We start from the raw sequence: 134522 nt of genomic DNA on the forward strand, positions 1-134522 counted from the left end.
CTGCAGGTGGAAACTGAATAACATTCAAAAGCATATTAAACACAGAAAGGTGCCATTTTATAAAAGAGAGAGAAAAAGTCACGCTTTTTGTTACTAAAGGGAAGTTTTTAAAGCGATTTTTGTCACGCATGCTTATCGCCCATCTTTGGGAAGCACCACCAATGTTACCTCACTCCTGGAACAACGCCTCTTGCTCTCTCAGACATTCTGAGGTGGATTCTGATGGACATATCAACTCATCTTTATTAGCCTAGACCCCAGGAGAGAGTAATGGGCACAGCCCAGCAGCGTGCTACTATCTCTCTCAGACAGCAGACTGTGGCCCCCTCCGTGGCCCTATTTAAAAGGCACTTATATTTTCGCTTCAAGGAACGCAGTTTTCCACTATGGCAGGAGATCCTTGATAGCCGCACACACACCCAAACAGAAAAAAAGTAGGAGGCGACAAAAAAAGAGGAGGGTGAAACTTCCTCATTAGAATTCCAACAAGGTGGAAGATTGCCAGTGGAGACTATAATGTAATTGTCATGGCAACTTCACAATGTACAAAGATCCCAGTGGAATTACTCTGATTCTCCCCTTCCCCCTTTCCCTAAAAGCCATTGGTTTAAAAAAGAAACCGAAGACATTTCAGTTTGGAAATCTCAGATGATCTGACAAGCTCTAAATAATTTCACAGGGTGAAAAAACAAAACCATGAGGTTCCAGACAAAAATCAATTTTATATGGCTGTGAAAATGTATACAGAAACAGTACGTATGCAAAATTAAATGAGCTAAAAGAGCACGTATTTAATGCAGACGTGGAACAATACATAAAGAAATGGATTTTCTGCTTTTACACCTCTGCAAGTGAAGCCAGCCAGACGTATGCAGAGGGTGGAGGAACAGGCACAAGCAGAGGGCACCGCTCTCCTCACCCATTCGCCCACTCTAAGGGGAACCAATGTGATTACTGCATTACCCTCTGGCAACCCTGCTTGAGTTCTGAGTCTGCCTTTAACCAGCTCGCTCGTCTAAAGACTGAGAAACAGACAGAAAGAGAACAAAACAGAGCGGATAAAGGGTCAACAAAGGAAAATCTCAAATGAAAAGATTCATCTAAGCTTTTTTTTTGTCTCACTCATAATCACCGTTCCGCATCTGTGCATGGCTGATAAAATTTTCAGTACAGACGGGCGAAAAATAATACAAGCCCTGATGCAGGCTTTGTCTTTTTTCAGCAATTTATTATTTCAACGAGATGACAAAAAAAGCAAGGGACTGAGGAAATTAGCTGAAATTCGATTGAAACATTCCACCTCCCACAAAATCAGGTCCATTGCACTATCAAACCGTCATGTGAGAGAGAGTTTCGCTTTGTGTGTGTGATATGTATGAAGGAATAATGCTAATATTTCCAAAAGCCGCTCTTCAGCTCACCATTAGCGACTTTCTGAGTGACCAATACAGAGCTGAATCGGCGGTGTTTTGTGCCTTCATTAAGCTTATTGTGTCAGCAGAAAGAGGGAGAAAAATAGCTATTTTAAGGGATTTATGCACTGTGCTTCCATGGGCGGGCAGTGAAACTCCAGGCCAGCAATACCTCCTTTCAGAGCGCTACAAAGGAAATGTAATTACCTTGATATGGTGGCAAAGGGAAAGGGCAAACTCTCAATATGCAGTAAATGCACTCATGCTGAGACCAGGCAGGGCTAATTTGCTACTGATCTGTAGGAGTTTTTCCTCATTTCTCCCCCCACCACCTATTTCTCTCTCTCTTTGCCACTCTTGGGGAAAAAATTGCATGAAGGAGTCGTGACCCTATTCCTACATGTGGATGGTCTCCTCAGCCCTAAACAGGACAGTATGAGATACCGGAGGCATGAGGCATGCATATTTAAAAACAGAAGTATGAAAATCTTTTATATATATATATATAGAGAGAGAGAGAGAGAGAGAGAGAGAGAGAAAGATACTGGCCATAAACTCTTGCATGGCCTTAGGCATTCACATTGTGGGGTAATTTGCATGAATATTTTTTAAAGGCACATAAAAAGCACTCAATGGTTAATAAGATGAAACTCCTAGAGAAGTTTAATTTAAGAATGCTAATTAATTCACTTTTCATTAGCCTCCATTTCAGATTAGGGAGACTCTAAAGACAGAAGCAGAGAACACAAAATTTTTGGAGAATACAAGTAAACCGCCACGCCTCGCTGCAGTTGAGAAAGAGAGATGCAATTCCAGATCCTCAAAAAGGTGCGCAAGAAACTGGAGGTAAATATAAAACAGAACAGGCAGAATTCTCAGACTACAGTTTGTCCTGTATACTCACAAGAAAGACAACGATATATGCAAAGTTAACAGGTTTAATGGATGTAATGGATGGAGTAATGTACATGAAAGCTCCACTAAATGAGAATGAGAGGATGCACAGTGAAAAATGCAAAACATTTTGACTTATTAGTAAGGACAAGTCTGTCAGCACACCAAGCTAAAGCTGGAACATAAGAGAGGAGAACAATTAGAAACCTGAGATTCCTCAGTGGGTAAAAGAATGAGAGAGATGCGGAGAGGGAGGAGGATAAAGTGAATAAGAGGGAAAAAACGTTGCATACTTGTAACTCAAGAACTGTAAGAATGTGTGTGCAGCAGGTATTTATGGAAAGGTGATGGCAGATAGTTGCTCTGGAAACGGCGACAACAAAAGAGAAGAGTAGAGAGTAGTGAAAGAAGAAGAAAAAAAAGAAAGAAAAACAACTGCAGGCAACGCTCAAGGTGTGATGGCACCAGCTCTGCGTACCACATCGTCATGGCAACAAGCAGCGGGGAGAAATGGTGGTGTTAACATTCATTCAGAGAGGCAGCACATGTCCATCAATCTCTAGCACACAAAGAGGCAACAGCACGTCTGCTAATGGTGTGAAGCCTGCAGGGCGCTCCATTGTTCTGCAATAATTATGCCAAAAAGGACAGGAAAATGGTGTTGCTCTTTTCTTCACCAAGGGGTCGCAACACACACACAGATTCAAAAGAGAGGCTTCAGTTCATCCCAAGGTATAAAAGAAAAGCACACCTGACAACTCACACACACACATACGTTCATGAACACGGGGCACCCCGTGCACCCTCTGAAAGAGACACCAAAGGCGGACGTTCCTGCTTATCACTTTGTTGTGATAATCTTTTCTAAACACAGCCCTGGGCTTGCAGATAAACTCCAAACACAACATTCAAGGTGAGCTCTCTCTCTTCCTTCACTCCTTCCTTGGAATTCCATTTTTTTCCATTCGGTCCGTTTGCTGCCACACTCTGTCAGCGGTGGCAGGATGACGGGGCGGAGAACCGGAGGAGGTGGAGAGAGGAAAACAAGATGGCACAGCGGCGTGAAGGTTATGACTTTGAACGTGCGCACAGACAAAGAGTGCTCCGAGTGTTCCTGTTTGTTCCAGGTGCTTCTCTACTCTTGCAAAGTCAAACATCTACATGGCTTTTCATAGCCGGAGATACTGGTGAAGGTCAACACATGAGAGGGCAAAAGGGACTCACTGGCATTTGGCCTAGCTACACAAGGCTAAAACGAGAAACAATTTGTGTTTTTGTGTTTTTGTTGAATAGTGATTGACCATGTTATTGTTAACTAGAAGAAAGAAAAAAAAGAAAATCTGATATAAAATGAATATTATAAAAATTTAACTGTCTTGGCGACTAGATAATATAAATAGTACTAAAATTACTAAAAAGTAATAAAAGAAAAAAAGGAAAATTCCCAAACATATGTAAAAAAAAATAATATGCAATATATATTGAAAATATACAAATAAAGCTACTTCTATACTGCTGTAATACATAATACCAAACTTACATTTACTAAGTTTTACTCAAAAGTACTTTCTGAAGTTAATTCTATTCCAAGGAACACAGAGCCGAAGAATAATTGAAAGAGACTTTATTAATCCACAGGGGTAAATCCACACATGGAGAACAGGAGGAAGACACACGTACTTGACAGGTAATTGGTAGACCCGACAAAACTGAACTGAAAGGACTAGTGTTATAAAGGCAGAATAATAGGGGAAACACAGGTGTATGGAATCATTTAATAATCAGACTAAACAAGGACAGTAAACAGACCAAATTAGGTAAAACAGGAACTGAAACATGACAAAACAGGTCCAATCCTGACATCTCACCCCCCTCCCGTAAGTTGCGTCCTCGCACCACAGGCAACAACAGGAGCAGGCATAGAAGGGAGCTTGGGAGGAGGCTTCAGTGAAGGACAGGCCCCTGGGAGGGAGCGACTGAAGACCAAGGTGGAGCTGGCAGGAGGAAGCCGACTAAGCTGGTGGGACAGAGCGACTAGGCGCAGCCAGTGGAGAGGAGTCCAGAGGCAATGGCGGGTCGACGTCTAATTAAGGTGGAGCCAGATGGACGAGGGAACCCGGTGGAGCTGATGGATCGATGGTAGACGTTGAATGCAAGGGAGCTAAGAGCCGAGGAGGAGCCACTGGGACTATGGGCCAAGGCGGATTTAGGACATCGGAGGCTGGAGGCGGAGGTGAGGGAGAATCTGACCACGGCGACACTGGAAGATGGCAGTCCCATGGGCCTCGCACGGACGGGACCAGCGGAGACAGGAGAGGGGCCAGTCTATAAGATATTCTCCTCATTTTAGCCCTTTTGGTGTTCCATAGACTGCTCACCTTCAACCCGGTGCAGGGGGCAGAGCTCCATGCTGCGTTAACATCGTCTGCGGCTCTCTCCCTTGTGGTGGGCACTGTAGCCAGCTCTCACCCCTGTTCTGGTGGGTTGGGCTCTGGCTCACCGTCATTGGTGGACTCGGGCTTATGCTCCATACTGTGAGGAGATGGTGGACTGGGCTCTGGATCGGGAGTGGTCCCTGGGAACAGGTTGGGAACGGATATCTATTTCTCGCCAGTGTCCACTCCAGGAAGGCGACAAAATTTGCTCGGACGACGACACTCTGTATGCGTTGTACAAACTAAGTGAGGTGAGGTGACGTGACATTCAGCCAAGTATGGTGACCCATACTCAGAATTTGTGCTCTGCATTTAACCCATCCGAAGTGCACACACACAGAGCAGTGAACACACACACACTGTGAACACAAACTAGTGTTGTAGAACACACAGAGCATGTCATCCGGGTAGTTGGTGAGGTGTGCCATAATCCAGAACAGTCTGGTGTGTGCCCCAAGCAAATTCTCCCCCTGCTCCAGCAGGAGAAGGAGGTATTCTGGGCAAAGGAGGGGATTCATACAACACAACAGAAAGAAAAAGGACTTTTCTGTATGCATCAAATACCCGGATGACCTACTATATTTACCAAAATCTGGTAAATATAACTCAAGTACACTGAAATCAGTACAGAAGCTGTGTTCGGAATGGCATACTACCACACAACTCCTACTATATTGCTGTATGTTGCATGTATACTGTGAATAGTAAGAGAATGTTCTGTATGCATGGAATGCCCGGATTACCTGCTACATTCGCAGAAATTTGATGAATCCATCTGAAGACACTGCATGGGATACTGTTTCCCAGAACGCAACGCACTCCATGTAATGTTTTATCTTCAAAGGCATGAGTAAACTGGAGGCGGTGAATGGTAATTATAAAACACATTTATACATACATGTTACTGTAAACTACAAACTATCACTGTTTATCTAAAAACAAAACCGTACGTAGGACATAAATTGTACTTAAATCTCTACAGCACATTCTGATCAAGCCAAATGATGTCACTTTTATCTCTATAGTGCTTTATACAGTACAGATTATTTTAAAGATACTGAATAATAAAAATATTGAAGTAATATAATGTATAAATAATCAAACACATCAGCAAAGCAGAAAAACTTATCGGCCGATATTTGACAAATGCCAAATATCGGCTGATATTAGAGGTCGACCGATGTATTGGTTTTGCCAATTTATCGGCACAGATAGTTGATTGCTGGAACAATTGGTTATTAGCAAAAATCCATGTCGATTAAATTACATTATATTCGCCCTGAATCATTAATGTACATAATGAATTGTATATTTAGCATTTCCATCTATACTTTTGTCTTTCTGTGGCTCTAATAAATCTGTATTCTTCATTTATAGAGCTATAATATAGATCACTCTTTCCATTTGCTACATTTTTTTAAACACTGAACTTCAAACTTATCTATGCCTCATTGTTCTTTCTTGAAGTAAACTTGTGTCTGTTTGGTGAGTAAATAAACTGTTTTAGACCACTGCTCGAATTGAACGCAACACGTCCGGAGTGTGTGAGTGTGATACCGGTTTATTTTGATTAGATAATCACTGAGTGCTCAATAAAAGAAGCACTTAAAGTGTGAGAGTATACATTGTACTGGGATAAATGTAGGTCCCTATGCTTTTCGCGATGCGGAAAACGCAGATGGAAAAGACAGAATCCATTCATAAAAACAGAATTCACAGTTTAACGTGGAATGACGCTCACGGTGATTTCACCGTCTGCCTTCTCACTTAATTAGGACGAAAACACATGAAGATCTCCCGAACTGCTCTGAGAGTCACTTTATGAGCATTTGACCGTTTGATTTGAGCAAAAGCATTATATGCACAGAACTGTAAAGGTATTCACGGCAACCCGTCAGAATAATAGTCCGGTTTTGAAGTCTATTTTTCAGTAGAATGTACTTAGCTGTACTGGAAATAAATAAAATTGAAATTCAACAGATTTTACAGAGCCCTATTGGAGTGTGGTAATTTCAACATTTACAATTACTATTACTAAAATTATTTTTATTATTATTATCACTTTAATTATTACTACTACTACTATTAGTATGGTTCAGTACTGTTTTTAAAAAAAATTGTGAGTGTGTGTAAATAAAGCACTATTTTACTTTTTGTTCAGTATCCATTTTAAAACTATCGGTTAATTAATCGGTATCGGCCAGTGTGGTCCAACCTAGCTACTGGTATCAGCAAAAACCAATATCGGTCGACCTCTAGCCGATATATCGGCTTTGGTGAAATATCGGTCAAACACTATAAACAAACCGCAACACAATTAAGTTAGCACAACAGAGACAAGCTGCAACACAACACAATTAACACAACACAATGAAATCAATCCTACGTGTTGTGTTGTGGCAATTTAGTAGTGTGGTAGAGATTTCGCTGTGTTTTGTTGTGCACTACTGGGCCTCCATACAATGCAGATTAATATTAGATCATTATATTAGCTGATTATCAAAATAATTGATAGCTGCAGTCCTAATGCCAAATGAGACGTCGCTAGATACAAATCGAATGTCTAAAGTCATGCTACATATTTCTCGTGACATAAACACTACTTAGCGCTTTGGTTCTGGCACGACTGCAGCATTTAATAAAAAAAAAAAACAAATGCTACAATGCCTCCTGCACTCATAAGTCACTCTGTCAATGCAGTACTGGCATGTCATTGCAATCATAGCAAAACACACTGACTCACTGAGGATCTGAGGTTATCAACTCCTAGTAAGTCAGCTGAGCTTAAGTTCAGAGGGATGCAGTATCTTTGCTGTCAGTGATCATGGTTTGCGTGGTGTGAGATGGTGTCTCTATATTTGCCAGCTTTGCAGGACAAACGTGTCTCTCTCAACATAAGCTGCAACTCACAGCAGTGGCCAACTGCAGAGGATGAGTCACATCAAACAAAGCACTAAATCTGTCCAAAACACACACGTTTGTGCACAAGGAGACGTGTGCCGCATCTCCGAGCTCTTGAGCCCTCAAACAAAGGATGAAAGAGATTAATTGCCCCCGTCTCAGAACCGCGTACAGTATCCACGTCACCTCTTCAAAAGAAGTAGAAACCAAGAAGAGAGACTCAGCTGAGGGCTGATAATAATGTGTCACTATAACTGCAAACACAGGGACAAGCTGAAACCTCTAGATACATCATAGTATGAATTTAAGTAATGTGGAGATCTTAGTGGGAGATTGTCAAATGTCTTATTGGCTTTGGGATCCGCTGATAGCTCTGGGTCTAGTGATAACTGTTTGAAATGGGTGTGAATGCACAGCACGCACAGACTTGTAATCCCACCTGTTCAGAGAGGTTTTGAGCAAGACGGTGAACATGAGCTCTACAGAGACACGTGGAGCAGCCATGGGGTCTGAACAGGAGTGGAAAGGGGCTGAGAAACTCCACAGGGAGCATGGCACAAAGGAACTGTTCTAACCCTAATGAGCAGCCAGATCTCAACACTGCAACACTCCTGTGCTGCTCTCACATGGGACTGTATCAAATATTTTCACTCACACTGGAGGTGTTCAAGTTACAAAGCTTTGGCCAAACACACAGCTTGTTGCTGAGGTTGAAGTGGGAGGCCTATTCTGAGCAATGAGCACAAAAATCCCTTTCTTCAAATTCATGGCATAATTAGATCTATTTGCCCTTGTAATGTACTTTAGAAAAGGAAATCAAGAAGGAAGATGATGGAGACATGAGAGATTCAGATCAGAGAACCCTCTGAATGATGTATCTACAGAGGCCTGAACTCTTACCAGAAACCCTCTAACACAGTCCTCTCCAGCAGATGAGGGGCAACTCGCTTGAAAATGCTTTTGAAGTCATCCAGCTTCAAGAAGGCATGACCTGTACAGAGCACAAAAATTCAGAGCAAGTGTTAACAAGACTAATACTTTAAAACATCGAAAAGTTGTTCATTATGGGACCGGGTGTGTTATTAGGGCGCCACACTTGCAAGAGATCAAGCAAAGAGGATGAGATAAGCATACCTGAGAGCACACTCTAATTATTTTTGCTTATCTTAAGGAATATAATCAGCTTTCTTTGCTCATTCCACCTACTAAAAAGCTGGTGGATAAAGCCAGAAGTACACTTCCCTTGTCCGAGATGTAATTTCCTTCATCAGTACAGTCCACTGAGCTTCACACATACAGGCAAGATTCTGAGTCTGTGAGAACTTGTTAGCAGACAACAGAGTTTTACCAGACAATATAATAAAAATAAAACATTGTTTTCCTAGAAAATTTTGACTAATTCAAGATTTAGTGATTTTATGTTTAACCGGATTATTCAAGTAACTTTGTCTTTGTTAAGAAAAAAAGTTCCAAGTGCATCACAAAAATTGGTTAACATGGTGCAAATGTAAACAAATGACACGATAAATATCTTTGAATAAAATATCCATGAAATATGAAGGCACATATTTTGCAAACATTTTAAACATATCATATATGTTCAGAAAAGCTAAATATTTCTTTACAAAAATTACTCCTGGCCTATTCACACCAAGAACGATAACTATAAAGATAACTATATTAGCATCCACACCAGTAGACGTCTGTTTATTCCAAGCGCTCGCTCGCCTGCCGCTAAGAATTCTCATATTATTGTTGATTATAGCAAGAATGAATCTGACTGAGTGTCATGTTTTTATCATTCATTAGCTGGAAAAAAAAATGTCTGAAATTGATTCCAACGATATTGTTTGTCTGTTCTGAGGAACTCATTATTGAACCTCACCTGTTTCCCATCAGTGACACTATAAAGGTTGCACTCATCCACACTCACATTGCGAAGTCTTGATTAGTTCAGTCTGGCATTTCCGAGCGGTTTCCTAGTGTTTTTTCCTTCCCTTTCTTTACTTTGGATTGTGTATACTGACTTTGATTGTCTGCCACCTGCCCCAACCTTTGCCTGGTACTGTTTCTGATTTTGGATATCCCCTGCATACGTGACGGTGTTACCTGAACTATGCCTGTCTTACCATTCTTAATAAACTACTGCATTTAGATCCGAACGTCTCTGACTCCATGCTACACTGACGTCTCATGTCTCTTGTAGCATCTGATGCATTATATGGCATTTTAATATGCGGTGCTAAAGAGGTTCAACTCAGTTCTCATAACATTCTTTCATTTTTTTTCATTCCACTGCCTGGGAATTTTATTTTATTTTTTCAAAAAAAACTGTGTGAATAGCCGCTTAAAACTATAGATAGATTCTACATTTTTGTTTTTTCTTAACTGTTACCACTGGCATATCGTCAAAGTGTCTAATTTTATTATTGCATATTTTTATTCAAAACTAAGAAAAAAAGGGGAAAGTTCTAATTAATCAATAAAATTGCCCAGCCCTACAAAAGTGCATGTGATATGAGCACTTAAAAAGATGTTTCTATCACACTCATGGTCAAAAAAATATACTCTAAAAATCTTCCACACCCTGTGCAAGACAGCATGGAAAAAGTAGTATACCTAAGTCCACTTGATTTTTGCCTGATGTTGTGAGAGGGAGAAGTAAGACCGGCTGAGATCTCAGAGTGTCTCCGGGAGCCTCTTCCTGAGAGCTCAAAGGAACAGCTTGTTGTGCCTTCTTCTCAGCGGCTGGCACGCAGGACTTTGATTTGCAGGAAATGGCTCCCCTGAGGAAGTTTAGAGCGCTCACATCCAAAGTCAGAGCTGAGAGTGGAATCTGTTTAGCGTGTCTGCTGAATTGATGAGAGGCACAGCAGCGCACTGAGCGTGGGGATTATGGTGGGGTGGAGGTGGGGGTCTCGGAGCACTGTGACATGCATGTCAACACACCAGACCCGACAACACCAGCTCACCAACCGTAACCAAACACTGCCCTCCACAGCCATGACAACATGGATGAGAGCGAACACCTGCGGGAACCACAAGATCTGTGCAAAACTTGAAAAATGACACATCTCATATGTAAAAGAATCTGAAGTGTTAGAAAGGTGTATAATTGCATGATTTATTTGCTGAATGCAGAAGAAAACGATTGTTTTGATGACAAAGCCTGAGTAGGAATCGGCAGGGAGCTCAGCTCACTTTCACACCCGGTGAGAACGGGAGGGTTTCCAACTGCACCGAGCATGCTCTGTCACCGGGCAGGCTGCCACTTCAGCTCTGAATGGGAGCGACGCACTTCAGCGCGCTTTAGCTTCCAGCGTGTCCCCATTGAAGATGAGGACGGGGGTGATGGAGCAGATGAAACAGTCAAACATCTCATCCAGCGCAAACTGTTCAGCCGCAGATAGGAGAGGACTTGCCTCTGTTGGCAGTCTGACAGATACATCAGGCAGAGAAAGCCAGGACAGAGGGTTTAAGCTTACCTGGCAGAGGAACAAAGACAATAAATCTGGGAACAGCTGAAATTATTAAGACATTTTGCAGCATGTAAGCTCTGCTGGAGAACACCTGCCTGACAGCTGTCCTTCAGCTTTCCAGCTGTGCATGTTCATTCAAACCCGTTTAATGAGAAGCCAGCTTCATTTTCAAAAAGATTCATATTTGATACAAAGAGCATTTTATAGCACTATCATTTGTCAGTGCTGATGGGTGAGTTAAGAGTAAGTCAAAATCACACTTCCAATCTCGGTTCTAAAATTAGCTCATTTTCAGGTTGCTACAAGGGTTGAGTGAACTCGCTCACAGCAATTTGGTCCTCGAGATGAATTTGATGGTTCATTAACATTCACAATTCTAATTAAAAGCCAACTGTATTTTTTTTAAATGCCTACTACTTATTGCTGGAGACGTTTTTAGGTCCTAGGAGGGTGTAAAAATGTTCCAAAGCCTGATCGGGAGGCTCACAGGAAGTCTGAGATATTTCAAAGCAGTCTGTGAAAGCAAATGAGATACCAAAGAGATAAACAGAAAGTGAATGAGAGTCAGCTTCGCTGCAATAATGGGTCCATCGAACATCTGCTGAAGAGGCAGCCTTCACATGTATAAATATTCTGCTCAAACACACCAGTTTTCCTCTGTAATGGCAGGCCAGCAGGGTTAATGAAATAAGATCCCTTGACCATTCTGAGCAGATTCAGTCAAGGTCAGCTGAAATCCTCCTCCTGTGGTCACTCCTAACATACTCAGTTAAATTATACTGTAACAAAACTAATTAGTTAATTATACATTTGACTCTCATTAGAATATCCTACAAACAGTTCCAGAGAGGGCGAAATGATCCATGGAGACACACGAGACCCATTTGACTGCTTTCTACCCAACCTTGAAGCATAAAACGTTTAGTTTCATAGCATAACTTCATATAGGGAAGAAAAATACTTCAGAAACAGCAGTTAAAGATGAAGGGGACCTTTGTATTTGACTTTGTAGTCTATCAGGCATTAACTGTTTAAAAACCATAAGTTAAATCACCAAAAAAGGTTGATTTCTTTTTCCACAGATATGAAAGTATAAAAAAAAAAACTACCAGGAGAAGGGAGAATATCCATTGCTTGATAGTCACAGTGGACCAAAAAAAGGACACAGGGCGCCCTCTACTGTAATAATAAGAAAACACCACCCATCCCCAAAACCACAATCATGTGTAAACTACACATTAGAAATTTGCAATCAAATATAATAGTTGACAAAAGCACCAACCCTTGTTTAAAGAAGAATAAATAAAATAAAAAATCTTCCCTGGGACAAGTGCACCTTGCATTGCATTCAAGTCATTCATTCATGAATTTCACCAATATGTGTTTCTTTTTTTGGAATAGAAACCCTAGACGTTCTACCACGCACTACCAGCTAAGTAACAGGAACTGTAAACACAGCAAACCACAAAGTCTTTGTACAACTAATTTGGTCAATAAATGCGAACTGCACAGAATTTATGTTCACAGTTATTCTAGGCCTCTAATGTTGTTTACTTCTAGTTCTCCTTGGCTAACTGGGGTCTAAACTTATGTGACATATTATATTAATAACCACCTTAGTACACTTGCAAAGTTTTTTCCATTGCACTTGAAAAGTGTCAGCTAAAACCACACATTTAGAGTGCATATGCCTTGTACTTGCACAGAAGACAATCCCAAAATAATTTGCACAGGTGCAAAAAGACTGCACAAGTGTTCCAACTGATTCACTATTCTTTACTATTTCCACAAAATAAAGATCATGCGGTCTGCAAGCAGATATATCACCAGCCTAATTTTCCATCAACTCAAATGTATTGAAGCAACAGTGTTAAACATGCATAGAGAAAGAGAGGAGGAACGTACAGTGTACATCAAATGCACTGAAGATCTGCCTCGTCTTCTCATATGGATCTTCTGCCGACATCTTCCTCCCCATGAGAGACACAAACCACTCCAGTGGGACCCCTTTCGGAGAAGGGAGAAAAAGGATACTGGATTTATTAAGTTACAAAGCTCTCGTCTGAAGTGCTTGCTCTTCCTTTACATGGCAGTCATCTGAAAGCACTATGTTTAAAGGAGTAATATCTTTCCCTCTTGCCTGCAGGGTAGTCGTTTTTTCTTTGAGTGCTGTTATAGAGATGAAAAAGGTAGGCTGGGGAGTTCTAGAGAGCATTCTCGCGAAACACCAAACATACAGAGGGACTTTGGCGAGGGGAAAGGGGTGGGCTACGCTGACAGTGATGGCTAAGAAATTTGGGGATACACCTCTATTGGGAAAAGAATAAATTAATTAAGAGATCCAAAGACAGATGTGATGGCTCCACTGCACTTCGAGTCATGCCAAAACATACGCTGTAATCTGTCCTTTGAGAATCTCACACCAAGTGATAAAAGTGAGAAAGGACTGTTTTCTAAAAACAAGTTAGTAAACAGAATTGTACCTCTTCTAGAGGAAACCATGAGCACAAATGGTGACGTGTGAGATATATACCGATGTTTTCAAAATCCCTTATCCTAAGCAACAGTAATAGTAATGCTCGCCTTAGCAAGAACCTTTAATAATTAAAACTGAATCACGTTTTCTTGAAGTCACAACATAACAGAAGTAGTGACAGATCTTTTAATCTGCGCTGTGACATACACCCATGTGAGATGGATTATCAGATAATCTAAATGACTGAAAATTTTAAATGTCGGGCAATGAAACGTATGGATGAATTATTCACGATAAGATCAATAACATGCATTTAAAAATTAGAAAAGAGGAAATTTTCATTTCATGTTGACTTTCATTTGTGCTGTCAAATGTTGGAATTGAATTAGGAAAACTCTGGCCTACAGAGATTTTAAACACTACATAAGCGATATCTGTTTCTGTTATCATCACATAGCCACGAAAATCTATTACATAACCTACATATTTGAATGAAATTCTAAAAATATGATAAATGCACAATCCATCTACCTAGTTCAGTTTTTATTACCCTCACACTCTCTTACAAAAAAAAAAAACCACAACATATATTTACATATAACCCTGACAGCATGTTTGGCAACAAGTGAACAACGAAGAGTTGTGCAGACCTCTTTAAAACCCATCTCTCTCGCTGTTTCCCTCCTGCCTTTAAACAATGCTGGTGCAGGAATCCAGATCAGGGCTGACTGACATTCACTGTCAACTGGGTGGGCTGTGCGTCATACCCAAGTTCCCACACCTTTCTTAATTTCTGCCTCTTTACAATCTTCAACTTCAACCTTGGGGTCTTTCTATGCTCTTATTTTTTTCAGTTGGTTATCTTCACACCACCCTCCCCTTCCCTCTGATCCTCAAATCTTCTCTCCTCTTTTGCGTGACTCATTCAGCAGAACAGACACACACACACACACACACACACACACACACACACACAGCAAAATGTGCAACTGTGTTCTCGCCTAGAGCTCCTTTTCAAAATCATGGACATCTCTGATTTGATGTGCACTTTCCTCCCTTTTCACTTCGGACTATCCCTGAGCCATCCAGCCCAGGGTGTAAGATGAAATACAAGACTGCTTGAGTTTTTGGGAGAATCAAAGACAAAATCTACACCTTAAGATCTAATCTACTGTGCCATTCTGGTTAGCCAAGCATTTGTCTGAGCTTATCAAATCAACTGCCATCATAATCAAATTAGAGTTGTTCCGATTCCGATACTAGTATCGGAAATATCTCCGATACCACAACAAATTCTGGCATCGGCATCGGCGAGTACATGAACCCATATACCGATCCGATACCATTTTCTTAAAAAAGACCTAGTTATGACCGCAAGCTTTGCCTAACCGCTGCACGGTTCTTCTTCGCTGCTCAAAATGCATTGAAAACACAGGAAGTTGTGCTGTGTTGCCACAAGCAACCCCTGTTTAGAGCAGCGAAGAAGAAATGAAAACGCGTTAGCAGCCCTTATCTATATATGACTGGATCACTCATCACATTCTAAACTGCCAAAACACAGTGAAGCCGCTACTATATTATAGATCAGTGGTTAGCAGTATGTCTCTGTAGTACCGGTAGTTACAGACTCTCGAGTATATTCAGTACCGGCAACTGCGTTCAGTCGCTTCCGTGTAAGTCAAAACGCAGGGCTCCAGACAGTAGCCGAATATATACTAGTGTCTGTGAATATTAAACTGCAAAATACTATTTAAATATTACTCCCGCAAAATCTACATCTCTGTGGGTGACTGGCACAGATGCGCGAGAGCTCGCTGTTTTGTAGTCTCTGCTGTGTGTCATTAGGACACGAACGCATAAACCGTCACTTCATGAGAATTTACCGTTTCATTTGAGAATACTGTCATATCATAAACACAGACACTCAAAGATCTTCATGGCAGCCCATTAAAATAAATGTTTGGTTTACATGAGTAAATTGACAATATATAAAGCTACTGTTGTAGCCTACAGTAATAATAATACATCTCTATAATAATAATAATTATGCCTAGATGGTTGCTTGTTTTTTACTTGTTTTTTACTTGTTAGAGATTATCTGATTAATAGATCTTTTTTTATATTCCTAGACTTATTTGTTGCAGTTTTTTTATACAGTTATATTGTAAAACTTAAATACCTTTTTTAGTTTGCGGTGTTAGATTTTTGGCTGCATTTGAAGTTCTTTTTTGCATAAGAAAATAAATAATACTGTCAAATTCATGTTAGATAATAAAAATACTGTAATAAATACAGTAGTTCACCATGTATTTGTTCATGTTTTATTGAGGGATCTGTCTGAAGCACACCATAAAAAAAATTCTAGCAATTTACACAGGGCTAGTAGTATATACAGCTGTATATACAGATACACACCCAGGTATCGGATCAGTACTCGGTATCGGCCGATACCCTGAGCCCAGGTATCGGAATCGGTATCGGGAAGAGAAAAAGGGTATCGGAACATCTCTAAATCAAATATTTGTCATACAAAGCCTGGGAAGAGCCCATGTTTACATTTGCATGAATCTTTGCAGTTCGATATATAGGGCTTTGACATTTTCAGAGTTTTCATCTAGCATTCTCAACAAATGCTGGCTATTTATGGCAAATTCAAATTATGTACAGATTCAACTAAATTTACTGATAAGTACTTTCATGTCAGTTAATTGGTTAATAATAAATTAATATAAATTGACATATAAAGACAAGAATAGCAGGAAATATGTGCCACACTAAAATGTAAATAATTTAGCACTTCTTAATGGTCACCACAAAATGGTATTTACCTGCATATGAGTTTCTACCACACTAAAAACTAAAAATACCTATAAGAATTCCTATAAAAATGCTTCAGACAAATGCAAACAAGTTATTAATCTATAAACTAAAACTGCTCCAGCTATTCAAAGCCCTGGTCTTTGCTCTGTCACATTAACCTGTGGCGCTCAAGGCGGCAATGCCTTGCATAAACAAAACAAAAAAATGGCCCAAAATAAACATCTGTTATTAAATATCCATCAGTTACCATTGTGGAAGGTATTTCTGAATCAACAACATCTCACATCCGGAAGCTTTCATGCCTCTGTGATAAAAATAGAGGCACTAGAAATAAATCGTAATTAGAAGATAGCTAGCTGTGTGACCTTTCCCCCATTTCTCTACTTATTTCGCTAGTGAAAAGAGACGAAAGAGATTGAGATAAAGAAAAGGACAGTGGCAAGTGGCTGAGTGGGCTAGGCAAGTGGCAGCAGTATTGTGAACACCATGGTAGCACTGAAGCCTTAAGTGGCCTCTTTTGTGTACGATGAGCCTGTCAAAGCATTTCACTACTGAGTCTAGTCAAGACTCCCACGTCACCACCAGCAACCCTCTCCTCCCGACCATCACTAATTTAGTAATCACATGAAATGCAAAAGAGGGGCAATTTAATTCACCATTTGCTCTGAGCAAGATTTAATGGTGGAATATTTCATCACACAAAGCATGCCACTTTAACTAGATTATCTTCTGCATTCCCACAGGGCAGCATACAAAAGCAATTTGCTTGTGGGATAAACCAAGAAACAAATTACTTACTAATCTAGGTCTTCAACCATTTAATGTCTCCCTCAAAAAACTGTCCTGCCAAACCCCCATTTTCCTCAGTGTCTCTGTCTATCAAAAGGGCCTGTAGAAATCCTGTATGCATTTCACAGCAACATTATTTACTGCTGTTTTTCAGGATTTCATTACTGGCAATGTGTAAAAAGATTACACAGTATCTACATCAAGCTCCTTTTCCTTTCACTTTGAGTGGTATAAAATTTGGTTTTCCACAGAAAAAAATAAATCGAGAGCGAAATTGTGAATATAATTTTAGACTGCACATCAATGTGGGTTGAGCGTCTGCTGAAGGTGAATCAAAAAACACTAAAATACACAGCACTGGCATGTGTACAACTGTACAGCAAGCTGTGATGCAGTAATTCAATATGACATGTAACAGATATTATACTATGCCCTTACCTGGACAGTCAGCACCATTCTCCATCAAGATATCCGTCTTTGACTGCAAGAGAAAACACAAAATTATTATTAAATTATAATTAAAAAAATATATGAGCAAAAAAAAATATTAAAACTAAATATAAATATCCAAAATCAATATCTTAATATCTTAAAATCATAAATATACAGTATGTAGGCTATACTTCACACACAAATAGTTGTCACTTTAAGTATTGAAATCATGTTTTCACTCTAAAACCGTTTGGATTATCTGACAGTCCAATAAAAATAGATCAATCCAACTTCTGGCAGTTATCGATATAAAAAAGGCGGCAAGCAGTGTTGCCAGGTTTTTATGTGCGGGGAAAATTGGCTTGGGGCGGGAGGACAAAATTTGGACTGGTTAACATTGTATAGGCTAATTGGCTAACAAACAAGCCTGAGTATGCATATACTGCATCCAAACAGTGATCACGACGTAATAAACACCATAGACATATAAATAAATTTTTTTATGTTATGATAAACACAGGCATACTGCAGTGCAGAAACGCTGATGTTGACGTCACGGCCGTACTTTTATCCAATCACTCTCTAAATAATTCCAAATAGATATGACATATGTATCTCGTTAAATTTAAGACCGCTCAATTAATTTATAAAGCAATAAATAAACAGTTGCCTGGAAACATAGAACAGTTATTTACAGATAGGGTTGGGGGTTACACCTTGAGAGGGAATTTAAATTTGAGTCAACATAGGACTGGACTCAAAAGTATGTGTATTTGTATCGATTTGTGGGGTGCTTTTGTGGAATGGTCTGAGCAGTTCGATCAAACAAAGTGTAAATATGTTGCAATTTAAAAAAGGTACAAAAGTTTTATTTTTGTTAAGTATAGAAGTGGAGAGGGTGACTGATGATTCATTATGGTTATAAATGCTGCTTGATAATGGCTTTTGTATATGCTTTTTTTCTTCATCTTTATGTTAAGAAAAAACATTATTTTAATTAAGTTTTTTTTATTTATTATTATTTAAAATCGTGAACTGGTTTGGGTAGTTACTGGGGGAAGGACTTGATAAGCCTAGGGCTTCTACCTATCCCTTTTCGAACAGGTTGATCATTATGCTATAATTTATTTCAATAATGTTTAACCATTTCTATTTTACACCCTAGGATGCATATCACCAGACAGTGCACCAAACAGCAGCAAAACACCCAAAATGCACAAAATTTAATGTAGCACAATACTAAAATCAAATTAACACTTTAAAGTTTCAAAGGATTACTCTTTTGCATTCAAAAACAGATTAAATGCCGAGCAAATTAAAAAAGCATTTGTAATAAAGGCGAATTTGATTACAGACGTTTTTTATTTATATTTTATGCATTTAATTTAACATAAATTCCAAAGGAGAATTACAGAATACAAACAAATGTAAAAAAAAAACAATAATAATAATAATAATAATAACAATAATCTTAATCTAAATGTATATAATGTACATCAGTGGCATCCAGATGGATTGGAATGTTTTATTAATTATTCAAATAACAATCAGAAAGGTAAAACCTTAACAAAAATATAATTATAAGAACAGAACAAGCACCCGGACAGCTTAAATAAATGATAATCTTTCACAGCACCGATTATCAAGGAACTTCAACAAACAGCCGCGACGCTTTCTTCTCGCACAGACATGCAATGAACAGCGACCTCTAGTAACGGATTTCTCTAATTTTTAGTGGTGTAGGTCACAGATTTAGGCACAACACTTGTTATGTCCAGACAATATCATGCAAATTACTTCTTTGCAATGATCGTAATGATGTATGAGGTTATATTAGTAATTTAATGCAGTTAAAAGAATAATACATTAAATGAATAGTGATTTTGATGTCATTTCGATTTTGCCTGCACAGAGCCCGGATAGCTCAGTCGGTAGAGCATCAGACTTTTAATCTGAGGGTCCAGGGTTCAAGTCCCTGTTCGGGCGAACTATGTTTTTTCACTGGAGGTAGAGACATTTTTTTTCGTTTGCATTTGTAATGTCAAGAAATCTCACATTTAATTTTCTATTCACATCTGACTTTTTAATTAATGCAGCATAGATCCATCCTATGCTCGTTCATAAAGAAATGTGACTTAATGTTCTGTCGTGTAACTATTTAACCACTTAACGTTAACTTGATAACAGTATTGTCATTTGTAAATACCATGTCAACTCAGCATCAAAACACCAGAATCTGTTCTAAACAAAACTGTTTCACAAGCGTCATGACATCGTTCAACAACATTAACTCAGATCTTACCAACTCCATTTTCCCTCTCGGCATTGTTTATTTCTCTCTCACTCCTAAAGCTTCTTCTTGCAGAATATTTGCATCGAGACAACCTAGTTAAAAAAATCTGAAGGCTTCTGGAAAGCTGTATATGCTCGCATAGAAACCGTATGGATGTGAGGGATTGGTTGTCTATGCAGAGTAGTACCAGAGACGCTGACTGGATAGAAACTATTTCAGAATTCTATGACGAATAGTCCGTATTTTCAAAATAAAAGTGTTAAAAGCTACTCATTGCAAGTAAATTTCGAAAAAAACAAATCATCAACATATTTCACCCCTCAAACCAATTAACGTGTAAGAAAACATTTATTCCGCTTGAAGAATAAGCTTATTTTAGGGTTTGCATTTTACATTACTTTCATGAAAATTAAGTAATCAAATCCTCTTTATTGGAAGGCAAAAATACAAACACGCCGTTGTAATGAAATACTGATCAATAAAAAACCTAGACATGTTAAAAATTCCATATTACATTATAATCCTTACTTATTATGCAATATTTAAATTATTATTTATTATTATTTTATTTGTAATTATAGTATTATTCTATGAATTTTGCTGTCACTTTATTTAATGAAATAAAACTTTTACAATGTTGAGCTATAGGATGACAGTGAGCTCATAATGAAACTGATGTCTGAAACTGTGTGTGTGTGTGTGGTCTGTGTGTGTGTGTGTGTGCGTGTGAGTGTGTGTGTGAAAGATAAACATAAAACAAGTCGAAATGTTGACATATAAGTATAATTATAATAAATCGAAATTAGAAGATTGTTCAATGTCGCGTATCATAGACTTTTATTTTGAAGAACTTTATGGCGTGTCTCTGCTGTAGCTACATGTGGAATTTACAGTGAGAGACTGAGAGCGAGTGCATACCAAATCAAAACAAAGCGAACTGCTGTAGTGCTGTAATGAGTTTCAAATTGACAAGGGTCTAGCAGTTTTGTAGCTGTATATTTGCAGCACTTTATTTCTTTATAATCGTAAACAATTTTAAAAGTATCTTCTTGTAGGCTTATTTCTTCTTCCCGCCTTTTTGTAAGTCTAAATTCATCTACGTTGAACTACATTGGTATTATGTGATGCATACAGTGTATCTTTACGATCTATTATCTATGCGAGCATTTATCTTTTGTCCATATCTGCTTGTGCAAATACAAAAAGCTGTTAATTTAACACAAAACCAGATTGTTGTATTGTAAACATAACATAGTATGAACGATTACAGTATATGGTTTACTGTGTGTAACTATAAAAGTAAAATAATACTGTGATCCACAGCTGAAGAAAAATGTCCCAGGACAGTCAACACGGCAAATGGACCATATCAGATAGTGAAGACGAGGACAACATTATTCCTCCAACACCTCAAAAGGAATCAAACAAACCAAGCATTAAACCTGATTTAGAAAGAAAACCTGACACGAGCACCACTTTCTTCAAGCAAGAGCCCAGGCTGAGTCCAAAACGCAATGAGGACACCCATTCTATAAAAGAACCGTCCGCTCCCTCCATGGGATCTGAAGCCAGGAAAGCCGCACATGTGAATCAAACCCTCCCTGTAAAATATGAAAGCAACCCTTCACCTTCTGTAAAGAGAAAGAGAGAAACAGAAGAGGCAGGCTGGAACCTCTCAAGCAGTGATGATGAAACTCCACCACCTCCCCCCAAAAAAGAGCCCAAGAAGTCTGATGTAAGTCCTAAGAAGAAGAAGACTGAAGACACACGTCCTCCGAGTCCACACGGCACTGGTTATTATAAAGAAGAGCCATCTGATTTCTTTGAGACCAATTTATTGTCTATGAACGACATGTATCGATTTTATCTAAACAAAGTCACTGGGATACCAAAACAGTTCAACACTGGAGCGCTGCATATCAAAGGTATGTCAACTTAAAAAAAGTTCTTATACATGTTATGTATTTCTGATCATCTTATAATAATCTGTTTTCTTCTTCTATTCTATAATCAGACATACTTTCTCCAATGTTTGGAACGCTGAAAGAGTCTGTACAGGTATTGTGTTAATGAATGAAGTTGCAGGTAAGAGACTTCTACCAACCTACTGACCAACATCTTTTTTTTTCTTTTGTAGTTTAATTACTGCTTTGATGTTCCATGGATGGTGGAGCAGTATCCACCTGAATTTAGGTAGGATGAAATATCATATTGTTGGTTGATGTAGAATAACACACTCATTTCCCCACACTGAACACATGTCAGTAAGAACTTATGCTGTTCGTTTTTGCTGTTTTTAGGGACAAGCCGGTCATACTCGTTCACGGAGAAAAAAGAGAGTCCAAGGCTCGGTTAATCGAGCAAGCCAAACCATATCCACATATTCGTTTCTGCCAGGTTCTCTCAGTTTTGCAATAATTTACTTTTTCCACTAGAGGGAAGCATTAAACTTTATGTTAGTCTGAGGTCGTCTATAATATTATGTATTACAGTAACTGGAAAAACCTATAAAAATACTTTAAGGCAGGATTCTTAATGAAAGAATACTAAATGTGTCTTGGTGAGTTAAACTCTCTCTTGTTTTTAACAGGCCAAACTGGATATTGCATTTGGCACACATCATACGTGAGTGTTGAGATGTTTTATATATTTATATAATTTTAGTGAGACTGGGTGAAAAAAAAAAAAAAACTTAAGCTTGAAGTTTGAAAACATGTGCATGAAATAAAACATTCAACCATATAAGGTTTTTTTTTTTTTTTTTTTAAGTAGTATGGGTTATGCCAAAAATTCTAATGTGTCACTGTCGTAGGATGCCACCAGTTAAATGAGCTGCAATGCCAGCTGTAAGCCACATCCCATCAGTACCATCCCAGAATATGGATTAAGCAATCTTCTAAAATTAAAACACATTAATGCTCACAGTTATGAGATGAAACACTCAGAAAGCATATATCAGTGTGGTCCAAGTGGTGAGTTGGTTTTTAAGTGACAATGCAACTGTGGTGGTGTTGTAGTTCACTTATATAATTTCATTAACACCTTGATCAGGATTTAGGTTTTATAAGCAAGCCAGTAACATAATGCATATTGAATATAGCACTCCTCGAACTACTCAAATAAGTATTAACGTCTTCACAGTCCACGCCGGTGTGCAGATTATCAGCAGCGCATCTGTTGTGATGAGTTGAAATTAGATGTTAAACAGGCGCAGTATTGAATTTTAATGTGATGTATTCCTAGAGTACTGTTTTCTCTCATAAGGATCTGTTATGTTTTATTCAACAGAGAAAGAAATAACAGGATTGAGCATTTCTGACTCCAGAGGAGCAAATTAAATGGCTTGTCTTTTATATAAATTGAACAAAAAAGGAAGCAAAAGAACAGAAAGATTTGCAGTATAATCCTACTCGAAACACCTTTAAGTATTCATGTGCTAATTTGCCTTTAAATTAGTTCTAAACGTACCTCTCTGAAGAACACAGAGAGTTATTTTTATTACGTGAAATAATAGATTTTCACACAAAGAACAGCATAGAATTGATTTTGTATTTCAATACTTTTGGTTTTTGTTAGAATAAATTCAACACTAAAGCTGAAGGCTTAATCATTTTTTTAAATGTATTATTTTATACCGCTTGACACAAAAAGCCATAGAGTTTAGCTCAAATAAAAGTTATTATGCAGCGAAGTAATACTGAGTCTTTGGTAAATGTGCCATAGGGTTTAATGGTAGTGTTTTGATAGACACAAATGAATGACATTATGTAAGATCAGTAGTATTAAAATCATAGTTGCCTTTTGCAGGAAAATGATGCTGCTTTGGTACGAGGAGGGTTTCAGAGTCATCATTCTTACCTCAAACCTCATCCGAGCCGATTGGTACCAGAAGACACAGGGGTAAGATGGTCCAGTGTGGAATGGGAGGGGCTAAAAACAAACTTGAGTAAATGAATGGTCAGAATGGAAACGTTCTAGCTGACGGTGCGGTCCATTAAGAAACGAGCTGTTTATGTTGTGCTCTCTTTTGTAGAGAAGCTCGTTTTCTGAATACGCCAACATTTGTTTCATATCTGAAATGAAAGTGGCGCATTCGCTAGTCCTAATGACACATTTGTCTGTTGCTATGACAACACACTGAGAAGATACTTAGAGTAAATTGAAATTAAGCTGATGTATCCTAAATAGGAGTGTTGAGCTCTGCAAATCCAAATAAACCAATCACGTTATTATAGACACCTCTCTTTCCCGAAATGGTGTTTAAATTAGCTACATGGAATAATTGCTTAAACAAAGCATTATGAAAGCTTTCCATTAATAAAGTTATTGTCCATGGTGTTACCAGCAGAAGCTAGCAGGCAGGTCAGCGTGATGGCTAATGAATTAGCAATCACTTTCGGTTATTAGGTTCAATTTTATTAGTGGTGTAACAGAAACAGAATACCATTAAGGAGACAAAAGCTCCAGAGTCATAGGGTTAGGTTGGCAGTTAGGTTATCAAGCACACTAAGCTGTGGATTAGTGAGGAGGAAATGAAATCTCTAAATGAAACAGTTAATATTTAAACCCGCTGGCACACATATATTCAGACAATCTGACATAGTACAGTATATTGGCCCTTTCACTAAACCAGTATTGTGAGATTAGTGTCAGCTCACACAGAGTTAAGTGCTGTTGGAGCTGTGACCTGGTTAGTGCACATGCTGTGTCATATGGTACTGTGGTGTTTATACGGAGGATGTGAGTTTGAATCCAGATTGATATTTCCCAATACCATTCCCACCTGTTCTATGCATCATTTCTTGTCCTCAGTGTCCCTGTAAATAAAGTGTAGCCACAAATGAAAAGGATTGGTAGACTAGAATAGAGGAGAAATAGCCACCGCTGCTAAGTTTGAAAGAGAAAGGCATTGTGTCCACTAGAACATCTTTGTCCAGCTGTCAATGGCAAAAAAATAAAATAAAAAAAAGATGTGGTTGTACATTTGATTGTAAAATTAACGTTTAATCAAAGTTGGCACTATTTACTATTCACATTTTTGGTTTTGTGAACAATGGAAGTCTCTTATGCTTACCAAGGCTGCTATTATTTGATCTAAAATATATAATTTAAAAGTCATTTATTTTTTGTTTATTTCACATGATGATCCTTCAGAAATCATTCTAATATGCTGATGTTGTCATCAAGAATTTGTTTTTTCTAATTAACAATGTTAAAAACAGTTATGCTGCTTAATATTTTTGTGGAAACGATGATTAATTTTCAGGATTCTTTGATGAAGAGAAAGCTTCAAGAACAACATTTATTTCAAATATAGATCTTTTGTAAATTTATTCCATAAAAAAAAAAACTTGCTGAACCCGAATTTAGTGTAGGGTGACATGATAATTCACGTTGAATTTAATTACAACTGAACCGTTTTGCCGTAGATTAAATTTTTGTAGTGGTGTTGTACTAACAATATTCAATTAGACATTATAGATATTATAGGACATAGATATTTTGATTCTAGTCCATGATGTTTTTGGCGTTATTAACAAAAAACAATTTGCTGCATATAGCGCCACCTAGTGTCAGAAAGATGTGTTTGTGTGTGTGCCTGAGTAATGAGTGAGGTCGGGACCATGGCTGAATGGATTATAGATCTGCTATTCACATGAAAATTGCAAAGCTTTTAAAGCAACAGTTTTTCACTCAAGCTGTTTGAATTGGCTGGGCAAATGCTAGATGCAGTTGCCTGAAGGCCATAGTATTTCATCGGTGTTATGGAGAATGCACCCTCTGTTCCTCGCATTTGCCAACCTGTCTCTATCAGCTTCAGACCACAGTGAAGCACAATGAATATCATTAAAGGTCTGACATGGCTCCCCATCTGGTTCTGTCTGATCCCAGGTATCCACATTCTCATTACTATTCACACAGACGAAGGTTCTTCCTCTCAAGTCTCTTCTGACAGACTTTTCTACTGCCTTTATTGTAATGGCTCCAATCTGAATCCATATTGATTTGCTCTCCTTGAGTCTCACGGGAATATGCTATAATCAGTCTGTCAAGACAAGACCCCACACTCCTCCAGTCTTGAGTTATTGGACTTCTTTAGGAGAAGTCTGGCACATCTTTTTCTCCATGAATGTGTGCACTTGTGGAATGCAAAAGCTTTAATAATACTAAGGGTTCTGCATTGATCTTTTCTTTTCTACGAAAGTTAAAATGTTAACTAGCAAAAAAGGATTAGAAATTGACTGTGCATAAATGTATTTATTGCTGTGGCCTTAAAGACAGATACCATATTTTAATTGAGGTGAATGAAAATACATAAAGAAAAATCAACATATTTTGACAAAAAATCTTTTTCACTGAATTAACTTTTACTCCATTGCTTTTGATCTCAACAGCGATTCTCCTTCAGTACCGAATCTTCTGAGTCATGGCAAAATAAATCATATATTTAACATGCAGTGAGTTTTTAGTCAATATTGAGTGTGTTGCAATAAAAAAAATGTGGAATAATGTGTCAACCAACATTCTTCAATCGTGTTGTCTTTGTGGGATGTGCGCAAAAACAAACCGGTGTAGTCTGAATCCCAAACAAATGACTCTTATGAAACAATTATTTTAATGAACTTTGCCTTTACTATTGATTTTCAGAGGCATTCTTTAATTTAACTTTTTGGCTTTTTAACCAAGCATATAACACAAGCAAGCCAAATATCACATGTCCTAGTCGCAACGTCAGGATCTGACAATCTTGTGCATAAACATTGTAACATTTTGATGATTCACATCCTTCATTAGTAAATTTGTTGCTTGTATCTCTGTGACAGGATGTGGATGAGTCCTCTGTACCCCAGGTTACCGGAGGGAAGTCCAGGAACAGCGGGGGAGTCTCCAACCAACTTCAAAAGCGACCTGCTGGAATACCTGGAAGCATACCGGGCTCCAGAGCTTGCTGAGTGGATTGACCGCATCAAACAGCATGATCTGTCAGAAACGAGGTGAGAATCTTAACAAGTGAAAGAGCCATTATTTAAATGAGAAAGTTGACGTAATATAGTCAGACCTTTGACTGATTGCAAAAGGCATTCACAATGCTGCTTATTCTATCAGAAACAATCCATTTTGAGACTGTCTGATTGACACTTAAATCAACCAGTTTATTTAGTTTTTCATGCCATTTAGTTGTGGGTTTATCTAAAATAGATGATACCATTTTTAGCCTTTAACCTTTTTTTTATGTTTTTGAAAGCTCGCCAAAACAGCCATTTTATATTTTAATACATTTTTAAATATAATTTATTCCTTTGATGGCAAAGCTGAATCTGTATTAAATTATTTTTCTGAAATCATTCTAATATTCTGATTTGGTGCTCAAGAAGCATTTCTTATTATTATCAATGTTAAAAACACTTGTGCTGCCTAACATTGTTGTGGGGACCAGAATACATTTTACAGAAATCAGTTTTCAGCATTGGACGTATTCATTCCTTGAAACCAAAAAATCCTACTGACCCCAACATTTTGAATAGTAGTATACAAATTAAATCACAAAATAATAGAGTAAAGTATCTGTCCATCCAAATGGAATTATTTTTCATAGTCATGACAAAGACAAAAGCAGAATATACAGTTCTGCTCATTAACATCTAGTTTATTTGATTTCTAAATAAAACTCAGCATATCTGTCAGGTTTGGTTTCACTAATCTGACTTTGTTCATTTGTTTAATATTAATATTAAATTATTAATTTTATAAAATCTTTATAAATTTTTTTATGTTATTGTTTTTTATGTTTTCTTGTATAGGGTATATCTCATTGGTTCAACTCCAGGAAGATATCAAGGACCTGCCATGGAGAAGTGGGGCCATCTACGATTAAGAAAAGTAAAGTTTTTGTCTTATTGATTACACAATCTTTTTCAAAGACAATAGTTCCTCTCCACCCTAGACTAAAAGGGTTTAAAATTATGTCATTAATGACCCCTCATTTCGTTCCAAACCCGTGAGACCTCCGTTCATTTTAGGAACACAGTTTAAGATATTTTAGATTTAGTCTGAGAGCTCTCAGTCCCTCCATTGAAACTGTGTGTACGATCTACTGTCCATGTCCAGAAAGGTAAGAAAAACATCATCAAAGTAGTACATGGGACATCAGAGGGTCAGTTAGAATTTGTTGAAGCATCAAAATACATTTTGATCCAAAAATAACAAAAACTATGACTTTATTCAGCATTGTCTTCTCTTCCGAGCCTATTGTGAGTGCGACTGCTGTGACTGTTGACATACGACACTGCTGACGTGTTTTCTAGTGCGTCCAATAACAAAGATAACACGTCAGCAGCGTCACTGCAGTGTTGTGAACGCGCTTACAACAGACCCGGAAGAGAAGACAATGCTGAATAAAGACTTAATTTTTGTTATTTATGGACTAAAATTTATTTTCGATGATTCAACAAATTCTATCTGACCCTGGAACGACATAAGGGTGAGTAATTAATGACATAATTTTAATATTTGGGTGAACTAACCCTTTAAGAATGATTGATGTTCATGAAAATGCATTGTATGCATGTAGGATGCCTTGGAGATGTACTCTTCATTTATTGAGTGAATTCAGATAACACTGGCAGAGTGAGGTGTTGGATTGGTCTTTGCAAGATCCAGAAACTGAGCCAGGAGAAATCAATTTCTGTACTAAAATGAAGTCACACTGAACATTGTCTAAACAGCGCTTTGATATGAATGACTGACTCACACAGAGCACACTCTTTACACCTTCATAAGGCTCAACCCACATCAACTGGTGGGTCGTGAACCAAAAATAGGTCAAGGGCTGGTTTAAAAGATTGCTGACAGCAGAGCAAAACAATACAATACTAATGCACATAATAACATGCAACCAACCATATACTCATGCATACTTATGATAGGCATATTGTCTTTTAAAAGAGAGGTAAAAACACTTCCCATATCTTGTGTTGTTGACGTCAAAGACAATGTGTCCAATTTTGTTGCTAATTCATCTGTCAATTGATAAGCTAGCCATATAAGAAACATGCGAATATTGATGTAGTGTGACATACACTCATTGTTTTTGTTTCTCTCAGTTGCTCAGCGAGCATGCGATGCCCGTGCAGAATGAAGAGCGATGGCACGTGCTCGGCCAGTTCTCCAGTATTGGCTCCATGGGACTTGATAAAACTAAATGGTTGGCAGCTGAGTTCCAGCGCACTCTGACCACACTGGGGAAGGCAAGGAAATCATTAGCCAGTCCAGAAACACAGATGCTCCTGGTAAGTGTTTCAAACAGTCCCTGCAGAGCATTTCTGAAATGGTAAAAGGATCTGTTCGTATCACTGCCGTACCCTCTCTGGATTTCGAATAAAGTGGCCAGAAGGATATTACAATAAACAAAGTGGCACACTCTCCTACCAGCTTGCTTATCTATCAGGATAAATGAGCTCTCAATTGTGTCTCCATTTTAATTAGGTTAGAATCTAGGCGGGACACCGGAGCGCACATGTGCATCTGCTTGTTTCTGCATGTTCCTTGTTCGTGTATTTCAGTATCCAATTCCTCTGAGCTATGAAATGTGAAATTTGTTGGCGTCCCACGTGTTTAATTAGCAATTAGTATTCATAGCATGTTCCCTTTTGCTATACTTGAATTCCAATTTTGCGAAAAAGGAAACCTTTTCAAGTCTCTCTCGGCACGAGCTGTTAGAGACAATAGTTACAAGAAGAATTCTCATCCATTCTGTTATTTGCATAACAATATCTGCTCAGATGGAGGAATGGAAGATTGATTTCTGTCTGATGCAGTTATTGTTAAATGTCAGTTGAAAAGTCAAGGCGCCACACGGAGTGTCTTCATCACAGAGAAAGATGGCAGACAGTACCATCGAGCCTTAAATGTTACTGTGTCATCTCTAAAGACCGTAGGTTCTTCCAGTTAGCAGGTTTCAGAAACTCTGTTGAACTATTGAGGTAATTTAGTTCCATTACTGTTGAGGACAAGGGAAATTATTCAGAAGTTCTAAATGTAGACATATAAAGAACACATTATGCACTTTTCTATTGCGATCACATCTGTATTGTGCGAGTCAGACAGTTTAGTTCTGTCTAGTTTCTTAGTGTTTTAAAGGTCAGTGGGTTTAATGGGTGGATGGGTACAGTAGATAGATAGCCTACAGTTCAATAGTTTGATTGATCTTCTTTTTTTTTGTCACATGATGCAAAATTATTCTAAAATGGCGATTTTGTGCTCAAGAAACATTTCTTAATATCAGTTGTGCTGCTTAATATTTTTGTGGAACTGTGATAATTGTTTTTTTTTCTTTAAGAATGGAAAGTTCAAAAGAGCAGCATTTTTTAAAATATAATCTTTAACAATGTAAAAGTCTGTTACTTTTGTTTCATTGAATCCTTTCTTGAATCCCTAAACAAAATTATGAATTCATTTATTTTAAGAAAAGAATAATACTGAACATTTAGTCAAATTGCCATAAATATATAAAAATGTAATGAATCCGTTGTCATTTCTAGATTTACCCGTCTGTGGAAAATGTCAGAACCAGTTTGGAGGGCTATCCAGGTATCATTCATTTTTTATTCTGAAATCAAAACATATTTTTTTCCCTCACACCTCCACCTTCACATGAGATGAGTAACTGTTCTTATCCCTGCAGCCGGGGGATCTTTACCCTACAGTATACAGACGGCTCAAAAACAACTCTGGCTTCATTCTTACTTCCAGTAAGTTCTCATATCTCTGTAAAAAAAAAATAAAAGAAAGAACATTTTGGCAATGTACTCATCGATATTCAGCCTAAAATTCCCCTGTTTAAATGCTACCATGAATATTCTCCTAAAAAGGCTCCTTAGCAGTGCACAACTAAACAGTTGCCTTTCCAAAGAGTTATCTGACCCTTAAATTGCTCCTTAGAAATTTCAATTGGGTTCTTATCCCATCTCTTCCATCATTTTAACACATTATAATCATAAATAAGCTATTTTACTGTTCGCCTCAATTTTGCTAAGTGATCAGAGATGGGGCTATTGCAATGTAGATTCAGTCTCAGTCCCCCTCTGGAGTGCACACTCTACACTTCTACTCAGTATATTTAAATGAGTCCATGTAGACTTCAGTATTCATGCCTGAATGCTGACAGCAATCAGACAGAAAGCTCTCCTCTTCGTCCGCACAGAACGTCCTAAAGCATCATCTCTCTGCACCTGCAAATTGCATGAAATACTTCTCTTGGTGTTTTTGCACCTAGGAAAGGTATATCAGCAGGTGTTTCTCCATGTTCTTTCTCTCTTTCACTTCCCTTCTCAATCTGTCTCCTCTAAACAGTGGCTGGCATGCCGATGTTACTGGCAGGAGCAATGCGATGCCTCACATTAAAACCTACATGAGGGTTTCACCGGACTACACACAACTGGCCTGGTTTCTTGTCACAAGGTTAGAATGATTAAATAACTTGCTTGCTGAATTGTATTCATTTTAGGCCTGATTGACAGTCAGAATTTCAGATCAGATACAGCTAGTCTAGTCACAGCTGGACAAAGAACTGTGCCAAGCGGTTTTATTTTAGTGTTATTTATATATGATTATAGTGCTATACTGTGTACTACTACTGTACTAAATATTATAAATACTAATAGAAGTATATATACTATTAAGTGTTTATTTTAGCTACATTTTGCCTTTTTCATACTACTGTTTAGGTTTAAATTACTTTACTTTAATTCAGTTTAAATTTTATTTCCAGTTTTAGTGATTCAACTAAATGTTATTAAGCCAACATTTTTAAACATTTTAATCTTTTATTGTCTTGTTTTTTATTTAATTTTTATTTAACCAAGGTTATATTCTTGGTGCCATGTTTGTTGAATGCAACTTAAAATGTCTAGATTTTAGAGTAAAAATATAGGCTGTACAATTACAATATTTAATATTGTACAGTATTACAATCACATATTAAATGTTGTACAATGACAATATTTTGGCTTTGTTAAGCCATAATAATGGTTTGAAATAAAGATTGCAATTCTGCTATTACACAATGCACTTTTAAAGTAATAGACAATATAATCTTATCATCATTTTAAACACCTGTTTTATTGAGATTTTATCTCTTTTTGTTATTTCACATCCAAGCTGCTTTAGCAATATCAGATAATTAAGTGTTTATCATATGTCAGTTCAGATCATAATTTTGTCAGTCATCACCAAACTGCACAGCCCTACAAAACAACAAGAGTGGTCTAGAAGGAAATCTAGGGCTCAGTGGCCTTTGGTGTGAGAGACCTGGGTTTGAATCCACTGTGAGACACCAATGTGTCCCTGAGCACGACACTTGACATATATAGCAATGCGACCTCTGACATATATAGCATTTGTAAGTCGCTTTGAATAATGTAATGTAAAAAAAAAACTGCATTTGTTGCCTTGTACCCACATGTGTAATAAAGTTGAATCTAATCTTATCTAAAAATACACAATTCTAAGCATAATTGCATCAACACTGAAATCAGTTTGTGGTTACTCATAGGTTTTGTTGATGATGCATACAGTATATATGATTGTGTTAGTTTTTTACAACAAACACCAAAACACATCTTTATTGTCTTGAATTTGACATTAATGCTAAGCCGGATGAGATCAGCACCGTTTCTGCTCTTTTGTTCTTCAGAGAGCCGCTCATAGCTGCCAAAATAATGCTCTTGGCAGAAGGAGGCTTGTTTTTCTTGAATCCCTGGCAGATTTGTGTCTTCTGTGCAGCACTGATAGTGTTCCACTCAAAGGATCCCTTAGGCCCCATAAATGTATATTTACACAACATAAGCCTGATATGTTTGTTTATTGAAGATTACGCCATTCTCTTTCATTGGCTGTTTCTTAGCTGCAAAATAATAGCTGCTTTCCTGTTTCTTCAGTCTGGAAGGTTATATGTTTGTTAGTTAGCACCATGGACTCTGGACCATTAAACTGCTCACTCAACAGCACTTTTACAGATAATCAAAGCTCTTTAGTGAAATTGGTCAATTGAAGTGGTAAAGACTTGGTGGACAAGCGGCAGGTGGATTATAAAACGCAACAACGTGGTAAAAGAACACTCTTCTCTTTGATTATCTTTCAGATTACATTCAGGAATAGCATGTTCATTCAGCAGTTGAAAGCTTGAATTTCAGATTTTGCCCTAGAAAACCAATCACTGAGGAAAGATTCTGGTTTTAAAAGCCTCTCTTTTACCAGCAGACAATGATATTCTTTATTCAAATCTTTTAACATATGATGTTCCTGTGGCTCTGGCATTGAAGCCCGCGTGATTTTCATCTCAAGGCTGCATGAATGGCCACTGTTCCTGCGGCATTTCTAAAAGCGATGGCTTTAATCGTAGTTGAAATGCACAGGAAGGGAGATCGTGAGCAGTGTCTCTAGGTCAGTCATGTCCAGCGATGAGTTATTCATAGATCTTTTTATGAAGATTAAAGCCTGCAGTGGATGCAAAGCCTTCAAGCATAGCCTGTCATTCTTAAACATCTAAGTCCAAAACCCATTAATTATTTAGTAATTGCAGTCTGAAAAAAAGACTCCTCTACAATATCCTTTAGCTTTGACGTGTTTAATGCTAATACTTCTAGTTTAGGTGACATTTATATGAATGTTTGACTTTGAAACATGGGTGAAACCTCATCTGCTGGTATGCTCCGCAGTGCCAATTTATCAAAAGCTGCCTGGGGCGCCCTGGAGAAGAACAACACTCAGATTATGGTTCGTTCCTATGAACTGGGAGTTCTCTACCTGCCTTCAGCCTTTGTGAGTATTGAGTACCTGTACATTTCTGACCTTCTGCTAAATCCAGTTAAAACCAGCTTCTGATTGTGGCTGAATAGTATCTAGTTAGGCCGCGTTTCCGCTAAAGCATTTTTCCTTAGGCTAGCATATTCTTTCCGTTTTTTTCAATGGAAGCACTTCATTTTTAAAATGCCAGCAGTGCGACGAGACACTCAGGATTTATTTTTTAAAGAATGTTCAACTTTGGATAAAACGCAGCGCTCATCACGGTCTTTTTAGTCATCTAACCAATCACAGTGGAAGAGGGGCGGGACTAATACCACGCCGACCAACTTTTTGCTTGTACTTTGACCGAACAATAATGGAGAAGTAAATATTCCTTGTCTTGGAGTATTCATGACTTCACCAGATGGGCTTCCTGGACTATCACAATAAACTGTAAATATGGAGAGGAATTTCAAAAGTGTGACTTCCAAGCTTAAAAAGTTGATGGGAAATTAGGGAATTTACTGTAGAAACCAAGTGAACTGAACCAAACTGAGTGTTTCCTATATATTCTAGTAATGTTTCAAATATTTACTTCTGGTTGATGAGTCGAACACTTTTCCAGCAGGGTGTTAGTTTAAAAGAAAAATTAAGATCTCCTGTAAAACCCCCTAAGAGAAGATACTTCAAGAGAAGGAGCTGAACAGAGACAAAAAAAGACATCTGTAGAGTCTCTGAACGTACTTCTTAGCTACTCTAAGTGTGTAAATACTAAACATAATGTCTTGGAGTAGATCTCTTGTTTCTCCATATGTAGAGACAGAGATTTTGTGTAACATTCACATACTCGCAGGGTAATTTGTCCTTGTTGTCAGGCTAGGTCTTAGAATTGCTTCAAAAGTTGCTAAGCAACAGTATGGTTCAGTTCTCTTGCTGTGGAAAAGGGGTGGGGGGACATGAGTTTGAAAGAGGATAGTAAAAGGTTGTGCTCTCTTATTCAAAAGGGATGTGTTTTGTCTTTTTTTGTGGCCTGGAGCCTCTTTGTTTTGGTTGAACAAAGTTTTGTTTATGTCATGGTTAGTTCTTGCTAGAGGTCATTTTTGATTTGTTACATTATAATGGATCCATAATTAGCCATTTTAAGGTTGAATAATATTTTTCACTGAGCATGTTTTTAGGACATTATATTTTGCATTCAGTACACATAAGCATTACTTGGTTTCCTTGCTTAAGTTACAAATGAGCCTGCATGTTGACTGTTGAAGTTATTTTTACATCTGTAGGTCATGCTCCATAATTTTCACAATGAGTCACGTTTTTTTTGTTTGCGACAGTGTGGTGCTTTAATAAAAGTTCTCTTGTTTAAGAAAGTGTGAGATCAGACTGTTGAAGATCGTCATAGTATAAAATACATTTTGTTTTTGCTCTTAACGAAACCGCTTTGACTGCATGTCTTTAAGTTTTCAGTACATCACGCTGTTTCAGTCATGCTGTGTTGCAGAACTACTTGTGAGCCAAACTCGCCCTTGTCCTCTTTAGCACCAATAAATCTAGTTGACTTAATAAAGCATGTTTCTGAAGTGAGACGCAGTTAATGAGTCATGCTTTTTTAAAAATAGGATTTCATAATTTTGTAATTTCAGATTTAGTATTCATGTAAATTGCTCATTACTAGCTCCTCCAAGCAGCCAAGGCCATTACAGAAATGTAAAAGAAAATGTTCAGTATAACATGTAATAAGATAGGGATGCACTGAATTTAAAAATAAAAATTAAGGAATAATTCACTTTAAAAATTTTAATTTTGTCATCATTTACTCACCCTCCTGTCATTCCAAACCTGTATGAGTTTCTTTCTTATGTTAAACATTAAATAAGTGATTTTGAAGAATGCTGGTAACAGTTGATGGTCCTCATTGGCTTTCATAGTATTTATTTCCCTACTATGGAAGTCAACGGAGACCAACAGCTGTTTGGTTCTACAAAATTCTTCAAAATATCATCAAGCTTTGGAACAACATGATTGTGAGTAAATGATGACAGAATTTTCATTTTGGGGTGAACTATTCCTTTTAATAGGTTCAAGTAATCAAAAATTATGTTTTTCAATTTTCAGTCTCATTGTATATGGATTCATGGTGTTCTGTTCCATGAATTCATCTTTGTGTTGTGTTTGCTTTTACAAACTGTTGGATTAAATTATTATCTGTGGTAGACAGAAACCCTACAATTCCTGGTTAACCACTTAAGCTCTGACTCAGTTGGGTATTTATTTACTCTTTGACATACTCTTGAACCACCCAGTTGGCTACTTGTTTTAACTGCAACCAAAAACAGCTGTGGCTAAACAATAGAACAGCTGGGTTCAATAGACATGTCATGAAGATGCTAGTGAAAAACATAAGAACCAGTGAAGTTAGTAATGAGGAATGTGATGTTTTTGCTAGTGCCACAACAATTAATTATGCATGAACTCTGTCAGTATGTCTGGCTGCAGCTGATTGAGCAGAAATTCAGATAAATTGCTCAATTATTGACTAACCCTCATATTACTCCGGACCACATTAACCTCAATGATGGCTCTGCTCAACCACTAAGATGTGTTTATTAGTTATAACAACACAATTTATCAGTATTACTTGTGACAGCTGAAATATAACTAGAAGTTTGAAGGTTATTTGGGAGTTTTGCTGTTTTTGTTATTTTTTTATGGTTATTATTTTTATATTCTATATTCTATTTTTTTTTTTTTTTGGTTTGTATGTGTACAGTATATATAGATGCTTCAAGAAACCTGCCTACAAAGTTACAGTACTGTTAAAGGTTTTAGGCACTTGAGTAAAAAACTGAGGATGCTGTCAAAAATAGATTATCAATTAACTTCTGTTAACTAAATTAAATCAACATTTGGTGCAACCATCCTTTGTGTTTAAAGCAGCATTTGGCCTAGGTGCACATGTGCATAATTATTTTTAGGTAGCTTTGCAGGTAGGTCTCTTGAAGCATCTTTGAGATGCTGCCACAGTTCTTCTAGATTTAAGGCCCGTTCACACCAAGCACGATAACTATAAAGATAACGATAAAGATATAGTTCTAAAAATTGTTCTCATTATTAAAGAATAGCGGAGTCCACACCACAACTATAACAATAAAGGCAAAGAGAAACGAAATCGTTGGAATCACTTTCAGAACAATTTTTTTTCTGATTAATGATAAAAACATTGCCAACCAATCAGAATCAATCCTGCTGTAATGAGCTCGAGAATTTAAAGCATCCAACGCGCGTCCGCTTGGAATACACAGACAATATCGTTCGCTGGTGTGGATGCTAATATCGTTTTCTTTATAGTTATCCTTCTTGGTGTGAACAGGCCTTTAGTCTGTCTGAGTTTGTTCTGTTCCTTCATGTGATTCCACACAGAATGGATGATGATGATGATGATGATGATAAGACCTCTGTGTCGAGCATTAGCTGCTATAAGATTCCTTAACTAGAAACAAAACTAAATCTCACTGGATTATTACAATTAATGGCTAAATGAATGTTTGAAAGTGTAAACTGATATTTCCTATGGACACACTACAGCAAAAGATAGAAATAACTTATTTGTGCTGGTGGTCTTGCATCAGGGTAAAGTGGCCTTTAGAAGAGGGAGTTTAGAGGAAGGCAGTTATTACATGTAATTAATCTCAGTGATTAACAGTCCTAATTGCTGGTTACATTACTTCCATTGTACTCATTTGTTTTTGATAAAAACATCTGCTAAATGGTTAAATGTTAATGTATGTTAAAAGCTTTCTAAACTCTCCCAAATGCCTTCCATATTCAGAATTTCAGAACTTTTTGTATTGAGTTTCTAGGTCGCTTCCTGTTTTTTCTTCACAGATAGCAGGACAGTGTTTTGCACCTGCTCCATCTCTCTGGGTTTTGTGAAAGCTTTAGCTGTCTGAGTCTGGGTGACATTTTCCCCACTGCCCTTTAAATCTATCCAGCCCCCTCCATCATCATGCCCACCACACAAATGAGAGTTTAGCTTCCCTTGGAACAGTCCTGCTCCCCTCTGTCTTTTTCCACAGAAAACAGGATGAATAAATGCACTCGTTCTCATTAGAGCTGCACGAGCACTTTTGTCATGTGTTGTCTCCATCATGTGAGTTCATGGGAGTCATGGCATATCTTAATGTCTATTGATATGAGGTTAAAATAAATGTGTCTTTCAGTTAGTTTGGGACTTTTTTTTTTTTTTACATGTTCTCAGTTTTTTTAGCAATGTGAATAATCCACTGGTTCTATTAATGGAAATACTGTTTTTTTTTTTTTTTTTGGTCATATATTTTGTTGTTACTTAAATTACTATGCATATAATTATTTATTTGTGTGAAAATTGTTTTTGTAGGATGCTAGTTATTTCTTAACTAAATCTTTTGGCGTTAGAGATGAACAGGATAGTCAACTATTCATCTGACAATCAATTGGCAGATTAGTGATTATTTATTTAAAATAATAAATAACATTTTTTTATTATTTAAAAAAATATTTTCTCTGCCGTGAAAAGTTATTCTGAGATGCAGCCTAGCTTGCAGTGATGCTGTTAATAATGTTTGTGTGTGAACATTGCAACAAGTGCACTATAACTTTGTATAATTTTGTGCAATAAGTAATTTATATTTTAGCTTATTTATATGCCTTTTTCAGATTAGCACATCCCTACTGAGCACTGATACATGTGCTTTTTATTTGTAGAATATGAGCACATTTCCTGTGGAGAAGAATGTGTTTCCGGCCTCTAGCTCCTCCAAAGGCTTCCCGGTGCCTTATGACCTCCCACCTCAGCATTACTCAAGCAAAGGTGAGACTGAACATTGCAAGTAACTTGACTAAGATTCATTGTATTTGTAGTTCCAACCTTCATTAAAATGTCAGAGATGTTCTTCTGAACTCTGAACAACTACACATATTTAAAATGACAGATGAGGCATTTGCATCAAAGTTTAAAGGTTTGCTTAATGCATAGAAAGTACACTGAATTATCGCTTGAGGAAAGGTTAACCTTTACTTTGAATTTTAGAGTTCAAATGACTGCTGAGGAAACACTCTTTAGATATTAATTGCACAATGCAAAAGCCTTTATGAAAGCTTGCAGTGCAGGCCAGTATCCAGGCTAAACAAATCAATTATTTTGATACTGTGCAAATGTCTAAATTTGCTCTTTCACACTTGTTAGTTTTGTAGCTAAATTACATTCTCTTTAATTATAATGCAGCCTATCATATAATGAATAAGTGTGTTTCTTGAGTGTACATCACTGTGTGTGATGAGCAAGGTGTTCAAAGACAGCTACTCGTGATGTCATAGTGTATATTTTAATTGCTGACAGCAGTAAAGCACAAGAGGTATGCATGACACAATTAATGGCCATTTCATTTCCTGCACAGTGGTGTACTCTGAGTCATCCATTGAGATTAATAATGAGGAAACATTTGGTTCAGCTCATAGGACTTGATGTTAATATCCCCAGTAATCAGCACTCCTAATTTTAAGTGGGGAGCGGGGTAAGAACGTCATCAGGGTCTTCAGGTGGGCACCCTCCTTCACAGGTGTTTCATTGATAGGCCCACGACACCTCCAGAGGGCTCATCGGCAGCACCTGGTGTCCCAGGTAAGCCCCCTTCTGCTTTTACCCTTCCTTATTGTTCTTTGCAGCCCAGTTGGGGTCCTTCCTCTTTATCCAGATCCACCTGCTGCTCTGCTCTGCTGCCTCCGACAGTGATCTAATGGCTTTCCTGAAGCCCTGTCCCCGAACTCCCACACTCTTCAGGAGCCTGACTATGGATGTGGCCACAAATCCTCTGCAGCCAACCTCTACCGGAAGTACCTGTGTACGCCAACCTAGTTGTTTTTGCCTCAAAACCTATATCAATGTACTTCAGCTTTTTCCATTCATATGCTTCTCCCACTGCAACCTCCCATGGTACAGTTAGTTCCACGATGAACAGGGACTTCTGTGAAGTTGACCACAAAAAAATATCCGGCCTGAGTTTGGTGTTTGAAATCTTAGGTGGAAACTTGAGTTGCTGATCTTGGTCCACTTGCATTTTCCAGTCCCGTGTGGCATCCAAGAGGGTGCTATCCACTCTTGCAGCTGGTTTTGCTGGGCACTGCCCTGCTCTCACAAAGGGATGACTGGCAATTGGCGTAGGACTTGGTTATGCCTCCAGGTTTAACAGCGTTGGGACAGACTGGTTTTGCAGCCAGTGAGGATGTGCTTAAGAGTTGCTGGGGTTTGACAGAAAAGACATGCTGGATCATCTCCATACCACTGGTTAAGATTCTTAGGTGTAGAAAGAACATCTTAGGTTACGGCTGCACGATGTGTCGTTTAAGCACCGATATCACGATGTACGAATCCTTGATAGTCACATCGCCGGATGTGCGATGTAGGCTGTGGTAGTTGATCCGTTATTCTTTAACTGTACGGGCCAGCTGCTCCCCGGCCCTTGACGAATGTGATTTGCGGATTAATTGCACAGCTTAACCCTCATAGACTGAAAGTTTTGACAGGGCAGAAAGAAAAAGAGCACGCGAGAGGGAGAGATAGAGAGAGAGCGCACGCACGTGAGAGAGAGAGAGCGGCATGCTCACCGTCTTCAAACAACACGAGCGCTTTCTTGCTCTCTCTCCCTCGCGCATATTAATCAGTTGACACGATGGTGTCGATGTTTAAATCATTTAAAATGAGAATTTAAGTGTGCTCACCCCATTTTTGTTTAAAAGAAGAAAATTTATTAGATTTCATATCGCAATATATATTGCAGAAAAATAAAATATCGCAATGTCATTTTTCCCAATATCGTGCAGCCCTATCGTAGGTGGCCCTGATGAGGAAGCTTATTTGGCTTCCTTCCATTTCCCCCATATCTCTCCAAGTGAGCTTATGATTCTCCAGGTTTTCCCAGGTAGTCCACTGGCCCTGCTCAGCTTGTGCCACTGCCTTTGCGCATCTCTCTGCTTCCTGTTGATGCCGGACCTCAGCAACTACCAACTTTCTCTTCTCTGCAGATGTTGCCTTGTTCCATGTAGGTCGACTAGTCCCAAGTCCAAGCCCGCCTCTTCCTTGCTGCACCTGTCCAACTGAGTAGGTCTCCATGTCTGAGAGTGAATTGTGCTTGCTCTACACTCTTAGTTGGAGTCCACTTCCTCCCAGTTGCCAGTCTGCGAGGAGCTGTTCGTATGGCTGCATCTTGAGGCCTCGCTTTAATGCACTTGTATTCTTCGGTGAGGCTAGAGATAGGTAGTTCCAGTGCACCGTTTCAATACAACCCAGTGTTACTGAGGCAGCGCGGAAGTCCCAGCCACTTCTTGATGTATGCACTGACTGTCCTCTCCAGCTTCTCTACTTTGGAAGGGTATGCGGGTAGCAACCCAACTTTCCCAGAAATGAAATCTTATCAATACTGACAAGACCTTTGATGGTTTCTTCACTCAATAAGTCACACTCCTCTGCGTCTTTGAGATTTGCATTGTACCACCATCCTAAGCTCTTGACAGGCTGCTCTGTCACCAATGGAATGGGTGTTTCATTGATGTTGAACCTCTGGTTGGTAAGCTTTCCTTTGATGATGAATATGCTCCTGGATTTACTGGGTTTCAACTTCATCCTTGCCCATGTAATGTTTGAGTGAAGCTTTGCTAACAGACGTTTGGTACAGGCGATGGTTGAGGTCAAGGTGGTCATATCATCCATATAGGCACGAATCGGTGGTAGCCGCTGTCCATCCTGTCGACGCTCCCCTCCGACTACCCATCTAGATGCCCTGATGATCACTTCCATTGCTATGATGTAGGCTAGAGGGGATATGGTGCACCCTGCCATGATACCCACTTCCAATGCTTGCCATGATGTTGTGTATTCTGCAGTTGCTATGGAGAATGCAAATCTTTGAAGTAGTTTCTTACCAGATTTGTGATGGTTTCAGGAACATGAAAGAAATTGAAGGCTGCCCATATTACTGAATGGGGGACAGATCCAAAAGCATTGGCCAGATCGAGGAATAAAACATGCAGGTCTCTTCCCTCCCTTTTTACAGATTCTATTTGATGCCAAATCATGCTTGTGTTTTCAAGGCATCCTAAAAAACCTGGTACCCCGGCATTCTGTATAGATGTGTCAATCAAGTTGTTCTGCTTAAAGTAAAAATGCTAAAGAAGATCTTGCCTTCAACATTCAGGAGATTGATTTGTCGAAATTGGTCAATGTTTGAGGCATCCTTCTCCTTGGGAATTACTACTCCCCCTGCTCTTTGCCATGCTTTTGGGATGTTTTGTTTCTTCCATGTCACCTTCATTATCCTCCACAGAAACCACAAGTCACCTGGGGTGTTCTTATACAACCGGTAAGGAACTCCATTTGGTCCTGGTGCAAAGGCTACCCTTGCCTTCCTTACTATGTTGTCGATCTCAGTCCATTTTGGGGGGCTGTCATCGAACTGGTGATTTTGTTGGGGAATTGGCAGCATGTCTGATGGGATCTCCTTTTGCTCAAGTCTTTGGTCATCTGAGTGTGTCGCTTCAGGTGGTGCTCCAGCTCCTTCTTTGGTACCTTAAGAGATCCGCTCTTTTCCCTTGTAAAAAAACCCTTTTCCAAATTGAAGGGATTCTAGTAGGAGAAAATTCTTGTCTTCTCCTTTTTCCTTTGTTTAGTTCGGAGGTTTTCTGCTTGTTCTTGTCTTGCAGCTGATGATGTTAGTGCTGTGCTGATTATTCGCTTTGCCATTGTCATGTTCTTTCCAGGGTCCGTTACCGTCTAGTCAGTTGACGACATGACATTTACTGCCACCCAGATTTTCAAATATATATTAGGGGTGTAACGGTACGCAAAAATCACGGTTCGGTATGTACCTCAGTTTTAAAGTCACGGTTTGGTTCATTTTCGGTACAGTAAGGGAAAGAAATGCAAACATTAAACTGCAGGTTGTTTATTACTATAAACTTTTTTTAACAATTAGTTTTTTTAAATACTTTTTAATAAAATATATCTAAAATAAAAAAAGAATAAGAAATAAAATACTGCTGCAAAGTTATCCACTAAAAAAATACTCTGTCTCAAACCAATATCATATAATAAAATATAATGAAAAATATAAATAAATAACTATGATTACAGTGCAGCATTAGCAATACCAGCTTATAGGCCTGCTCATATTTAAAAAAAATATATATAACTCATGAGATGCGCGTCTCACACAGGCAGTCTGCAAGCTCTAACCTGTTAACATGGGAGCCGAATTAAAAACGGACACACCACGCAGATGAGACGCTTGCACCACGCATCCAGTGTGTCGCCAGCCTTATTAGAATCAGCTGCAGGGCGGGATTTGCAGTGAACGCGGAGACTTCCGCCACTTAATATGTTCGTTTGGAAACACGACAATGAACCTATGTTACGCATACAAAATATTGCATTCGGTCATTCGGTACACACGTGCACCGTACCGAAAGCCCTGTACAAAAATGGTCCGGTACGAATACACGTACCGTTACACCCCTAATATATATATATATAAATATATATATACTGATTTGATGTGTGCAAAATGTTATAATTTATATTAATAATGTATTATTTAAAAACTATTTCTATTTCAAATAAATTATTTTCCTTTTCTGTTCCTGTATGAATGTATGTATACAACAAAGAAGAAAAAGGATGCTACTTGTCAGCTTCCTGTAAGCCAATATGTATAAACGAGAAGCCTTCCATTTTATGTAAATAAGCGTTTTGGTCATGAGTCAAGTATATGGCTGTTTAGTAAAACTATGGATTGTTTTGACTGACAGCACAATTCCAGATGAACCCAAACTATAGCCTGCAGGACTTACTGATGACAATAAATTAACTCATTATCATCTGCTGGGTAATTACTGTGTTCTATGGTGCAGACTTTTGTGCAAATGCACAGATTCAGAGACAGAAGGCTCACAGGGATATATCACCAGTTTTGCATTCAACGCATGCTGTCAAAAGAAAAAGAGATTTCACATTAATTGGTGTGATAAATTGGTGTTAAAAAATCCAAAATGTTAAATAATTTTTAAAAAATAATGTTTTTTGAAATTACAGGTTCTGAATTATGGTCTTAAGTACAGAAGTTTTGCAGAGAAAAATAAGCACCTGATGTTGAAAACAGAGCATATTAGACATACCTTTTTTGGCTTTGTTTTGAGATATTAGATTATTTTATTCTGTTTTTGGGTGTCCATTATATTCATATGCTACTGATAACGTCAGGAATCACTAGTACTTATGTTAGTCACTGTCAAAGACTGTTTGATTGTTCAGCCGTATAATTACAGAGAAAATCCAACTGTCATCGGCGCCACATTCTTAGTAAATGAAAATAAGAGTGCTATGGGCCCTGCCCCCCGGCCCCGTCAGTTTGACGACCTTTAATCATGGTGAGAAAATAGAGGCGGCAATCGATGGTACTATTGAAACCAAGGGTGTCATCAGTTTATGAACTGAGGCAGAAACACTCTGTGGTTGCCATAGCAGCATAGGTCTTTTGATAGCAGAGGCTTCAGCCATGAAGTGTGATTAGTGGGCGTGGCCTCTAGATCAAGATAAAAATGGACAGTCTTCTCTGTATGTTTAGTAAGCTTGGGCTTCTGCATTGATTATGATGCATCAATGTGCATTTAGCAGTAAATTATGTTTTAGCACTCTATCTGTGAATGTTTTTGTCTGTGTTTGGAATATTACATTATATGTGACCTGGACCACAAAACCAGTAATAAGGATCAGATTTTGGAAATTAAGTTTATAAATCATCTGAAAGCTGAAATTTTTTTATAATAATAACCTTTCCATTCATGTATGTTTTTTTTTTGTTGTTTTTTTTTTAACGTCCAGGATATATATATATATATATATATATATATATATATATATATATATATATATATATATATATATATATATATATATATATATATATATATATATATATATATATTGTTTGGGATCAGTACTTTTTTTCTTTTTTTTTTTATTGCAGGAGTAAACAGCCTTTAAACTGTTATTTTAAAATGTAATAATATTTGAACTTGTGTGTTTTTGTTTAGTAATTTTTCTAAACAATGTATTGATATTAAAACTGTTAATATTGCAATAAATATATAGCCATTGTTGCTTATATGGCTGTAAAACATAAATAAATAATATTGACAGTATTACTATTTTTACTGTATTTTGATCAAATAAATGCAGCCTTGGTATGCATATTAAACGTCTTTTACATACATTTAAAAAAATATTTTGGACTGTAGTGTATACTTTGCACAGTATCTCCAGAATTTCTATGTAATTTATGAGTTATATATAATTTATATTTAATTTAAATTTATACTTTTGATTTTAAAATTTTTACCTATATTTAATCACACTACAAAACATTTGTAAAAAAAAGCTTGGCCTGAATTGCATTCATAACAGACTAAATTATTTGTATTATTATTTATTTATTTATTAATTAATTGTTTGTAATAGACAATAAATTAAGCTTATTCTAGTTTTTCTGAAATAAGTGCAAGTGGAGGACAGAACTATGATTCTCCAGTCGGCCACTCAAAGGGTCACAGCCAGGACAGACAGAACTCATTGAAAGCTCAGATGAAAGTTATTTCCACCAAGGGCTATCGTAGTGTCTCGCATCTGCTATCAGTGCACAATGCTTAATAGAGGCACTTCATTTCCTTCACATGATTGCTTATCCAATCAAATCAAATGTGTCACTGTCCTTGCTGATACTCATTCGTGTGATATTCAGTTTCCCACTGGATCTATTCCAGTGTCATTCGTTTACATAAATGTATGTAACAGTTAACTGCAATGGAGTCACACAAGTGCTTCTTAGAGTATTATTTTATGTCTAAAAGGAGTTTTTAAAATATGACTTCTCTTATGGGAAGGGGATATGTTAGTGGTCATGGTTTCTTTAATAAGAGCATCCATCATGTTCACTCTCACAGTTCATTTCATCTGAGCCCCTGCCGTCAACACCTGTGATATTAATACAGACCGATCCCAGTCACACACCCAAATGTACACCTCAAAGAGTAGCGCTGCACCTCTATATTAAGACAAACGTAATACATTTCTATTTCTGTTGCTGCTGAGAGAGGATAGTTTCATATCCCTCTAAATCAGCTCAGGACTTCTCAACACTCTATCCTTCAACGGGCTCAGTCTCGGGTCACAACCAAAAAGGGACCAGCTATTGTGAATTAGAATGGACCACTTCTCAGTAGCTACTTGAATCTAGTTCTTTAATTCAGCGAGGAGACTATTGAGTGCTGCTTAAGATCCTCTCATGTGCAAACACCACTAAAGTAATAGTTCTCCCCAAAACTAAATTCTTTCATCTATGTACCCAGATCTTTCAAGCTTCAATTTTCCATACAATGAAAGCTACCACAGCTGTGAACTAAGTTCATTCTAGGAGAAGTTGTTCTTTATGAATGCTTTTTTAATGTGCAAGAAAAGATCATGTCAGAGGTGTGTTATTTTCAGTTATCATATTGGTAAATTGCAATCCATTTTTATGCACCCCTTTGGCAAAAAGACAAACCGTAGATGGTTTTGATGATCAGTTTTTCTTCACTTCCTCTTCACGTATATTGCAGCTGTTCCAGGCAACAATTAACCCTGGGTGTGAACGTTTGTGTAGCCCTACTGCTGTGTGTTCCTGCTGTTAGATGAAAAAACTGTCATTATTGAAAGTTCTTGAAATTGTTGCGCTAATTAAATAACTTAATAGTTCTTCCAAAGGCAATCATTGTTATTGCTATTGCTCATAGTCGGGCTTAGGGAAGTATTACATTTGAATGCATAATTCATCCTACACCAACTGATCTACTAAAAGTAAAACTGAAAAGAAAAATAATATTATATAGACATTTTAAAAAATAAATAAAAAAACAACAAAATTGATAAAACTTATCTAAAATTAAAATGAAAACAACATAGAAATTTAAAAACTAATTCAAAAGATTAACAACCATATATTATCTCAGTTATACTCAAACGACTGTTATGTATTCCTTTTTAATACATTTTTGTTTATTTTATTTTTGCATAATGCAATGCATTAAGGTCCACACAAGGCATCCATTTATTTTAAATAATTTTATTGGGTACTACACCACCTACTCATTAGGTCTATATATGTATAAATAAAGACAAGTTTTATGACGGTTGACTATATATGCCTCTGTATTTTACCCAGTTATCTGTTAAAATTCCTTTGAGATAATTGACTCGCTTATATTTTTCTGTAAGTTATAAAGTGTAATGTTCTCATATCAGAGGTATTATATATCTATGCTCATTCACCATATTGTTTTGTTTCATGCACTTTCTTTAGAGGTATTTTAATTGCTGGGTTGTTTTGAGATTGAATCCAGTTGTCAGCTTGTTACCATGGATACTGCTGTTTTACAGTCTTTTCTAGAAGTATATATCTTATAATAGATTATTAAGTAAACCACACAGTTTGTGCACGATCCTTCATACTGATACAGGACACACACCAGTAGTTATGCCACAGGTGAGCATATATCTCAAGGCAGGTCAGCCTTCAGGGAGAGGTTAGAACCTTCTCTTCTAGCCATACTGGGAATATTTGTTGGCCCAAGGCAAATATGTAATTCTGCATCATCTCAAATCATCATGAAACTCTGCCCGGAGCAGTTCAGACTCCGAGACTGTAAATCTCCAGGGTTTCCATTAATGTATGCTGTTGCATTTCAGTTGTGTTTTCTTCTCGTTGCAGATCAACCGTGGATCTGGAATATTCCTTACACTAAAGCCCCAGACACTCATGGAAATGTATGGGTTCCTTCTTGAGAAGTTCGAGGTTCAGGGATCATCTGCATAATACAGAATTAACATAGAAAACAGACCATCAGCATTTGACTCTGCTTCGGGTCTGTTTAGGTTAAGCCTTATGAAGATCTAACCACCACACTTTAAAGGAATAGATCACCCACAAATGAAAATTGTCATAATTTACTCACCTTCATTTCGTTCCAAACCTATATGAGTTTCTTTCTTATGTTGAACTTAGAAGATATTTTGAAGAATGCTGGTAATCAAGTAGTTGTTGGTCCCCATTGACCTTCTATGGATGTCAGTGGGGACCGACAACTGTTTGGTTCAAAATTCTTCCAAATATCTTATTTTGTGTTCAACATAAGAAACTTATATAGGCTTGGAACTGATGACAACATTTTCATTTTTGGGTGAATGGTAGATGTGCACCATTATAGTGTGCACCCTTAATGCTGTATTTTAGTCCTTTTTTTTCATAGTATAAATTGGTGATGTTTAGTTATGCCTAAATTGTCAACTTTTTGTAAAAACACCAAATAAAATGCATTTTACAACTGGAAAACCTTGGAACTAAATACATTTTTCAGTAGCAGTGTCCTCCAATGACTTGTGGAAAAACTTGTTTATTTTGAAATCCAGTAATGTTTGTTGAAAATAGCAATCAAATGATGTTTTTATTCAGCAAAACAACCATTCCCAATGGTTTTTACCTAGTTATGTTTACTTCTTGATTCAAAAACCTCAGAAGCAGGTATAGGTACCATTTATTTCTATATATATATATATATATATATATATATATATATATATATATACACACATTTTGAGCTGGATTTGTTGTATATAACCAATAGAGTTCAGATAAAAAAAGGACTAAATGAAATAGTGAAAACATCTCAAATTGGTCTTTTTTAAAAGTTTGATTATGGACATGTCCTGTGAAATGAACTCTGGGCGAGCTCCAAGGGCAGATTGATATTTTCATTCCCGGCTACAGTGATGCAGTAATGTGTTTGAGGAGGACTCTTCTCCCCCGGCATCAGTGATATATTGAATGTGTTCAAAATACAGAACAATTGGTGATGTTTTCTACTCAATCTGAAATTGTCATGTTGCCTAGCAACATTGGAAAAGTTAACTCTACCTTGATACAGGAATTCCCCGTGGCCCCATTCTATTTATTTTTTCGTTTAATGAACAAATTTAAGGTTCACTTCGACCTTTTCTCCAGCACATCTGTACTTTAAAGTTGCAGCATGTCCTTTGAGGAATTTTTATTGTACATTGTAATGAAAATGAAATATTCCACCTGAATTATGTATCTCTCACTTGCACAGCTACTGTATCTGAGACATTTATTGAAACCGCTTTAACGGAAACTGCTTTAGAAAAGATAAATATTAGAGAGGTCTCCTCTATTCTGAAAAGGTCTTTTAGTATTGATCTTGGATCATTAGAGTGATTCCTAACAGAGCAGTCTGGCCGAAACCACGAGGATCATTATGTGTTTACCATTCCAATGAGTGACTACTGTGTTAATGATTCCAATTACATCCCTGCAATTACTAATAATTGTCCCCATGTTATACAACTCATAGTTTTGTCTCGGTATGACATTTTAGCAACTATTTTTCAAAGTGTGTGTGTGTATATATATAATTTACTATAATTTACTAATAGACTGCTGTTTACATTTTCTCAACAAAAAAAAACCCTAAAATCTAATTTCTTATGATTTTAATAATAATGTCCTAAATACAAGGTAAGTATCAAACTATCAGCTAAGTATCAGTCTTCATTTCAAAGGAGAAATTTATTGTGTCTGACCACTGATGAAGTTGCATGGGCAATCAGGCTACAGATGTCTTGTTTTGTGTTGCTTGGAACTAGACATGAAAAGACACGAAGGCATCATATGGAAAGCTGTGTTAACATTTATTCTTTAAAACTAACTAGTAACTGCATTTGTTAAGTTCTGATTAATGCTATTACAGTTTTCACTGGCACATAATCCCTTTTTCAGTGATGTTTAATTAGGTTCAAATATCAATTAGTCCAGCTTTGCTATATTAAAACAGCTTATTTATTTTGACTGTTTTCTATCCCGACATGGAGACTGTTGAACGTGCCACTTTAAATGGTTTTGTGGTGCTCGTTGTATTTTAAAACACAAGTGCAATGTTTTTAACTGATAAATAAATAACAAAAAAAATTTAAATGTATGGGGCAATAATCTCCAAATAAGTCCAGCCAAACCCGCGTTCGCTACATCTTGTATGCACGCACTGTCACAAGCTAATGCACTGTAAATGCCAGATTTTTAATAAACAAATAGGACTACCGGACAAAAACATTCTAAATCTGACATTTTCAGGAACCGGACCAAATTAAGTACTGGTCATAATACTCGCATAAAATGTTTGATGTGAGTAACAGTGTATTTTGGAGCAGTGCCGATGGAAGCGGTTCTCTGACTGCGCAGCATAGCCACACACGCCACAGTTATGTTCGGGATCATTTTATTTTAAATGCCATAAAGTCAGTTGAAAACATTGCAATTGTGTTTTAAAATACAACGAGCACCACGAAACCATTTAAAGTGGCGCGTTCAACAGTCTCCATGTCGGGATAGAAAACAGTCAACAAAGTAAAATAATCTCATTTTATCATATGCTCATAATCACATCTATTCATTGTATAATCCTGTTACCAGTATTTTATTCAGGCTAAAACCCCTTTAATCGAAGAGAAAAAAGCATTTTTTGATTAATTGATCATTAATTTAAACAGCAATCGATCATGGAAATGATTGAAAATTGACATCCCTTATGGTATTTTGAGTAAAAAGTGCCCCTGCTGATGGGGGATAGATAATCAATCATGATAATCATAAGGATGACTTTTCCATTTGTGGATATGAAATGGATAGATTCAGATGGTAAATATCATACATTAACTTAGGGATAATCACCATGTTTAGCATGCAACCATCATATAAAAAAATATAAATCATGTCATATAATAAAATAAAATGTGTTGTTACTACTGTAAATTATTATGGGATCTCCTTCAGAGCTTTCCAAATATTAAATTTCTGAAAGATTTTGATTCATTATTTTAACGTTTTATATTAACATATTTTAATGATGAACAATTACTGGATAATTACTGAACAAAAATAGTTTTATCAAAATAAGTAGAAAAAATACTACACACTTGACCAAAGTGATTGTTTTGAACAAGTATTAACTTATTTTAAAAAAAGACTATTTTAGCTAAAGTATTTGTATCAATACTGTGTGCCTTTTACCCCATACCACCTCATACATTTATAAGATTTTTAAACAAAATAAACGACTATGATTTATTTTAAATCAAAATCTGTTGCTGCATAAATGTTCAATACAAATGTATATGTTTTTTTCTGCAATCATACACTTTGGGCGCCATACTTTTATGTCCTCTGAGTACATTATTAACATTTAAAAACTACTGAAAACAAGCAGTACACTAAAATGTTTCTTGGGGAAATAAAAGTTCCATGAATAATGTATAAATAATGTTTTTGTGAAAACGTTTTGAGAACATTATTAAAGACAAGAGAACTTTGAACAAACATTCCATTATAATTAGTTTATGCATAGCTTTTAGGGAACTTTGCAACAAACTTTAGCAAGTTCTGATAACGTTCCCTATTAGCTGAGAAAAAGATACTAGTCGCTATTTAGGTTCTTATCGCTATTTAGGTTCTTATTAGTTGTAATACTGTTAAAATAAGACCCAGCAACAAAGACAGAACAACTATGGTTTAAGAGTGCAATTGTTAAAATGGCTTGCCATATGCGTCTGCTCCGAGAGTTTCGTGTAGTCGCAGTGAACATGCGCTTCTTGTGAGGTTTGTCTACTGAACTTAAGGGCGCATCTTGAATATTTCCAGAGAGTTCTTGCGAGTTTAGTCTGTGTGAACTGGTGTTGAAGGCTTACTATAAAAGTTTTAGCTTATGCACAAATTCAAAGCTTGTATCCAGTAGCTTATTGCAGCTCTTTTTCCGTATAGCTTGTGTATGCAGTCACCTGATGGACGTACTGTACCAGCAGCGACTGAAGTGAATTTAAGGTAAAGGCTTTTCGAAGAGACCCAGTGAGATGCATCACATGAGATGAGCTGAACTAGCAGATCCACCCACAGTCTCATCTAACAGGATTTCAGCTGCCACTAAACCCATTGTCAGAGGATGGTATGAGCATCTCTCATCATCATTGCTCATACTCATTTGGTGTCCATGCAGCCAAGGAATAATGGAAGACGAGGAAGTTTCTTACAGTTGCATGGCCACCACCGTTAAATGTAAGATGTGGATACTTTATTACCAGTCCTGTCCAGCAGTAGTCACATAATGGCATGTAGAGGCGCGTGCTGCTGTGGCTGTGGTCCTGCGAATGAAGATAATGCGAGGTTCATAATGTTGCTGCTCCTCATCATCCTCTATCTCCTGTGCGGAGCCGCGGTCTTTTCAGCCCTGGAGCATCCCAAGGAGAAGCAGGCGAAGGAAAAGTGGGCTCAGAGGTTTGAGCTTTTCAGCCAAAAGTACAATCTCAACAGAAGTGATCTGGAGAAGTTCTTGAGACATTATGAAGAGGCGAATATAGCAGGAATACGGGTGGACACCCTCAGACCGCGCTGGGATTTTACTGGAGCCTTTTACTTTGTCGGTACTGTCGTTTCCACCATCGGTAAGACTTAAAAGATTAGGAAATATTCTTTAATCTATTAGGTATATGCTATTTTTCTAAAATCCTTCAAAAATTTGTATTAAAAATATATTTACAACAACTACATAAAAATAATAATAGTATGATAATATGTTAATACTAATTTATTTAGTATTGTGTGTTTGTGTGTGTGTGTGAGAGAGAGAGAGAGAGAGAGACGCTAGTCACACTTTTCAATCCAGTAAATAGCCTAAAAGTGTTCCCTGGGGAGAAAAACTGTAGACACTGTTTATTCCAGACACCTTATTGTTTGAAGAGTGGGGCATGTGCTCACAATTAAAGTAAAGTAACCTTTCAGCAAAGTCGAAACAGTTTAATGAAATAAGAAAGATAAGATAATATAAGAAAAGAAAAAAAAAACATAAAGACATTTCTTTAGCCAACAATTACTGTAATGAATAAACTTGACATTTCTAATATTTCAAATAGTCCAACCTGTCTTATAGTCCCTGCATGAATGTATGTTGGTGTGGTTTTATCATCTTAACTTGTTTACCTGAAACACTGCAAATAATAATAATAAAAATCAAGAGAGGTTTGACTTAAACATATTAAAAAGCATCAGTTAGAGAAAACAATTATGTAATTTGAATTTGACTCATAAAGCACAAAGTTACTGACATATAGCCGTTGTGTCAACTAAACCTGCAGTATATGTGACACAGCTATTTGTGAATTATTTATTTATTGACTTCTTGTGTTGTTAAATTTTAGTGTTCATGTTGTTGTGTATTTATTTATTTGTGGATATATGTGTTAAAAAACGTTGTCAGGATTTTATAATTAAAAATGAATACATTTAGTTTAGTTTGTTTATCTCTCTGTGATCAAGCACCTCATGAAATGTCCAGTGATAAAGTCTTCAGACCTAAGCTGAGGATGAGCTTGTCTTCATGACGTCCCCGTCAATGGTGGGTTTCATGTGCAGGGGAAAAACATCTATGAGAAGAATAATGCAATCCACTTGTTATTTGCATTTCAACAAGTGTGACAAGGGAAAGGTGGGAGATGTTTCAGTATCTGTCACCAATAGCAACAGTTTGTTCTCCAGCTTTGAAGAAGAAAATAGTTCTGGCCGATTGAGCTCAATAAACAGCCTGCAGCAAATATTATTTATTCCATTCTGTATAGTTATAAATTAAAATTTCTTGCTCTCATATATCCCACAGGGTTTGGAATGACCACACCAGCCACAGTCGCTGGCAAAATCTTCCTGATCTTCTATGGGCTCATTGGCTGTGCAGCCACCATTTTATTTTTCAATCTGTTCTTGGAGAGAATAATAACAGTGTTGGCTTTTGTTCTCAAATCCTGCCACGAAGTCCAACGGCGACGCAGAGGAGTTTTACCACACGACAGCAGGCAAAACTTGAGCAACGCGAGGCTCAATCATGAAGACAGTCTTGCGGGATGGAAGCCCTCGGTGTATTGTGTGATGTTGATCCTTTGCGTGGCAGCAATAATCATTTCTTGCTGTGCTTCGGCCATGTATTCCTCAATCGAGGGATGGGGATATTTGGATTCACTCTACTTCTGCTTTGTGGCATTCAGCACCATTGGTTTCGGGGATATGGTCAGCAGCCAGCGGGCCAGTTACGAAAACCAAACCGTCTACAGAATCAGCAATTTCTTCTTTATTTTAATGGGCGTTTGCTGCATTTACTCGCTATTCAACGTCATCTCTATTGTTATCAAGCAGGTGCTCAACTGGCTCCTGAAAAAGCTCGAGATACCTTGCCGTCACTGCCCCAAGAGGTCTCTCCGGCCCCGTAAAAATGCAGTCATGCCGGCCCATGTCCGAACACGTGTTCGCAACATATCCATAGACACAGATGCAGTGAACGACAGCGAGACGGATGGACGCAGGATGTCTGGAGAGATGATCTCCATGAGAGACTTCCTGGCGGCTAATAAGGTCAACTTGGCGATCATGCAGAAACAACTGTCTGAGACTGCCAACGGCCATCCCAGGCCATGCGGGTCAACAAATAGGCATAATGGATTCTCTGGTGGGGTCGGAGCCCTGGGTATAATGAATAATAGACTTGCAGAAACCAGTGTGGACAGATAAATGTAACCATAAAAAAAAAACACCACAATGGCTTAATAAAAAGACAGATTGCACTGCCCATATTTTAGCTAGTATTACTTTTATAATACAGATGTAGGCTCGTACATGAAGTCTCTTGTGTGTGTTGAATGCTGTAGCTGAAATATCCATTGCTGCTCTGAAGGTGAAGAGAACAGAGAACTCCAGCTCAGGTCTGTTTCTAAGATTGATGTGCTGGGAGAGGCTTTGCCGCACAGTTTCGACTCAAACTTTCCTATAATTGCATATATATTTTTTTTAGTTTAGTTTTTTTAAATGGTGGATGTTGCAATCAGGTTTAGCACTTTGTATGGCAAAAAAAAATGAACAGATGGGTTCTACAGAACAGATCTACAGTGGGGTGTCCAAAGTCTGAGACCATCAGTGTAAATGTATATTTTATATTTATATTATGAGCATAAGTCGCATTAAATTTCATAACTATTCATAGAAAAAAAAATGAAAATCCTTCTTTGACTTAAATTGCAGCAGCAGTCGAGCTGCATGAACTTTGGATCAAATGAGCCAAAGAGCATCTTATGAACATCTGACCTTCAGAGTAACATGAGCAATGTTTACATATTGGACCTAGAAATAGTTCTGAATCTTACGTATTTAATATATTAAATATAACATATACACTACCATTCAAAAGTTTGTTTGAAAAATAGTACTCATTCAGAAAGGATGCATTAAATTTACAGTAAAAACATTTACAAACTTACAAAATATTTATATTTCAAATAAATGCTGTTCTTTTGAACTTCAATCCATCAAGAATCTTTAAAACATTTATCATGGTTTTCACAAAAATATTAAACAGCACAACTGTTTACAACATTGATTATAAATGTTTCTTGAGTACCATAGCATATTAGAATTATTTAAAAAAAAATAATAATAATAAAAAATTGCACTTTAAAATATATTGAGATATAGATTGAGTATAGTTTTTCAAATTGTTAATGTTTACTCTATTTTTTATCAAATAATTGCACCCCTGGTGAGCACAAAGAGACTTAAAACATCAAAAAATACTGACCCTGAACTTTTTAATATGCATACATGCACATGTAGGGTCTGAGATTTTCACTGTGGTGTCAGACTTTTGGACTCGCCTTTTTGTCACTTCTGTCTGACACTTTCTAGTGGAGCATTTCTTTTAAGTTCAGCTGAACAATCTAAGTGAAAATTTGATGCAAATTAAATTCATTCATCAGTAGCTTAATATCCTCTTCACTGTGCAGGTATGTAGATATGGACATGAGGCATAAGGTGCAACAGCTAAGAGATCCAGACAGCCCACATGCCATCTGTTTCAGACACTTCAAAGAGTCTAGCAGCTGTATAGAATTCATGACCTAACAGTCTATTGATTGCTTTAATTGCTTATCAGGTATTTCAGATGAACTGGAACAAATGTGCAACAGAACAAAAAGAACAATGTCGTTTTGAACTCTTCATGAAATATGTGCAATGCCAAAATGGGTGTGATGCAGGACATCAAATCATTTTCTCCAGCACTTTGAATCTTGAACTTTGAAACTTGCTTACTTTATTTTGAGGTGAATGACTGTATGTAGAGATGTAATGCATGATGAATTATAATAAAATAAGCTTTGACACTTTTGCTGGGAAATAATGCAAATCATTGTATCATTCTGAACAACATTTATCTAAGTTATATTATTATTACTTTTATTTTTTAAATCTTGAATGCATTATAATCAGGGATGCTCTCTACACTTGATGCAGCACGGCGTGTGTGTGTTTGTGTGTCATGACTTTCTTTCCATTAACATCTGTCACCTGCAGTCTTGTGGCCTTCACCAGCTTTCACACCAACTAATGTCGATATGATTCTACTGTCAATTCAGGGGAATCTCAGGGGTGATGTGAAAGCCAGCAAAAGCAATGCAATGAGTTTCCAACCTGTTTCCAAGCAGCAAAGGAAATAGATGTTTTCTAGCATGTTCTAGTCTTCTTATTTGTGCATAGTGGGCTGTCAAAATTTGTGAGTGGATCAATGCAAAGTCAGTGATCCATAACAGTCATATTGTTGCACGCCTAATGCACATTTCTTGCCCAGTTTGCACAATTACAATACTATAATCAACTCAAGAAGCCCTGGGTTATTTGGATGTGATTTGATTTTGAAACACATGCACATATATAAAGTCTAGGCTGCAAATAAGCTTCCGAAGAGACCGTTCATTTAACTCAAACACCCACCACCATATTTAATATTGTATGGGGTAAGTTGCCATTCAATAGGTATTTCAGCTAAAACTAAACAACTGTGAAACACACACTCACAAAAAAACACAAAAGTATCAAACCATTGTTCTAACCAACATTTTTAAATCATATAAAATTGAAATTGGCAGTATACCTACTACATAGTAATAATAAATTAGAGATATTCTGAAAGCGTTTGAGAATTAGTATTTTGTGATAGCAAAACATGGTGTTTTGTGGGCACTGTTGTTGTGATTGCGGTAAATGTCCACTAGAGGGAGGTAGTATGTTATAAAACTGTGTATCCCCCTGTGCAGGTGTTGTAGGAATTTTATTTAATCCAGTACCATCAAACGTACCTTTTTATCTTTTAGGGTTTCTTTACTGTTTTTCCTCACACAATTAATAAATTATGAAATATATGTGAGTCTTTCTTTAAAAGTACTATGTCGAATAAATAGTAAATATGTACTCTGAAGGGGGGGGGTACATTATCTCTATCAAAACATAGCCTACATCTGTATGATTTGTATAAAATTACTAATAAACTAAATTCATATTTTCGAGAAAAAAGAGTGAGAGAGGAATATAAGCAGTGACCTCCACATTCTGTCGTCACGTCCTCAGCGAATAAAAAGTCAGAAATGACATTTTTGTCCGTGCAGCACTTGGTGAAAAATGATCGAGGATGAAACTGTACCATATTCCACTGGATTTGTAGTCCGGCGCTCGACGAACTCCCATTAAGTGTGACTATCCCGCCCGCCGGGAGGAACTACAACTCCCATGAAACCGCCGCAGCGCTTCTGTTAATATCAATATGGCTTCTGTCAGTCAGACAAAGGCGAATCAGTTTTTGCCCTGAAATGAAATCAAATTAGGGAAAGGTAGCGGGAGAGTCGGACATCGTCCTGTTTTGCTGGTTCATGCCTGGCGACGGGGATTAAAGAGACGGAAACACTGTAGGTTGAGTTGAATAAATGCTGTGGTGCACGGAGGCCCCGCACGCGCACAATCAGGTAAGTCTGATTGTGAGATGCCAAATTATAAGAAAGGCGTCATTTTGTTAAATCTGTCTGGAGACGTGGAACATGCATTCATGTATAAATGACGCTCGGAGGGAACTGAGCTCGGTTCGACCGCTGGGTCGCATGTAGAGTCACATCTGCTCTCATTCTGCGCTGGGATAGGGCTTTAGAAAAGAAATGCCAGCAACTGTGCAACAACTTACTCTTATGTTGACATTGGTGAAATGAACTAGTAGTTGTGTTAATGCTCATCTCTTTGCATTTATTACTATGACTTATTATTTATGTATATGTTGTATATTATTATATTTTGTGTTTTAACAAGGTGCTGACAGCATCCTAGAGCTGTGGTGTTATTTGGGTACGGGGTGTGTTTAAATTGGGTTAAGGTGACGTCTGGTGAATATAGGCTTGATGGTTTATGCAAATTGTATTTTTTTTTTCAATAGCAGTTATTTTTTATTTAGAGAAGGCGACCCTATTAAAACACCCTAAATTCAAAGTTGTGCATGTTTTTTGATAGATACTATATGTTAATAGTAAATAAAGTGTATGCAATATATGAGCAATCCAACTGATCAAGTTAAATTGCTTTGCAAATGATAAATCCAGATCGTTTTTCTAATGTAAAGTGCATTTATCTTGCACCATGCTTCATGGTGCATCATGCTTTTTTATTCTAAATTCTTCACATTGCATTACGTTAAATAAAATAATGTAAATGCATTTTTGACTGAGCAACCTACCTGACAAACTGCAAAAACTGCTGATGAAGCTAAAATATGGATCATGGTTTTGTAGTTTACTTATAGGGTAGGCGTATATGAATAAGGGTTAACAGTGCACATTATAAGCATTCCTTATAAGCCCTCAGAACAAAAAAAAGTGTTAAGTTTATGGATAATAATTAAGTAACAGAGCTTAAAATCTTTGTAGTTTTTTCTCAAATAGCTTGTATAATATTTTAATTTAACATAATTATTAAAAGTAGAGATGGGCGTTTTCTGCAAATATCACATTTGAATATTTGAGTTCACAAGAAACAAATTTTTGAATATTTATTTAAATTAAGTTTAATGAGACAGACGTTATTTATTCAGCAACATTTACTTTTATTTTTTTTCAAATAACGAACTTGAGCATGCAAAAGATGCGATATGTGAACGGTCTCTAAGAACTGCTGTCTTCTACAGTAACGTTACTTCAAATATGCAGTGGAGAATCACAGAAAGTGACACGACTAGCGTTTTCCTTGAAATGTTTCCTTGAAATGTTTGAATGAAACAATGTTGAAATGTTTCCGCGAAATGTGAATGGCACCTTATTCATTAATTCATTATTTTTTGCTTGCATACATCTTCAAATATGCAGTGGAGAATCGCAGAAAGTGACCAAATTAGGTTTTATTGTGAACTTTTTATCTTTTTTTTTTTTGTTGTGAAATTCGAATATCATTTTTATTTATTGAATAATTCGAGCAGAACGACTATTCGAATGTTCGACTATCCATGCACACCCCTAATTAAAAGTGTTTATTTATAATTTTTTTTTTTTTTTTTTCTACTGCATCTTTGTGAGCATCATTTAAACATTGTCATGTGCTTGTTACAAATGTAACAGTTTAAAAGCCTGAGAATTGCCTTTAAAAGTAAGGAAAATAAATAATTTGGGGATGCATTTGATTTATTATCTCTTAATTTTTAATACAAAATAGCTTCTTGAATTGCAGTAAAATTGCAGTAACAGCTTTACTATATGCAGTTTTGTGTGGCCTGAAAAATAATTTTGTTTATGTTTCTGTAAAAATGTAGATGTTCTGTAGATGCTTATCACATTGTTTATTTATAGAAATAACTTTAATTGTAGAAGCACAGTGAGCATCAGGTACTTCAGACACATGTTCTGGATGGTCTCTGTTTTCATTGATCAGTGGACTTGAAGGTCTAATAATTACCAGCTGTCTCTAGAGGTAAATTGATATTTTAAAGATCACAGTAACTTACATATGCAACAAATGGGCTGTAAAAATAGTTGAAAATTGTGGAGAATTGAAGTAATAAGAGATTTGGGCTTTTTGTGGATGCCGTGCTGATGAAGAGAACCAGGGGCATATGGACAAAATCAACTTTGATCTTGAGCTGCTGTACAACAGATGAGTTTTTGTGCTGCTGCTGCTGCCTTAGTACTGTAGTTTCATAACTTTAATTTATAGATGCTTTTATGCTTCCATGTATATGTCAGATAAGACTATGAATATGCAAATAAAAGAAACAGTGAGCAACACTAAACTCTAAAACTCCTCAGAGCATTAAATGTTATTAAAATTGCATGCACACCAGTAGCCTTGCATTCAATGCTTTATACCGTGAGATTCCATCTTCATTGATTAAAAGTAGCAATGCATTTTGCATTATTAAACATTTAATAATTAAACATATTTTTTTTATGTGTGCAGACCAGTTAACTGAGTTGGTTTGTCATCACCAAGTGCGGAGAAGTGGTTGTGCGTGCCTGTGGTTTATCACGTCTACATATAAGCGTTTCTCAATTCTTGTGTCACTGTGGTTTATCTGCTAGCATATAAAAAAAAAAGATTTGATGTCTGAGGTGACACCTTTACATTTGTGATTACATTTTTATTCTCATATCAGAAAGACTGAACATGTTTATGTGGTGCACGCATCCGTGGGACAATAGGGGATTTTTATTTTATGACTTGTATTGTTCGGTTTCTAACACCAAAGGATACAAAAAATGGAATATTGAACAAATCCTTTAAGAACGCTCTCAGATTTATTGTTGTTTTTGCTGATTCGCTGTATCTGATGCCTCTGGATAATTAAACCTTTTGAAGCTTTTTAGGGGTGCTTGGGTGAGCAGAAATCTTTTATGCATTTTATGCAGCGCAGACACCAGGAGACAGTCGTACTCGCTCATCAGCAGAATTTATTCTTGAAGAACATGTCGCAGGGAAGTTGAAATCTTCATTTTGTTAAAAGGAGCGTCACTGTTTTCTCGTTTGCTTGATTGCACTGTGCCATATGGAATGCATATTGCGCTGGCACGAGTTTTGCATTTGCAGCGTCATAACTTGTAGCTTCCTTTTAAAACTCGAAATGAATTGAAATACGGTGTGTTACGGGGCAACAATTCGGCAGAAGCACGCGTGTGTGGGCAACAGCCTGGCATTGAGAGAACTATTCTCAGACAAACGCCTGTACGGAGTGATTCATCCTCAGCTTCTTCACTGAAAGTAGGTTGGCCGCCTCGAATGGAATTTTTCTTGGCAGTTTTCCCTAAAGTTAACCTCCTTCCCCCTCCTCACGTGTCCCAGCTTTCTGCTGTTTAAAGTCTATTAAAAATTCTGTGGTAATGCATGCAGTGTCTTTGCCTTGACCTCAGACAGGCTCCACACTTCTGTTGCAATGATAGGTCGATAAAGGTGCGGTGACTTTGACATTTTCTTGGAAAAAGAATGCTTTAGTTAGGGCTCATGCGCATGCGGCCCCTGCTACACCTCCTCCACTGCATTTCTCAGCCTAGACTAAAAAACAATGTTTTTGTCTGTGTTGTTTTGATTTTTATAACTATGCAGCCATGCGTCGTGTTTTATCAGCATTTCCTCCAGCATCAGTTCTCTAATGCAGCAGCTCTCTCTCTTTTTCTTGGCAGAATGTCCCATTACACAGATGAGCCTCGTTTTACCATTGAGCAGATTGACTTGCTGCAGCGGCTACGTCGGAGCGGCATGACAAAGCAAGAGATTTTGCATGCCCTGGACACCCTCGACCGGCTGGACCGTGAGCACGTGGAGAAGTTCGGCCACCGTCACGTCCACAGTGGAAGCGGGGCAGCTGGCGTCAATCACGGCAATGACAGCAACGCCACCACCTCTTCCAACTCCTGCACTACCTCCTCTAACAACCTCACAGCCTCTTCTTCAACGACCTCTAAGGCCACGCAGACGGGATACCGTGGCAATGGCCTCTCTCCCTCCCCTAGCAACAGCTATGACACCTCCCCACCCCCGACGGTCCCCACCCCCGTTCCGGTAGTAGCACCCATGGTCCAAAATGGACGGGACGGCCTCGCCGCTATGCCCAACGGGAAGCTCTCTCCGCCCCGCTTCGCTGTTAGCAACACCTCCTCGCGGGCGTTTGCATACGAGCTTCCAGATGAGGAAGTGGACATCGATGACAAAGTCGAGGAGCTCATGAGGTAGGTGGGAAACTCTTGGGATGGGACGGTTCTTATTTTATATAAAAAATAAACTGGATGGTTACAACACAAAAACAATATAAACATTAAAGTTGCAGGCAGCATTGAAAGGGCCCTCGCACCCAGTATCACGCTTAGTGGTGATACTTTGACTAGAACTGAATTTGGGTAAGGGCTTGTGTTCAGGACAGGACTCTTATCAAGCATGTGAAGTTTATGGCAGATCGGATATTGTATGCCTGAATTGTAACAACTTGCTATATTATGGCGAAATATTGAAGTTTGTCAGGCCGTCTGACAAACTCCGGATCTTTGTGATTTAACGTCACAAAGGGCTTTAGATTACACTACATTTGGTGTTGATCTGTTTAAATCTCTAGGAAGAGTTTGTTAAAATACAATGCCTGAAAATGGCAAAAGCTGCAAAATAACAGACTTCCAGGTGGGTTTCGGACTTCGCACTGGACGGCTTCTTTGTAGGTATGGGTGTGATACATGTGTCTACCAAATTTCGTACATGTATTTGAAACATAGCTCGAGAGGCACTTTTGTTTAAATTTAATAGCTGGCACTGTTGAGCCATTTTGCCACACCCACTTCTGAAACCAATGTCAGATGTACATTTTCACCACTTCTGATGCTTGTGCACTCAAGTTTAATGAGTGATTGAGCATGTTTAGGCTCTCAAAAATGTGATTCATTTTGGAGAAGAAGAAGAACAACAAATCCCAGTGCAGTCCAATCATGTTCAGTTGACTCTTATGAACAACTCTTTTACATTAATTTTATAAAAAGAGTCACAAATCATTCATGTCAGTCATTAAAACTCATAAACCCACTCGTAAACTTTGCTCATATCTGAACTGAAATAAACGATGTATTTGCCATTTGTGAAGCTTAAATGAGTGTTTTTCATACTGACTGGTTGTTGATATGATAACATATAGTTAAAGGCAAGCATTAGGAACATTGTTGTTGTCTAAAAATGGTTCTTTAAGAAATGTTGCCAAAAATAGTGTTGCTGTTTTTCACTTGATGTCTCTCTCTCTGTTGTTGTAGAATGGACAGTGCTATAATTAAAGAAGAGATTAAAGCTTTCTTGGGGAACCGGCGGATATCACAGGCAGTAGTTGCCCAAGTTACAGGTTAGTTTGCTCTGGCTTTTTGTTTTCCAAAATGAATAAAAGATATATTGTGAATTATCCTGTGACTGTGATATTTCCCTTGTTATTTTGTATAATAAAAAAGACAGCCGTTAAAGCACACACCTTGATATTTAGTTATTTCTAGCATCAGCTGTATGGCTGCTTTTTATTACAGTTGTGGGATTTGTCATGGCAGGCCTTCGAAAGGCATATGCAAGTCAGATTTTGCCCTAAGAAGCTGTGCGTTGTTGTGTGCAGGTATCAGTCAGAGCCGGATCTCTCATTGGCTGCTCCAGCAGGGCTCAGACCTCAGCGAGCAGAAGAAAAGAGCTTTCTACCGCTGGTACCAACTAGAGAAAACTACACCTGGTAATACACAACCCCAGTCTCATTTACCCATGTAGGACGTCCAACAACTTTCTGTCATCTAATAACTTTAAAACCCTAACCATATTTGGCTGATAAAAATGTTGTTCTATCATGTCATATCGTATTCTTCTTGTGTAAAGCAAGTTTTAAATTAATTTTATGGTTGTGTACATGCTAATTTCCCATTTTTACATTTCATACTATGTTTTGCAATGCTCACTTAATAAAAAAATAAAAAAAAAGCACAAATAATTTAATCTTTATCAAATCTCAAAATGAATATGTATTTTAACAAAGTTACAAAACACTGATGTGGTAAAATAGTCCATAATATTATTATTGTTTATTGATTTATTATTTATAGATTCTTTCTATACAACACAATATCAAAAAAAAGAATCGAAATCATAATTTTGTGTAAACCAAATGTTATTTTGTGATTTGAAAAATTGGGTAAAATAAGCAGTGATGCCTTTCCAAAATTTACCAGATGCCATATGTAGGTTTTGTCATTTGATACTGATACTGTTGTTTTAATTAGCTTTTACATTGAATTTTGAATATTTAATATTCTCGCGACATTAAATGGTGCTTAATATAAACCTTAAAAGAAAAGTTCCGCCAAAAATGAACATCCTGTCATTTACTCAACCTCAAGAGGTTGTATTCTTTTAGCATTCTTCAAAATATCTTCTTTTGTGTTTAACAGAAGAAAGATGTTCATAAAACTAGAGGGTGAGTACATGACGAAAAAATAAAAATTGGGGGGTGAACTGTACCTTTTAATATATGCATGTATACAGCATTAAATGGCATTGTAAAAAAGAATAAACTCATCTCCAAAGCCTTTAATTTTAGAAAACCTCTTGTGCTCCTTCAGTTTTTTCCAGGCTGATCCGAGAGAAGATGCCAGACATTCAGTGAATATTAGAAGGTCACGACCCAAACCCCAGAGTGCCGCTTTTCTCATTATCTTGTGCTTCCAGACCAGTTAAAAGGCTTTGGTCTCCTCAGAAGCACACAGACTGTTTTCCTTATGACACTTCATCTGAGATGACGTGACATGTTTGTGTCCCAGGTGCAACACTAGCGATGCGGCCCACCCCGGTGGCCCTGGAAGACATTGTGGAGTGGCGTCAAACCCCTCCTCCCATTAGCAGCACCCAGGGCAGCTTCCGTCTGCGGCGAGGCAGCCGCTTCACCTGGAGGAAAGAGTGTCTGGCGGTGATGGAGAGGTGAGAGGATGTGGTTAATTGTGAATGGTCAGGACAGGATACTGTGGGTCGATACTGACCCACAATTGATAATGGATGACCTTTTGATTTTGAAATCTTTAGGGGCGAACACTTTACAAGAACATTCCAATCGTTAACTACATTAGTTAACAAGAACAAACAATGAAAAAAATCATTCTTTGATTGTCATTGTTAATGTCATTTTAATGTTTATTAATACAGTAATAAAATGTAAAGTTGTGTTAACATTATTTAATGGACCTGAGCTAGTATAGCAAACGTGTAAATACTGTGACATGTTTATTGTGAATTAGTTTTAGTTAATCCATTAACTAACATTAACTAAGGGATCCTTATTAAGTTTTTAAGAGTTTATCAGTCTGTTACTAGCTTAAGATTCTTATTAGAAAGCAAATGCTAACTGATAAATGAATTGATTTAACACTAATTTCTGCAAATATCCCCATTTCAATAATTAATTGTTTAATAGATAGTTGTTTATAATGCAGGATCACAGGTGGTAACAGGACTGAACATCAAACATTTTGTACAGCTTTCAGTAATCTCTACCGTATTTTTTGGACTATACAGTAAGTCACACCTGAGTATAAGTCGCATCAGTCCAAAAATACGTCATGATGAGGAAAAAAACATATAAGTCGCACTGGACTATAAGTCACATTTATTTACAACCAAGAGAAAACATTACCGTCTCCAGCCGCGAGAGGGCGCTCTATGTTTTCAGTGTAGGCTATAGGAGCGCCCTCTCGCGGCTGTGTAATGTTTTCTCTTAGTTAATTTCTCTTGGTTCATGTCAAATTAATTTTGATAAATAATCCGCACCTTACTATAAGTCGCAGGACCAGCCAAACTATGAAATAAAATGTGTGACTTATAGTCCGGAAAAAACGGTTTATGTCACACCTAATGTATTAACTAAGGATTTTTGAACCTCATTGTAAAGTGTTAATTTATTTATGGCATTACTGTTTATTGGATAACTCATTGACAGATATGAAAGAATGTGCACCATTGTTTAATTCAGTTTGTGTTTATATTAATAATTAACTGTTAAAATGAATCTAATGATACTGTACATTATAGTTTGCTGTGGTATCTATTATCAAGAATTGTGAAATTTGACTGGTATTGACTACTGAAATGTTGGTATTGTGACAATGGTAAAACGATCAACCTAAATCTAGATTGAACAAAGACATAATCCAAGCATATATATTGAAAGCTATGAAATAAAAGGTTATCTGCCTTACACTGTTCATCTTATGCTTTCACACAAGTTATTTCAATGACAACCAGTACCCCGATGAAGCCAAGCGAGAGGAAATTGCCAACGCCTGCAATGCAGTGATCCAGAAACCAGGTAGAACGTTTAAACACCAGCTCCATAAAGAAGATGAATGCATGTGTAAATGCCTGTTATCGTGGCCCCAGACGTTATTGATGAGCTCTGCTGTGATTTGATTAAGGGAAGAAGCTTTCAGATCTTGAGAGGGTCACGTCTCTGAAAGTTTACAACTGGTTTGCCAACAGACGGAAGGAAATTAAGAGAAGAGCCAACATAGGTAATGTTGAAGCCCTCTGGGGACAGACAAATCTCGAATTACATGCAACAATGCATTTTGAATATGGACAATGTAATTATTCCGTTGCGTTGTTATCACCGTGCTGCAGCTGTCTCATTCAAAATGTGCATTCCTCAGAAATATTGAATTTACAGAAAAAAATGCCTTTCAGAAAACATGTTGGGTACATCCTAATGGGCTCAGATATGTTATGGCAAGGTCTGTTTTTTTCTAAGAAGCAGCAATCCTGGAGAGTCATGGGATTGATGTCCAAAGCCCGGGAGGTCATTCCAACAGCGATGAGATCGATGGAAATGACTACGGTGTGCCAGTAGCTGCCGACCAAGTTTTGGGAATGGTAAGGGAATTTTATTTCGCAATAAATTAAGCATTCCTACATATTTTTGCTAGGATGCCCTATATTTTAATAAAAAAAAATGCTAATGATAATAATTTAATTTTATAATGTTTTAGATTTTTTTTTTTTTTAGAATAATGTTACATTTATTTATAATATTTTTTTCTTTTAATTTTTCTTTTATTTTTTTATTTATTTAATTGGCCAATAGCAATGTTGTTATGGCTGATACTCACTAAATGTCAAATACTGAAATTCTAATAAATAAAAAAAATAAATAATAATAATGTATGTATATATATATATATATATATATATATATATATATATATATATATATTAGTATACTATTTAGTATATAGTATTTTATATTTATATCATATATTAATTTTCATGTATTTGATCCAAGATTAATAAAATATTCTGGCTATTACTGGTTAGGTAATAAGTATTGTCATGTTATGGCTGATAATCACTATATGATTGAAATGTTCAAATGTAATGGTATTTTGTAAATAAAATAAATGATTTTAAATGCTGCATATGAATTTAGGAAAGACAGCAGAGTTCAGTCTAAATTTGAAAATGGACAAATATCTAATACTAGCCAACAATCCAGTAAATCCATAAATAAATACAATCAGCTAAAATTACGAAATGGTACCAATATACCATGAGTTGGATGACCTATTTCATGCTCTTCTGTCTTTTAATGAGACAAAGTCATTCAAACTAGTTTTCAGAGGCAAAAGCAGAGAGCTTCAGACCAATCTCTGGTTCTCTACTTCCTTATAGGATGACAACACCGGCCCAATCGAACACCAGGACCCCATAGCTTTGGCAGTGGAGATGGCGGCTGTCAATCACAGCATCCTGGCACTGGCGAGGCAGGGCGGAGCCACCAGTGACATCAAGACAGAGGTGCTGGACGACGAGTGAGAATCTTCCCTGTGGAGCACGGAGGGAAGCCGAAGGAGAAATGTGGGGTTACGAAAACAAAGCCAAACAGTTTGCGCGTGAACCGTTATTATGAGGAATATGGCCAGGTCGTGGATGACCAAAGTGAATGCGGAGGTTATAAAGACTGTTAACCCCAACATTCCCCCTCCTCCTCCCTCCTACATGTGACGCCTAAATAGACTTTCCATTCAAACCGTTCTCCTACACGCAGTGGGTTGGGGAGGCGCTGCAATTAAACTGTTGATCAAACACGTTCACTATAAACTTCATGCGACATATCACCCTGCCATCTCACACTTGGATAGTGAATTTCGCCTCTCAGTTTTCCTTCTTTCAGGAAGTCTTCTTTGCAGGATATAAGAGGTCAGTATCATACTAAATGTTCACTGCCTCAGTCTCTCCAGGGAAAGTGTGTTGGGAAGCATATTCTCTCTCACTTCTTAACTTATTTCTTTATGTACGACGTGCAGTCCAGCGTTGCTGAAATTGTGTTTAAACTTGTACAGTTGTCACCAGGGTCTAAAGTTAACACTCGCCTACCATCAACCTGCGACTTTGCCAAGTCTGCTCTGCCAAGCATTAACAGACTAGACAATAAAAAAAAAAAAATACTGGCTAGTGGGTAAGTCTTGCTGAGAAGTGCAAAATAGTTTGGTACTGTAATTTGAAATAGAGTAGTTTATTGGCATCTACATAAAATTTGTTTTTGTGTTCAAAAACAGCTCTTAAGGCATGATTTTAACATTTAATGTTTAAATAACATTATTTTAAAAGTTATTTTAACATCATATGTTGTCTTAAAAATTACTGAGAGACTAAAAAATCATTGCCATACTAGGGGTGGGCGATATGACCAAAATAAAAAAAAAAATTCTCAGTAACAAAATATATCACAATGTTGTTATGCTTGGTCTTTATGATATCAAATTTTTGAAGTTTTAATGATTGAAATTTTAGAATTCTTGTTACCGGTGTCAATGTCACAAAACACTAATACTAGTCAAGAAAAAAAAAAAACTCTAAAAACTCGAGCTCACTAAAGACAAATAAACAGTCAGTGATTAAATAAGAATAAGACACTAATTACAAGCAACAGAAAAAAAAAACTACAGTGGAACAAATGAATAACAAATTTTACATTAAGTTATCAAAATGTTTAAAAAACACTGCATATTCTTTACTGTGTAAATTAAATATATATATTCTTCTCATTAAAGTTACAAAAGTCAAAAGCAGTGAGAGATTTTCTATATTAGACTAGAAATATTAGACTGCTGTCAGTTTAAGAGCTCCCCAGATTCAATATACTGTTACACATCTGTTTTTTTTCTCAGCTGTTTGCTTTCACTTAAGACCTAAATCACTGAGTTTATTAAGATATTTGCAAAGATGGGCATTTTGACATACAAGTGTGTCTATTTAACGGTTTAATGCTAATAAAGTGGCAAAAATAACTCTTGAATATTCCTGCGCTCTAGGAGCAACTTCTTCACGTGCGCGCCTCATTGACAACGCTCAAAAACAGTCTCTCCGACTCCGACATTGCGCACATATAGTAAAACGGTTTCAATGCTGATTGCATTTCAACGGCTTAACAAAACTTAAAAATGCATGCAAACGAAAAGTTTTCATGACCATGTAGCACAGCAACATTTAGCATTTAACAGAGATGACAGTCCAAAATCTCAAACCATTGACAAATATCTATATATATCACCCACCCCTATGTGATATGCACTCTTTCTGAATGCGTATAGCTGTAGCGACATGTTTAAACAAGTTGAATTTAAAGACGCAGCTCCTGGATGAGTTTCACCATGCAGAATATATTACAGCTAATGTGAAGCATGTTAATTAAAGCATCACTACTAAAATATCTAAACTGAAAGCAGCAAAAAATGGAAAACGTAAATTGAATAATTGGTTGAATGATAAATTGTAACTCATAATAACTAAACATGTTACCTCTTAAAGAAAAATTTTAATAAATTTGGTGAAAATGTACTCCCCTTTAGGCCATCCAATATGTAGATGAGTTTGTTTCTTAAACCGAACAGATTTGAGGAAATGTTTTTATTACGTCGCTTGCTCGCCAATAAGATTCTTTGCAGTGAATGGGTGCCGTCAGAATGAGAATCCAAACAGCTGATAAAAACATCACAATAATCCACACAAATCCTGCCATCAGTTAATATCTCATGAAGTGAAAAAGCTGCACGTTTATAAGAAACAAATCTATCATTATAATATTTGTAACTGTGATGCAATACTATATTTCTCCAAATCTGTTCCAATGAAGAAACTAACACATCAACAACATGGAGTGCGTAAAATTTCTGCAAAAAAAACCCATCACAATTTAGTCATCATTGTGAAAAGAATTATTTAAGTAAAACAAAATACAGTTTTATGACCAGGATGAAATACTTGTCATTGTGAAATTGGCAAACTGTTAATTGTGGACCCTGGTTGTCAGCGTAAAAGTTGCATAAGACTGTTTTTGCAGTACCATAACCGGCCTGCTGGCTTCAGCAATTATGTATTGCACTTTTAATTACTAGCGGCAGCTTATTTATGTTCCTGCCGCTACACAACTGTGCATCTCTGCAGGGAGGCGTCGAAGGCTGTCTGGAAGCTGAAGCCTACTCGTGAAGATTGTGCCATTATATTTCCGCATTAGCAGTCTAGAAATTCAGTCGGGCTCTTCTGCAGGCCTCTCTTAAAGCAATCAGACAACAGCCGTTTATTTGAACGTATATAACCTCAAAGTGTTCTACTCAGCCGATAACTGTGCAGACGTTTCAGCAGCACGGGGCTGGAAAATGTTGTAGCATTGGGAATTTCTTCGTCTCAGCGAAACGGGAAAACACTTGACAATCAGGGTGACGACGTTCCAGTACACAAAAAAAAAAAAACCTGTTGGTGTTTGCCCACGTGTCCAAATAATGGGTTTCTCTGGAAAGTAATGATCGCTAAAATCCTTCCAATGGGAATTAATAACTGTCATTCTGAAATTAAAGTGGATTTAACCACTCTAATAAATATCCCATGTTATAGCTTGTTTTTTGTTGAATAATCATAAAATGTCACTTTAAGGGGGAGGGTTATGGTGCTTTGGGTTCCTTACCCCAACCTACATATATATGCTTTTTTTTTTTGTTTCATCTATCTGGTACTGTTTCAAAGAAAGAACATAAGAGGGATGAACTAGTTCAGGTTATTTTTATTTTCAGTGCTTCAGAATTGAAATAATATGGTGCTTATTTAAAAAAAAAAAATGAAAGGAGAAACTAACCACATGCCCTCTCCCACCTTATACAGTCTTTCCTCTTTGCCTTTTAGGAAGCTGCTTTCTGTGTATAATGCACATCATTGCAGTCACAAATAAGCTTTTTTTAGACTTATTAAAATAGCTATCGAATGACAAACCTGTGAAACGTATCAGCTGCTTCAAAAGTTCTCTCAGAATGTCTGAAACACCATTTCAACTCATCTACACACCTTTGTTCCTATTGAGCGTAAGATTTCAGTCGATGAGATCGGCAATAGCTAACAAACAAGCTCGTATTTAAAGAGTCCGTCGCAGTCGAACGTGAATTTTGAACATGGGCTTCAGCCTTAATGCAAGTATTTTTAAGCACTTAAATTACAGAATGTGTAAAATCATGTGTCAACACGTCATTTCTGTGAAAATTAACTGTAGATGACGCTGTTTAGGTTAACGTTAATATTCCTAGATGCATTTATTCCATAAATCTACATAAGCTTAACATAAATGTACAAAGTCTATTTGATAAAATAAGTATCGAAAGAATATTGTATGTTAGGAGAGAATAGTAATTGGAAATGAAATTTCTCGCTTTAGGAAATTCTGCTAAGCAGATAAATCTGTCAAATTAGACTTTCTCTAGTTTTGCCTTGGAATTTGGTTGAATTAAATCAAGTACAATCTGTTCTTTGGTAAGAGTGACTGGGGCTATTTGGCACATTATTATATTTTTTTTTTTACTTCGATTATTGTTAGTGTATATAGAATCAAATCTTACAGACTCTAGAAGTGCTAGTCACATTGGAAACCTGCTGTGTATAAAAAGGAAAAAAAATTATTAACTTTGGCTAAAAAAAAATTCTAAGAATTTCACAAAATTACAACACACAAAACTGTGAAAAAATTTGCCCAAGCTGAATTTTGAACCTAAATAAGTTTTCGTAATAAGTTTATATCCACTTTCTTATATGAATATGTATAATCAGTAAAAAGTAAAATATAAATTTAAATAAATTGTATGAAATTACAGCTTTCTAAGATTTATAGTTTAAATCGGTTTTCATTATATAATTGTAATGCAGATTTGATTTTATTGTGTTCAGCAGCTATTAGAAAAGATACTGACATATAAATGCAAAATCATATTAAATTTTTTATATTGTTTTGTAGTTACTGATCCTTGCGACAGTTTCCCTATGTGACAACTAGCCCCGGTCTGATTTGTATTTCGGAGTTTTTCACCTCAGTCAATATATTAGATGCTATTATAGCGAGACAATGAACAGTATTGCAAACTGCCAATCATACTTTCAGCTAAGAAAAGTGTAGAATTGTCCTCGAAATGTTTTAAGTCAGCTGGCATTGCCAACCAGATTGGAGCATAAAGCATCATAAGCTTGCACAGCAATCATGTAGTCTTGTATATTTTATTCTAGGATACAGACAGACCAATCTTACTAACACAGAGTCCCTCAGTAAACGCTTTCTTAGAAACAGTATTGAGGCACAATGTGATGATGGACTAGTGCCCAGTCAGTTACCCAGAAGTCTTTATTAAGCTAGTGTTGGAATGTGTTTGGAACAGACGTCTGTCTTGAAAGAATGAGGGAACACTTTGACTGTGTTTTTAATCTGTCCATGTTCAATATGTGAATATATGAAATATATATAAATATATTCTATGACTATAAAAAAAAAATTCAAAATATATCACTGTTGTATTAACTTGAAATAGTCTAATCATGTATCTCTTATTACAGAATTTAGTGCCTTTTTTGGACAGTAGACTGTTCTGTAATTAATATGTAGTATAAAACGCATATGCTGTTACTTTTTTAAGTTTTGTTTTGACACTCTTTTGTTCATTTTCAAACTTTGTTTTAAAGTCGTTTTTATTTTAGAACTGTACCTTCTAGAGAATAAAAACTTGAGCTGAAAGACACTGCCTGATTAGACTTTTTATACATCGCTTCAGAATTATTAAACCGTGTAAATTCGGAATATTTTGAATTCTGAAATTGTATTGTTAAATGTCAGTTTTTTGTTTTGTTTGTTTTTCCAAGAAAAATCTAAATGTGAACATAGGTACTTGAAGAAAGGGAAGGTGAAGTAAACTAAGACTGGGACACCTAAAACCCACTAAATAAAAGACAAAAGTGTAAATCAGTTCACTTTTTATTTTTCTTTACAGTCAGATTATTGTACAGTCAATATAAAAGAAATTATAAATGAATTATTATACATGATTATTCTTTGGATATCAGCATAGAATTGCAGATAATTAAATTAATCAAACCCAGCCTTGTGCTCAGATTGAACTCTCGAGATTCAACTATATACAAAACACATGTATACTCTGGGTTCAAACGCTCCGTATACGGGACAACTTTCATGACATAAAATCATCAGGACGAGGAACAGACTAGTGGTGAAAGATGGAGCCATCCACTCGCTGCTCCCAAAAATGGAGGGAAAAGAAAAAAACCTACAAAAAGTAGAGCAGCAACTTCCTGCCAAGAGCTTCATCTGACATCTGTGTAAACAGCAGGGCCCAAAGCTTCCTTCAAAACCTCTTTCTCCTGATGCCCTTAACGGGAAGGATTTCAAACAGGAGGAAAGCACGAGTCTCCACACCTGTATTTAGTATTAAACTTCAAAAGGCCACTGTGTGGTTGCTCGGGTATGGCTCTGGATCTACTGTATGCCATTTAAGATGGATCGAGGTGTCATTACTGATCCTGCAGACTTTGAACAGAATGGATATACAGTAGGATGCATTCAACCATTTTAGTGAGGGGATAAAGGGTAAATTGCACTTGAAAACAAAAACACCTAGTACACATCTAGTTAAAAGCAACTATGTTTGAAATGTTGGGCCGTGGAGATCAGCTTACTGAAAATGTCTTCAATAAGTTCATTTCCCCTTTCTTTTTAAAGTAACTCACTACGTTCAAAACAATGAACCATAAAATTCCTACAAGCACTTTTAATGTTATTGCTACAACAGAAATGTATTAAAACCTAGTTGAGACTTGTCATTCTGTAGGCAATCGATCTACTACCTTTAAATTAATACTTAAAGAATGACAAGGAATTTAAATCCTACCGCCTGAAAGCCATTGTTGCTAATCAAAGCAACAAAAATGTTCTGCATGTGGGCGGTTTTTTTTTCTCATTATGAATGAGGCACAGATTAAGATGCATGAAAAAAAAATATTTACCCAAATTTTTACTGAACACAAACACCACCACCATACTACAGGAGAAAGGCAACTTCAAAATGTTGAGAAATGCATTTTTTCTTGGATGGAAATGTTGAAATATTTATGTCTTTTGAGCACCAATTTCTTTTTTTACAGTTGATTTACAGTGGATCTTCGGTTAGTTTAAGTTAATTTACAACAAAACTAAGTACCCTTTGGGCACATAAGCTATCTACTATAAATCAAATGTGCAAATTAATTTTCCATTCATGGGATTTTTACACTTTATAACTTCAATTTACATAACTACAAACATTAAAATATATTTTAAGAAATGTATATTGCATTAGACTTAAATCACATGATGGTTTCCACATATAATATAAAAGGAATTAAATGACACACTTTTTCTCCATCATGAAGTGAACAAGTATCATATCTGCATGGAATCATGCTCCTTATTAAAAAAAAAAAGATATAAATGTGACCACTTTGTCCATACATTATTCAAAAATGATTTGATGAAATTGTTTTTAGATGTATTAATCTGAATAAATAAGATGAAGGTATTGCCAGTAATTGGTCCAATACACAAAACTGGAATGTACTTTTACCGTGACCTTCTTGTGGAAGACAGTCCTTAGAAACCAATCAAACTGAGCCACTTTAGATTGCAGCACAAAGTTATTTGAGGTTGAAGTAGTTTCAATAAACCAATTCCAATTAAAAGGCTGCTTAATAAAATGTGCTCCAATCAGATTGTAAATAAGCCACTTAAACCATTAAAAGAGGGTCTAATTAAGCCAGTCGATTAAACCTGAATGTGCCAATTCAGTCAAGTCTAAAAATTCACCATGAGCAATTAAGATACACACCAATCAGGTGGTTTACTCCAAAATACTGATAAGCAATTATTCCAATGATAATAAACCAAATAAAATATCCCATCTAGTGGATATAGTCATCCAATCACTGGTCAAGTAATAACAGTACTTCACAACGAAGAATGAAGAAACATCAAAAACCTATATTAACCTGCTCAGGGCGACACTTCTGTAAATGCTCCTTTATAGTGGCTTACAGCTGCAAACTCAACTGGGCATATCCAATGCCTCTGATTGGATCCCTGAGATAATCTCTTTCATGTCTACCATTTACCACATTCTAACTAGCGTTTCGAATGTGCAATGAGGGACACCAAACAAGAAATGGGTTGACTTAAAAGGCACATTCAGGAAACTAAAAACCGACTGTGCAGAGAAGGTTAAATTAGGCATCATTTGTAGTATTAAGTCCAAAAATGGACTCTTAATAAAACCAGGGCACAAACAGAAATGATGGGTTGATCTCAAAGACCCGGAAGATTAATTTTACGGTCAACTCAAAGAGACTTGCTTGAGGAACACAGCTGAAGCAGCATGTTAAAAATTTATAGCACTCCCACACGCTACAGATTAGCATAGCACCGGAACTGATAGAGGGGTTTGCGAGGGAATGCTGTACCACCTCCAAGCAAAGTTGGGTATAAGAATGTTCCATTAGCCCAAGCACAGTGATGGACGGAGTTGAACTCCTCGGTCAGATTAAGATGTTGCGAGGTTGAGGTTCTGTCCTGCTCAGCTCATTGTCAATTAGCTATTCCAGGATTTGCGATTCTCTCCTTTCTGAATAGCAGTGCCGGCTCCTCCCCTCAGTTGCTGACTGAACTCCCCGCTGCGGCGATTTTCTGTATGCCTTTTGGAAGCTTCCCGTCGAGTCAGTCGATCTGGACGGACTAATACCCCGAAACCAGGGTTGCATCGGAAGTACTGGTGGCCTTCAACGGAACCATCATTCTTACCTAGTCGACAAAAGATAGAAAAGGAACCAGGTTGGTAAATCAGTTTCAATTCAAAATTCCCCTAAAAATCTAAATTCCCTTGATCTTTTGATGTACAAGAGGTTTTTGTGCTAAAAACACATCCTGTGCGTTTCAGAACTCAAAACTTTCTCAGTCTGAAAACAGCTTATATTGAAGCCAGTCTGCCAAAACGACAAGTTGTTGAATGTGCCACTTTATGACATAATAGTGTGGCTAAACCCCGCCTCCACAGAAGATCATCAATGCCTGCTTCTACATCGCTGCCTGTTTTGCCCCGCTCACCGATACACATAGGTAGTGTAAATAATTAGGCAAACACCTCATTTTACCACAGATTTGTTTACAAACAAGGCACAATTCAAACACTGCAGCATCTATTTATGAAGGATGTAGGCTGTCAAACATACACAATTGTTAGCCAATCATAACAGTGGGCATTTACTTCAAAATCTGCAATCCTATCGCCTATTCAAAACAGTACAGAAAATAGCCTATTACTTCTAAATTCTATTTTTGGATGGAAAAATCTTAACATTCTAAGTGGACCTCAGAGAACTGTACAAAAAGGCAGTTTATGACCCCTTTGATAATGGAAGGTCTAACTCACCCGAGGGAGTGTCTAACTCAACCCCGACCCAGATGCCTTCTGAGAAGTGCGTTGGGCCGATGTAGCGGACCGTGCCGGACTTGCTGGATCCGACAGTGACTCTCCCTCCCACCTTGAGCCATGCGAGTTCCTTGGGTTCCTCATCCTCAAAGGTTATCTCTAGCTTCTCCAGGCTGTCAGTTTGCATTGTGGTTGCTTTTCCATCTCCAAGAATGTTACTGAAAGACCTGAGCTCGTTAGCTTTGACCTTCTGGAGGGAGAAAGGGCTGTCTGTGGAGGTACTCAACACCAGGGGAGGGGTTGCATTTAGCTGTGCTTCCTGCTGAGAGGTGGTGACACCATTCCTGTGGGCCGCCTGGGTATCTTCCTCTTTTCTAGGCCTGTCAGATCTTAGCCCAGCTTCTACAGGAGCAACAGAGGCATTAACAGGGGTTGGTAGACAGTCTTCGTTGTCGTGCCTGGATGCTATTGGACCCGCTTGGGAATTGGGAGTAGGGGTAAGGTCCCCGCAGGCTATGGAGACATCGGAAAGGGTGGCAGTGGAGACGCTAGTAGAAAAATAGCCACTGGAGGACTCGCTGATGGGGCTCAGGGGCAGGTCATGCGGATCATGCACAGAGGACGGGGCATCAGGCCCATCTGAGTGTCTGTCTGAAGCAGGACTCTTCCCCATTACTGCAACCTACGGGGAAGGACGTCCAAAACCACAAGGAACATTTAACTACACCTCAACCTATCATCTGACTCGCATACAGAGAGCACATGCTAGGAAAACCACAGATTTAATAGCATGCAATTTACATCACATGCAGGAGAGAAAGACTGGGCTCTTAAAATATCTTCCTAGGCTATACTTTTGCAAAATACAAGTCTGTAACCCAATTCATCATTCATATTTATTTAATTTCGCCAAAGACGGAGCATGAGATCAGAGTGGAGATCTACTTACCGGTTCTATTCTTACTCTTCCTTCATCAGCGTTGTTGGCTGTTTGCATCATTATTCGTGGCATATGCTGGAGAGATGAATGGAACGTATTAAATTTGTTTTTATGATTTTGGTAATGGTTTTCAGAGAGGCGGCACAAAGCTTGATTTAAGTGTCACGAGTTCATTTTTTATGTCGGGAGCCTTTGGATTACATTTGATCTAAAGTACTGACAGATCAAAAGTCTGCGTGCAGGGGAGGAGTGATATACACGAAGAAATATCACTGTCATATTTTTTTCCCTCTACGCCTCCGTCGAAAGCATGCTGGGAGATATGATGAAAGGGTATGGCTTGACAATTAATCTTGGGGAAATTAAACACTGGAGTTTAGCTATGGACTCCTGCCTAACATATAATCAGGTTTCCCTGACATGATTTACTTTGACAAAATGAGGACACTGTTTTAATCATGGAAACCAAAAAAGCCTGTTTTCTCACAAAAAAACAAAAAATAAAAATAAAATCCACTACCAAGCAATAAGGCTTAATTTAAAGATTTCATTTTCCTCATACGAGATGGATAATATAATCACAGATACAGTGCATGGGCAACGTAGTAGCATAAGGAATCTCTGTCTATATGGAAATGAGGTGGTAAGAAGACAGAACGACATTACGCTAGAATCTAAAATTGACAAATTAAATCAGTCAAGAGGATTTGCATCCCTCTTTGATTACCACATATGATTTAGTCATCTAAATGCAGCATATTTCTGATAGGCTTTGTAAGCGCTAAAGTGGCTATTTTTTATGACTGATACTCTACATCAGTTTTTTTTTTTTTTTTTACATTTATGCATGAAATCACCCCATGGAATTACCATTGACAGGAATCTACATACAGAAATGTTTATAAGCATAGGTACTGCTTGTCTTTTGAATAAATGTAATTATTTGAGTTCTTTGTAATGGGAACATACTTTGAAAAAATAAAGGAGGTGGGTGAATCTCAAAAAAATTACAAGAAAAATTCAGAAATAACGTTTATTTATATTAATTAATTAACGACAATTACGCACATTTTACCCTTTATTTTACCCTTTTGCTTTATTTATTGTTTGTTATATTTTCATTCGTGCATATATTTTTCATATTTATTATACATTTTAAATTGTTCCTTTTGGTTTTTGGGTTAAATATACTATCAGCATAAAGTAAATGCACTACAACAAACACAACATAATATACATAACTGGAATTCAACATTTCATATACCACTTTGCCACAGAAATTCTTCATTTATTGTTTATTCTTTAATTTTTATGTATGGATATATATATATATATATATCCATACATAAAAATTTAAAAAAATAAATAAATAAATAAATATACATATATTTATTTATTTATTTATTTAAGCAAGGTTTTATGCATAGTTCACAAATTAAAAAGTTGAAAACACCTGTTGGGAGTGTGGAGAAGGTCTCAAATCTTTCTTGTCGTCGCGTACAGGGAACAGGGACTTGAGCAGCTTGGGCATCTGAGGAACCAGGGCCTTGACTGGGGAGATATAAGAAGCAGCAAGCCCTGAAAAACCTGTGGGTGGGTTGGGAAGGAGGCGAACAGCAAGGCAGAGGTGTGGAGAAAGACGACAAGGGTGGTGAAACCGAGACAGATGGAGAAAAGATATAAAAGGAGTGCAAGAAGACAGTCACGTAAAAATGTCACACTGACATTTTGTGACAGATCACGAAGAGACAAGGTGAAAAGAAGCTAAAGTTGAACTAGACAGGGAGAGTCTTTTTGAGAGGTTGCACGCTCAAATCCTGAAGTGCCACTATTGTGCCATTGATAAATATACAGGGATGTCCTCTGGAATAATTGGTTGTTAAATTCATAAAACAGGTTCAAAATGAGAGGTCAGTCAGAAATGAATCACATTTACAGTAGAGAGCACAGAGTTGAAAGGAGTTCCTGTAATGAGTGACCATTATATCATACCTTGCTCGGGGTCCTGATTCTGTGTAGGTGGTGTAGGAGGTCTGGATGGTCGTGGCAGTGTTCTGCTGAACTGAGATGTCGTCCCAAAGATATCCTGCTGACTCTCCCATTGATTCTTACATAAGCAAATTGGATATTAGAGGTTACATAAAAGGACCCATTTCCTATCTTATTTTCACCTTAGAATCTTACCTTGTTGTCATCCAGCACTGAGTTTAGTGACAGATCCTGTCTGCTTCCAGATAACTAGAGGAGAAAAAGGTGACGTGTGAATACAGAATGTGCCAGACTGTGATGATGCCGAGTTTTCTTAACATTTCTGTCTGTTAAGATGACTTTAAGGCTGCAGATGCGCTTACCCGATGCACGCTGGGAGAGCTGAGACTGCGTCTGCTGCCCTTGCCTTTACCTGCCAAATGCTCCTTCACTGCCACCTCCTGTAGCAGATGAAAAAAACTGACTTAGATGATGAGGACTGAACTTGAGAGAGAAAACTAGACATTCATTTCATTTCAGTGTTATGATTCAGAGGACTGCTTGTTTTAATGAAATAGAAAGTGCACTGGTTTCATTTATAGAGTAAAACATGTTTTTAATTAAAGTTCAAATTAAAAGTTTATACAGAATGACTTACGTCTTGTGCTTAAAGAACAGTGACTTACAAACACTTTGCGATCAGTCAAAAGGAAAAATGAATCATTACATCTGCCACAATACTAATGAAACAAAGTCTTGCTTTAAGATTCAGATTAAAACTCTGTACTCAAATGGATTAAATGCAAAAAAAAAAAATGCAATCTTATCAGAACAAATAATATTAATGAATGTGGCTGTGTGACCTGTCTCAGACGGTCCAGCGTGAGGATGTTCTCCACAGCCAGGACGCTGCGCAGGTACTTCTCTATGGCAGCTTCGTTGTCTGAAGATTTGGGGTTCTCAGCGCTGGCGGCCACACGGGCTAGCATCTCCCGGTCCTCTGAGCTCTGGCTGTCCTGCTGGCATACACAGCCGAGAGAGAGACAGGTGCTCATAAACAAACAGACTCCAGAAACCAGGTTTGCAGCTTTCTTGTGGATAATAGCAACCTAACACGGCCTGTAAGCTGTCCTGAGATTTGTGCAGTGATACATATGATTTAATGATATTTATATTGTTTCATATTTTAGAATTATCAGCAAAGATTTTCACCTTGCTTCAGTTCGGAAATCTACTGACAATTCTATTCTGGATCGATGTTATTATTAATAAGAGTATTATTAGTTTTGTTTTATATACACATTTTAATTATATATTTTATTTCTATTAACTTTATTTCAGTTTTAGTTTTAGTCACTGTAGTACTTTAGCTAAAACTTATTTTATTTCAGTCAGCTGCCAAAGCACCATTCAGTTTTTCATCTAATATTTACATTTTATTATTTGTATTTCATCTGGATTTCAATAAAACAAATTTTAGATTTAGTTACTACAATTTTCTTGAATTTTTAGAGAAATTATTAAAGATTGTCATGGGTCACTGAAAACACACATCATTTAGATTCTGCATTACTTATTATTCATATCATGCATTACATAGACACACACATAAATATATTTTGGATTTTGTATGCTTACCCCTGGGATGTTGGAGACGACTTCAAAGGTCACACCACAGCCAGGAATAGTGCTCCTTGTAGACATTCTCCTTAAGAAGTTTTGCGCAAAACCCTGTTTAAACCAAAAAAAGGTTTTATAATATGCAGAGAGATATAAAAATCATAACTTTGTAGCTCTAAAGCTTAAAATTCCTTTAAAAGTATAAGGTTTTTATCAAATAAGCACCAAAAATATCCGGAACAGCTGTACGTAAAATATTTATATAGAAATTTTTGTACAGTTCTGATGATAGTGCAGGTTATACAAAGTAGGCTATCCCTCACCTGCCGTCCAGTGAGATTCACACAGATGCGTTTGCGCAAGACTAGCTGCATCTCTGCAGGGTGGCTGAGCTGAACCACGGTGCGGATAATCAAGTATACTCTCTGATCTGGGGCGGCACCTCGACTCAGCTGTGGACATTCATGAACCGTGGAGTCCCAAGAAGCTTCGGCTTTCACCTGGAAGGAAAAAAAAAAAGAGAGAGAGTTTTTAATCCATTTCTTTAAGACCAACTAAGGAGCCTCTGAGAGTGCATTGATCCCATTCTCACCTCTCCATCATAGTGTTTGACAATCTGAAGGTCAAAAAATTCATCCTCATCTTCCGAGCTGAGCATGGCGTTCCAGCCGCCCGCCTCGGGAACGTCTAGGTTCTCCTCAGAGCTGAAGTCATCAGCTGCAGGAAGGAAGAAGAGAAACACAGGATGGAAAAGTGTGAAAATGAGTGTTAAGATGAATAGTGCTTGCAGTGGAAGAAAGGTCACAGAGGACATTGCATTTCTGCAGAGAACATTGCTGCTTTTAAAAACATACCGCTTAGGTCGAGGAAGAGCACTGGAATGTGAGTTTCCATCCCAGGCACTGGTACCCTGCCAAAAGAGACATAAAAATCAACCCAAGGGCCAAACACTCATGACTAAACATTTGTAAAAATGTTTAACCGATACTGACATTCATTTAACAAACAAAGCCTCAAATCCAAATATTATTCATTAAAACACGTAATTTAAGCTTTATAAAAACCTGCCTAAAAAGCAAACTGCACAGAACTGGATTGACATTAAATATCAAACAACACGTTTACCAGCTATATATAACATTATATAATTTAAGTGTTCAGTGTAAATGCAAATAGGTTGAAATGGTTGTAGCAGTGCTGTACCACTCCGCAGGAGCTCCTGGTATTCCACTGCCAGCAGAGGGCACCATCACTGCATTTCTCTCCTCCGTGAGCGTCAGACGCCACTCCAGCAGCTGAGCCTCCCTCTCCACATCATCCTCAGACTTATCTGCTCATAGAGAGCAAACTAGTCACCACTGATTTCTCTAATTTCATGCCAAGCAAAACCCATTTCCAGTTGAGTCCCTGCAACTATATATATTATATTAACTTGAAAATTTATATACACAGTTTATAGAAAAATTAAATATATCTATTTATCTATAAAAGCATTATTTGACTTTATAAAAACATTAAACAAACCAAAAAAAAAAAAGAAACGATCAGTGGACATGCAGTGATAAAATTGCTGCTCAGTCAGTGTAGATCTGATTCTTTTTTTGTGGCTTTTTATCTAATCAATCTGCTTGTGACACCAGCTCCTCAAAGCTAATTAGCATCAAACTAAAGCAAGGAAAGCACTATTTTGTAGTCCATTACTGAGCTAAGACAAGTTCATGAGTCCATCTGGTTTTTACCTGTTTTGCTGACCAACGTCTGAAGATGTTGGTCCAGATACTCTTGTCTCTTAGTGAGAGCAGTGAGCCACTGACGCCGCAGACGCTCCAGATCTCGCTCCTACAGGATGATGGACAAATACTTAAACACAAAAGCTTCTATCGCTTGGCCATTTCTATTTTGCTAACAAAGGCTTTTTATGTCTTTAATGGGCAGGACAGAGGAGAAAGACAGGAAAGAAGTGGGAGGGAGAGACAGGAATGTGATGAGGAAATGACGCAGATCGGAATCAAAACTGAATCTCAGCAGGAGCACCACAACACTATGAAAAATATTATGTAATATAAATATGAAAAATGTATAATAACATCATGGCATTTATAAACAACTAAAAAGTCGAAGTATTGATCCAAACATACCTGATAACTGTCCATTTCATCGCCCTCAAGCTAAAACCAAAAACAATATAAAGATTAACATTCAGACATCATCCTGGTAAATGCTAAAGGTTTAGTTGAAAAAGAATGTTTACCTCTTGTGGCTCATTGTTTTTAGTCATCTGCACCTGTCTGATCTCCACACAGCCGATGGACACTCCCAGAATGATCTCTGCTATCAAAGGCATCGTGCCGGAGTCCTGCACTGAACGCACCTCCACCTGAATCCGCCGAGACTGACCCTGAGAAAGACATACCAAAAAACAGTTCATACCCCATGACAAAAAACCCTAAAGTTAAATGTTAAACAATAGTGTTGATAGAATAACAGACCACAAGTAAAATACAGGTTTACATACCTAGGAGTCAAAAATACTATAGAAAACTATAGAAAAGAACACCTCTTTACCATCTGTATTAAACCTGTGATAAAAAAAAAAAGGTAATAAAATATCGGCCGATATTTAGCATTTTTCAATTATCCGCATGGGCCGATAAGTTTTCCAGCTTGGTCGATGTATTCGAGAAGGGACTTTTATTTTGACAGCACTGAGAAATCAGCACCTGAGCAAACACAGTGCTCACATTCTCCCTCTTGTTCGCTGTCGTCGTTAACAGTTCTGTCTAATACAGATAGAAGTCTGTCTAATAATCAGATAGACAAAGGAATTTTAACACAGTTAAACAAAGGAATTTATATATACAAAAAGTGTAATAACGATTGCTTTTATATTATTAGCAACAGAAAGGCAAACATAATACTTCCTTTGTTTGCCGTCAGCATTAAGCAAATACGCATTAATATAATTTAAACAAATCTTTAATTGGCTAATGAACATTTAATTTCAAAAACCTTGCAAATGTAGTCGAATCCAGCTGTGAGATCTTGTGAAATATGCATTTTTATCCAGCATGATCGCATGTTCGATGCGGAACTTCGGCAAGTCCGTGTGAACTTTTTTTTTTTTTAAATGTATTTATTTGTGAAAAATACTGTCATCTAAAGTATAAGAATGTTTATTTCACACATACATTTTTTAAATCCATTTTCAAATTATTTAAAATTTCCTTAATATTATTATTTTTTATTATATCGGCTATCAGCCCCCCCTGCCTTCCAAGATATCGGCATCGGCCGTCAAAAAACCAATATCGGTCGACCAGTAATTCTGATCATAAAAAACAACTCAAACTTTAACAGACTTGCAGTGGTGTAATTTATAATAACCAGGCAGGAACATGTAGTGTATAACCTGTTTGAGCTGGAAGATGCCACCGGTGCGAACATCTCGTGCTGGCACCACCTCCACGGGCATGTACTCTCCATTCTCGTTCAGCTCCAGAATCTGCACCCACATCTCCAACTTGCGTGTTACCTCGCTCCACCTGAGGACACATAAGAGTCAAACCAGTCTAAAAAGCAGGAAGCAGATCACTTGATGCTAGACGACGTCCCAGTGTTCTCTACATTACTGGAAGTTTATGTTAGTATAATCGGACAATTACAGGAAGATGAAGCTCATGTTTCTGCTCACCTGTCACGTAAAGTGCGTGTTTTGGCCTGGATGATGCTGAGGTCCCACAGCGCAGGGTTCCTGCCTGGATCAGCCTGCCTGTGTCCGTATACCTCGATGGCTACGGCACCCTCTGTTAGATACTCGATAAATTCCTCTGTTACAGTCACAGCATTCTCCTACAGTATAAAGAGTATAGTAAGTATAGTAATGAATGTTAATAATTTATTGATAACTCCTGTTAAAGAAATATATAATTTTTTTTCTTTTTAATTTACCCTCAGATATAGTTTTTTTCATTAGAACGGATTTAGAGTCACTTGCTCACCAATGGATCCTCTGCAAAGAATGGGTGCCATCAGAATAAAAAATTCAAACAGCTGATAAAAACATAACAATAAGCCACACGAATCTAGTCCATCAATTATTGTTCTTAACATCAAACCATTGATTCCAATAAAATACAAGTCCTCTATTCATTATATTGCTTTTTACATTGAAAAATTCATCTTGTGAGAAGACAACAGAGGATGGCCTTTCATACTGTAGGAAGTGTTATGAATTCTGGCCAGAAATTACATTAGAATGGAAAGGTTTTTGTTACTTTCAAACATGCAGCTTATACATTATTACATTATTTGATGTCATGTGGATGACTTGTGGATTATTGTGATGTTTTTATTAGCTCTCATTCTGATGGCACCCATTCACTACTGAGGATACATAAATAATGTAATGCTACACTTCTCTAAATTGACTGCAAAAAAACTAACTTATCTACATCTTGGATGGTCTAAGGTTGAGTAAATTTTCATTTTTAAGTGAACTATTCCTTAAATGAACAAAGAAGCACAATAAGGCTATTACTAGTTAATTTACCATTTGATTGTAAAGGCACACATCATGACTCGTACCTTACAGCTGTCAAACACAACCATGCAGTGGGGGTCTTTGCTGCTAGAGAAGGAGGCAGAGGGATCCACTTCTGGGGCAACAATGATAGGCTCTGCTTGGTCCCAGAAAGAGTACTGACAGAAGACAAAATTGGACAGGTACTGCGGGAGACCAGTAGCCTGTAGGATCTTTATCTGTTCAAAAGACATGACTAAAATAAGTACGAGGTAAGATTTTAAATATGAACACACTAAAACAGTAGATTCTACTGTTATTATTAATTTTTGCTAACTTACTATTTAATTATAATTTAAAACCAAAAATCCTGAAATGACTTAAGTTGCTCAAAACTCATGCACGAAATCTTCTTCTGTGAACTTCAGTACTCACCATACAGACCAGTTTGCGTTCCTGTACATCGCCATCTGGGCTTCCATCACTGTCATCTCCTCCAGCTACGCTGTCATCAAATCCTCCACCCATTCTCATCACCTCCACATGCAGCCGCCCGGCAACCTGACATTAACAACAAGTAAACAACACTGGTCCGCTGGAGATGAGTCTCATGCTTTATATGATGACTCAGATTCCATTTCACAGATGAATATACATACCAGTTCATCTTTTGGAAGAAACAGTGTTAAATATTCATAGTGAGTCAAAACACTGCCCGACTGCTGCAGACAGATCACATCATCATCCTCACCTCTCCTTTCTGATTGATGATGGGAACCGCATATTGTAGCTTTACATCATAGAACAGGCAGGAGAGGAAAACGTTGGCCACCCCGATTAAACTGTGGTTCACTTGCTCATCGAAGAAAGGGTCGGCTCTTTTGAAGTACGAGCGCATCACCTATGAGATGGAGAGAAAAAACACTCCTGTAGTGTTACCTTTTCATTTTTAATGGGACAGTAAAACGTGTGTGATGAATAAGAGCTTACAGGGTTGTCCTCGTCAAAGTCCTTCCACTCCTGATAAAGCTCTCTCATGTCCACCAGACGGTTTTCCATCTTCTCAAGGGCCCATATCTGCTTCCCTTTGCCTTTCCTCCTCACCTGAATGGCGGGTTCACTCAATACAGCGTCTCGCTGCATACACAAACACAAAAAGTGTCACATGACTGCTCCACCAATGCTTATCTTTAGCTTATCTCATGGTTATCCTGTGCATAGAGGGTTTCTGCAAGTTTTAGGAAAGGATGATTTTAAAAACAATTTAAAGGAAACTGATGGGAACACAATGTGTCAGTATGTTCCCTAAATGTAAATATGGTCACACTTTAATTTAAGGTCCAATTCTCGCTACGTATTATAAACCAATAACTGTGACTTTGCCTCAAACTCCTAATTTGCTGGGAAAACTATTTCCAAAGGGAAAACAAGTTTTTGTTCTTGTTTTAAGCCCAAAATCATTTTGTTCACTTTCTCATAAAACATTGCATTTCAAGTAAATTTATCTCGATTTAAAGGATGTATAGATATTGGAAAACAAGACAAAAATACTATTATTGATACTTGTTTTTAATGCATGCAATGTAAATCTTTCTGCTCCCATTTAAGACCTTTCAGCCTTAATTTGTCATTTTTAAGACTTGCAGAAAGCCTTATAAATTGTGCCTGACCTTTCTGTTGGCGTTAAGGTTTGCAGCAGGGATCTGTAGAGTAACTCTGTATTCTGTTCTCTTGTCCAGCTCTTCAGCGATGAAGCTGGCCTCCTGCACCAACAGATTAGCCCGTACGATCTGCTCCCTCAGTTTCCTGAAGCTCCGCGTCAGCACCACCTCCCTGTTGTCATCAAAATAAGAGCGTAACAACAAACTCACCATGTACCGAATTTCACCTTGAGAAAACAAACATTTGTTTCCACCAAAAACTGAAAACTCACCTCTCTTCGCTCCACTGGCGCAGGCGGTGCTGGGCGCTGGGTGATGACGACATTCCTCCCTGGCTCAGTCTCTCCCAGCTGCGGTACTGCGGCTGCAAGGGCTGCGACTGCGGTATCTGCATGCTCTGTCTGTCTGGAGTCAGCTGTTTGCGCAGCTGCTGCAGCTCCTGCTCGTACATCAGTCGCTGGCGCTCGAGAGCACTCTGCTTCTCCTCCTCATGTTGGCGCTCCAGTGTCTGCAAAACCGCCTGCATGGGGTCTGTTAGACAACAAAAACAGAAACATTTTACATCATTTTGTATCATGTTTTGGCTACTGTAGCTTTAAGGCTTAAGGTAAATTAGCCATATTGACTGGCTAACCTTTTCACATTTTAACATTTTAGTTAACGTTCCTCTTTAAATGCAAAATAAGTGTCCATATTTTTAATAGCAGCAATGTTCTACTACAGCTAACCAAATGTTAGGGTCAGTAAGATTTTTTTTTGTAACAAATTAATACTTTAATGCACATCAAATGTGACCGTAAAGACATGTATGAAAGTAACTTCCTATTCATTGAAAAAAACATCACAGTTTCCACAAAAGAATATTTCAAATTAAGTCATATTTCACATACATTTTGTGACTAAAACTCACCGTTGCTGCCCAAAGCCTTCATCATGACTTCGGTCTGAGCAAACTCGTAGCTGAAGCTGACCTCACTGGACACCTCGCTGGCCGTGTCTCCCTCTCCGTCCAGCTGCTCACTGCTGTTACTGTTCTTCATGTTCCCTCCCTCACCCTCCTCTTCCTCACCCCTCAAGCGCCGTTTTGGTAAGTTTATCCTGAAGTCGTCACAAATATAAATAGTGTTCATAAAAGACGACTCCATACTGCACTTTTAAGTACAAATACAGGGAGCCGCTATGTGACATTCCTTAGTCCAGGGTAATAACACTGACCTGAAGAAGTGATTGTTTCCCCAAAAAATACGGTCACCATGGTGAAGCTGCTGCCGACTGGTGACTGGAGATCCGTTCACACATGTTCTGTAACAAAGGAAGTTGCTTTAAAAACTTTACATTTAACATTTACCTAAATAACGATTTGGCAGGTAGGTTGTTATTAATGTAAGTTAAAAGTTTTTTTTAGATAAAAGAACTTGTCTTATACATAAATGTACTATACAAGCAACATTTACACTACTATCCTCGATGCATTACCTTGAGTTTCTGTAAGGGTTGAGAAAGACAGCTCCCTCAGGTGTGATGTTAATGACACAATGCTCTGCTTGGATGCCCATTCCACAAAGCTGGATGTCCTGTGAATCTGCTGATCCGACCTTAGTGTGTTCCTGCAAAATATCCCATGATTCCCATGATGCAGCTATAACTCTGATGACATCCACAGAGGCCAAATCAAGACATAAAGGGAGCCACATTTTCAAGCACGGAGTTACAAATTAAACTACAATATAGTCCCCTGTCCCGTAATACTACTACTAATTCAATATTTTAAAAAAAGCATTAAATATATAAGAATAATAAAATGTATATTATATTATAATATATACTTTTTATATATTGTTATATAAAAATGTGTATAATAATAATAATTATTATTATTATTATTATAAACATGCATATTGTGTAATAATAAGTAGCAAATAATATAAATAATAATACTATTAATATAACAGTATACACACAATATGCAAAACTCTTATAATAAAATAAAATCAAATCTTTATGCATTACCTTTAGATAATAAACCAATAGTTCATTAAGGGCAGGGTCAGCGTTGAGGTTGACCAGGAAGCATTTATCTTCTCCAACCTTGATACCAGATGACTGCAGAGAGATGCCAAGACTCTCCAGCTGTTTTTGTCTCTCCTGTGCAAAGAAAAGAACATTGCGAGAAGAACTTTAGCGTCCTCTTCTGTGTTTGACGGATGGTGTTATATGGTGTTATACGGTGTGAATATGAACTACAGAACATCCAGACGTAAACAACATTTTAGTCCAAACTAAACTTACTTGTGCGATTTCCTCGGTCTTCCTCAGCTTCTCTTCCCAGGTGACCGTCATCTCCTGTATCAATTTCTCCGATTCCTCCAGTCTCTCCTTCAGATCTGGTGCCTTCATCGACTGTAGAGGAACGTGGCTCTTAACATGCTGTTTTTGACATTTTGCAAGGTCACACTAAGAAAATGATCAAAATGTGTACCTCAGCCTGCGTCAGCTGATCTCGCAGTTTCTCCACCTCTTCTCGCAGTTCCCGGATGATCCTGGCATTGGGGTCTTCGTTGACCACGGCGTGGTTGACGATGCTCTTTGCTCGGTCTGCATAGCGCAATGTTGACAGCGTCTCATCATAATTATCTGCCGCAGGGCTTATAGTGGCAACCATAGCAGTCCGACTGTTTCCACCCAGACTGTCCTGTGGTTACACCAGAAGGACAGACATTAAACATTAATGCACATGGCAGAGTGGTCCCTTTTCAGAGATTATAAAGTGTGTGGAAGGAACTGAATTGAAAAACGTAAAAAATACTGTGGAAATTCCCCTTCCTGGTGTTTTTACCGGACAGAATGAGTGTTTATACCTTAAGCAGCCATGTCAGCACCGAATCTCTGTAGGGCACAAACTTGTTCTTGTTCTTTCCAGCACCCTGGTCTGCCAGAGCTGAGATCACCAAACCCAGAGTGGTTAAAGACCTGCCCGGCGTGGAGGGGAAAGAGAGAAATGGAAAAAGTAAGTGAAAGAGTAACAGACCAAGGAAAAAGACACAGTTCACACACAGAAATATGCACTGGCAGGCCAAAAAGCCTTAACCAGATTTATAAACCTTTCTCAGAACAAACTGTGCCCTTAGATGTAGCCAATTTAACAACTCTGATTCTCCACGGTATCTTTAATCAACTAAAATACATTCTTAGAGGGCTAAAACATTCAAACACAATATTAGTGGGGAGCTTCACACTGAAAATGAAGATAATGTCTACAAAGACGACAAAACTTTTTTCCAAACAGTTATTTTCCATGACATGTCTCCTGTAAAAGACAAAGCACCCATCCAACAAAAAAGGAGACGCCTCAATTCAGCACCACAGGAAAATATTCAGAGGTGACTCAGACATTCAGAGACTAGATTAAGCAAGAGAATCTCACAAAAACATGTCTGGTCACATTTTACACCAAAATTGAAAGAGAAAAATGTATCAAATTATGCATGAGGAAAATGAAGATGCTTTTGGGAACATGAAATTGTTATTTTATCAGATTACATTTTTATTCATCATTAATAAATAATTTACAATAACATAACATACATTCATTCTCCACATTTCTTGTCCTTGGTAGGGTTTAATATAATGTAACAAATTATATATAGTAATATGATATTGATTAATGGACTGAAAAACAACTAATTTTATTATTACTAATTATTAATATAATATAATATAATATAATATAATATAATATAATATAATATAATATAATATAATATAATATAATATAATATAATATAATATAATATAATATAATATAATATAATATAATATAATGCATTGCATTTATGGGTTACAAATGTGTCCAAATGCAGAAAAAAAAAACATTCAGGCTTTAAGAAGTATCAACTAGACTCTGTTGTTCTGGTTTCTTTTCTTATTCTTCCATAAAATTAATGCAAAACCTCTGCAGGTTTGTACTTTAATTAAAAAAAAGTACCAAGACAAGACAGCTTTAAAAATAAAAGAGAGTCAAGGTTGCACACACTTGTTAATGTTGCTGCCTTCCTTGAGCCGCTCGCCTGCAGCGCCTGTCTTTGCAGCTCTCTCACTTCCTGCCAAGTCCACCAAACTCAGCTTACTCACCTTTTCCCCACTTGTCTGTAGAAAGAGAAAAGGAACAAAAAAGAAATGAGACGCTACGTTCAAAATTGAATACTGCTTACTGCATAATGTTCTTTTTTTCTTCAGAATAGCATGTCACATGACCTCATTATGTGTATGTTTCCATGATTGGCGCCTAGTTATCCTGGAAATAAACAGTGACGGGAACTACTAAAAAAAAAACTACATAAAATCCCTCACTACTGAACATTTCCATGGTTGTCAATCCTGTCTGTGCTTGTCCTCCCTAGAGACCCAGGGAAACGGCTTTAAATGTTAAATTTGTGTATGAATGACCATGCTGGACAAATTCTGGTGAGCTGTCCTATATTACGAAGTAACAATGACAAGAGAGGCAATAGTGGGCTGTAGAAAGCATCCATTGTTCTCCTCTCTATTGCACAGCATTGGAGCAGTATGTGGGGTGGAGTTTCTTTATGTGCCCCAGCATCAGACCTTACTGTACACAATTCCCCTGTTTGAGCATCAGAGATGAGGTTTAATTGAGAGAAGGGGCAGGGAGATGGATATGGGAAGTCGTGAGGAGGGGGGACTGAGCTGGACCGAGATTACAGTGCATTACAGCAACAAAGAGTCGTTGTGCTGCTTCAGGCTCCACATGCACATTGGCTGAGAATACACAATCATACAGAGCCAGAGTTCAGTCGTCAATCTATAATCAGCTATTTAAAAGGCTCTTTTGTAGCATTACATTTTTTCCCTTCTTTAACTACACTCAAGTTACTTTTTTATGACCCATTTCCACCGTCTCTGTGACCTTTAGAACGAACAGGCTGTTCTTGCTACTGTACCTTTAAGACTAAATAAGTGAGTGACCTCTGCAAGCACAGTGTTATTAGTAAACTCTTCACAACACATTAGCAACTGCAAAGTGAGGCAGTTAAAACAACTCAGAACACCCTAGCAACTACAGAGATACATATGAATCCCCAAGAACGTATTAGCAACTAGGAAACACCCTGACAACCACCCAGAACCCCTTATCCACCTTTAAACCATACATTAACCCTCTCAGAACACCCCAGCAACCTTATAGCTATCCATTAATCCCTCAGAGAACCGCCTAAATCACCTAGCAACCACAAAGCTAAGCATTAACCACTCAGAACACCTTAGTAACAACCCTGACAACCAAACAGGGAGCGTTTCCCAAAATCATAATTGCTAACTAAGTTAAGTTGGTTGCAATACAATTTCCCATTGCCAACCGACTAAGTTGCAAATAGGTTAGCAACTATGCCTTTGGGAAACGCACCCCAGAACAGCTTAGCACTGCAAACACTCTGGCAACTGCGTAGGTACAAATTAATGCCTCAAAACATGTTAGCAATTGCCTGAGCTGGATAGATTAGCTACTAGCAAACTGTAGTCGGCTATGGATTCCGAATTACCTGACATAAATTGTAGTTAAATTACATAAATTGCACATTTTAGGTAATATAATCAGACTACTTTTTCATTACTTTTAGATGACTTTTGACCCATCTCGTTTATAATATTGATTTATAAAGGATATTGTACCATACTGATATAAAGAAAAGAAAAAGAAAATATATTCCATTCCAAGTGCCTTAAACATTAAATTATGTCAAGGTTTCCCAAACTGGGGATCTAAAACTAACTGCAAGGGGTTTGTGAGTTTAATAAAAAACAAATAATTAATTCAATTCAATAAGTCATTAATTAAGCCATGAATTATTGCTATTGAGTGAGTAAATATGTAATCTTGTAACAGATAAAAAAAAGTAACTGTAATCGGATTTAGAATATTTTAAAATATTACAATTACTTAAAAAATTAATTTAAATTAAATAAAAAATTAATCTGACTACATAATCCAGATTATATCTAATCAGTTACTGCATAGCAGTAAGAACACACAAGTGTTGAATAGTGGTGAGTTTACACAGTCAAGCACAGACAATGTAAAAAATCTAGTTTTAATGTTTTCCATAATATGCTAAACACAGATTTGAATTCAAAAGGATATAGAAATCAGAGGTAATCTACTGCCCCACAGCGTTGTTTGCATGGAAAACCACAGCATGGAAAAGACAGCACTGATGACTGCGCAGGAAAAATACACACATCATTACTTATTGATGGCTGAGATGACAAGCAGCACACACATAAGGGCTGGGTTTGGTGCATGGGTATGTGCATGCAGGCTAAAACTTTATCATGGCTGTTTTTTAGTGACAACATGCTACATTTAGATCTTGCACCTGTTGAGTGGCAAGCACAGTCCAGGCCCTGATAAATTATAGATTAGGAACTGGACACAAGTCGAATCAGGTGATCATGACATACGGCACAAAAGAAAAGCACAGTGACACCAGGACAGCACAAGAGGAGATCAGCTGACATCTAAACTCGGACACTCTATAATTTATTCATCGATTTTCCTGCCATTTGCATGAGCTCTCTCCATGCTCACGATAAAGCCGATAAGGGAAGGTTTGCTTGGTCCAGAGTGACCTTAATGGTACAAGATCTTTGGAGATGCATAAATTAAACAATCTATGCAATATTATAAATAGGAAACATACAGTAATGACCCAAAGTGGATGGAACAAAGGCAAGTTTATGTAAAAGTGGAACATTTGAGACTTAACACTGGACTGTGCCATAACAGGTCCACATCAGCTGATAAAAGGTATTCAATACATCCATCTATGAGATCATCAGGGCTGGACATGATGACTCATCTCTCAGTCTTCCCCTTGCTACAGTACTTGGCTTTATTTCATGAGGATCTTGCAAGAACATTCAAGGTCTGAGTTTCATTATCAAACAGCAGAATCAGGAATGTTCCCAAATTATACTACCCTAACAAAGTTTTCCTTTTTCATTTCAAATTAGAGAGTTTGAGGACAGACTCTGGCCATCCAGACCATTTACAATACCATAGTAAATCATGGTTGCAAAGTTGAGAATACATTAAAATGACCACCTACATTTGCATAGTCGTGTTTATTCAGAATTCAGAAACTTGACCCAACCTGATAACCAAACTATGCTGGTATGCAAAGGTTAGCCAATCCTAAAGAAGGTCATTTACCCAAAGTCTAAAAATTTACAGCAGTAAGAACTAAGTGTGCATAGTGGTAATGGATAAGTTTTATGTTGCAAGAAACTTTGTTTAACATAAAGTGTGGACCTGGAGCGTGTATTTTGAGATTTTCCACTTGCATTATCTTGCATCTAAATCTTTATCTATGAAAATCAGCTTTAGAACAGTGTGTGTAAGTGTGTCCTTACCCCCGACTGCAGGTCCTTTAGTGTGTGCGTGAGGATGATTTTGAAAACAGCATGTGAGCGACTGCTTTCCTCATTCATATTGGTGGCCGCCACAGTACGGGATTTATTCCCCTCAGACATCAAGGACTCAATGTCCTTCGGGTAAGAGAAGGGACACGATTAGAATCTCAGACATGCTTTAAAGGTCAGAAATACTGCACGCTTGTGCTTACTTATTTTTTGGTTTAAAATAAGTACTTGTTTAATAAAAAATAAGGCACGCACAATACTGATGAATTATGGTTACTACAAAGTAACCTGTTTTTAGGTTTTGAACTGAGTTAAATAGGGCTTCCACAATGATCACCTATGGAATCTCTGGAATTCTACAGAATGGATTACAATTTGTACAAACGTGTTAAACCAAAGACACATTAAACCCATTTTAACTCAACATATTTTAGTAGAATTAAAAGAATAGGTGACAAACTACACAATTAAATGCATCAAATTCTGCAAAAAGCCATGGAAATCAGTTTTTTACAGATTCTGTGCAGGCTTTAGTATGACTAAGAGTTCCATAAGACCAAAAAGCAGTGACATGTAGTATCGTGAGCTGACTACAAACATTCATACAGTGGGATTTGCCAAACATCAACTGCAGACCCAAAGAGGGGATAACTGAGCCACATGATCAACTAAACGACAGTATGAATTAGAAAAAAGAAGGTTAAAGTTAAATCATTGTGTAAAGTGCATGTTATTACATGATATTTTTGTCCTTTTTTGTTACCTTGTAACTTTCTACCGCAAGCCTTGATAGACCATCAACATAAGGCCCCAAAACTTTATGCTCTCTCACTCTTAAGGCCTGTCGACTCCTATGGGGAAAAAATGGATATTGTGTAAGATCAACATCTACAGCGGAGTAAAGCTCAGGGATTAAACATGAGACATAATAGGCTTCACCCTTTGGGGTCCAAAAGGTCCCGGACTTTCTCATTGTAGATTTCCATATAAGAGACTTCCACGGTGAAGCTCTCTTCCTCTCGCTGGTGCTGAATGGTTCGCTCAAACAGAGAACTGCAGAGTCTGGGGATCAAACCGGGTTGGTCTGCTGAACCCATCATGGTGTATGACTTCCCAGAGCCTGAGGCGAATGATTTTTATCATTATAGAGTTGTTGTGTATACACACTGCTAACACACATTTATGTTTAAACAGCATGTAAAAGTGCATTTCGCATCCGATGACCCCTTAAACAAGTAACTAAATTACAAAAGAAGAATGGTTATGTTTAGAGTGCTTTTAAAAAAAACTGAGCAAAGGTCATTGCGTACAAAGCATTACTCACCAGTCTGCCCATATGCAAAAATACAGGCGTTGTAACCCTGAAAGGCATTGTGCAAAAGACTCTCCCCAAGGCACTGAAACACTACATCTTGGCCTGTTAAAATATAATTGAATAACAATTAAGACGGACGTACATAAATGTGAAATCTTACAAAAACCTGACAAGAACATTTTCAAGTGATGTATGACTCCGAGAAAACAATTAAACTAAACGTACTCGGTTACGAACGTAACCTCGGTTCCCTGAGATACGGAACGAGTACTGCGTATGGGGAAAAGCTCCTTTTTTCCTCGATACTGAAGCCTTTTTTCAATAACGCAGTGCAACTGCACTGCCATTGGTTTAATCTGTAAACTTTTTTAAACCAATGACAGCGCTGCGTAGCTGCGCGAGCCTGTGGCGATGCAGCGCGCCAAAGCCCGCCAGAATGGGCGGGGCGAATGGCTATATAAGCAGGCAATCGCCAGAGGAAATCAGGTCATACGACTGAAGCGACGACACTGAACCCGCAGCCTCGTGGCACGGCATATAACGCAGTACTCGTTCCGTATCTCAGGGAACCGAGGTTACGTTCGTAACCGAGTACGTTCCCTTTCGATACTTCACTCATACTGCGTATGGGGAACGAATTCAACCGCGCCGTGCCACGGTAGGGAACGACAAGACTTAACTTGAACACCCTGGGGTCCAGAGGATAAGTGAGAGGGCCGGAGCCATCGAACCCTTGACGCTACACTGCTGAGAGGGAGCTAGCTCCCTGGAGGTGGTATGATGACAGAGTCTGCTAGAGGCTGTCGTATCAAACCGAAAGAACCCGAGCATGCAAGGTCGGGATATCCAAGTTATAGAACCTGACAAAAGTGGACGGCGAGGACCAGCCGGCCGCCTCACAGATGTCCTTGATAGAGACACCACTAGACCAGGCCCATGAAGAGGCCATCCCTCTAGTAGAGTGGGCTCTAACTCCTATGGGGCACTCAAGGCCCATAGAGGAGTAACATAGAGCGATAGCTTCAACTATCCAACGCGAGAGGCGTTGCTTTGAGACCGAAGACCCTTTGGTGCGGTCACCAAAGCAGACAAAAAGCTGGTCAGATTGCCTGAACGGCTGAGACCGCTCAATGTAAATTCTCAAAGCCCTCACTGGGCAGAGTAAATCCAGCTCCCGCTCACCTGACAACGGAGGCAGAGCTGAGAGGGAAATTACCTGTGCTCTGAATGGCGTCGAGAGCACTTTAGGTACGTAGCCATGCCTGGGTTTTAAAATGACCTTAGAGTCATTGGGCCCAAACTCAAGGCATGCAGGGCTCACCGAGAGGGCCTGCAAATCGCCAACACGCTTGACCGATGCTAGAGCAAGTAGCAGAGCGGTTTTGAGCGTTAGGGGCCGAAGGTCAGCTGACCGCAGCGGTTCAAAGGGAGGTCCTTTGAGTGCTCCAAGGACCGTGTGAAGGTCCCAAGTGGGAACGGTAAGAGGGCGTGGGGGCTTCAACCGCCTAGCACCTCTCAGGAAATGCACAATGAGGCTGTGTCGACCCACTGATTGGCCAGCAATAGGAGCATGAAATGCTGCAATGGCTGCTACGTACACTTTGAGTGTGGAAGGGGTGAGACCCTTTTCTAGACGCTCCTGGAGAAATGACAGTATCGGAGATACATCACACTCAACAGGGTCTTTGTTTTGTGCTAAGCACCAGTCAACAAAGACTGACCATTTTTGGGCATAGAGGCGTCTTGTAGACGGGGCTCTTGCCTGAGCAATGGTGTGTAGTACGTCCCCGGGGAGGCTCAGAGGCTCCCATCGAGGGACCATACATGCAGAGCCCAGAGTTCTGGCTGTGGATGCCAGATTGTCCTGTTCGCCTGAGAGAGGAGGTCCCGCCTCAGGGGGATCGGCCATGGGGCTTTCATGGAAAGCCTGAAAAGCTCCGAGGACCAAACTTGGGTCCTCCAGAGTGGGGCCACTAGGAGGACTCTGTGTCTGTCTTCCCTGACTCGTCTGATGACCTGAGGGATCAGAGCAATCGGGGGGAAAGCATAAAGAAGGAGGCTGGGCCAGTTGTGGGCCAGTGCATCTGTTTCCTTTGAAAAATAAGTTGGGCAATGAGAGTTGCTTTCTGAGGCGAAGAGGTCGACCTCTGCCTTCCCGAAAATCTCCCAGATTTTGAGAACTGTCTGGGGATGGAGCATCCACTCGTCCGAGGGGACATTGCTCCGTGAAAGCATGTCTGCTCCCAGATTCGTCTTGCCAGGTATGTGTGTCGCCTTGAGCGATCGCAACCTGGGTAATGCCCATTCCAAGAGGCGCTTTGCCAGTGCGCAGAGGCGGCTGGACGAAAGGCCGCCTTGGTGATTTATGTAGGACACCACTGTCATGCTGTCCGACTGGACTAGGATGTGGCGCCCTTCCAAGATTGCCTGAAAGGATTGAAGGGCTCGTTCCACTGCCAGCATCTCGAGGCAGTTGATATGAAGATGGCTTTCTTCGTGCGACCACGAGCCGAAGGCTGGTCTGCCCTCGCACAGAGCACCCCAACCCAGGTTGGACGCATCTGTTGAGAGTACCGTCCTTCTGGAAACCGCCTGTAGGGGTACTCCACGACTGAACCAAACAGGGTTCATCCAAGGCTCCAGGGCTGCTAGACAGGCCTGGTTGACCCTGATGCGAAAGCGGCCGTGCCGCCAAGCATGAGGTGGGACCCGGAGTTTCAGCCAGTACTGCAAGGGCCGCATTCGTAGGAGGCCGAGCTGTAAAACTGGGGAGGCGGAAGCCATCAGCCCTAGCATTCTCTGAAAGAACTTCAGAGGGAAACAGGCTTTGTTCTTGACAGAGGCCGCGAGCTGCTGAAGTACAAGAGCGCGCTCTGGTGATATGACCGCCCTCATATTGACGGAGTCGAAAACTGCTCCCAGGAACGTAATACGTTGGCTGGGGAGCAGTGAGCTCTTGGCGAAATTGACCCTGAGTCCTAGGCACTGTAAGTGGCTCAGGAGCATGGATCTGTTGTGGTCTAGCTCGGTTCGTGACTGGGCTAGAATGAGCCAGTCGTCGAGATAGTTCAGAATGCGAATTCCCATCTGTCTCAGAGGGGAGAGCGCCTCGTTCATGCACTTCGTGAAAGTGCGGGGAGCTAGAGACAGCCCAAAGGGAAGGACTGTATATTGGTAAGCCACACCCTCGAACGCGAACCTCAAGAATCGTCTGTGATGGGGGGCTATCTGGATGTGAAAGTAAGCATCTTTCAGGTCCAGCGAGAAGAACCAGTCCTCGGGGCAAATCTGCGTGAGGATCTGCTTCAGTGTCAACATCTTGAACTTCCGTTTCATGAGAGAAAGGTTCAGATGTCTGGGGTCTAAGATGGGTCTGAGACCGCCATCTTTCTTGGGGACAAGGAAATAACGGCTGTAGAACCCCGACCCGCTGTCTGAGGGAGGAACTATCTCTATGGCTCCCTTCCTTAACAGCGTCATCACTTCGGTGCGGAGGACCTGAGCATCGTCCGGCTCTACCGAGGTGGGAATCACTCCGCGAAAACGCGGGGGTCTTCGGGCGAACTGCAGTGAGTATCCGTGTTTTATTATCCCCAACACCCACTTGGACACTCCGGGGATGGCCTGCCAGGCCTCGGCCCGCGTGACAAGGGGCTGGATAGTGTCGGATGGCAGACCGCTGATCAGGGGCCTGAACACCGACGAGTGTGGAAGAGGAAAAGTGCTCTCTTTTTGAAAATGTGAAATATTTATTGTGTTCGCCATAACAACGGCGCTTTGCGTGGACGCAACAACAGTGGGCCCAGGTCGCACAGCAGACAGGCGAGAGAGCTTCTGGGGTGGTCCGGCCGCAGCGGGACTTTGCCCCTTCCTCTTTCTTCCCCAACGATCAGGAGGATTTAGAGGGCGTCGGGTCCAGCACAATCCTTTGCCGGGGGCCCTGACGTCTAGGCGGTTTAGCGCGCCTAGTGGGGCGAGCTGGGTGCTGCTCCTTAGGGGGTGCCGCCTGGGGGGTAGAAGGGGCAGGTTTGCTCTGGTGCTGAGTCGGCGCAGTCCTGGGGCGACTCGGGGCAGAGGTGGAGCGCTTGGGCAGGAAGTGTCGCATGGCTTGGGACGACTTCTGTGCTGCAGTGAAGCGTTCTGTAAACCCTTCTACCGCTGGTCCGAAGAGGCCGCATGGAGAGACTGGGGCATCGAGAAAGGCCACTTTGTCGCTCTCCTTAATCTCTGTTAGGTTGAGCCAGAGGTGGCGCTCCAGCACAACCAGGTTGGCCATGGATCGTCCGATGGCCTGGGCCGTGGCTTTCGTGGCGCGCAGAGCCAAATCAGTGGCGCTGCGGAGGTCACGGAAAGCAGGTTCACTACAGCTAGACTCATCCAGGGAACGGAGAAGCTTTGCCTGGAACACCTGCAATATGGCCATGGTGTGCAGAGATGAAGCGGCTTGGCCCGCAGAAGTGTAGGCCCTGCCAGCCATGGCAGAGGTCGTCCTGCATGGCTTGGAAGGAAGGGCTCTCTTATTTTTCCACCCCACAGCCGCGGGGGGACAGAGGTGAGCAGCCACGGCCTCATCCAGGGGCGGCAATTGCTCATAGCCCTTCTCCTGAGAGCCATCTACTGAGCTGAGAGCTGCAGAGGAAGTGCGTAGGCGGGCCGAGTAGGGGGCGCGCCACGACTTTGTCAGCTCGTCATGAACCTCAGGGAAGAATGGGGCAGGTCGCTGGCGGGGGGCCTGGCGGCGTCCTGGCAGGTACCACTCGTCCAGCCTGCTGCGTGTCGGCTCTTCAGGGGGGGCCCACTCCAAATGGAGTTCCTCAACGGCCTTGGAGAGGATGCGGAGAAGCTCGGCATCCATCCCAGCTCTGGCGTCGATGGGCTCCAGTGACGGCAGGTGGGCGGGGTCAGAATCGCCGGCCCAGTCCTCCGTTTCAGAAGCCGCGAGTGACATGGAGTCGTCAAGCGGCTCGTCCTCCGATCCGCCAAAAGAGACGAGGTCGCTCGCTTCAGCCGAGGGACGCTGCTCTGGGCGTGAGAAGAGGACAGGGGACGGCTCTCTCATTGGAGAGGGTGAGGCACGCGGGCGCTGAGCCGGCGTGAGCTCACCCAAATCCGGGCGCTGGGCCCCTCTTCCCCGCTGTCTTTTCCTGGCCGGCTCGCGGGAGGAAAAAGACGGGAGGGCGCGAGGGGCGGGATTACTTTCATTAAAGAAAGCAATCCGCGAGCGCAGAGAGGCGAGACTCATGCTTTCACAAAAGCAGCATGAAGTCTCAGTGAGTGCAGCCTCAGCATGGGGTTTACCCAGGCAGAAAACACACTCACCATGGCCGTCGTCCTCATGCAGAGGGGCTCTGCATGTGCCACAGCTGTGGCGCGGCATGGCCGTCGCCGTTAAAACGGCGTTAGAAACGCTCTTTTAGAGCGGTGAAAACCGCTGGAAAAAGCTCTTTTAGGATCGCCGGATGGCGGCAGGAGATCGCTGAGAAGCGGCCGGAAGCGGGAAGCGGGCGGCCCGAGATCGGCGCTGAGAGCGGCTGTCTGCGAGTACGCCGGCGCTGCAGGCGGTCGGCGGTCTCAGCTGGTCCGCTGCGGTGCCTCTTCGACGGCGAGAGCTCGTTCCAGGCGAAGGCGTTCAGCAGAGATCCAACGAAGTGAAGTCGTCGCTGAAGGAGTAAGATCTGATTTCCTCTGGCGATTGCCTGCTTATATAGCCATTCGCCCCGCCCATTCTGGCGGGCTTTGGCGCGCTGCATCGCCACAGGCTCACGCAGCTACGCAGCGCTGTCATTGGTTTAAAAAAGTTTACAGATTAAACCAATGGCAGTGCAGTTGCACTGCGTTATTGAAAAAAGGCTTCAGTATCGAGGAAAAAGGAGCTTTTCCCCATACGCAGTATGAGTGAAGTATCGAAAGGGAACTAAGTTTATGGTTCTAAAAATAGGATTCACTGTAGCTTCAAAATGATTCATCATGTGAAGGAGAGAAACAGAGGAAAACAGGAGAAACCATGTATGGATGTGCTGAAGTGCATGACGACACCTAAACAAATACACTAAAAAAAAATAAAAATAAAAAATGGCTTAATGAAAAAAAAATTAATGGTCCTAAAAATAAGAATATATATATATATATATATATATATATATATATATATATATATATATATATATATATACACACACACACACACGTTTTTTATTTTATAAATCAAATCACTTTCTGTCCTGCAGATAGAGTGCCATGACTTGAAACTTTACTAAAAACATCAAGGTGACACACTATAGATTTTCTGGAAAAACAATGTTAGTACAAATTATTTTGATGTGTAAACAAAACCTTATCTTCAGTAGCACCATCAGCCCCGGCACAAAAAAAAACATCAAAAGATGATACAGGTACAGAAATGTTTGGTACTGAACCAAAAAACAAAGTGGCTTCTTCAAGAAGTGTTTCCAGAAACTGACCAGCAAACTTCTCTGTCTCAGACTCATCCATCGACCAAAAACAGTAGTCATAGGCGAAGGTCTTGAAAAAAGGAAGACAGATAGATAGATATAAAAATGGTTACTTTGTGTTTTCATTTGTTCTATTCTATCAAACTTGTGTACTGTATGAACGTTCTATCAAACTTGCATTTTGTGTGACGTAAGCTTTTGAATTTTAGACAGAAATGAGGGTCATACCTTTGGCTGACCCCTGCTGCAAGAAGATCCAGGAGAGGGTGCATATGGGAAAAGACAGAAAAAGAGTTTGTTTACAAACAAATCATGTATACATGTATTTTAGAAGAATGCAACAATTCAATGTGGCTGCACTGAAGTACAAGATGACAAGTAAGATTCTGTATAAACTAACAAAGTTCATGTGATATCATGATAATACTATTAATACCACTGTAGATATACCCGGATTCAATGCCATGGTGTTAATAGAGTTTTATGTGTTGCATAATATTTACACTGGCAGCCAAAAAAAAGAATAATTAAGATTTTTTTTGAGGGGGGGGGGGGGGGTTAAGCTCACCTAGTCTGAATTTATTTGAAAATGCAGTAAACACAGTAGTACTGCAAAATCTCATAAAAAAATGTAAATAACTTTTATATGCTAAATTCAGCTTTGCTGTCATAGAATTTATTTTTTTGATTTTGAATTATATTCAAATAGAAAATAATTATTTTGGCCGTCTGTGCATATTACAGTAAATTTTCCCTTGAAAATATCTGAGCTTTAATTATTCCAGGAAGTTCAGACAAGCTTAAAAAAAATAAACCCTAATTGTGCAAATTGTGTGGACCCACTGACTCTCAGCTGACCAAAATAGCACGTCACCATGAGCGCACTCAAACAGGACCAGGAACCAGCGGCTCTACACACAATCACACATCCTGAGTGAGTCCATGTCATCAGTTGTACTTTGCTCAGTGGACCTGAACACAAACAGACTGTCTCTCGCTGAGAAAGCCTTGCCGTTTACAGGGTAAATATACGCATTTGGAGCCCTGTCTCAAAGTTGTGTTATCTGTAGAGGGCACCTCAATGTCTTTGCACAGCTCTCTGTGAGCACAATAACCTAGGCCTTTAAGCATTATTGACAGACTGTGGGAGTCGTATTGAAGGATCCTAATCGCTCAGAGAGCACTGTGCCTTTCCAGGCCAAATTAATTCAATTCTGCTGTTGTTATCGAGGTAATTAAAAAACAAATGCAAAATGCAATGCCCTGTTCCAAACCATAATGAGCTGCCTAAACAACAAACAGAACTGAAGCGAAACATCTATTTACATGAAACATCTACCAAGTATTTTACCTTATATTTGTTTGTGCCATTTTTTTTTTTTGCACTGAGCTATTGATATATTATTTAATATACAAAATATTAATATTTATTATTATTATAAAGAGTAACCAATGTGTGTTTTTCAGGAGTCGAGGCCAATATTGATTATTGCATTTGAAGTAGACGAATATTTTGAACCATTAAATATGCCTGTAGTAAAAATTTAAATGAATCAGTGTAGACTTTCTATACCTCAATGTGTGTTGAACTGATCATCACTCAATCTACTAAATATAGACAACTTTCTTATAAAGAAAAAACAACAAAAGAAAAAAATATATAATCATAATCTATGACAAAAATACTATTATAAACTAGATAAGTGGATAATTCAGTACCAAAAGTTAGTCTAGAAAAATCATGAGAGCACAATAATTTAGTAAAATCTAAATGTTTAGTGAAGAAAAAAAAAATTAGTGGGGAACAATTAAAAGTGTTGGGCTAAATCTGGTAAAATGTTACACATTGTAAAATACATTCATGAAAAAATTATATATTTATATATAAATATATAGGGCCTACTATAAAATTAAAAGACATTTTCTTTTAAATATATAGCACAGTAATGAGGCAGCAACATATGATAGATAAGAGGACCAAGAAAGGCTGTTAATAAATGACTAATAATCCGTCATTGTGCAAAAGTATTATGATACAAAAGCCCCTAATACAGAGTGGCACAAAGCGCTTATGCGCATCCCGTGTGCAGAATGATATGCTTGAAGCAACACTGAGTCACAGCATGCAGGCAGTGCTCCACATAGAAAAGTTCAGAGCACAAAGGGAAGAGACATTGATGCATAGTATATTAAATCTGTGCGATAGTTTATTGAGCCTTTTCAATTCATAGTACTCTCTACTCTATGTAGTGTTGTGATGTAACACGATAGAAATGAACATGATTTAGAAACTAAACAAAACTCCATCAAGATAAAGTCGTTTTATGCAAAACCATTTATCTTTAGTTACAATTCAAGTATAATATTAGGAATATTAAATCATCTTGGAGAGAGTTTTATCATCTTGATTGTAGTGACTGAATGCCATGCGCAGTTTAAAAGCTGAATGGAGGATGAAAGATAGCCGCGGCAGAGAAGATTAGTGCAAGAAAACTTGAAGTTTGTGTGGTATATGTATATGCAGAATATTGGTTTTGGATCAGTCTTGTCTGAAAGTGGCAGTATCGGAGCAATACCCCTACAAGGGCGCTGAAAAAAAACTTTCTTTAAATGCTTCAGCAAATCGCCTTTAACAATGTTTGATATGATAACCATAAAAATGCTTAATAAACAGCAGGGCTGGTATTCATCAACCCCAAAATATACTGAATAGTTTCGTTTATTTATAGTAATTGAAATCTTCAAACATAAGATTAAATTATCACTATAAACTAAACTATTAGTGAAATCAGCTAAAAAGTGGTCTGAAAGGTTAAAACAAATATAAGAGTGCATGGTTGATCCAAAATATGAAGAAAAACTTCTTTACAAGACTGTGCACAAATGAATCATGCACAATAAGCCAAAAAAAAATTGTATAAAAGTAAACAGGATCAATTTTAAGGATCTCATAACTAAGGGCATCTATGATGTGGAATTATTGCCAGTTTATACATGCCTTCTGCGCACATAACAAAAAACTTATAATGACCATCTTCAGCAATGGCTATCCTTTTTATGATCCCAATCTAGAAAATCTACGTCCATGAGAGCTTATGGAAATCACTGAAGCATGGACAGCCATGTACGTACAAAGCCAGCAAACAAACACGCGTAGGATGGAAAGCTGGGGCAAAATATGCCTGGATTGAGTTCCAACGACCCCGGGCTCAGCTTGTCGTTTAAAATCAGGCCATGCCACACTTGTGGTATAATAAGTTGCATGATGACATCCCCCCGTCACACCACACTGAGAACTGAGAGAGATGTAGGCCCCTGAAGGAAGTGTCAGAATGAGCTTCATCTTGAGTTCCTGGAGGAGGTCTGGCAAACAGGGTGGACTAACACACATGGTGGACATTCGGAAAGCTGTGGAGACAGCTGCATATCTGTAACACTAAAAATAGCATTTCTGAGTGACAGACCCTCAATTCTGACATTGAAATAAATGTGTGGATATTCTTAGAAAGTGATCTTGTCTCCATATTATCTGTTTCTCAAAATCTAGCCTTGTTATCCATTGCTGCAGGGCATAAACTGCATGATACAGATAACAGATAGTTCAGAGAAAAACAAATCAATTTCATGCATCATAGGAACTTAACGCATGCTTTACAAGACAGCTAAAGGACAGATTACTAATTCTTGAGAAGGAGGTCTCTACCAAACCTCCACAGCCAAGGGTGTAGCTTTCAGTAGGTATGTGTGTAGTGGCAAATGAGTTCACTGGTTCGTGTGCTACACCCAGACTTCTGCTCATGCTTGCAGCTCCCGCCTCCGGCAACTCCTTTGCCAAACACTCGTTACAAGCCCTAGTGACTTTGACCTTGTACTATCTGGCAAAGCCTACACCAACTAAACCTCTGATCACATTTTATCATACCTGATTCACCAACATGACAAATACAATGATGTACTGTCCCTGGTGGAATGGACAAAGTACTGAAATGAATCATTTCAAACAAATAACACTACTTAGCAATGTTTCTAATCTTATCCATCGCTCTGAGCACAACTGTATATTCATTCCAGGAGAAAGCTACATGGTTGCCATTTTTGCTCATGCAATGTTGATTAAAAATGTTCTGCTAAACAGCCTTCTCATATTTATTTTGGGCTGAGAATCTAAATCATTTCAGCGAATCGCTTAGTTTGTATGACATGGATGATTTTTTTTTTTTTTTATTTAGTGTAAATATATCTGTTTAAATTAATATAGTCCCCATAAATGTAATTTTTATAATTTTTGTGCTGGAATAATACTACTCTGATTGCAGAATATACAGTAATTTAATGACAAAAAAAGAAAGAAAAAAAATTACATTAAGTAAAAGGAATCAATTCAAAATAAAATAAAAATGTGTTTAGGTATAAATTGGCAAAATTGAAATGGATGCTTTATCACTTCATAGTTAGCTAAATCAAATAAATAAATTAATAACATAAACCAACAATTAAAATAAAAACTATGTAAAACAACATATTAAAAAAATAAAATAACTGGAGAAAAGTATAATTGGTTCTTTGTTAGATTCGTGTTTCTGACTGTCCAATGACGGAAGCCATGACAACCTAAGAAAAGCTGGCAGCTGCTCCCAAGTTCCCAGTCTGATTTCCAAACATTGCTGGACTAAACCCACAATGCATCACTCTGTGTTGTCCTAACACGGCTGTCCTGTACATCTGCACAGATCGGAATCATCCATGAGCCAACTGTACAAATGAAAAATGCGTATGCTGCGGCTCTACGCCTGTGCCTGCTTTCCCTACAGGAGGCGGAGGCATGTGGTTGTTATTACCCAAAAAATGTCTCAGTGACAGGTGAGACCAATCGCTGAGAGACACTCTAGCTAGAACTGGGATCAGCGCTGCGGTGCTGTTAATCACATGAGTTCTCTCATGATGTCATCGAGTAGCCTCGCTAGTAATCCGGTATATTGCTTTACGACATTGTTTTTGTGGGAGTGAGTCAGAGGCTTCCTGATATGAGGCAGCACTGACTGAGCAGAGTCCTCAGCAGCCGGGGAAGACGCAGACTCTCACTTTCTTTAGCAATCGCACACACAAAAACACTCATTTAGAAAGTGACGGTTTGGCAGCATGCAGCAAAGACAAGCTCACATAAGACCCTTCCCCCAAACCAGGAAAAATCCTGCAGTAAGGGCTGGACAAACAAGCAAATACAGAAAAAATAACAACTTGCATATTAACAAATAATTATTTTTAAACTCTACCATTTGAAAGTTTTGGTTTAAAAAAAAATATATATATATTTTTTTTAGCAAGGAAACATTTATTTAATCAAAAGGGAATGCATTTATAATGTTAAAAAAGTTTCTATTAAAAAAAAAATGTAATCTGCATTTTGGCTACTGACATTTATTAAATATCAAATACCACTATAATGAATGATCGCAAGCTGTGATTTAAAAAGGAAAAACTACAGTCTTTCAGGAATTTGATTGCAAACTCCATACTTAGTTGCAAACAAAATATGGAACAAAAAAAAGAATATATTATCATCTAGCCCTTCCCACAGTTACTGCATATAAATCAATTTAGCTTACTCAAATCATGTCAAAATGAATAATTAAATGTTTACCATGCTTACAAAATAACGCTGTGGCAAACACTGCAATGAAGGTCACTGGTTTGAAAAATTAGACTTTGTTCGCCACACAATAACAGCGAGTTCATCACAAACGGTCGCTACTTTTAATAGTAGTACATTTATTATCCAAGGAACTGTGTATAGGGGAGGAGGCTGCTATGAAAGACTGTGTCAACAGTATCGTCCCTTCCCCCACTCTCTGTATCCCTCCATTGGTGCTGCAAACAATCACCACTCCGGCTTGGTGCTATAATAGTATACAAATGAAACCGAGACCAAAGCACCACAGGCGGAAAATAAAAACCACATTGACACCACCAGAGGGAAAACCCTCCATTTACAGGCTAAAAAGTGATGGCTGATTCGAGTCTGCAGTCTAGCAAACAAGACACTGGCCTCAATCTGTCTTTGACTGGCATCAAACATACATTTAATTCCACTACATTCAATCAGGCTTTCATGCAATCTCAGGGAGCATTCCAGAAACATGCTTGCGATTTCATTTCGAGCTAGTTAATGGATTCACTCGATGCCTCATCAGACTGTCCTAATATTCCTAATAGGCTTGAGGAAAGCATTTCCTACAGAGAACCATTTAAATCTCTCCTTCAAGAGTGTATCGACTACTCCAACGCTAAGTGTCTGTCGACTCGAGGCCAGGACTGTAAATCCCCATGTCTTTGTCTGCATTCTTGCAGGGGCCGAAGTCTGAAAACAAGGGGGAGGAAGGAGTGAACCTTAGTTATGGTCCACTGCAGCTTTCTCATGGGTTGGTGACGTACGATACGGTGACAGCTGTCAGGGCCAATATGCCAGAGACCGAGGGGTTGTGCCAAACGCTGTCTAACACCTCGTGGTTGGGGTTTGCATGACGGGCTAGTCAGAAAGACAACCTGACCGTGCACTCAGACCCACGTGAACTCCCCTTCAGCTTTTGGGCTCTGACGTAAAGTCATTTTAAAAAATGTGATTCCGCTTCAGTTGCTTGCAAATATGAAGCATGTGACTTGGAAAGATGACATTTTATACCCTTGACCTAAATTATGATCCACTAGATATGTCCTAATGAATGTATGCACACCAATAGACATGGGCTCATGCTTGAACTTAATGCTCTTGAGCAGACCGAGGGCAACAGGAGGCACTCTAGGGCATGTCTTCCACATGATGCAGAAATGATTTCTCTAAGCTAAAGTCGTCCAACTGTGACTCAATGTCCCGGTAATTACAACAGTGTAACGAAAAGTGCACAATTAAACTCAATCAGCAGTGCTCATTAGCATTATGTGACGCTCATCCAGTCATTTTCACTGATTTGCTGAAATGTAAAGGTTGGTAAGTAGGCATTAGCCATTGTAAGATTATAGAGAGAATATATAGATTATATATAAACATATTTCATCATATGTACACATACTGAAAGTGGAACGCTGCTTTACAGCTGGAGCTGCACAATTTCTCTGAATAACACCACAGATACACGTATGCATAGTTGGCTAATGTGATATGTGTAATCTTGATCTGCATTAAAAGGTGACTGTGTTTCCACTAGTTTTGAGAACTGTACTCTTGGCATTGCTTGAGGACCTTGCTGTACATCTCTTAGGTGAGAGTGTGTCTTTGGAGAGTTTCATATGAGATTGACAAACAACTGTAAAGGAAAGGTCTTGCCGAGATGGTTTTGGGAGTGTTTTATGCAAATAACTAACCATGGGCATAAGGTTTCTCGTTTAGAATACTGCAAATTCATTAACACTTCAATGTGGTTAAGAACAAATTCATGTGCACACGCATGTGGTGTCAATTAGGCAGAAAGCAGGAATACAAATAATCTATGTAATTATTATTGAATTACAGCTATTGTCTTATATAATATAATGTTTTAATAATCATTCTAATTCTATGATGACAGCAGAATCAACACCACATCTATAACTATAATGACAACAACAACAATATAATTGGAATCACTTTCAGAGTCAGAATTCATCCTGCTTAAAGAGCATCTGAACATCTGAGAGCACTGTTCAGCGACCTCATGTCTTACATCATGTCCATGCCTATTCAAGAAGCATTCATGACATTTAAGATATCGAGGATATCTGAAAATGCTTTTGAAGAAGTTTCTTTGAGAATGTGACTAACTTCTGTGCATCACTGCAATCACTAATAGAGATAGATGTATAATAAAAAATTAAAATAAAAAACACTTTATTACACAGAGTGGCAGTCCTGTGAGTCTTCAACACACCTGAACTCATTCTGACTAGTGTACGTCTGGCTGATTTCCTGTCTGCATAAAACACACCCTGTCTCTCCAGTACACGTTTGTGCATTTAGGAGGGATGGTTGTAGTCTGGATGTGCTGGCAGCTCCTTAAATTAACTAAATCTAACACACGCCTTACACTCAAGGGCACAGCTGCAAAACACTGTTAATAATCATGAAATAGTGGGGAGTGACAAGCAATTATTGGTCTTTATGAATAATACAGAGATTTTTCTAAAGTGATATGCATGCTATTTCTATCATAATTCATAAATACAGTCAAAAATACATTGATTTGCCAGGCACATGCAAACATTTGGTAATAATACTTACTGCTCATGTTTGGGTGTGTTCAATGCTCAACCCGTCCAAAACACCCCTAGGAGCTACTTACAAACATACAACCTTTCAAACGTCATTTTCTTTCATTAAAGCAAATGGACAGGCACTAAGATTCATTCAGGCTGAGTATGTGATGCCATTAGACATGCTTCGAGCGGTACAACCACACAAAGGACTGAAAGACTAATATACATGGACATATAAACATTGCACGTGTAGCCGTCATACAAAAAATTGGTCTTGAATGTGTTGTAGCACATGAAAGATCATAATTAATGCGAAACGCCAGCAAGAATCTGCATAAATAAGGCTATTTTGGTCATGTGAACCTTGCCATTTGAGGCATCTGCATCGCAGGGGGCATTAACGGGGCCGGTGACTGAGCGCGGCATGACACATGAACTCAACGCAGCAATTAAACTGTCTGTTGTGCGAAGGCAGCAGGCGGCTCGACCATTCATTTCCAAGTTTAAAACCTGTTCAACCTCTGTCTTTGTTTGCACTGCACCACAAGAGAAAAGCAGAGGGGAAAAAATAATTGCGCTCTCTTGTTTACCCGCCATAAAAGTCAGAGGAAATGTTTATGGCCGACAGATGCTAAAGCTAGCTTGTATTTTTCCCCTTTTTTCCAGACACAAGAGCTCCTCAGCTATGGATGACCTAGGGTTAACTCTCCTTCTGCGTTTCCGTGACAACGGAGGGCAGAGAAAAAGAGAGGAAGTCAAGACGGAGGAGAGTTATGCCCCGACACACGGCAGGACGGAGCAAACAGCAGGCTGCGTTAAAAAAAAAACTGCACATCCACATTCCTGTTCTCCCTCAGCCCCCATTGTACGAGCCGACCGACCCAAACCGACAACGACGCACCCGTTCTCATGAAGGGTCCAAAACGTGAAATATCTGATTGACAGAGGAAGAGAAACAAATGCTGCTCTTGTTTGGAATGGAATTCTGGGATGCAGCATATAACTCTACAAACCTCTTGGTATACATTAGATATTACTGTTTTAAAAAATTAGGAACAATAGGTATTATGTGTCGTAACATTTTAAAGAGTACCATGCTGTATATATTTTTTTGTTTTAAATCAATAGAGTTCAAATGCCTCGATTCTTCATCTTGGAGAAAGAAATGGTTATTTTAAATCAAATTTTTTTGCAATATCTCAATCCAATCAAATAATGAGTCAAGAAAAAAGATGTTATAAACAGCAGCAGTTATTGTTGAGCCAAGTTGAGTGAAAAGCATTGTGGGATACAGTAACCACTGCAGTATGCAAATGTAGTGGGTCACCGGGTATTCTGCATACTACTAGTAGCTATTCTGAACCAATCACAATGTTGGTAAATTTACACTACCGTGCAGTTTAGTGTCAGTAGGACTTTTAGTGTTTTTTAATAATTATGTTAAACAACGTGGCATTCATTTGTTCAAAAACGCCATTAATGGCAATATTGTGAAAAATTATTACATATTAATTGTTTTCTACATTAATATTTTATAATGCAGTTTATTCCTGTGATAGCAGAAATCATTCTGATATTTCAGATTTTGTGCTCAAAAAACAATTCTTATTGTCACTGGTGAAAACAGTTGCAGCTTAATATTGTAGCAATAACACAAACACAAATACATTTTTCAGGACTTTTTGATTAATAGAAAATGTCAAGGGGACAGCATTTATTTGAAACAGACAATTGAATGCATCCTTGCTGAATAAAAGTCTTAATATAGTATGTCAGATTGTCCAATTTGACTTACCTGGAATCTTTTCCTAGGTTTGCCGGGTACAGATATGTTTGATTCCCCTCCATTTCCACAACACATTTTGTGTTCAGGTCTTTTTCTGTATGGAAAAACACATTGAGGCTATTTAAGAACCAAATAATATAAATTTTCAATTTATTCTGTGATGCATCACCTCAAAAAAAAACTGTTAAAATATAAAAGAAATATGGATAAAACGCCACTAAACTGATCAGATGAAGCATCCTATGGAACTGCTACTCCAAATATGTTCGTCCCATCTCTGTCACTTAGATGTATATAATAAGAATCTTATGAACTACTGAGTTCCCAGTCATCCTGATTAGGCAGAACAAAAGGCTAAAATCAATAGCAGGGGTTTATTTCACAGCAGGAGATGCTGCTCGAGGACTGAAACCAAACCAGCATTCTGACACAGAGAGTGTTCCTGAAATCATCCACCACTATTTCTCACAGATATGGAAAGAGTTCAGAGCAAAACCCATTATAACCTCACTTGACAGACTGTTAAAAACATTAGAAAAAAAATCTGTGAAACTAAAGCAATGATTGTACACACGTCAGATGCCATGTGGCAATCTTATCAATATCCTTTTTAATCAATTGACTATTTAACCAACTATTCTAATTTCGTTAATGTGAAATTGCAATAAACTCAGCAGGTCATAAGTTCTCAAATGTGAAAACAATTTAAAGCAAAAATCTATATTTCATGTCCAATTATGTATTAATCTGGAATGTAGTCATAAGAAGTAAGAATAGTCAATGATCGGTCTCAGATTATTTAGCAAAATTGACCAGATTGATAAAATGTGGCATATGCCGTCAGTGGATTTGGTTTCGTTTTTGCATTGCATTATTTAATTTAAAACATTGGAATAATTTGTTTAAATTTAGAGAATAACACTGGCTGGCAAACACAATTATTTAAATAAACAATATTTGTGTACACAATTACTTGAAAATAATTAGAAATAATAAATAAAATGTTAAATGTACACACACAATTTTTTTATAGATATTGGACAAGGAAAGTAAATTAAGATCCTTTTATAACTCTCAGAAAATGTTTAGTTAAGTTAGTTTAAGCTGCACAACATAAAAACACAGAAACATGGTCAATGAACACAAGATCCAGTGACAACAGAGCACTGGCTATACAGATCAAGTGACACTTCCATGAACTGGCACGAAACTCTCTTAACATTGGCCACATGCCATCGGGCCATCCTTAATGTTGAACCCTGGGATTGGCTCGGGTCTCAGCTTGGCCAGAGCCTTCACTCTGACAGCAACAGCAGGAAGAACCTGCAACAGCATTCCTTCAAACACTATGTCAGCAGCAAGCCTGTTGAAAAAGCAGCTTCCGGTCCAATAAATGGATTCCAAATAAAGTCTTGCAGTTCGGTCAGCTGAAAGTTTATGTGATGCACTGTTGACTGCTGACAAACAAAGGGAACGGCCTGATACTAACACGCCCAGTCCAACAGCACGGCCAAAGCATGTTTGAAACCAACAAACTCTCCTACTGACAACAACAGGGAAATGGAAAGCATCTGCAGCTGACTCAGAAATCCTTGGAAAGGATGCAATCCGAAGCCACACCAGCTGTGACAACTTCCTGTTAAAGCAGGAAACAATTGGTTTCCTCCCAGCATTGGTGGCCAAGGTCCAATAAGGAGACCCCTCTGGCTTTACCAGAGCTAGCCAGTCCAAAAATCTGAATTTCCTGCATTATGTCACTCAGGTGAGAGCGATAAGCACATGCAATCTTGATGAACAGTGATGAAGTGGAAAGATTTACAGAATCCTGAATACAATAACAAAGACCAAGCGACTATTTATCTACAGTGAACAAAAGGCAGTGACAATGCCCTGAAGCTAATTTCTATAATTATTTGCCTAAGTTTATGGAAGTAAAACTATAAACCAATGCACGGTTTAGTTAGTTACATGAAACTGTAACTGTATTCTTCAGGCCATGTGAGAAGCGAGGTAACTGGTGTACTCAAACTAAACCGGTAAATCATTAACTATTTAAACCTCTATATCCCTTTATCCACCAAAAAGGTTTTTGGAAATTATCTTTACATAGTCTTAGGATTTAAAATGAACATTTTCTTGGAGGAATACAAACACATTTTTGGCCATGGGAACATGTTCGGTTATGCAACGCTGGCAAATAGTCCATTCAGACTCCCTTCCTGCCTTTGTCCAAAATAAAAAGAGAGAGAGACAGAGAGAGACAGCGCAAGTAAAACAGAAAGTTTAGTGTCATTTAGAAACTTTCAAATTCAAGTTCTGAATAACGTCTGAAAAGTCTTGGGAACCGGAACAATACATTACTGAAGGTCAGAATTCCAGCATTACAAACGGAGACTGGGAAGTGTTATGTGACTCAGAAAGCTCACACAGGCTGTCAGCACACCATCGGTGCTGGAGTCTTGTGACCGAATGTTACGCTCCAGTCGGACACGTGACCGCATCACTACAATGCAGCAAATATTTCACGCTTCAGTGGCTTTACCAAGACACATGTTCTCCCACGGCAAGACCTGCTTTAATGTCATGCGTTCATGTGAAAGACATGCAAGTAATCAGGCTAATAATCTTGGAGAAAATGAAAAGGTGAATAGAAAAAAGGATATTTAATTAAACTATCTATGACATTAATGGGGTGTCCTCTGGATAGACAGACATCTAGCATGTATCAAATACACAGAGATTCTTTGGTCATAGAAAACCTGGAAATGTGTAGCTGCCGGCAACTTTAAGCTATGTAATGTGATAATTTCTCTCAACCAATCATTTTATAAATGCTATATGTTTGATAACGTATACATATTTTGCACTTTACATATTGTTAATGAACTTCACCATATATACTCAAGTTGAATTAAAAAGTTCAAGACCCAAATATAAATAAAGTCTTGGATGGATAGATAGATAGCATCACATTTTCTATTAACTCTTTTTTATTTTTATACTTTTTATTGTGGCATTTTTCATATTGCAATCATACATTTAACATATCAGAGTTGACACAATATTTTTCTCTCCTTTTTTTTAATATATATTTTCTATTAACTCAATCTGGTCATATGACCCAACAAGCATCGTTACATAGAGAATCCAGCTGGCATGGCCTGATCAAATGGACTTTCTCAGAACTTTGTCAAACCTCATTATTGATCAGATTAAAGGGGTCATATGATGCTGCTAAAAAGAACATTATTTGGTGTATTGGATGTGTTTAAGGCTAAAAAAAAACACATTATTTTCCACATACTGTACATTATTGTTTCTGCCCCGCATTCTGAAACGCGTAGATTTTTACAACATTCATCGTTCTGAAAAGCAAGGTGTGTTCTGATTGGCCAGCTATCCAGTGCATTGTGATTGGCCGAATACCTCAAGCGTGTGACGGAAATGTTATGCCCTTAACATATTGTGATGTCCTGTCTGGCTAGAGCGACAAGACATAAACATAAACCCCATTATAAATGTGATATAAACATGATTTCTAGTCGTGTCCTCTTTTGGAAGGCCAAACAAAGTAGTTTCGCTTTCACAATGAAACACAGCGTCTATTTGATATGTTGGCAGCAGCAACAATACTACAATGAGGGGGGAAAAAAAAGAATATTCTTTCTTTGCGTGTACATCTGGGCAGCGTTATGCAAATCTTCCCACATAGTGACATAGAGATGTGGGGGCGTGGACGAGTCTTAACTTTTAGAAAGAATCTTTTTTTAGACTTTTGTCTTTGCAACTTTATGTATCTTCTTTATGTACCAAGAGTTTGTAACACTACAAAGAGAAAGGAAAGACTGAAATCGAATCATATGATGCTTTAAATGGTCGTGTCACAAAACCTAGTGTGCTGGCTAGCTAGACATCTTCTGAGGAATACCACAAGAAAGCACTACCATGGTGCTTGAACTACAGGCTGCACGTGACCTGTCATATCAAGTGACAAAACTGAAACTCGACTCACCTCTCCGGTTCATGGGCCGGACTCGAACCGCCACCTTAACGTTGGAGTCGTTCAAATTAGCGTCACCCATGATGTATGCCGATATATCCACGAGAAGACGTGTTATAAAACGACCAAAATTCTTCCTGACAGCTACGAGTTCATAAAATAAAACTCATCTAGATATGCCTGTCACAGTAGTCCCGGATAAATTGTGATATCTGAAGCGTGTCGTGTCCAAAAATGGCCAGCATCGTCCTTACTGGGCTGTTTTTCTGCGTTTTGAACGACACAGTAAAGACATGGTCGCTTTTAATAGTGTAAAAGCAAAGTTTAGCGGAATGTCTTGACAGCTGGAGATTTAGTTGGATCAAAAACAAGAGCCGAAAGCAAAGCCAACTCCCTCCTGGATCCCTGTCACACTCACTGGGTCAAACTGCAAATGTCAAGACTTTTGTCCAGCAGGAAACCGAGTAACTAATAAGCAAGCAGGGTTTAAATAATTCATGCCTGGCTGTGACAGTCTAACTACCGCATTTTACTTTAAGAAGGTTTTGCATTTAAAAAACAAATATACCCCTGCAGGTGTTTTAAATCAGGGAAACACTGCAAAACTATTTCAATGGAGGTTTAATCGTGTTTATCTGGGTAAAGTGCAATGCAGGCAGATCTGTATAATGTTTATTCACAAATATATATTTAAAAAAATAAGACAATGGTCGCAATCCACAGGACTAACGTTACTAGAAGTCTGGCTGCTCTGTCAGTGCAACACTTTTAATGTTACATGAACAAAATGGAAAGAAATACCATTAATGAAAATGTCAACGACTCAGAAAAATCCTAAACATCCTACTCTGGCAGTTAGTTCCGAAATCTGATCGCGAATTGTTGAAATGATAAAAGATCACACCGCATCTGATGGGTAACGTTATTTGTTGAATTTTTTTTTTCTTTTCAGGCTGGGTCCAACTTCACGAGCTAATTAAAACAATGGTGCTGCTCTACATTCCCATCCAGCTCGGCAAATCTTCTGGGTTAATATCCAATATGATAGAGACGAAACACACGTCTTCTATAGTTAGCGAATCCGGGAAAATGAAGTCTGGACTGATTTAAGGACTCCAGCGTGGATGTTACGGTCGAAATAAGCGACCGCTTTATTCCATGACTGAGCAGCGTGAAGCCAGTGATGTTAACGGTGATCTATGACGCCCAGCGGAAGTTCATCTTTCAAAGTAAAAGTCCTCAAAAATAACAACACAAAATGATTAAAGAAGTGATTTCATACACTCATCAATAATTATCATTAATTTTATTATTATTAATAATAATAATTAATAATCAAATCACCAGTAATGTAACAACAACAATAATAACAAATAATATTATTATTATTGCATTAGTCGTACTATAAGCTTTTTTAATTACAAGTATATTTCCATCCATTTGTGTTCAGCCGATGTCCTGGAACAGCCTTTCAACCTCCGATGAGGCAGAGCTGATTGTGTGAGGAAGTTCATGCCATTGTGGTGAGGTCAGATATATTTCGGTAGTTTTCCCGTTTAAGTCCACCTTCTACATCGTTAACAGACATTTTTATATCCTATCCATATAAAGTTGGATGTTCCGAATGCTCACACAAACTCAGGGCGATATAGCTTTGGAAAGAGAGATGGTTCTTTAATATTACTTATTTTAAGGAGTTAAATACTGATAGCGAAAGTAAATGGCAGCGATTTACATTATGTAAATTTCCTTGAACCCCGTTTAACGGTCTAGTTTTTACTTGTTCATGTTGTGCGACACCTGCTGGTCATATTTTAATACTTTACATAGTTACTTTACATTTTATATATATATATATATATATATATATATATATATATATATATATATATATATTTTTTTTATAAACAAATTTTGTCAGTGTAATTATTCAGGTGTATTTATTTTTCTTTTTTATGTTTTAAGTAAAAAAAATAAAAGACTTTCAGTTAAACGTATAAATATTAGAACAGCAATAGAAAGGATAGTAGTTAAAAAGAGCATTAAACGATATAAAAATCCATAGCACAAACCAGAAACAGAACAGTAATTAACCTAAAGAAATAGATTACAATAAATAAAGAATAATAATAATATTATAAGTATTTGTTTTTCTTTTTTATGTTTTAAGTAAAAAAAAAGACTTTCAGTTAAACGCAAAAATATTAAAACAGCAATAGAAAGGATAGTAGTTAAAAAGAGCATTAAACGATATAAAAATCCATAGCACAAACCAGAAACAGAACAGTAATTAGCCTAAAGAAATAGAATACAATAAATAATAATAATAATAATAATAATAATAATAAAGGGAAAGAAAGAGGACAATACTAAAATAATAAATAAATAAATAAAAAAGTGTGTTTGGTGTGGTCGATGACGATCACGATGAGGTCACAATCTATCTGTCATGTGTTATTTCTGTTTTGTATTTACTGGTTATTCAAATTAGTGCATAGAGATCGTAGAGAGACGGTATTTGTATGTCAGATACGAGTTAATAATTTGTCGTCGCAGTTTCTTGGTTATGTAATACTGTGATATCCCACTAGAGGATGGTGAACTCTCAAATAAAACCACCCAAATGGATTTTCATGAGACCAAAAGGATACAACGATACATTTTTACGTTATAACGTTAACTTAATTCTAAAATTATGATTCCCTTAAAAATAAAGTCGTTTGTACTTGAGCTGAAAAGCATCAGAATTATTATACTGTCAAAAAGCGCCATATTTTTTTTTTTTTTTTTATCAAGACTTGTAACCAAATTTTCTTGAAGCTGAGTCACTTTTCTTTTACAATAACACTCACTGCACTTACATGAGTAAGTCGTCTGTTTCTGAAATGTCATGCTCCACCCAATACATAAAGGTTGAAAATAGGAACAATAATTGCAGTTGAAGGAGTGCCTGTACTTTAGGGAAAGTTTAATTTGTTCTTCAAGTAGAAGGAAAAATAGATGTACGCACATGTTCATGTATCAGTATTACAGTGAAAACATGTCTGCTCAAGAACAAAGAGTCACAATATGGAGAAAACCCAACACAATTAATATAGCTGTCTATGGTAATAAGGGCAGAAATGTGAATACAATTTTACGTTTTCTGATTGTGTCATTTATTTGGAGTTGCGCAATTGTGCAATTATTGGGAAATACCCTATTAAAGTCTAAATTAGATTTAGATTGGCTTACCAAACAAATCACATCCATTAATCACAATGTAAGCAAAATTCCACACTGAAATTGAATCCTGGGTTTTGTTTTTTTTCAGGATCTATAGCTTAATCATTTCAGTCTGGGTACATACAGTGCACTTTGAAGCTTGGTAATTTAGTGTAAATGTTAGAGCGTGAGGGGTCTGACGGGGCCTGAGAGGGAACTCCTGTGATCTGTGTGGCTCCGAGAGGAGGGGCCTTCCAGGGGAAAGGGCATCTGCTTTGAATCCCACCACGCAGGCCTCCTCCACCCCACTGTTATGCTTTCGCCTCCTTCAAACCTGAAGATACTATTAGATCAGTAAACCACATCCACTTCAGTGAGCTCATTTCCATTGCATTACTATGGGTGAATGTTTGTTTGTTGTGTAAGGTTAAGCAAACCCCTAATCCTAATTTGAGAAATAAACTGTATGTGGTGGTAACAAATGTCACTACTCAACGGAAGTGATACAGTTCCAGTACCTTGTCATTAAAACAGATGTACTAACTATGAGACTCTAACTAACATGTTAATAGAAGATTAACTTGTTTAGCAAGGTTCTCTTCTAACAGTTGCTCTCCATAGAATACAATTCACACTAAAGCCATGTTATAGAGGCCCTCTCATTCATATTGCAAACTCTGAGCTTATGTTGCAAAAACAATTGCTTTTTTAAACTTTTGTGTGCCATTCAGGCAATTATTAAACTTTGGCACACAAATCTTCCTCATTTGGAAACTCAAATTACGTGGCTTTTTTGTTAACAAGAGTTGTGCTATTACTTTTCTGCAGCGTTCAGACAAGGGTTATTATATTTAACTATGACTAAAACCTCTAAAAATCACCTTTAACAGAAAATAAATATTAGTAAAGAACTTTTCGGCTAGCTGCCAAAACAACATTTCTCATTTTTACTTTGTTTAATTTGATGTACTAAAATGACTAAAACAGAAATAATAAAAAAATTATAAAACAATAAAAATATAAAATAACAACAATAAAATAACAATAAAAAATAATACTATATAAAAAACTATTAGAAAAGCTAATAAAATTAATAAAAAATAATAAATAAAGCCCAAAAATAAAACTAAATTACAAAATAAATGTAACTGAATTAAAAACAAAATATACAAAATTAATTAAAACTATTACAAAAAAAATGAATAGGGACTACTAAATATACATTACTTCACATAAATTACACTATAATAATTCTATAATAATAATAAATACAATAATAATACGTTTCCTTTAATTCCTGTAGGATCATGTAACATGTAACAGAGCTTAATTGCAAATTAAGTAAATGAATCTTAAAATATTAAAATACAAGGCATGTATTTATTATAGGTGATTATATTTCACAGTAATACTGTTTTACTGTATTTTTGATCAAATAAATGCAGCCATCATAGTGGCTAGATTTGCATGGACAAGAAACACATTATAATTAGAAAATGTAAATTATAGTTTGTTTTTGCACATCGCAAGCGAGCTATTCACTCAACATTACTCAACTTGTTTTCCTAACATTGTTTTTCCACACATTAAATGCTGCTCGGCAATGATGGTGATTTGACTCCCAGCATCTTGATTAGATAAACCAACAACTGTCACTAACAAACATGCGTAAACACCCACAATGGGAACTTTATGTCTTTTCCTCAACTTAATTCATCTTTATTAGGAGGGGCGATAAGGGACTGTATTCCGTGTAGGCGAAGGTCTTCTGGATTACTGGCCCCAAGGCGGCTTATCGTGGGGGTTCGTTAAGATGACACGATTAAGATAATTGTTCCGGCAGCTAATCAGACGGAAGCGTGGCAGGCAGAGGGTTCGATTTCAGGGACGACACTTATCTTTACAGAGAAGGCTCAGAGGGGGAAGGTGGCATGGGTAATCAATTAACTGTTCCCAAGTTTAGAGGTGCCGTCTTATGAATGGTCCTGTCTGCAACATTACAGAGAGGAGAAGATCTAACACAGAACATCTGACGACAAGAGCACATGCTCTCAAATTAGAGTTTAATTACTTTTCACACTTTAATGATTATTTCTAAATGTGACTGTTTGTGCTATTGACATAAATATAATTAATGTCGTACCTTTTCTGGCATGCAAAAACCAGGCCTGGAATCACAGGAAGCATGAATCATAAGCCTGGGAAGGTGAAAGCAGAGGCAAAGAGGTGGAAATATACATCAGCAGTTTTTCAGGAATAAATTCAAAATTAAATGCGATCTGCTGCCCTTCTTGGCCTGTAGAGAATGCAGTTGAAGCTGTGCAGCTCCGTGTGGAAGATGACTCATACTGTGCCAGAGCGGGATTAGTAGTTTGGAAATGGGTTTCCGGAAAATCGGAGGTGAGCAACCATTATTGGGTGTCATTTCTCAGCTTTGTCTTCTATATAGTTTTTCTCTCTCCTTTATTTTGTGTGGTCACATTATAACCTAAAAAAACAAACAAAAGAAACATCAATGTCAAGGAGATCACTTCAATATGTATATAGATAGATATTAGTTATATTCACATACCCATATGGTCACACTTTAGTTTTGGGACCAATTCTCACTATTAACTACTGATTAAAGGTGCAGTAGGGAACTTTTGTAAAAAAATATTTTTTACATATTTATTAAACCTGTCATCATGTCCTGACAGTAGAATATGAGACAGATAATCTGTGAAAAAAATCAAGCTCCTCTGGCTCCTCCCAGTGGTCCTATTGCCATTTGCAGTTACAGACCGCTCCCGGTAAGAAATCAACCAATCAGAGCTGCGGTCCGTAACTTTGTTTGTGTTCAAAATGCAGAAAAATGTATATAATAAGCGAGTACACCATGAATCCATTTTACATGCTAGTAATATGCATGCTAATAAGCAACTAATAGAGAATAGGTCCCGAAGGTATATATAAAAACAAACTTTGGGGAACCAAAAATGTTGTGGAAGCATTATTTTTACAGTCCTGTTGACACTTGTTCAGTTTCTTTGTTGTTTTGGTCTTGACCTAAAAGTATATTACATTACAATACATTTAGTAATTTTTAACACAGATTCCAAAAATACAAAGCAAACGGCATAAAGTTGAGGTCGCAAAATTATTGGGCAGTTTTTATGAGCTGTGTTCATATTTCAGTCAATCTGAACCAGAGATCTTTAAAAAAAAAAAACACCTTTTCAGGGTTTGTCAGAAAAAGCCAGCTTTTTCAGGGGTTCTCCGTTCACTTGTTTTGTGCACACCAAGGTTCAGATGTTTCTGCTTATTCAAATGAACAGCTGTTCTTTTTAATCGAACCAAACCTGCCAAGTGTAAAGATGCCCTAAAAGTGTATAGATTACTAGTTGATGCATGATTAGCCATATGGATGAATCTCACAGAAAACATACAGAGAAAATAATTCTCTGTATCACATCATAACAAAATCTTAATAAAAAAAATACTAATAATTTATATATATATATATATATATATATATATATATATATATATATATATATATATATATGTATGTATGTATATATATATATATATATATATATATGTATATATATATGATATGATATGATATGTATAATTACGATTAATCCCATCTAATATGAAAGTTTTTAAATATATTTTAAGATTCGATTTAATATATAAACAACATTAAGAAAGTGTATTTAATGTTTGTTTAATGGCATCATTTTTATGACCAATGTTGAGTATAATTAAGAGCTGTCAAATTTAACACACACACACTTATATACTGTATATAATTGTATATATAATAAATGAATATATATATAATGTATTAATATATTAATATATGGTCACATATAACCAAGACATTTCCTCGGTTAACCCATTTATCTGTTATGCATTTGCAATTTTACAAATCCGATTCTATACATACTTCGACTTTAATGTGTTGATCACATTATCCATCACTATTTCATTATTAAATGAAAAACTAAGGTTTGTTTTTCATGCATTTAAGAACACAGCCACTGCATTAGTGATGGTGTACATATGAAGCTCTCAGTGATGCAGGTGTATTACTGTGTTTTTATGGTCCTTTCTAATGAGTCCTGTGGCACAATATTGTTTCACATTATGAAGGACTCTGTCAAGTCAAATGAATTGAGCGTATTTATGGGGAGGGATCATTGCCTATGACAAAGAACCTCATCTGGGCCTTTACCATATGCAAAATGACTCGAATTAGATTGTGGGTGATGTAAGCTATACTAAAATCAGCGAGTAGCCCTCTGGGTCCTTTTCATATTTGGCGATATTGAAAGAGGTGATGGAGAGGTTATGGTGTGGTTTGATATTTGGCTTATTATAAGAGTTGGTTTACTAGCAAACTTACAGTCAACAGCTAGTTTTGCATATTAACCAGAATTTTTTAATAAATTCACTATTCCCATGGATATCTGAACCCATACAAGTTTGGAATTCATGTCATTTAAACTAAGTGAATTCAAATGTTCCATTTAACATGTATTTTTCCAAACACATCTTTTGGCAAAAATTCTAAATGTTTTGAGGTTTAATAATAATAGACTGTTTTAACCATATGGTCAAAAAGTCAACGTTAGAAAAATGTATACTATTATGTTTAAAGGGGAATAATGTCAGAAAACTAATTCTGAAAATTAACAGATTAAATAAATTTAAAAAATACACATATACAGTGAATGTAAATTCAGAAAAGTAATTCAAGGTATTCCTTTTATTATTATTTATAAACATTTAAATATCTGTTAATTTCTCCATTATAAACTAAATCTATTAAAAACTTGCCCAAGTGTGTCCTCTTAATTGTATCATTGTAAGTCATGGGACACAAAGCACATATGGCATAGTTTCCTGAGAATTACCCAAAAGCAGATGCAGTATCAAAGCCCATAATAGCTGCATGTCTGTTGAGAGTAGTCTGGAAATTCACTTTTCTCTTGGGCTTGAAACAAAGCCAACTCACCGCCTTCCCTTCAGCAGTTTATCAGGAGTATCTCCCCTTGACCAGGTGCACGGAGCAATAGGGCAGCTCTCTCCATCAGCCGAGTTCAAACCTCAAACTGCCTTTCTTGTGAATCACTGCAGTGATAAAGAAATCCCATTAAGCGTTTGCCAGTTTGCACACTCCATCAATCTCACTTCTAGCAATGAGGAAGCCAAAGTGTGTGAGAGCCAAGTGAATAATAGTTGGACACAGGTTGTTTAAAACCTACTGATATTGCCCTTAAAAAGTCAGAAAGGAACACCAAAAACTCTTCGCATTAGCTCTGAATTTTATTCTTCTAATGAACTAAAAGATATTCTGAGAGTAATGATTGATAGAAGATAGCAAGAACACTCAGAATGTCCTCTACCTGCAGCTGTGAGATCATTGTCAAGCTGCAACAGGCAATGATAAGACGTCATTGACATCTCATTGATTCAGCTCATCTCATTGATTTGACTCCCATCATGTGCGTCACAGAAAGGGACAGGAACCTTTGGATCTGTCTGTATCTTTCAGCTCCTGCTGGCCCACTGAAGACAAAGTATAATGACAAATTTTACTCACCCTTTTTACTTACCCTTAGGTTATCCAAATGTTTGGTTCTTCATCGGATTTGGAGAAATTCAGTATTACATCACTTGCTCACCAAAGGATCCTCTGCAGTGAATGGGTGATGTCAGAATGAGAGTTCAAATAGCTGTTAAAAACATCACAATTATCCACAAATTATCCACATGACTCCCGTCCATTAGTTAACGTCTTGTAAAGCACAAAGCTGCATGTTTGTAAGAAACAAATCCATCACAATGAGATAACTTTGAACAATAGCTTCTATCCATAATATTGCTTTCTCTAATCAAAATACTGACTTATCTGAACTAGAAGGGAAATATGCACATATCAAGCATGTTCATCAAATATGGCAGTGGATTTTAATGCGAGAAGACAACAGAGGATGGACTTTTTCAATGGAGGATGTTATTACAGATTATGATATTTTAGCCAGAAAGTAAAAAATGCCTTAATGATGGATTTGTTCCTTACATACACCCAGCTTTTTGCTTTTCAAGACATGAATTGCTTTTTTAATCTCATTCTGACAGCACCCATTCACTGCCGAGGACCCATTGGTGAGCAAATGATGTAATGCTAATTTTCTCCAAATATGTTTCCATGAAGAAACAAACTCAACTACCTCTTAGCTGGCCTGAGGGTGAGTACATTTTAAGCTATTTTAACATTTTGGAGTGAACTATTACTTTAAATACACACACACACACACACACACACACACACATAATTATTAATAAAACAATTTCCAAAGATGTTTTTAAAGAGACATTTACCGCATAAATACTATACATTGATTTTACATTTCCGAATGTACAATTGATTACATTCCCATGCCTTTTTTGTTAGGGGAGGGGGGTGTTTTTGAAAGCATTATCTATAAAAACCAAATCAAAATATAGCTGCAAGCAGCGATACCGGGGCCAAGCCCTGAAGGGCTGTAGCCAGAGCAACGAGCGGGACGAAGCAAAACGGCCAAAACGGAACTTCCATCGGATCTACGTGACCCACCCCGGATTCGATCCCACGACCTCTCGGGTTTGGGACGAGTGCCTTAGCTAAGTGCGCCACATTAGTTGACACACAGTTTGCATGGCACAGAAGAGAGGTTAAGGTGTGAGAATGAACTCTCAAAAGCCCGAAGCAGCATTTTAGCCAGATTAGCATGCTACGCTAAAAAATGCTAACGTTGCTCAAAGTTAACCAGATAGCTCAGGAGACCCATTAGAGTCAATAGAAACGTGTTAGCATTTTAGCTAATTAGCATGCTAAGCTAACTAGCATAAATCAACAAGCACAGGCACGGTCAAGTTCAGAGCTGTACACGTCGGGAACGGGAGTGAATATCAAAAATCTGTTCAGTCATTTCTGTCAGGCCCGGTCTGAAGTTCATCTGATAAAATTTTGAACAAAATTGAACAAGATTTCAGGGAGGAGTAGCGAAAAAACTGTATTTCAATCCATTCAATATGGCGGACAGACGCCATATTGGAAAATGAAAATTGAGACATCATCAGATTCGGCATAACCAAAGGAATCAAATGACATAAAAATAACAAAAATCGATCAACATTTACAGTAGTTATAAGGGGTTTTGCAAGAATCGTTATATCTCTTGAACACTAGGTGGCGCTGTCTTCTAACTTCCGGGGTACCTCCGGCACATGTTGTTGATGATGCCTATCGATTTTTGTGAAGATATGTACAGTAGATCAAAAGATATAGCAATTTTTGACAAAATTCAAAATGGCGGACGGGTGGTCCAGGTGGTCTTGACAAAATTGACATCCACAGATTCGGAATGATCTAAAGAATCCATAGACATCAAGAAAATAATTTTCTGATGAATTGTTCAGAAGTTATAAGCAAAAAAGTGAATTTTTGGTATCTCAACACCCATAGGTGGCGCTGTTCCCAAATTTGGCGTGGACCCCCAGATCATGGTGTAGATGAAGTGTACCAAGTTTGGTATCGATTGATCAAAGTTTGGCCGAGATACAGCATCTCAACCGATTTTAGGTCAGCCTCATTAAGTTCACAATTGAATAACTTTTGAACAAAGACGAAAATCAAAAATCTGTTCAGTCATTTCTGTGCGGCTCAGTCCAAAGAACATCTGAGACAAATTTCAGAAGAATTGGACCAATTTTGAAGGAGGAGTAGTGTTTAGACTGAATACTGTACTTTTCAAAATGGCCGCTACTGTAATGGGTGGAGTCTTAATGTAAGGTATGGAATGGAATGTCCATGAAGAGACAAAATAGATGTACTAAGTTTGATTTTCATAGAATAAGTGGTTCAAGAGTTATTAACGTTTGAATGTTGAATTTTTGAACTGGTGGTGGCGCTGTAGAGTTGGTCCTAGAGACCCCAAAGTTGGTCAGATCACTAATAATGACCATCACTACAAGTGTGCCAAATTTCATCATTTTCCCATGTTTCCTTCATAGGGCTGCCATAGACCCCCATTGGCCAAGAAGAAGAAGAAGAAGAATAATAATAAATATAGCTGCAAGCAGCGATACCGGGGCCAAGCCCTGAAGGGCTGTAGCCAGAGCAACGAGCGGGACGAAGCAAAACGGCCAAAACGGAACTTCCATCGGATCGACGTTACCCACCCCGGATTCGATCCCACGACCTCTCGGGTTTGGGACGAGTGCCTTAGCTAAGTGCGCCACATTAGTTGACACACTGTTTGCATGGCACAGAAGAGAGGTTAAGGTGTGAGAATTAACTCTCAAAAGCCCGAAGCAGCATTTTAGCCAGATTAGCATGCTACGCTAAAAAATGCTAACGTTGCTCAAAGTTAACCAGATAGCTCAGGAGACCCATTAGAGTCAATAGAAACGTGTTAGCATTTTAGCTAATTAGCATGCTAAGCTAATTATCATAAATCAACAAGCACAGGCACGGTCAACTTCAGAGCTGTACCTGTCGGGAACGGGAGTGAATATCAAAAATCTGTTCAGTCATTTCTGTCAGGCCCGGTCTGAAGTCCATCTGATAAAATTTTGGACAAAATTGAACAAGATTTCAGGGAGGAGTAGCGAAAAAACTGTATTTCATTCCATTCAATATGGCGGACAGATGCCATGTTGGAAAATGACAATTGAGACATCATCAGATTCGGCATAACCAAAGGAATAAAATGACATAAAAATAACAAAAATCGATCAACATTTACAGTAGTTATAAGGGGTTTTGCAAGAATCGTTATATCTCTTGAACACTAGGTGGCGCTGTCTTCGAACTTCCGGGATACCTCCGGGATATGGTATTGATGATGCCTATCGATTTTTGTGAAGATATGTACAGTAGACCAAAAGATATAGCAATTTATGACAAAAATCAAAATGGCGGACGGGTGCCCCTGGTGGTCTTGACAAAATTGACATCCACAGATTCGGAATGATCTAAAGAATCCGTAGACATCAATAAAATAATTTTCTGATGAACTGTTCAGAAGATATAAGCCAAAAAGTGCATTTTTGGTAACTCAACACCCATAGGTGGCGCTGTTCCCAAATTTGGCATGGACCCCCAGATCATGGTGTACATGAAGTGTACCAAGTTTGGTTTCGATTGATCAAAGTTTGGCCGAGATACAGCATCTCAACCGATTTTAGGTCAGCCTCATTAAGTTCACAATTGAATAACTTTTGAACAAAGACGAAAATCAAAAATCTGTTCAGTCATTTCTGTGCGGCTCAGTCCAAAGAACATCTGAGCCAAATTTCAGAAGAATTGGACCAATTTTGAAGGAGGAGTAGTGTTTAGACTGAATACTGTACTTTTCAAAATGGCCGCTACTGTAATGGGCGGAGTCTTAATGTAAGATATGGAATCGAATCTCCATGAAGAGATAAAACAGATGTACTAAGTTTTATTTTCATAGAATTAGTGGTTCAAGAGTTATTAACGTTTGAATGTTGAATTTTTGAACTGGTGGTGGCGCTGTAGAGTTGGTCATAGAGACCCCAAAGTTGGTCAGGTCACTAATAATGGTCATCTCTACAAGTGTGCCAAATTTCATCATTTTCCCATGTTCCCTTCATAGGGCTGCCATAGACCCCCATTGGCCAAGAAGAAGAAGAAGAATAAATATAGCTGCAAGCAGCGATACCGGGGCCAAGCCCTGAAGGGCTGTAGCCAGAGCAACGAGCGGGACGAAGCAAAACGGCCAAAACGGAACTTCCATCGGATCTACGTGACCCACCCCGGATTCGATCCCACGACCTCTCGGGTTTGGGACGAGTGCCTTAGCTAAGTGCGCCACATTAGTTGACACACAGTTTGCATGGCACAGAAGAGAGGTTAAGGTGTGAGAATGAACTCTCAAAAGCCCGAAGCAGCATTTTAGCCAGATTAGCATGCTACGCTAAAAAATGCTAACGTTGCTCAAAGTTAACCAGATAGCTCAGGAGACCCATTAGAGTCAATAGAAACGTGTTAGCATTTTAGCTAATTAGCATGCTAAGCTAACTAGCATAAATCAACAAGCACAGGCACGGTCAAGTTCAGAGCTGTACACGTCGGGAACGGGAGTGAATATCAAAAATCTGTTCAGTCATTTCTGTCAGGCCCGGTCTGAAGTTCATCTGATAAAATTTTGAACAAAATTGAACAAGATTTCAGGGAGGAGTAGCGAAAAAACTGTATTTCAATCCATTCAATATGGCGGACAGACGCCATATTGGAAAATGAAAATTGAGACATCATCAGATTCGGCATAACCAAAGGAATCAAATGACATAAAAATAACAAAAATCGATCAACATTTACAGTAGTTATAAGGGGTTTTGCAAGAATCGTTATATCTCTTGAACACTAGGTGGCGCTGTCTTCTAACTTCCGGGGTACCTCCGGCACATGTTGTTGATGATGCCTATCGATTTTTGTGAAGATATGTACAGTAGATCAAAAGATATAGCAATTTTTGACAAAATTCAAAATGGCGGACGGGTGGTCCAGGTGGTCTTGACAAAATTGACATCCACAGATTCGGAATGATCTAAAGAATCCATAGACATCAAGAAAATAATTTTCTGATGAATTGTTCAGAAGTTATAAGCAAAAAAGTGAATTTTTGGTATCTCAACACCCATAGGTGGCGCTGTTCCCAAATTTGGCGTGGACCCCCAGATCATGGTGTAGATGAAGTGTACCAAGTTTGGTATCGATTGATCAAAGTTTGGCCGAGATACAGCATCTCAACCGATTTTAGGTCAGCCTCATTAAGTTCACAATTGAATAACTTTTGAACAAAGACGAAAATCAAAAATCTGTTCAGTCATTTCTGTGCGGCTCAGTCCAAAGAACATCTGAGACAAATTTCAGAAGAATTGGACCAATTTTGAAGGAGGAGTAGTGTTTAGACTGAATACTGTACTTTTCAAAATGGCCGCTACTGTAATGGGTGGAGTCTTAATGTAAGGTATGGAATGGAATGTCCATGAAGAGACAAAATAGATGTACTAAGTTTGATTTTCATAGAATAAGTGGTTCAAGAGTTATTAACGTTTGAATGTTGAATTTTTGAACTGGTGGTGGCGCTGTAGAGTTGGTCCTAGAGACCCCAAAGTTGGTCAGATCACTAATAATGACCATCACTACAAGTGTGCCAAATTTCATCATTTTCCCATGTTTCCTTCATAGGGCTGCCATAGACCCCCATTGGCCAAGAAGAAGAAGAAGAAGAATAATAATAATAATAATAAAACGTACAGATACAATAGGGGCTACAGCCCTCTGGGCTTGGCCCCTAAATATAGCTGCAAGCAGCGATACCGGGGCCAAGCCCTGAAGGGCTGTAGCCAGAGCAACGAGCGGGACGAAGCAAAACGGCCAAAACGGAACTTCCATCGGATCTACGTGACCCACCCCGGATTCGATCCCACGACCTCTCGGGTTTGGGACGAGTGCCTTAGCTAAGTGCGCCACATTAGTTGACACACAGTTTGCATGGCACAGAAGAGAGGTTAAGGTGTGAGAATGAACTCTCAAAAGCCCGAAGCAGCATTTTAGCCAGATTAGCATGCTACGCTAAAAAATGCTAACGTTGCTCAAAGTTAACCAGATAGCTCAGGAGACCCATTAGAGTCAATAGAAACGTGTTAGCATTTTAGCTAATTAGCATGCTAAGCTAACTAGCATAAATCAACAAGCACAGGCACGGTCAAGTTCAGAGCTGTACACGTCGGGAACGGGAGTGAATATCAAAAATCTGTTCAGTCATTTCTGTCAGGCCCGGTCTGAAGTTCATCTGATAAAATTTTGAACAAAATTGAACAAGATTTCAGGGAGGAGTAGCGAAAAAACTGTATTTCAATCCATTCAATATGGCGGACAGACGCCATATTGGAAAATGAAAATTGAGACATCATCAGATTCGGCATAACCAAAGGAATCAAATGACATAAAAATAACAAAAATCGATCAACATTTACAGTAGTTATAAGGGGTTTTGCAAGAATCGTTATATCTCTTGAACACTAGGTGGCGCTGTCTTCTAACTTCCGGGGTACCTCCGGCACATGTTGTTGATGATGCCTATCGATTTTTGTGAAGATATGTACAGTAGATCAAAAGATATAGCAATTTTTGACAAAATTCAAAATGGCGGACGGGTGGTCCAGGTGGTCTTGACAAAATTGACATCCACAGATTCGGAATGATCTAAAGAATCCATAGACATCAAGAAAATAATTTTCTGATGAATTGTTCAGAAGTTATAAGCAAAAAAGTGAATTTTTGGTATCTCAACACCCATAGGTGGCGCTGTTCCCAAATTTGGCGTGGACCCCCAGATCATGGTGTAGATGAAGTGTACCAAGTTTGGTATCGATTGATCAAAGTTTGGCCGAGATACAGCATCTCAACCGATTTTAGGTCAGCCTCATTAAGTTCACAATTGAATAACTTTTGAACAAAGACGAAAATCAAAAATCTGTTCAGTCATTTCTGTGCGGCTCAGTCCAAAGAACATCTGAGACAAATTTCAGAAGAATTGGACCAATTTTGAAGGAGGAGTAGTGTTTAGACTGAATACTGTACTTTTCAAAATGGCCGCTACTGTAATGGGTGGAGTCTTAATGTAAGGTATGGAATGGAATGTCCATGAAGAGACAAAATAGATGTACTAAGTTTGATTTTCATAGAATAAGTGGTTCAAGAGTTATTAACGTTTGAATGTTGAATTTTTGAACTGGTGGTGGCGCTGTAGAGTTGGTCCTAGAGACCCCAAAGTTGGTCAGATCACTAATAATGACCATCACTACAAGTGTGCCAAATTTCATCATTTTCCCATGTTTCCTTCATAGGGCTGCCATAGACCCCCATTGGCCAAGAAGAAGAAGAAGAAGAATAATAATAATAATAATAAAACGTACAGATACAATAGGGGCTACAGCCCTCTGGGCTTGGCCCCTAATAATAATAAAACGTACAGATACAATAGGGGCTACAGCCCTCTGGGCTTGGCCCCTAATAAGTTTATGTGAGTGTTAAAAATGAATTCCGGGAAGCTCCCATTGCTCGAGTTCAGACTGCATGGCGCTTGTCAGTCGTGCACAGTCAGAGCAGCGCAGCAGGAGAGAAAACACTGTGATCTGCTAGTGACGTCTATGGGCATGTGACTGAACCTTCACTGTCACGCACACACCACTTGTAAAAGTCACAAATTTATTTTGGGATTCAAATGTATGCACACCTGAAGGTTAAATTACAAGAACACACTAGCATAGCTATGAAAGTCACATTATTAGCAAGAAACGACTTTTTCAAAAAGAGAGATGTGCACCTGGGTGTTAACACACCTATAGTCTGGGGACAAAACTGTCCCCAGAACATAATTAAATCCAACAAAAGTTCCCAACATTGTGAAAACCATTTTTCCCCCAGTAGGATCATTAAACTTGAAATCACCTACACTGTGGAAACCAGTCTCCATAAGGACAACATCTTAATAAACATGCTAAATAATATCTTAATGAAAATATGTGAGAGTTAAGCTAGGTTCAAGGTTAAAGAAAATAAAATCTTAGAAAATATAATATATAAATTTGTACAGTTGAGCCCCCTTATAACAATCTGATGGACACTCTGTTTTGTAGGGAAAGCTACTTAATACAATATTTAAAAATTAACCAATTTAAATCAGTAAGACATTTAAAAAAATGGCTAGTCCTTGATGTAGAATGCTTTTAGAGAAGTATAATTCAAGGCCACAATAGCAATGATGTTTGAGTCTCACAGGCCCCAGACGGCTGCCATCTGTGTTGCCAGCAGAAATGTTTTTGACCCCAATTAGCTCCCCTGTCTCTCCCCAGCACCTCAATGACAGTCTACTCCACCACACACAGACAGGTCCTTGCTTTAACAACTCCCGTGAAGTCACTATGGTTAACAACAGGTAAATAAATTGCTCTCCTCTTACAAAAAAAGTCTGAAGCTTTGAAGATGCAAATCCGGATAGCTTTGAAAATTTGATTGTTTGATCAAACGCGTAGGCCTAAAACCTGAGGTTCAACGCCCTATTTATTCTTTTTATTTATCCGAAACACTAAAGAGCAATTTACACATTCAAAGCTCTCGTCTAAACACTGTTTGACACTATGCACTCCAAAGCCAGTCCTGATTAATGAGTTCTTCACCTGAAATAACAAACCATCAAATTTGAGGTAATTTAATCTAATATATATGGTCCACAGGGGGCATTTTGCCGCTTTAGCTGCCCTTATAATTTCATAATTTTAATCAGAAGATCACATTTAGTTTTCAATAAAATTACATGCTTTTTAATTGTTAAATTTTACGACCAGAAAAAAACTCACCCTACTTCTTTTTTTATTTTTTATATAGACCCTTGTCTATTAGTTTTGATTAGCATGTTTTCCAAATCCATGCACTGATTTTGATTGACATCATTGCAATTATTCTAAAAATGCATTTTCTACATTTTCACTTTGTTTTTACACTGATAAGCATGTTATTTTTATATTCCTTTCCATTTGCTCTCTCTCAATTTGGAGGCAGCACCCTGACCTCCGCCAGCTGTCCATCATTACCGTGTTTAGTAAGCCAGTTAATAGACTGCCTCTCGGATCACAGGTTAGCCACTCACATGAATTTTATCTGAATAGTCTCATTAAAGTTTTGCATGTTTCTGAGAGGAGAGGGATTCCTTATGCAGACATAATTCTTTGCTTCGGCCAAAAAGTTTACACATTATTTTTTCTTTTTCACAAGGCTTGTA

The 134522-nt window shown here is 38.1% G+C and overlaps 5 protein-coding genes and 1 non-coding gene across 13 annotated transcripts; 4 read left to right on the forward strand and 2 right to left on the reverse strand.

The window, feature by feature from the left end:
• Window positions 1-6902: 6902 nt before the first annotated feature.
• LOC113099653 (EF-hand calcium-binding domain-containing protein 11-like) lies at window positions 6903-20113 on the reverse strand. Of its 3 annotated transcripts, none has more exons than XM_026264544.1 (4): window positions 19941-20113; window positions 17645-17687; window positions 13027-13128; window positions 6903-8633 (listed from the first exon to the last, which is right to left on the reverse strand). In XM_026264544.1, the coding sequence occupies exons 1-4, from the start codon at window positions 19962-19964 to the stop codon at window positions 8539-8541; spliced, it is 264 nt and encodes an 87-aa protein (XP_026120329.1). In that variant the 5' UTR covers window positions 19965-20113; the 3' UTR covers window positions 6903-8538. The 3 variants fall into 3 exon arrangements, with proteins under 3 accessions (XP_026120329.1, XP_026120326.1, XP_026120328.1); XM_026264541.1 differs by lacking the exon at window positions 6903-8633 and adding an exon at window positions 10781-11127; XM_026264543.1 differs by lacking the exons at window positions 6903-8633; window positions 17645-17687; window positions 19941-20113 and adding exons at window positions 10781-11127; window positions 14248-14849.
• trnak-uuu (transfer RNA lysine (anticodon UUU)) lies at window positions 19552-19624 on the forward strand. The gene has a single exon. It is a non-coding gene; the product is annotated as a tRNA-Lys (tRNA).
• A 687-nt stretch (window positions 20114-20800) lies between the features above and the next one.
• LOC113099648 (tyrosyl-DNA phosphodiesterase 1) lies at window positions 20801-48166 on the forward strand. The gene is made up of 16 exons (XM_026264535.1): window positions 20801-21011; window positions 21255-21856; window positions 21946-21989; window positions 22069-22124; window positions 22232-22328; window positions 22522-22556; window positions 23739-23831; window positions 26756-26926; window positions 27734-27812; window positions 29036-29221; window positions 30473-30521; window positions 30616-30682; window positions 31284-31391; window positions 33650-33752; window positions 38460-38565; window positions 47546-48166. The coding sequence occupies exons 2-16, from the start codon at window positions 21265-21267 to the stop codon at window positions 47617-47619; spliced, it is 1860 nt and encodes a 619-aa protein (XP_026120320.1). The 5' UTR covers window positions 20801-21011; window positions 21255-21264; the 3' UTR covers window positions 47620-48166.
• A 3334-nt stretch (window positions 48167-51500) lies between these two features.
• Window positions 51501-54448, forward strand: LOC113099652 (potassium channel subfamily K member 13-like). The gene is made up of 2 exons (XM_026264540.1): window positions 51501-52338; window positions 53547-54448. The coding sequence occupies exons 1-2, from the start codon at window positions 52002-52004 to the stop codon at window positions 54446-54448; spliced, it is 1239 nt and encodes a 412-aa protein (XP_026120325.1). The 5' UTR covers window positions 51501-52001.
• Window positions 54449-57474: 3026 nt separating this feature from the next.
• Window positions 57475-67728, forward strand: LOC113099645 (homeobox-containing protein 1-like). Of its 3 annotated transcripts, none has more exons than XM_026264529.1 (9): window positions 57475-57723; window positions 61405-61950; window positions 63010-63095; window positions 63354-63464; window positions 64543-64699; window positions 65998-66080; window positions 66187-66282; window positions 66519-66640; window positions 67436-67728. In XM_026264529.1, the coding sequence occupies exons 2-9, from the start codon at window positions 61406-61408 to the stop codon at window positions 67577-67579; spliced, it is 1344 nt and encodes a 447-aa protein (XP_026120314.1). In that variant the 5' UTR covers window positions 57475-57723; window position 61405; the 3' UTR covers window positions 67580-67728. The 3 variants fall into 3 exon arrangements, with proteins under 3 accessions (XP_026120314.1, XP_026120315.1, XP_026120316.1); XM_026264530.1 differs by having other exon boundaries at window positions 66522-66640; XM_026264531.1 differs by having other exon boundaries at window positions 57476-57723; window positions 66525-66640.
• Window positions 67729-73025: 5297 nt separating this feature from the next.
• LOC113099644 (kinesin-like protein KIF13B) lies at window positions 73026-117660 on the reverse strand. Of its 4 annotated transcripts, none has more exons than XM_026264527.1 (40): window positions 116479-117660; window positions 112476-112560; window positions 102683-102695; window positions 102464-102524; window positions 96012-96104; window positions 95627-95807; window positions 95451-95538; window positions 94679-94813; window positions 91281-91393; window positions 90106-90217; window positions 89727-89939; window positions 89537-89647; window positions 89258-89392; window positions 88724-88854; window positions 88463-88549; window positions 88158-88345; window positions 87520-87778; window positions 87257-87419; window positions 86577-86723; window positions 86338-86487; window positions 86022-86147; window positions 85652-85825; window positions 84759-84916; window positions 84477-84609; window positions 83319-83465; window positions 83206-83235; window positions 82807-82906; window positions 82271-82397; window positions 81922-81977; window positions 81660-81784; window positions 81391-81567; window positions 81086-81178; window positions 80311-80466; window positions 79831-79908; window positions 79664-79717; window positions 79472-79586; window positions 78933-79066; window positions 77489-77554; window positions 76540-77221; window positions 73026-75911 (listed from the first exon to the last, which is right to left on the reverse strand). In XM_026264527.1, the coding sequence occupies exons 1-40, from the start codon at window positions 116546-116548 to the stop codon at window positions 75703-75705; spliced, it is 5475 nt and encodes a 1824-aa protein (XP_026120312.1). In that variant the 5' UTR covers window positions 116549-117660; the 3' UTR covers window positions 73026-75702. The 4 variants fall into 4 exon arrangements, with proteins under 4 accessions (XP_026120312.1, XP_026120311.1, XP_026120313.1 ...); XM_026264526.1 differs by having other exon boundaries at window positions 80311-80463; window positions 102683-102698; window positions 116479-117659; XM_026264528.1 differs by having other exon boundaries at window positions 78933-79030; window positions 102683-102698; window positions 116479-117659.
• Window positions 117661-134522: the final 16862 nt, after the last annotated feature.

This window comes from Carassius auratus, unplaced genomic scaffold, assembly GCF_003368295.1.
Source record: "Carassius auratus strain Wakin unplaced genomic scaffold, ASM336829v1 scaf_tig00216989, whole genome shotgun sequence".
NCBI lineage: Eukaryota > Metazoa > Chordata > Actinopteri > Cypriniformes > Cyprinidae > Carassius > Carassius auratus.

Excerpts from the sequence above, each read along its gene's own strand:
- LOC113099653 (XM_026264541.1), bottom strand. Across the intron at positions 11,128-13,026 it reads CAGTGCATTTGATGTACACT|GTAAGCTTAAACCCTCTGTC; the intron begins GTACGTTCCTCC and ends TTCCTCTGCCAG.
- LOC113099648 (XM_026264535.1), top strand. The coding sequence starts at position 21,265 with ATGTCCCAGGACAGTCAACACGGCAAATGGACCATATCAGATAGTGAA. Across the intron at positions 22,125-22,231 it reads CAGTATCCACCTGAATTTAG|GGACAAGCCGGTCATACTCG; the intron begins GTAGGATGAAAT and ends TGCTGTTTTTAG. Across the intron at positions 23,832-26,755 it reads TGGTACCAGAAGACACAGGG|GATGTGGATGAGTCCTCTGT; the intron begins GTAAGATGGTCC and ends TCTCTGTGACAG.
- LOC113099645 (XM_026264529.1), top strand. The coding sequence starts at position 61,406 with ATGTCCCATTACACAGATGAGCCTCGTTTTACCATTGAGCAGATTGAC. Across the intron at positions 63,465-64,542 it reads ACTAGAGAAAACTACACCTG|GTGCAACACTAGCGATGCGG; the intron begins GTAATACACAAC and ends TTTGTGTCCCAG. Across the intron at positions 66,283-66,518 it reads TAAGAGAAGAGCCAACATAG|AAGCAGCAATCCTGGAGAGT; the intron begins GTAATGTTGAAG and ends TTTTTTTCTAAG.
- LOC113099652 (XM_026264540.1), top strand. The coding sequence starts at position 52,002 with ATGGCATGTAGAGGCGCGTGCTGCTGTGGCTGTGGTCCTGCGAATGAA. Across the intron at positions 52,339-53,546 it reads TACTGTCGTTTCCACCATCG|GGTTTGGAATGACCACACCA; the intron begins GTAAGACTTAAA and ends TATATCCCACAG.
- LOC113099644 (XM_026264525.1), bottom strand. The coding sequence starts at position 116,548 with ATGGGTGACGCTAATTTGAACGACTCCAACGTTAAGGTGGCGGTTCGA. Across the intron at positions 89,940-90,105 it reads TGCTGACATGGCTGCTTAAG|GACAGTCTGGGTGGAAACAG; the intron begins GTATAAACACTC and ends GTGTAACCACAG. Across the intron at positions 89,393-89,536 it reads AGACCGAGGAAATCGCACAA|GAGAGACAAAAACAGCTGGA; the intron begins GTAAGTTTAGTT and ends TTCTTTGCACAG.